The 144179-nt window shown below is 41.1% G+C and overlaps 2 protein-coding genes across 11 annotated transcripts in view; both read left to right on the forward strand.

Annotated features, from left to right (window-relative positions):
* Nucleotides 1-10396, forward strand: part of Serpinb6a (serpin family B member 6A) — a 118555-nt gene extending 108159 nt beyond the window's left edge. For all 6 annotated transcript variants that reach the window (XM_087590056.1, NM_001395026.1, NM_199085.3 and 3 more), the window contains 4 exon segments: nucleotides 1814-1931; nucleotides 5129-5271; nucleotides 9431-9586; nucleotides 9886-10396. In XM_087590056.1, the coding sequence (XP_087446182.1) occupies nucleotides 1814-1931; nucleotides 5129-5271; nucleotides 9431-9586; nucleotides 9886-10290 (822 nt within the window). In that variant the 3' untranslated portion in view covers nucleotides 10291-10396.
* Nucleotides 10397-28140: 17744 nt separating this feature from the next.
* On the forward strand, nucleotides 28141-98397 carry Serpinb6el1 (serine (or cysteine) peptidase inhibitor, clade B, member 6e like 1). Of its 5 annotated transcripts, XM_087591834.1 has the most exons (8): nucleotides 28141-30610; nucleotides 31013-31143; nucleotides 85307-85481; nucleotides 88029-88181; nucleotides 89210-89327; nucleotides 90522-90664; nucleotides 97429-97584; nucleotides 97872-98397. In XM_087591834.1, exons 2-8 carry the CDS (start codon nucleotides 31064-31066, stop codon nucleotides 98271-98273), a joined length of 1227 nt encoding a protein of 408 aa, XP_087447960.1. In that variant the 5' UTR covers nucleotides 28141-30610; nucleotides 31013-31063; the 3' UTR covers nucleotides 98274-98397. The 5 variants fall into 5 exon arrangements, with proteins under 5 accessions (XP_087447960.1, XP_087447963.1, XP_087447961.1 ...); XM_087591835.1 differs by lacking the exons at nucleotides 28141-30610; nucleotides 31013-31143 and adding an exon at nucleotides 80927-81328; XM_087591837.1 differs by lacking the exon at nucleotides 88029-88181 and having other exon boundaries at nucleotides 28141-31143.
* The last annotated feature ends 45782 nt before the right edge of the window (nucleotides 98398-144179 follow it).

Consider the following 144179-nt stretch of genomic DNA (forward strand, 5'->3'; position numbering starts at 1 on the left):
TTTTTACATGAAGAAAACAAAACTTTTGGCAAACAAATGATTAGCTTACTCATTTTCTTTCTTTTTCTTGGTGAATTTTTAAAGAAAAGTGTTGATAATTTAAATTGTTACTGTTTTGTACATATCAACTAGATTAGTACTATTTTGAGTTACTTCTTACTAATTTATCATGAAAGATCCCAACTTCTAAGCCTGTTGGGGTGGTGCAGGCCCTTGATTCCAGAGGCACACAGATTTCTGAGTTTGAGATTAGCTTGGTCTACCAAGTGAATGCAGGACAGCCAGGGCTACACAGAGAAACCCTGTCTTGAACATCCTCCCCCGCCAAAAAATTCAAATCCTAATTGCCATATGCAATTAGATTCCCCCTTAAGATTGATTAGTTGTTGCTTAAAAAATAGTAGCTTAATCTGACAGTGCACAGTGTATTTCAAAATTGCAAAATCATTCACTGGTATAACAAGGGTATGTTACTAGCCTGTTTTCTTTTCTTTCTTTCTTTTCTTTTTTCTTTTTCTTTTTCTTTTTCTTTTTTTTTGAGACATATTTCCTGTAGCCTAGAGTACCCTCAAATACAGCTGTGGGTTGCTCTAAACACCTAACCCTCTTGCCTCTGCCTCTGGTGCTGGGGTTACGGCTGCACCTTCTGCATCAGTATCCTCATAATGACTCCCCTGGCAACCTGCTCATGAAGAATGCTCCTAGTTATGTTTTCTCATGGTACATTCTCTTTCTCTACCAGAGCCTCTCTCACTGGGATTGCTAGTCCTGCCTTCTCTCTGGCTCAGCTTTTGGCTCACCAGCTTTTTATTAATGAATTAGAGGTGATGGAACACAGGTTTTACACATCACTGAGACAGGAGATGCTCCAATTATCATTGCAGTGCAGATGTCTTTACTAAAACCAGCTCTCTGGGCACAGAAATCAGTGTCTGAATACACAGTACACAAAATTATTCCCCAACACACACTGTTAACATAATGAGAATTTTAGCCCATTTGTGTTGTATTGAGTTTTCTGTTGTAACATGACAGAATGTGGGTGGTCCTCAATGTCATTGTCATTTCATAGACTATTTCAGCAAATGGCTTGACTGTTAGTGTCTTATAGGGTGCTGGTGATCAGTTCCCTGTAAGGGATCGGGCGTGACAGGCAGGTCTTCTTCTCTACTGCACTGCAGCTCTCAACCCCGGCATAGACTGTGGTTTTGTGAATTGCTCACCCTTGTAACAGAGCTGCCTGACATACTGGCCATGGATACATGACTATTCAAATTCCATACGATGAAGTAAAATAAATTAAAATGATACACTCATTTTCATAGCTTCCTTGGCCACTTCCCTGGTGTCTGACTGGATAGGAGACACTGTTTTGAATGATGCGAATTTGTATGTCTTTTGGCATAGAAAACCGTGGTAGAAGGTCCAGCCTATGCACAGTGCAGAGGTGCCATAGCTCTTGTGGGGTTAACCCTCACTCTGCCAGTGCGGTGGCCTCTTAGAGTGGCGGCAGTATGAACCTGCATCTGAGGCTGCTCCCAGTTACCTCCGTGCCCCTCAGCTACTGCCTCGGAGATCCAGCGTTCATTGTGCTTTTTAGTGGTTCTCGTCCCAACCAGAATCTTACCTCATTCATAAACTAAGGGTAAAGAAAGCCAGAAACGGGAAGGCTGGATTTTATATTTTTCCTGTATAGTTGTTTGCCAGTCACATCTGTACACCATTAAAGTTTGATTATCTGTTTTTGGGCATTGGGAAGGAGGCTGTTGGTGCTAATCACATTCATAGCTGTGTAATTATGTTGCTGTGTCAGTCTTTTAAAGATGCCTGCCGCAAGTTCTACGAAGCAGAAATGGAAGAGCTGGACTTCAAGGGTGACACAGAGCAGTCGCGACAGCGCATCAACACCTGGGTAGCCAAAAAGACAGAAGGTGAACACAGACTGACGCCATTTTGTTTGTGTTTAGTGCTGAGATTTGGCTGCAGGGCCCTGAGCATGCTGAGCAGGATCTCTGCCACTGAGCCACACCCCATCCCTCTTAAGCAGTTAAGCTACTTTTAAAAAAATGATACATTTGTTTGTTTGTTTGTTTGCTGTGAGTTTGTGTATGTCTGTGTACGCCTGCAGTCAGGACAACACACAAAAGAGTTGATTTTCTCTTTCCACCACTGGGTCTTAGGGATTCTCTTTAGTTCTTCAGCTTTGGTAGGAAGTGTCTTTACTTGCCAGACCATTCCTCCATCTCTAGTCTTTTTGTCTTTGTCTTTGTTTTTTGAGGCAGAGTCCACTGTGTAGCCTTTGCTGTCCTGGAACTCACTCTGTAGACCAGGCTGCCCTGGGACTCAGGGATCATTTGTCTCTGCCTCCTGTGTGCTGGCATTAAAGGTGTGTGCTACCATGCCCGGCCCATAGATCAGAACTCTTAAACTTTACCTGTCACAACTCCTTTTTGCCTGAGAAACTTTTGTCTGACCTTGTACAATATACAAGACAGGTGTACATTTAGATAGTCTAATAGAAATGTGTTTTAAAACAACTTGTTCGTATCCTGTATTTATTATGATTAAAGATGGAGCCAAACTTTCATACTAATGAGGGAGAAGGTTTATCTAAACACAAATCAGCCCAAAGAGATAATAAATTTAAAGCCTTTAAAAAATCTTCGTATGCGTTTATGCCGTTTATGCGCACCAGGTGCCTTCGGGTGCTTGAGAGGCCAGAGAGTGACAGATCCCTGGAACTGAATTTATAGGCAGTTGTGAGCCACCTAATGTGGGTGCTATATGAAATTTTAGGCATTAGTCATCTCTTCGTATTCCCAAAGATGTAATAACTTGATGCTTACTTGCGGAGAGTACGAGAATATTTTTCACAATGAAGCCATTCTGTCTATAAGATCAGAAAAATTTGTATGTAGTCACAAATGCTGCATTTCTAACATCACGGTTTCGAATTATGAGCTGATATGTTTAACTCAGTGTTTGTTGGCATTGTATTTCACAGCACACTACAATGACATGCACAGTACAAAATGTTCATGTATGTCAGCACCAAGGTCATGGTGAAGTGATGTGAAGCAAGATGGGGCCACCGCCATAAGCACCTCGGGTTCATGCATTGAATTTGAGTGAAGCTCTGGCTATTGCATGTACAGAATGCTTTTAACCGTTGGCAGTTTTTTTCAGTAACTACACAGGCAGTCAGATCAAAATCTGCAGTTTACAGGACTTTTTTCTAAACAGATATATAAACTTTGCAAAGCTGTCTCTAAAATACTGTCAGTGTCTGACACTTTGCTTAGCTTTTTCCTGTTCCTTTTTATTTCAACTTTTTAAAGACAGCAGCTCACTGTGTATCACTGGCTAACCTTGTTAAATAGACTGGATTGGCTTCAAACTCACAGAGATGACCCTGGCCCTGGCTCTGGCCCTGTCTCTGTCTCTGTCTCGGGCTCCGGCTCTGGGATTAAGTGGTGTGTCACTACACCTAGCTTTCCCAGATTTTAACAGTGTGTCTCTGATGTCTCCCAATTTGATACACCTATTCGAGAACCTGCTGTTTCTCCCATCCTTGATCCATTCCTCCTTCCCTTCTTCTCTCCTAATCTCTCTCCCTCCCTTTTTTATTTTTCTCTTTCTTTTTAAAGGTTGTTACATAGAGTGCAAAATGCTTTTTTCCTGCAGCTTTCCCCACTCTGGCTGATGTGCTCCCATTCTGTAGCTGTGTCGAATGGTTGAAGATGCTGGACTGAGCCCCCATTTACCTGTGCCTTTAGACTGCTTTATACTTGTAAGGTCCATTCTATAACTGCTGTTCTACTTCCAATTGATTTTTAAGTTGAAACGTAAATATGTTCTGTGTGATTTTCAATGTGTGTTCTCTAATGTTCAGATCAAGATAAATATATCTATTCAAATATTTTTAAGTGTAATTCATAACCAGTGTGTGTGTGTGTATGTGTGTGTGTGTATATATATATATATATACATATATATATATATATGTATTTTAATGTGTGTGAGTATACTGTCTCTGTCTTCAGACACACCAAAAGAGGGTATCAGATCCAATTATAGATGGTTGTGAGCCACCATGTAGTTGCTGGGAATTGAACTTAGGATCACTAGAGGAGCAGTCAGTGCTCTTAACTGCTGAGCCATCTCTCTAGCCTCCAGGATATTTTAAAACAGCCTAAAGATCCTTTCTTAAAGTTGTAGTTAACAATTGTCTCTTTCCAGCTCAAGCGTTCTATTTCAATCCCAACTGCACTTTTAGCATCAACTCATATATTTTCTTATCGCCTTCTTGGTAATTTTCTCTAGAGTTTTCAAAGAGAGTGTGGCTTTGGTGCTGGATACTTTTGCACTTAAGAACACAAAGTGCTCTTGTAGAGGTGCTGGGTTGGATCCCAACACCCAGTCCAAGTTCCTATATTACAGTTGTAGGGGATCTGTCTAACACCCGGGGCCTCTGTGGATGTCAACACACGTGTGGACATACTGTCTTACAAACACACATGCATAAACATAATTAAAAATAAATCTTAAAAAACAAAAAGGTGTCTTCTTCTTGTCAGGGTTGTTGCTTTAAGGCTAAATATCGATATATTGAGAGAAGTGAAGTCTTTTATGCAAGCTTCTGACCAGAGCAGCTTCTGACCAGAGCAGCAGGGAGCTCCATTTGCCTACCAGCCCTTGGCACATATCAGCCACCTCTGTTAGTTAATTGGCTCTTTGTTACCGTCCTGTGACTATGAAGAGACACCATGACTAAGGCACCTGTTATAAAAGAAAGCATCAACTTTGGAGCTGGCTTACAGTTTTAGAAGGATTATTTCATGGTCATCATGACAGGAAGCAGACAGGCATGGTCTTGGAGCAGGAGCTGAGAGCTTTACATCCTAATCCACAAGCAGCAGGAAGAGAGAAGGGGTGGGGCTGCCGTGGGTTTTTGAAATCTTAAAGACCACCTCCAACAGCACTTCTCCTTCAAGGCTATACCTACTAATCCTTTCCAAACAGTTCAACTGAGGTGGAGCATGTACATAGATGAGCCTATGGGGGCCCATTCTCATCCATACTACCACAAATCGTCAATTATCTTTCCTTTTTAAATTCCTTCTTTCAGATAAAATCAAAGAGCTGCTGGCTCCAGGTATAGTGGATCCCGACACAGTGCTAGTCCTTGTGAATGCCATCTACTTCAAAGGAAACTGGGACAAGCAGTTTAACAAAGAGCACACCAGGGAGAAGCCTTTCAAAGTCAGCAAGGTAAACATAGTGCGATAACAAAGGAGATTCCTGGACAAGGTCGTCTGTTCACATTGGCTTCTAAAACAGAAGGAGGTTCCTCTGGGCAGCTCAGCAGGACCCTCTCTCAGCCTTGGGGCCTTCTCTTTCCTTCTCCTTTCACATGTTGGCAATGATGGGCACAGGCTACGTGGTATGAGGTCTGGCCCTGCTTATGTCACGGGCTATGCTGTCACTGGCAGCAGCTGAGATCAGACCTCACAGCAGAGCTCTGCAGTGTACTTGAAATGGTCTTTCACAGAAGTTTGAAAATAACAAAATCTGAACTCCCGATGTGTGTGTGGCTCCTTGTGGTCCAGAATGTAGCCCATTCCTTGTGCACAGTCTGTTCTTTTTAGTGTGTCTTCCCAGAAGTGCTGTCTTGTGTCTTCCCCCTCCTTCGTGAGGACCACACTTTGTGCTGGTTACCACAAAACCATACAGAGGGAAAATAATCTTTTTAACCCTGTTGGGAAAACAGCCGAGGCCAGAGAGCTGTGTAATGAGTGCCTGGCTTATGGCTGGTGCTCACTGAACTGGTGAGTGAAGTTCGTTCTTGGTTTGAGGGATATGCACAGATTTTTGCTTACAGCAAACAAGGGGGTGCGTATTTGGATTAGATTCCATGTTCAAGCTCTTCCAGGTTAGAGCATTGTGCTTGAAGATGGCCCAGGGTTTTGTTTTATTTTGTTTTTAAATCATTATCTAGTTCATTCTCTTGTCTGTCTGTCTGCCTGCCTGTCTGTCTTGCTTGGTGCATATATCCCCAGACTGACAAAACAAATTAATTGCATCCCATTCTGGATCATTAACCAACACTTGGATTTTCTAGGCTAACTTTAACTGAATCTTCAGCTTCTTAGAAAACACATTTTATCTCAAGCTTTATTCTAAACACACTCTTCAGTTTTTCCACATTAGAGTATTTCTGTCTTTGAAGTGACTTGTTGTACCTTAGAGCTTCCTTCAATTGCAAGCAAAAGAAACCTTAGATGACTGTAGTTGAATTCATACAAGTTTACCACCCACCAGGAATATAGGTCAGCATTTCACCCTGCTGCTAATGTGTGGAAATGCCAGAGGGCAGACGAAACACAGGGAGCTAGACTGTATTTACCCTGCACCAAAATGCCAATACACTCCTCAGTGGGTGGGAAAATACAGCCTTAGATGTGGGAGTTTGAAGCTGGGATTCCCAAGCTCCCGGGTATTCAGTAGAATTCAGTGGAATTCAGTGGAAACTGCATGGAGTTCAGAATGAAGGGCTGCGGACCATGGGCCTATGAGGAGCCCAAGGCTGGGGGTTCCCATACTCCTGGGCATCCAGATACTGGGTGGAGGGGAGTTGGGACAGAGTGGGCCCAAAGGCTGAGGACAAGCCACAGGGGCAGGGGGTAGGGGTTAGAGGGTAGGGGTGGAGGGGTTTAGCTATTGTTCTTAGCTTACAGTGGTTTTCTGGGAACACAGAGGGGCCTTCTGCTGGAGACTTAGGCTGAAGCTCTGTAGATAAAGGGTTTCTCCATGTTTGCCACAGTGGTTCTTGATGAAAGAGACAGTCCATGTTTATCTATACCATTTGTTTATCATGGGAAATTGGTGCATACTACCTTCTCAGGGTGGATCAGAGATTAAATATGCTTTGTAGGAAGGAATGTCTGGGAAGGGAAGCTTATTGGCTAAACCCTCAGGGCTTCTAGATACTTCATTAGCATGGAGAACTCTGTTCTGATCTACGTGACCATAGGTCATGTTCCTATGTAGGGAGTGTGACACATGTTCCAGGCCAGGAATCTGGCAGGAAGTAGGAAGCTGCTTACCGCCTCAGGTGGGTGCCTGGGTCCTGGAGACTCTGAACCTGCTCAGCCTTACCAAGTTTCCTGGCAGGGTTCATTTTCCCACACAGGAAGGCAGGAAATGGATGAAGCCCGGGGCTGCCTGCTTGGGGTGATGCTCTTGGGAACCGGTTCTTGTTTCCTTCTCTGCTACTTTTAGCATGAGATCTTTTCCCTCATGCCTACATCCCTGCAAGGCTTTGATCCTGATGCAGTCAAGGGGAAGGACATGGGACTGAAAGCAAGAAGCCTTTTTTTTTTTTTTTTTTTTTTTTTTAGGTCTTTCTCATGTATTACATAAGTGGAACTACTTACTATAGCTCCTGTTAGGTGCAGAGGCAAGAGGCATTGTCTTTCTGCTTTGTCCCTACACCAGAGCACAGACTGCTCTGTGACGTGGCCATGGCTCCCAAGACGCAAAATTTTCTGTATTTAAATTATAAGCAGGATTCCTGCCCATTAGTTTGCCACTATAGTCTTTAGATGTCACTTGAGAGTCTACTGTGGGCACTAATTGGGTGAGTGTGCCAGCCCTCATGAAGCTCTGTTTTTCTAGAGGAAATTTGAGATAAGCCTAGGCATAAAAACAGTGGTTGCTGGGAGGGAGGCTCCAGGACACCCAGAGGCAGTGGCGGTATGCTGCACTTGAGTGGAGAGGCAGTGAGAGCTTCTGAGGAAACCTTCAGTGTAAGACTGCATGAGAGCAGACACCAGGACATAAGCAGATTCTGAGGACCAGTGTTTTGGGCAGAAAAGGACACAAATCTAGTTAACCACAACACTGCAAACAGCCCTATAACCAAAGAAGAGAGAGTGAACTAGAATAGGATGCAGGGTGGGTTCTTCTTTGTTATTCTAGGATGTTTTAAGGACTTTAATTAACTTTTGTAATAGAATGGTCCTACAAATGGTATCCAGTCACAGCAGGGTGGTCTGACTTGCCTTGTGCTATGACCTATGGCTGCTGTGCTGAGATGAGTGACAAGGAGGTTCTTACAGTATCCCAGGGCTGTTCTGATGGCAGTGGAGGTGAAAAAGCTCAGGTTTTTGGTACAGACAATACAGTTTTGTAATGAGTCAAGCAAGGGTATGAGAGAAAGACTGGAGTTGAGGATGTGAAATGGTTTTGGCTACTGGAAGGAGGACATCACTGTCAATCAGGATGAGTAAGACTTGTAGGTAGAGTAGTTATAGAAAAGAATATCAAAGTGCAGGGGTTAAATAGGCTATAAAATGATTATTCCATTGTTCAAGGAGAAGTTTAGGGTAGAAGAGTGAATTTGGGAATTATGTTCAAAGTCATGAGAATAAATGAGACCGCAATAGAACAGAATTATTGGCCCAGGGCATCACAATTGTTTAACAAATGGGTCAGTCAGCTTCATGTCATTAAAATGTGGAGATACCCAATTTAATAAGAGAAAGGGTTTATTTATTTGACTCAGGATTAGGGGTTTAAGTCTATGATGAGATGGGCCCATTGGTTTGGGCCCTGTTTTGAGGATACTTGAATGGAATGCTGAAAGCAGGCATTGGAGCAAAATGAGTCATTCCTAGACCAGGAATTTGAAAGACAGGAAAAAGCCCAGGATGCCTCAGTTCTGTTCAAGGGCATATCTCAATGATATAAATTCCTCCCTCTGAGGGGTACCTATTAGATTCCACCACTATGCCAGGCATGGTGGCAAACACCTTTAATTCCAACACTCAGGAGGTGGAGAAAGGTAGCTCTGGTTCAAGGCCAGCCTGGTCTCTGTAGCAAGTTCTAGATCAACTAGGGTTACATAGTGAGATTCTGTCTCAAACAAACAAGATTCTCTTCCCAGACTTGCACATTAAGACCAAGCCTTGAAAAATGGGCCTTAGGGGTCATGTAAGGTCTAAACATGTGTTTGAGAAGCTGAAGATGTATTCTAGAAGTCAATTCAAGAAAATTCTCTCAAGGCTGGAGAGATGGCTCAGCAGTTAAAAACGCATGTTGTTCTTGAAGAGGACTGGAGTCAAAATCTAGTACCCACTGGTGTGTCATAACCATCCATAGCTCCAGTTCCAGTTGATTTCATACTGTCTTCTGAAATCTGCAGGCACTCAATGCCCATAGTCATGTGGTACACACACACACACACACACACACACACACACACACACACACACACACACACACGACATGCAGGGCAAGCACTCATACATATCAAATACAGTTTAAAAAAGCAAGTGGTCCTAGTTTCAATGCCTTGCTCCTTTGGTTGAATTTGGCCAATGTGTCACTTGTGTCTCCTTTTAACTTAATATTTATCCTTCCTTTACAGACTGAGGAGAAACCTGTGCAAATGATGTTTATGAAGTCTACTTTTAAGATGACCTATATTGGAGAGATATTCACCAAGATTCTGTTGCTTCCCTATGCTGGCAATGAGCTGAACATGATCATCATGCTTCCAGATGAACACATTGAACTGAAAACGGTGAGGATCACGGGGCTTTGATGAAGCTGTGATGGAGAAACAGTGGTGTTTGGCTTTGTGCTGGGGCATTTCTCCTAGGCTCTCATGATCATGTTTTTAATCTTTCATTCTTGTGTGGCTGTGGTGGAACTCAGGACCTAGAGCATGCTTAGCAAGTACTCACCACTGAGCTGCTCCCTGTCCCCTCCCAGCTACCATAATAAGTTACAGCCACACTTCCCTGGGCAGTGTATAGCCTCCCCCTTGTTTCAATTACCTGCTGTGACAGCTCTGCCCTAATGTCTTCACCTCTCTTCTAGGTGGAAAAGGAATTAACTTATGAGAAATTTATAGAGTGGACGAGGCTGGACATGTTGGATGAAGAAGAGGTGGAAGTATTTCTCCCAAGGTTTAAACTGGAGGAGAATTATGACATGAAGGTTGTCCTCGGCAAATTGGGCATGACTGATGCCTTTATGGAGGGCAGGGCCGACTTTTCTGGAATAGCTTCCAAGCAAGGCTTGTTTCTGTCTAAGGTCATCCATAAGGCCTTTGTAGAGGTGAATGAGGAGGGTACAGAGGCTGTAGCTGCTACAGGTAGCACCATAACGATGAGGTGCTTGAGGTTCACTCCCCGCTTCTTAGCTGACCATCCCTTCCTTTTCTTCATTCAGCATGTTAAGACCAAGGGGATTCTGTTCTGTGGCCGCTTCTCCTCTCCCTGAGGAAAGTGTGTGTCTGTCAGTCTTTTACCCGCTTTGCCTATAACCCAAGTGACCTTATGTGTAAGTGCAATGACAGTTATGAAATAAAGGGCTTTATGGCACCCCACCTCCAGAACCGAGTATCTGTCTCTCTCACAGGAGGGCTTTTTCTAGGATCTGGATTTGCACTCCTGTGGGTTGGTGGTGTTTCTGGCTACAGAGCTCATCCCTGCTGTAGGACCCTGTGACTACCAATACAGGGATCCATGTGTGCTTCTGTCTTTTTCCTTGCTAGCATCAGGATCTCATCCCACTTTAAGTGAAGAAAAAGCCTTTGTGTTGAAGCTTCAAGGGGTGGTCAGTAGGGAAAGCTCTCTTTCCCTATATTTCTGTTTCCCCTGTCAGATGGTATGACACATAAGCCTCTTTAGATACTTAGTGACCGTTTTCTCTCAGGCGTTGGAAACATGAGGGCATTCACTGACCAAAGTCATCTAGTGAGGGCTGTGACAAGCAAGTGAGTTTGCTGGAGATGGCCTGCTTCAGTGGGTGTGCTCTGGAGAGACACAGTTCCAGAGACTTTGGTTCAGAATTGCTTCCCACTGCTCATATGCCTCTTCTGCCACTATTACATAGCCCAGTGAGTCCTGGGCATCAGCCCACTCTATTGCACAAATTTCCTGTGGATCAACATGAAGATGAACTTTCATGAATTAATGCTCTTTATATGAATTAATGACTATAGAATTCAAATAATTTTAGGAAGAAAGTTTAAGGAGATGGTTTTAGTTGTTTTTCCAGAAAGATGTAATAAAGTTAGACTCAAGAATAGAATGTGCACTCTCCTCATAGAACAGTAAGTAAAAGCTGCATTATAAAGAATACAATAAGCTTTCATACATTGCTAAGAAGAGAGATAGGCTTGGAACAAATTTGTGATCAAGGAAAAATATTCATTCTAGACAGGTCCAAGGATGAAAGCACAGATATGCACTATGATAAAGCAAGGCCATGTGAAACTGTTGCTATGAACTTATAATAAGCTTATGTTTTGAACTTACTCTCGACATCATCCTTCTCTTACTTCCCCTTTGTATAAAATTTTATCAATGAGATAGTTTTATAAAAAAACTTTTTTCTAAAGATACAAAAAGGCTGAGAAAAAAATAGTGTGGCTCTGATCCATCCACCAAATTTATATATGTATATATGTCTCCCTGTCTATATGTATGTACATACATACATTTGTAGGTATATGTGTATGTATACAAGTATGTATATATACTTATGAAGTTGATGAAACAGGTGGTCAGGCCTGGCCAGAGTATGACCCTCTCTATCCTTTTCTTTCTCACCAGCCACTTGTGAGTTAAAAGAGTTCAGTTTCTTGCTAGGCATTCTTGCCATCCCTAGATAATTAAGTTTTGTTCCATCAGTGGTGCTGATTCTGTAAATTGCCCACTGCTGTCAGCTGGGGGAGTGGGGTGTTGACTGCTATTAGCATTGACCTGGATTGCTGTTGCCACACCCCCTAACTGCCTGTGATCTCAAAGCTGGCCTTTGACAATTCACACAAACACCAGATGACTTTCTATTTAGGGACAAGTATTACAAATAAAAAGGTGACAAGTTTCTGTAGCCATGTTGGTCACTTGCTGGAAATACAATAGAAACATTTAGAAGGAAGGGAAGAAATTGAAGGGGTCAGGGTTTGTGTGAAAGAGAATGCAGGAAAAACATTCCATGACCTATGAGTAATTTTGGAGCAGCTAGGATCCTTTCTGACTTCACCGATGCTGCTGTCATGACAATATAGTTGGGTAACATTAAGACACATGGAATTTAGGAGTTGATGTGAAGAAAGGGTGAGGAAGGCTTTCAATGCTTACCATTTGCCAGTGTGTCCTGTTGCTGTAGCAAAAATGCCTGTGACAGGAAAAGTGGTGAGCATAGGGTGCAGATGAATGATTCCAGCACTTGGGAAGTAGAGGTGGGAGGATCAGGTATCAAAGCCATCTGGAGTTAACTGGAGTTTAATAAATCAAATGGACCTAGTACACATTGACAGAATATTTCATGCAAATGCTAAAGAATACACATTTCTATGCACATCCCATAGAAATGTCTTCATAATTATGACATTAGCAAGTTTCAACAAATTTAGGAAAACTGAAATAACATCTGCCCCTCTGTCTGACCACAACTGAATAAACCTGGCTACCAAGAGGAACTACAGAAAGCACACACCCCCATGGAGACTGAACAAGACACCTGAATGGCAGTTGGGTCAAGGAAGAAATGAATGAGGAAATCAATAATTCCTAGAATTGAATGAAAACGAAAACACAGTCTACCCAAATCATGAGACACACAACAGTCCTAAGTGGAACTAGTTCATGACAGCATTAAGCACCTACATCAAAATTTTGAGAGATGTCAAGTTAACAACAATGCATCTGATCCTTGGAAAAACAAGAACAAACAACAACTCAAACAGCATGGGAAGAGATCATCTAATTCATGGCTAAAAGTAATGACATAGAAGCAAACAAGACAAAGAATCAAGGAAACAATAGGTTCTTAGAAAGAATTAACAAGACTGATTCACTATTAGCTAATTAATAGAGGGAGAGAAAGATCTACATTTATACAATTAAAAATATAAGGGAGATATCACTGTGGATAGGAAACTCAAAATCATGAGGGCATACTTAAAAAATGTGTACCTACCAGTTTGAAAATCTAAGAGAAATAAATGGATTTCTAGATTTATATTACCTACCAGAGTTAACTCTAGATGAAATAATAATGTAAATATATATGCAAACAATGAGATGGTAACATTAACTAAAATCTCCAAGCTAAAAGCAAGCCCAGGTAGATTCTGTGAAGAAATCTGCCACCAATTCTCCTCAAACTATTTTCCAAAATAGAAAATGAAAGAACATTTTCAAATTCTCCTTATAAGACCAATGTTATCCTGAGATCAAAACCAGATCAAAAGAGGAAAGAAAATATAGAAAGACAGAAATTGATTATAGTCCAACTTCCCTGATGAATGCAGACATAATAAGTCACAATACAATCCTTGCTAAGCAAATTCAAGAGCACATCACAAAGATTATCCATCATGATCATTTGGCTTCATCCCAGAGATGCAGGGAGGTTCAAAATACCTAAAACAATAAGCATAATCTATCACGTAAATGCACTGCATGACAGAAACCACATAATCATCTCATTAGATGTAACAAAGGCCTTCAACAAGACTCAACATCTTCCCTTCATGATACAAGTTATGAAGAATCTAGGGATATGGGGGACATATCTCAACATAATAAAGGCAATCTACAACATGACCAAAGGCAACATTATCCTAAATGGGAAAAACCAAAGTATTCCTAGTAGCAAAAGGGATGAGACAAGGATAGCCACTCTGTCCATTCCTGCTCAATATTGTGCTTTAAGTCTTGTCTAGGACATAATACAAGTGGATGAGATAAAGGGGATACAAACAGGAAAGGAAGAAGCTTATGTCTCCTTATTTGAAGATCTGATTGTATGTATAAAAGATCTTGAAGACACCATAAGAAAACTACAGGTGAACACTTTCATCAAAGTAGCAGAATGCAAAATTAACACATGAAAGTTGCCTTTTATATACAAACATGCCAAGAAGAGAATTAAGGAAACAATAACTTTAAAGTTTCTTACCTTCCCCTCCCCCCTTCTCTCCCAAGACCAATGTTCAACGAAAGATTCCTTAATTTAAGTAAAGTGGCAACCTACAGAGTAGAAAAAAAATCTGGTTACCAGTTGCACATGTGACAGAGTGTTAGGGTCTAGAATATATGAAGAATGGAAAAAAATACACCTAAATATGAAGAAAACAAATAATTAAAAATTGGGAAATTGAGAGATGAAACTACACAACTCTCAAAGGAAAGAATGCAGAAGACTGATAAACTTTTTTTTTTTAAATTTTATATGCTTTGCTATCAGGAAAGTGCAAATTAAAGCTGCTTTGTGATTTCATCTTACAAGTCAGAGTGACTTAACAACAAAAACCAAAACTAAACCCTCAAACAAATGACTACAAGTGCCGATGAGATGTGGGAAAGGGGAACACATACTCATTGTTGGTGGGTGTGCAAAGTGGCACAAGAAGTATGAAAATCAGTGTGGAGGTTCCTCAGAAAGCCAGGAGTGGATCTACTATATGATCTGATCATCTAACTGTGACATTCTGGGCCATATTCAGCAATATTCTCTAAAAGTCAAAATGTTATAGGTTCAAAACCAAGTTATATTTGGCTGCTTGGTTCCTTCTAACATCCCATCTATTTATTACCTTTCTCTGTGTATAACTCTCTTGTGGTCTAAAATGAAACTATTTCATTAGATAATCTTCAATGAGACCTGTAGCAACCCTATTAAAACTAACCTTTCCTTTCCCTCTCCTACGACGTCCTCTAAAAGCAAATCATCAAATCGTATTGGTATTTCTTTATTGAAGCCTTTTCTGCCATCAACTCTTCTATTTACCCTTCATCTCCTTTGCATAATCACTTCCAACAAAAATGATTTTAAACTCTCATGGACATCATAACCTATGCTTATGGGTATTCCTTTAATGACTGCATTGATGCTGGCATCTAGCCTCGACACAGAACCGGAGTTCTCAACTGGAAGAAGGAATATCTGGAAGGCGCATAATAAATATACACAGACTACTCTTTGGGTACAAACTGATAGGCAATATCAAGACTTTCCTCTCTCTGTCTTTCTGTCTCTCTGTCTTTCTGTGTCTCTGTCTCTGTCTCTGTCTCTGTCTCTGTCTCTGTCTCTCTGTCTCTGTCTCTCTGTCTCTGTCTCGCTGTCTCACTGTCTCTCTGTCTCTCTGTCTCTGTCTCTGTCTGTCTCTGTCTCTGTCTGTCTCTGTCTCTCAGCTTGAGGCTGCACACCCTCTGCATTCTCTTGCGCACTCTGCTTTTCTCCATTGCACTTTTTCCCCTCAAACTCCCACCCTCACACACACCTCTGTATATTGCCCTTTCATTCTCACACACACTCTTCATACACACTTCACATTCTCTCTTCACTCACTCTTCACATGCTCTTCTTGTGCTCTCTCACCTTACTCTTGCCCCAATCTTTTATTGATACTCCAAAAGCAGGTAGAAAAAAAGACATTGTATAATCATTGCCAAATCAAATTCAAAAGAATAATCACATCCCACTAAGAATTAAGAATTACGATTGTTCCCCAAAGTTTCAAGCTTCCCTTCCCCTATTCCCAGACCTGTGGCCAAAACAATAATAATTACAAACTTATTATTTAAACTTCAACTTTTGACTTATTATACTTCAGAGCTCAGAGCTCGGAGGTCAGCTAACTTGCATTTTCCCTGCGAAGCTCTAATGATAAATGACATGGGTAAAGCTGCCAGGCAGTGGCCAGAAAGAATCAAGTTAACCCTTAACTCAGTAGTTCCGCTAGCTTTCTGTTCCTTTACATTGTATGCAATGACTCTTGTAAGAGTCCCAGTATTTTGACTTAGTTTTACTAGTATATAATTTTATATATTCTATACTTCCTTATCCAGGAACCACTCTCAAATGTTATGTAAAACTTACTTCCTAACTTCAATAACCTTTTCCTTTTTTGAGGTCCCAATGTTGGCTCTAATTCATTTTCTAATAAATTCTTCAAAGTTTCTTTGCAAGTCAAACGTTAATCTGGAACTACCATTTTGCAGTTATTACATTGTTTCCAAGATGAGAACACACAGCAAGCACCTGGGCCATCAGGGCTGTGCTGTGCTGTGCTGTGCTGTGCTGTGCTGTGCTGTGCTGTGCTGTGCTGTGCGGTGCCCCTACGCCTCAATTTCTAGTTGTTTAAAAATCATTATATCAAGGAACATCTAGTTTCACAGAATTCACCAGAGCAGAAGAAGAAAGAAGTAGGAAAGTCAGATATAGTAGAATAATTATGCACACCAAGGCCAACTGAAAGGCAGTCACACACAAATGAAATCTATACAGCCATTGTCCAGGCTAAAGTTAGGAGAAATGGGAACAACATTTTCTTTTTTTAAACGGGAGCTGCTGGGAGCTACTGAAATGTCTCCATCAAGACCTACTGCGGGCAGCCTCTTATTTCAGATGGTGGGTCCCCTGGAAGGATGTGTCTCTTGCTTCTCAGGGTTCCAGATGCCACCTTTTAAAAAAAGGAGCTGCTGCGGGCTTCTGAGATGTCTTTATCCCAGCCTACTGCTGGCAGTCCCTGTCATCATATGCTGTCCCCAGAACATTGACATATCTACAGGTAGGCACCTTTTTAGTCTGCATTCCAATCCAGTTCTCCAAGAATACTGACTACCACACTGCTTGGACTTGTATGGGCAACAGCCCCTTGATGCATTGTGTAAACACAAGCTTCTGCACCAGAGACCAGCAGATACTGGACATTACTCATTTTAGATCACAAGACCCAAACCTAATCTGTGACTGTCTAATTCTTGCTCAGAAGAAGCTAGGACTCAGCCCACACCCATTGTCCACTGAGACTCCTTTATCTTCTTTTCCTATGAAATCACTCCTCTATTTGTTTTCAACATAAGCAAAAAGTCTAGGAATGTACCATTAGATTCCAGACCAGACTGCTACTCAGATCACAAAACAATGCCTGTGAACTCTACCTATCAAAGTTCCATGTATATGGCATGCCACTAAAGAAATGAGTTTACAGTAGAGAGGTATATACATATTCTGCTCCCCACAACCTTGCTTTCTCTTTCTGGAGAATCAGAGGGCCTCCAGCAGGCTCTTGCTCTGAAAGCCCCTCCCTCAGAGAGCAAGAGAGCCTGTGTCTGCTGACAAGTTTGGTGTTAAGAGCAGCAAACCACTGAACGGAGAAAAGGATCCCTTTGGGCGGAATTAGAGGAAGTATTGAAAGAGGTGAAGGAACTTGTAACCGCATAAAAAAAACAATGCCAACCAACCAGAGCTTCCAGGGACTAAACCACTACCCAAAGACTATACATGGACTGACCCAAGGCTCCAACTGCACATGTAGCAGAGAATAGCCTTGTTTGGGCACCAGTGGAAGGGGAAGCCCTTGGTCCTGCCAAGGTTGGACCCCCAGTGCAGGGGAATATGGGAGGGCAGTAAGGGAGATGTATAGAGGGAATACCCATATGGGGGGGGGGAGGGAAGGGAACAGGGGCTTATGGACAGGAAACCAGGAAGGGGAATAACGTTTGAAATCTAAGTAAAGAAATATATCTAATAAAAACAATATCCAGTGAAAAAAGAAATGGAAAAAAAAAGAGCAGTGACAGCTCTTTGGGGGACTCAGGAAATCCAACGCCTCCTTTTACCTCTGCAGTACCAGGCAGCATGTGGGGCACAGGCATATTTATTTACATGTAGAACCCAGGCAAACATACATGTGGTGCATGGGAGTATATACACATAAAGTTAAATTTAAAAAAGACGAGACTGTGACTCTGGTATGTGATCCTAATTCCTATCTTCTGAGGCTCTTTCTTTCATAGACCACATCTCCATGCTTCTTGAGGTTTTTCAGGACCAAGTTGATTCTTTTGCCCCATAGAACTTAAAAACTATGATGCCCCTAACATACTAAAAGCAATGGCATCTGGGATAACATACTTTGCTCCTGTAAATCAATCAGTAACAATACAAACTGTTGTTTTGATATGCATTGTAATGATAAGTACTGGCCCCCAAGGCCAGGTTGCTCCCAAAACCAGGAGAATCCGAATACAATGTGACCTTGCTCCTTGGTTTATAACTATAGGTTAAATGAAGATGCTGACAGCCAATAGCTGGGCAGAGAGAAATAGGTGGGATTTGAGGTTCCTGAGCTTGGGGTCTGAGAGGAACATGAGGAGAGAGGGGAAGGTAAAGAGAGGAGAAGACACTATGTGATAAGAATCTTAAAAACATGGTCATGCTTCAGGATTCCATCTGCACCTGTAGCTCACCATGAATCAGTGCTCTCTGCACCTAAGTCTCTCTGGGAGAGAGCTGGTCTCCCAGGAGTGCTGACACACAGGCTTACAGGCAGGACAAGCCACAGTCAAGACACAGCAAGACCAGCTAACACCAGATGACTGGGCTAACTCAATGACTGGGCACTCATAAAGCTTCTTCTGCTACCCCAGGCCCAGTCAGGAAAGTGTCCAGTGGCCACTTACACCAAAAGTCACATTTCTGGTTGGCTTTATCTCTTGCTGCTACTTTTCTCCCAAGTCATCCCTATTCTCCTTAGATCCTCCCTGAGCAACTCTCAGTGTCCCACCCTGTGCTCAGTCATTGCCTACTGGCAACTTTATTGGTAGATCAAAACCAAATTAAGGGCACGGTCCTTCAGCATCAGTAAACACAGTTTCCCAGTTAAATAAATCCATCAGAACCACTCCTATACACGTTTATTCAGAGAGTGACTGTGCATAGACAGGGGCCCAAGTTTGAAATGTGTCTCTCCAAGGATTGCAGTTTGGGATAACTTGGGGATCAAGAGGTATGCTGGCCTTAGTCAAAGGAAAATTAACTGTAGAGGAAGTGACAGTGGTCTGCCTCTGTCACTCAGTCTTCTTGGCTCTTCATGGAATGATATTCAGGAAATAGTGAGGTTAGCAGGGTTTAGGGCAGAGTTTTCAGCCCAATACTCATCCATCCAACATGTAAGTTGTCTCAAACTTGGAGTCTATGTTTTCAACAGGTCATGAATCAGACCTGTACCAAAAATCAGACCAGTGACTCAAAAGAAAAGCATATCTAAAGTGAGGCCTGGCTGAGGTTTTAGGAATTTTGTCTGTTACCATCAGCGTCCGTGCCTGCCTCCCACCGCTGAAACTGTCTGTGATAACCATCCATTCCCTTCCCATGCTCCAAAATGCAATGCAAACCTTTCATGCCTTGAGGTCTTACACCCGTATGACAGACCAGCACTGGCAGTCTGGCCCCAGTATTCCTTCTCAGCTTTGATGTAGTCTCAGTAGAAAGACATTGATCTGTGTCAATGAGTTGTCCTTGCTGATCTGTCGAGACAAAGTGACTCAAGAATGGAAGTACTCTCCCGTCGCCACCCCTTCCCTGCTTCAACAGCAATATCCATTTACCTTAAGCCTGATCCTGTAAGTCACGTTACCTTGTGCATTATGAGATCCCCTAATGAATACTGTGAATGAATCACTTATAATAATGAGATGGACATTTCCTGTTTATCCAGATATGACATCACACAAACGGTTCATGACCTAATATCGAACAACTTTCCTTCTGATATAAATGGCACCCTTCCATCTCAAGAGGGAGAGTCTCTTTGAGAATTTTCTTTCTGTGTTTGTTTTGCCTATAATACACATTCTTTATTAAACCTCCTATTAGTTCTAATCTGGTAAATAAGTTTATACCTTTCCTGACATCTTACTTGTTCTCAGGCAATTTCTTTATTCCTACATAGTTCAAGAACTCTTGCCTAGAGAATAGTGCTGTCCTCAGTGAGCTGGGCCTGCCCACGTTAACTAGTTAAGACATCCCCCAACAGACATGCACACATGTCAACTTAATGTAGACAATTTCTCATCGAGAGTCTTTTCAGAAGTAAATGTTGATCGTATCAAGTTGGAAATTAAAGCTAACCATCCCATTAGGTTTTATGCATTGCTGGGGATCATATCTGGGGCCTACTTTGTGGAAACAAATCCAGACCAGTTTGTCTTATTTATAAATGTCTAGAAAAATGTCTTAAGGTCTAGTAAAGGGCTCAAGTACAATGAACTGACAGCAGAAAGCTAGCCTGTTTGTACAGACTAGTCAAAAGTCAGTTACTGTGGCTTGTGCCTGCTAGTGATACCTTGGCAGAACCCAGGGGCTCTTGGAAATGATCTGAGTGTCATCAGGAGCACCAGCAGATAAGGTTATGTCTCCCATTCGATGGGCCACAGAATCAGTGAATGTCAGCAACAAAGTAGCCTGACTTGGGGTTGGACAGCAAGAACCTCTCCCTAAGCACAAGCCATGGGGTTTTGTGTCCCTGCCAGCGGGGACCCAGTTATTCAGGGTCCCGAAGGGGCGCTACCCTTGGGCCTAAATGGGGGGCAAGAGAAGAAGGAGACCAAGCAAGATTCTGTTGTCAAGGTCTCGTTTATTGGAGTGAACGTTACAACTTTTAAGGCTTTCAGGTAGGGGGAGTGTCCTTTGTGAAACACAGAGGAGGGGGAGATGAAGATATAGACAGTGATAGCTGGAGGCAAAGAGGTTAGGCGGTAGACGAAGATGAGGTCAGACGATGAAGACACCAGGTGTTGACTCAGGAGATAACTGGTATCTGTTCGAGCTGAGGCATCCCTTGAATGTTATCTTCCTATACCGTAAATTCATGGGAGAGGGTTTGTCTAACAATCTTAAGACTTATGGCAGTCATCTTAGGGGTGAATATCTGTGGCCAAACAGCCCAGAGTCACCTAGTCACTTTGAGCCATGCAGTCAAAAAGCGGCTAGGCCCAAAATCCAATATGGCTCTGTACATCTCCCCCATTATTCTTTTTTTTTTTAAAAAAAAAGACCATTAGGTGGAAGTAGTGGTCTGAGATCAGACATGCCTCAGAGTGCCCAGCTCAGCCATGGCGAGCTACTCTTGCAGTTAGGACTGCACCCCAATGGCTAGGAATGAACTTATGCTGTAACACACCGTTCTGGGCTATACGTGTGTGTTTATTGGGGGAGAAACTGGGCAGAGGAACATTTGACCGGCCCGTACATTTAAACGGGGTGTAGCCACCTCTGTCTTAGGATCAACCTCTCGAACCCCAGCCTTATCGGTCATAGGATCACCTTGTCGCCCCCCAAGGTTCCTGTCTTAGATTGGTCAAGGGTCAGAAGAAGTTGCCCGTCCCTGAGGATAACTACATTAGATCATCTTCTCATTCCTCTTACTTGAGCCCAGGGGCGAAAGAGCAGGGGCCAGATGGCATTAATATAACAGATTGTGGAAATTGAGCCTCTCCCGATAAGTAGTGGGCACCTCATCTGGTACTCCTCAGCTGCTACGGCCATACCACCAAGGACCGTAGTCAAGCCGCTCCTGTAATAAAATTTAGAATTCCCGATTGTTAGCAACTACTCCAGAAAGTTCACCCACTGTGCTTGCCTAACAATAGATTGGGGGAGGGTAACTCCAGACACTGCAGACACAATGGCTGCAGCAGTAATGGCTGCTACAATAGCAGCAAAAATGCCAAGGTCTTTCCCAGGACAGTTCAGGATCAGTCATTCTTCTCTGGAACAACCAGCAGACAATGGAACCATTTCTGAGATCTGCACAACCAGGGCAGAGTTCCCCAGTCCACAACAGCTTCACGCAGATGGCCTTCCTGTGAAGCTACAGACTGCAAAATGACAACACCAGTTAAGGCAGCAAGAGTCACCAGGGGAATGAGGGGGGCAGGGGTAACAGCTGGAGTCCAGTCTTCTCCAGAAAGCAGCAGTGCATAGAGGGTTGGAGGGCAGGCCGCGGTGGGACGGGGCACAATGACTGCAGCAACACCAAAATCTCTGTGATGACAAAAGATGAGGGGGAGTCCTCCATCTTCCTCTAAGGGCACAGGAATGACTCCAGGGACCAGAACCACGAGAGCTGAATCTTCACGCTCCCAGGATCAGCATGTCTCACCAGCCACTCGGGCAGCTGGCACACTCCTGTAGCATCCTGTAGAAAAAACACAAAGATTCCCTTTTCCCCATAAAAATACCTGGACAGGATCATGTCAATATGTGGATCTTTCTATCATACTTCTAGGCAGAAGTATGCCTAGTTGTAGGGTCCCATAACCACTCAGAGTTCCTTGGCATCCAAATTTTAAAATTAAAATAAAAAGACTATTATTTAGCAAACAGGAATAACGCCCCCTTTTTATTTATTAAAACTGTTAAAATATTGTTTATTAAGATAAGTCCTCGAGGATTAAATTGAGGACACTGAGCACTTGTATTTTTAAATTGACTTGTATACCAAATTATTGTTTCCAGCATTATTGTTTTAGTGATATAAAGAATGAGATTTTTTGACTAATTGTTCCTATGTAAGGCCTATAATCTGCCTGGTATCATTGCCCTCTCTTGCTAAGGAGTCCAGGCAATCCAGTTTGAGTTCTTAAATGGCCTATAAAGGAACAGTACTTAGTGCTCTTAACCACTAAAGTCATCTCTCCAGAACCTCACAAGTTTTAAGCATTAATTAGAAATGCCAACTCCTGTAAACATTGTCCAGATTCAATCCTACTAGAAATCCCTGAGGTGGCAGGGCGAGGCTGGGAATTGAAAGTAAGCAAATGGAGTCTTCCTCTTTTCATAAGGGTGTGTATCAACTCCATTACCATTTTTAAAGAGATGGGTATGAGTCTATGGTTTAATTTAGTTGTCTGCGCCAGAGCTCTAAAAGGACAATGGGTTGTCAGACATTCACACTGAAATCATCACTCACTGATTTCAAGTAGAAAAACCTGCCTCTAATAAAGCATTAAGCAATTGTAAAATTTGAGGGCTAGTAGCATCTAAAAACAGAAAACTTTTTAATCAACTGTAAACCATAAGCCACACATTGGCTATCAGTATATGAATTGAAAGCTTGATTTTTTTTTTTAATTTTAAAAACAGTGGCTATAGCACGTAATTTAATAATCTGTGCTGAACAAGGGGAAACTCAAGAGAATAAACAAGTGATCCAATCATGCATGTAGCCTTTTTATTAGATGAACCACCTATAAATACAGTAAGCGCATTTTCTATGGGTTGCATGCATAAATTTACAGTAAATACAAAAGCATGCAAAGAGTAAAATTATCAACTTTGCCTGAAAAATTTGTATATGTGATAGGCCAAATATCAGTATTTTGTAATAACCAATTTAATTGCTGTTTGGAATAAGATATGTTTCACCAGGTTTCTTTTTAAAATACTTCCATGTCTCTAGCCTACAATTCTGTATTAACACAACTGAAGCTTTATCTTCAATGAGGATAACAAACAGGCTTAAGTCCTCTGGTAAGGTGAGGTACTTTGGCAATTAACATATCCTTAGAAGTTTAAAATTAGTTTCAAATATTCTTTTCTGGAGCAGTGTAACAGCTACTCCCCAAATATTAAAGCTCATTTTGAGAGCAAAGGTTTGTAGTAAAAATTTCCATATACACTGAAAGATTCAAAGTTCTAACTTCTTACATTGAAGAAGCAACAAAATTACACAATACAAGGCTGTTAGGCCTTCTTTTGTAAAATTTTTAATGATATCACTTCATGGGCTCTCTAAAATTATAAGCAAGCTCATGAAATGAAAACTCACAATCACCAGGATGTAAACAAACTGCATAAAAACAATCCTCTAAATCTATCTTGAAATGGCAGTTGGAGTAAGCAAACAAGCGGTAGTGCTCTCACAAGTTCCAAAACCTCATCAATCCTTCATAAATCCTGTAACAATCTCTACCTGTTTGATTTTTTTTCTTAATTACAAATAAGTTTGAGTTAGTCAATGTAACACTGGCAATCCTTAATCACAATCCTTAAATTCTCCTTGTAACACCAGAGCACAACCACAAGGTCACCTGAGTTCTGAGTACTCGACTAGGCAGTTGTCCTTGGGGCAGTGGAATTAGCATTAAAATATAGATAACTTCAGGGCAGACCACAACTTTGGAAAGCAAAACTCAACCTCCAACAAACTAGTCTCCAAAATCCAGTCTCCAAGACACTGAGTCTATCTACCCTTCATGCTACAAAGTTTGACTGCTAATTCCTACATATGAATGCATGATGGTGCAGTCTCCGATACCTCAACAAAGAGACATTGCCCTAAAATCTTTTAGAAGCTTGGTTTCTAGGATAAGAGGTCCATAAAAATATCTCAATTTAGACCTGTTTCCCTAGGTTGGCTCATGCCACATGTTGTCTAGAATGACTTTATCCAAATTACAGTTTTAGGCCAACTTTCTGTTACCAATGTTACACCTTTTTAACCATATCCAATAACTTAAAAGCCAATAATCCATGACCAAGGCAGGTAGAGCATATTTATACATTTAGAACCAGTCAGAAACAAAATTGAAGTGGCTACACATGTCTTTAATATTTAGACCAAGCACCATTTTTACTTTTCTAGCTGTGATTTTAAGAGAAGCACATTGTCACCTGCCAAGTCTAATAATAAGTCAGGAATTTTTCTAAGAGAAACAGCCATCAGCTCCCATACCATAGAAGCTGAGGGGCTGCTGGCGCCTTTAAGATCAGCTCCTGCAGACGCTCAGCCCCCGGGCAGCTTCTTCAGCTGACCTAGGTTCCTAGCTACAGGTACAGGGCTCCAAAGGCCAATTGAAACTGTTTTTTATTCATTTGTCCCCCCCCCCCTTTTTGAAACAAGTTAAAACCAAATCAAGGTGTGAACGACCGGCAGATAAAGTTTTTACCATTTTTTCCTTTGAACATGAAACATAAAACATTTCAACAACGAGAAACAAAAACAACAGACATAAACTGACAGACATGGACAGCTTGGTGCACCAAGGACAGACAATAGACATAGAGGGGAAAAACTAGATGGTGTCCCACAGAAGGGACCCAGATATCCTACCTATGGAACCCAGAACCAGAAATAAGCATTTCTCCAATAGGAGCCAGCAGAGAGGCAGGACGTCTCCTGCCTTTCTTTTGTTCCTAGGAGAGCTCTGAAAGTTTTTCTCTTTCTCCAAAGCATCCGTGGAGAGTCCGGGAGGACTGTTTTTCCCAAACCCATTCTCTCTCATGTCTAGGGTGTAAACTATCTCTAATCAGGGTCCAAGACTAAAACGTAACTCTAAAAGAACGCATACACAAAAACCATTACCTTGTCCCTTTTTTATTACAAATTTTATTTACGCTAGCCCAAATCATCAAGGCCTTTTCTAGCCCATCTTACCCCAATAACTGAAAAAATGCCGCAGACACTGGGTCACCAGCTTTCAAGAGTTTATTAATGTCTTGACCCACCTTATTCCAAGTAAGGGGGTGTATATCGGGGCTGCTTAAAACTAGCCAAGGACACTTTTCATCAACAAAACAAAAAAATTTGATTAAATCCCTTTTCTTAACTCTTTCCTCTCTCCCTGAATGAGCGCTTGATCTCTCCTATGAATCAAGCCTCCTTAGACAATACCTTCTCCATGGCGATGGGACAACACTTATTCAACCGGTCTTACCTCCCTCTCCAGCGATGCAGCCTGAAGAGTCCTCAATCTCTCTGAGGATCTCCTGTCTCCGTCGTCCGGTAGTTGGCTGTACTTCGGGGTCCCTGTTCAGGCGCCACTTGTCCCTGCCTGCGGGGACCCAGTTATTCAGGGTCCTGAAGGGGTGCTACCCTTGGACCTAAATGGGGGGCGAGAGAAGAAGGAGACCAAGCAAGATTCTGTTGTCAAGGTCTCGTTTATTGGAGTGAACGTTACAACTTTTAAGGCTTTCAGGTAGGGGGAGTGTCCTTTGTGAAACACAGAGGAGGGGGAGATGAAGATATAGACAGTGATAGCTGGAGGCAAAGAGGTTAGGCAGTAGACGAAGATGAGGTCAGACGATGAAGACACCGGGTGTTGACTCAGGAGATAACTGGTATCTGCTCGAGCTGAGGCATCCCTTGAATGTTATCTTCCTGTGCCGTAAATTCATGGGAGAGGGTTTGTCTAACAATCTTAAGACTTATGGCAGTCATCTTAGGGGTGAATATCTGTGGCCAAACAGCCCAGAGTCACCTAGTCACTTTGAGCCATGCAGTCAAAAAGCGGCTAGACCCAAATCCAATATGGCTCTGTACAGTTTTGAGCCTCTTGAGGCTGACCTTTGTACCACATGCCTAGCTAAGGTTCTGCTCTAGTGCTGAGGAAGTGATGTGGGTATGACAGATGTCAACTTTTTTTTTAAAGCCCAGCCTTCTCCTTAACCTTGTTACATTGCCTAAGGGCATGAGTAATTTTACTAATGACCATTTTCTCACAGTTTCAGCCCCTTAGCCTACATTCTAGTCCCTGCCCCTGTCCTTACAGCCCTGTACTGTTTGGTCTCACTTCTCTGAGCCTCTAACCTCCAACTTTACCTAGCCTTGTGGTGCCCTAGGCTCAAGCCCAGGCACATTGAGCCAAAGCTCCATTCCTTCCCACGGAAAGAGGCCAGTGACCCAGAAATCCTGTGTCCCAAGTTTTCTGGTTTTGGCCAACTGGTGTGCAAGAGGCCAAGGCTTAGCTATGAGGCCTGCTGATAAGGAGTCCTTGGGTGTGAATGAACTTTCAGCTGAGGCCCTCCCTGCCGTGCTGGATGCTGTGCCTGCTCCTTGGAAGGAATAGTCACTCTGGGAGTGGGAAGCAGCTGAGGGCCTGAACTGTTCCCAAAGTTCTGCACTTCTGGGCAGATGCCAACAAAACCCTAGAAGCCTAGGGTTCCCTAGTGGGGGGCCACTGTTGAGTACACTTTGCCTCCACTGGTTTGACCATGCTATCCTCCAACTGATTCAACCCTTCCCTGACTACTAGTGAAGTCATCTTGGTGACTCAACTCACTCTATCCTTACCAGTATCATTTTGTAGGTGTCTCAGGGAGATGCATTGTCTTTGCTGACCCCACTGAGGTTGAATATTCTCAAATGCACTGCCTATCCTCCCAGCACTGGCTACTGAGGATGCCTGAATTCATAAGCTCGTTGGTTTGTAGGCCCAGTCCTCATCAGCCTCACTCTGTTCCCAACCCTGGTGCTTCGGGTCTGTTCATAGAGCTTTTTAACATCGGACCCCCACTTCCCTGCCATTTATCCCTCCAGTAAAATCCAAATCACACCTCTGCCTCCTCACTCTTCTCCAAGAAGACCAAACTACCTTCCCCTAACCCCCTCTACTCCAAGGCTATTTCGTTCAACTCTAGTCACCCACTTCTCTTCAACAAGGAGTTTTCATGGTCCCAAGCCACTCAGATCCTTATTTGGAACTAGTCCCTTCTCTTTGTCCTTAATAACCTATCCCTCAGTCTCTTTCAGGCCCCTCTGGCCTCCTAGTCAGCTGCTGGCTCTCTCCTCTCTATTCATCTTTGTGTACTGGCATTCCTGGGAATCCTTCACCTCTCTGAGAAACCTCACCAAGGACCATGACTTCAAGCTGTATGTACTTGACATCACATTGGCACTTGGTTCCTAGACCTCTCTTCAACTTCCCATGGAACTTCTATCTTTCCATGTCAAAATTGAAATTGATGCTGGACTTGGTGTAACAGGCTTGTTAGTCCAGCTATGTGGGAGAATAAAGGAGTTTGAGTCTATCCTGGGCTACAGACAACATTTAAGGCCTGCCTGTATACTTACTGAGACACTGTCTCAAAATAAAAAGTAAAACCAGGACTAGGGATGTAGGTCAGTGGTAGAGTGCTTGCCTAACACTCAGGAGAGCTGGTTCAGTCCCCAGCATCACAGAGGGAAAAAAATAAATAGATTTTGCTTAGATATACTGTGATATGGCTAAGTGGGTAAATGTTTGTCAGTCAAGCCTACTGACCTGAGTTTGTTCCTTAAAACCCGTGTAAAGGTAGAACTAAATTAACTTACACAAAATTAGTTTCCAATCTCCACAGATAGGCTGTCATATGCCCTAACCGCCCCCATACCCCCACACCAATAAAGTAAATAAACAAGCCATGTTTCCTTAAATTCTTCTATCTTCTGTTTTCCCATCTTGCTTGTCGTCACAGCCACTAGACTACTGGGCCAAATCATCCATCTGGATTATGTCTGCTTCCTCCATTACTGCAAGGGTATCTCTTTAGTATTTTTATTAATTTTATTTATTTATGTAGATAGTGTGTCTCATTCTGTATCTTTGAGTGGCCTGGAACTCTATTTAGACCAGGTTGTCCTTGAACTTGCAGAGCTCTTCCTCTTCTTCCCTAGTGCTGGGACTAAGGGACTTCACCTAGTACTGCCTGTCCTCTTTCATAAGCACCTCTTTGGTTCCTGTTAGTGCTTTTTATCTGAAACCTTGGCAGCATTGGTTCCCCTGCCTGATTTCCAGTCCTGCCGTGCTTCCACATGCTTGTCATGCAAGCTTTCCTATTTAATTCTGTTATCGCTACATGCTCAAAAGTCTGTAAACCCATTGGCATGATGTCATGAATATAAAACAGATTGAAGCTATATCGCCTCCTATTTAATGATATATGTTATGGGCTATAGGTTTCCTGAGTGTGGTGTATGCACACTTCCGTGTTTCCCAGCCTGCATAGTTGGAATATTCCTTCCTGTGTGTCATTTCCTCAGCAATCCTTAGTCTCCAGTTCTCAGTTCTAGTGTTAAGGACTCTGACCCCCTTTTTGGTCCTTATTCCCAAAGGCAAACCTATTATTCCCACATATACTTGTTCTTTCCCCTGTATTCAGCATTCGTGTTGCAGAGGCCACAACATATTTCATCTTCTCGCCCATTTGTACTGAGGCCAGAAGCTGTATCTTCTCAATTTTTGTTTCCAAGAGGCTCTTGGATGGTTCCATAAGTAGATTAAATCTGTAGAACAAATGAAACAATTATACCATGTCTGGCGAGCCATTGACACCTTTTCCCCAGTACTAGTCAGCTATATAATAAAGTTCTTAAAGTGGATGCTCACACAGAAACCTTCTGAAGAACAAGATTGTAATTGTTCTAAAGGACTTTGCCTACCTACGAAGTTATATAGTTAGCTCACAGACTGAGAAGAACCTCTGTCCTCGTGAAGTTCTTAGTTGCTTTGAGATATGCCGATGGCTTTGGAAAGAGGAGGGAAAGCAGTGTGTGTCTGGAGGGGAAGTCTGAGGAATGCTGTAGTGATAACTAGACAATAGAGTCCTGTTGTACCCAATTGCTTTCTCCATGAGCTCAGCAAACAGATGTCTTGAGAGGGGGGGTCTTTGTGGGATGATTAGGCCATGAGAGCTTTGCTATAACTCAGTTAATGCATTTAAGGACTAAAAGATTGATTGACATAGGCTATCTTCAATGGGTCTATTATGGAGCCCAATTGCCCTTGTTACTTGTATGTATACCTCAACATGACTATACAGATGGTACAGAAATTTCTACCAGCAAAAAGATTCTCATAAAGATGCAGTACCTCAAACTTTGGCCTCCTAGTCTCTAAAATCACAACTTAAACAAGCCTCTACTCTTTATAAAATATGTGGTCTGAAGTATTCAGCGATAGCCAAAGAAAACGAACTAAGACAGACAGACCTTGAGAAAAGAGGTTTTGTACCTTCATTTAAATACTCAGACACTTTTATTAAGGATGAAGAGTGCCATATTCATCTCATATCACCCCCCCACTTTCCTTCTAGAATACCCAGGGTGACATTTTAGATTTAATCTTTTTTTGTGTGGAATCCAAATAGGTGTTTGAGGGAATTTTTCAAGATGGAATACATCAGAATAACACCAGTTATCTCAAGCAACCCTAATCGATTTCCATTTTTAAATCCTAGATGGTTTTGTCCATTTTGTTCACCTGCTTGGTTGTGTTTTCATGTAATTCTTTAAGAAACTTTTGTGTTTCCTCTTTAAGGGCCTATATTTGTTTATTTGTGTTGTCCTTATTTCTTTAAGGGAGTTATTTATGTCCTTCTTAAAGTCTCCCATCATCATAAAATGTGATTTTAAATTTCAGTCTTGCTTTTCTGGTGTGTTTGGTTATCCAGCATTTGTTTTGTTGGGAGAACTGGGCTCTGATGATGCCAAGTAGTCTTGGTTTCTGTTGCTTAGGTTTCTGTGCTTGCCTCTTGCCATCAGGTTGTCTCTGGTGTTGGCTTATCTTGCTGACTCTGAAAGTGGCTTGGCCCTCCTGTGGGCCTGTGTGACAGCACTCCTGTTTTCTTTCATCTGGATCTGGGAACAGAGAGCCTTGCTCTCAGCTGTGTAGGCAGTCCTGGTGACTGGCTTTCAGCTCTTGGCGCAGGAAGAAACCGAAAGGGTCTCGCCCCTGACTGCTCCTAGGTCCCTGTGTCCAGGGGGCACAGAGCACTAGACAATTTCCTCTTGTGCCAGGAATGTGGGCAGAATGCTTTGTCGACTCCCGGTTCTCATGAGTGTCTGCACTTCTGAGGGTCCAGCTCTCTCCCCCATGGGATTTGAGGCAGGGAGCTGTGACGGGTTCAGTTTAGTTCTTCCTGCAGCCAGAAACCAGCTGACATGTGTCCTTTTATATCAGGTGAAATCTCCTGTGCAAGCTTCTAACAGAGCAGCAGGTGGCGCCCTTTGCTTGTCAGCCACCTCTTAGCTAATTGGGTGAGTTTTTGTTAATGTTCTATTGCTGTGAAGAGACACAATGACCAAGGCAACTCTTGTATAAGAAAGTTTGCTTACAGTTTTAGGAGGGTTATTTCCTAATCATCATGTCAGGAAGCAGACAGACATGGTGCTGGGGCAGTAGCTGGGAGTTTTACATCCTGATCTACAGGCAGCAGGCAGTGAGAGAGACTGAGCCCTCCTCTATAGGTTTTTGAAATCTTAAAGACTACCCTGCCACAACAGACCCCCTTCAACAAGGCTCTACTTACTAATTCTTCCCAAACGGTTCAATTGAGGACTAAGCATGCAAATATATGATCCAATGGGGTTATTCTTATCCGAAGTACCACAAATCTTTAATTAAGTTTTAAAAATTCCTTCTTTTGGATAAAATCAAAGAGCTGCTGTCTCCAGGTACAATGAATTCAAACACTCTGCTGGTCCTTGTGAATGTCATCTACTTCAAAGGAAACTGGGAAAAATCATTTAACGAAGAGGATACCAGGGAGATGCCTTTCAAAGTCAGCAAGGTAAACATAGTGTAGTAACTAAGGAGAATCCTAACCCTAACCCTAACCCTAACCCTAACCCTAACCCTAACCCTAACCCTAACCCTAACCCTAACCTGGACAATGTCCTCTGTTCACATTGGCTTCTAAAGCAGAAGGAGGTTCCTCTGAGAGGTTCTACAGGACGCTCTCTTAACCTTGGGGCCTTCCCTTCCCTTCTCCTTTTACATGTTGGCAATGATGGGTATAGACTACATGGTATGAGGCCTGGCCCTGCTTCTGTCATGGGCTATGCTGTTACTGGCAGCAGCTGAATCCAGACCTCATGGCAGAGCTCTGCAGTGTACTTGAAATGGTCTTTCACAGAAGTCTGAAAATAACAAAATCTGAACTCCCGATGTGTGTGTGGCTCCTTGTGGTCCAGAATGCAGCCCATTCCTTGTGTGCAGTCTGTTCTTTTCATTGTGGCTTCCCAGGAGTCCTGTCTCATGTCTTCCCCCTTCTTCATGAGGACCACACCTCGTGCAGGTTACCACAAAAGAATACAGAGGGAAAATCACTTTTTTCACCCTGTTAGGAAAACAGCTGAGGCCAGAGAGCTGTGTAATGAGTGCCTGGCTTATGGTTGGTGCTCAGTAAACAGTGAACTAATGAGTGAAATTACTATTGAGTGAAATTCATTTCTTGTTTAATAGATACACACAGATTTTTGCTTACAGACAAGCCAACAAAGGGACAGGTATGTGGGATAGACTCCATGTTCAACCTCTTTTACGTTAGAGCATGTTACTTGCTGATGGCCCAGTGCTTTTTTAAGCATATTACTTCTCTCCCTTGTGTAATTCCCTGTTGCTTTCTTTCTCCTTCCTCACCTCCCTCTCACCTGATACATATACCCCTCGGCTAACAAAAGACATTAATTACATTACGTTCTGGATCATTAACCAGTTCTCAGATCTTCCCGGTTAACTTTAATTGAACCTCCAGTTTCTTAGGAGATGAATTTCATTTCAAGCTTTACTTTCTATAAACTCTTCAGTTTTTCCTGATTAAAGTATTTCTGCCATTTAAATCACTTGTTGACAAGATGTACCTTAGGGATTCATTCAACTGCAAGCATTGGAAACCCTAGATGATTATAATTGAATTCATATAAGTTTATCTACAACAAGGAGGGCAAAAATGGGAGTGGGCAGAGCCTGGGGCTGCTGACACAGGGTGATGCTTTTGTGCTTTTGGGAACTGGCTCTCCTTTCCTGGTCTGCTATGCTAGTTTGGCGTCTCTTTCCTCATGCTCACAGCAGCGCTTTGACCCTGACTCTGTAGTCCCTAGGAAAGGGCATAGGACTGAGAGCAAGAAGCCTTTTTTTTTGTTTGAGATCTTTCCCATATATTACACAAGTAGACCTACTTACTATAGCTCCTACTAAGTGCAGAGTGTAGAGGTATTGTCTTGCTTTCTTGTATCTACACTAGACACAGACTGATTTGTGGCTACAACAGCTGCTGACAGTAATCCATATATGTAGACATGTCTCCAAAAGCACAAGATTTTCTGCTCTATGGATTTGTATTTAAATTTTGAGCAGGATTCCTGCCCATTAATTTCCCACTATAGCCTGCAGTTCACTACTTCAGATCACTTGAGATCCTACTGTGACCACGCACTAACTGCTTGAGTGTGCCTACCCTCATGAAGATCTGCCTTTCTAGAGAAGAGAAGCATAGGTATGAAAACAGTGGTTGGTGAGAGGCTCCAGGACACTCAGAGGCAGTGGCAATATACTGTGCTTGAGTGGAGAAGCAGTGAGAGCTGCTGAGGAAACCTTCACTCTAAGACTGCATGAGAGCAGACACCAGGACACAAGTAGCAAGTTCCAGGTTCTGAGGACCAGTGTTTTGGGCAGAAAGGGACACAATCTAGTTAACCACAACACTGCAAACAGCCCTATAACCAAAGAAGAGAGAGTGAACTAGAATAGGAGGCAGGGCATGCTCTTTGTTATTCCTGGGTGTTTTAAGGCTTTTAAGTAACTTTTGTTTCTGCCAGGGTGATTCCACACAAAGGTGTTAAGCCACAGTAGGGTGGTCCGACTTGCCTTGTGCTTGGACCTATGGGTGCTGTGCTGTGTCAGTGATAAAGATGACATCACAGCATCTCAAGCTGTGCCGATGGCAGTGGAGGTTAAAGTGTAGAGTCAGGTTTTGGTTATAATTGAGAGGTTCAGGGGTTGGGGATTTAGCTCAGTGGTAGAGCGCTTGCCTAGCAAGCGCAAGGCCCTTGGTTCGGTCCCCAGCTCTGGAAAAAAAAAAGAGAGGTTCAGGCAATACCGTTTTGTAATGAGTCAAATCAGGCTACTGGAGAAAAGACAGGAATCAAGGACAGAAAATTGTTTTGGTAAGTGGAAGGAGGACATGGCTGTCAATTGGGACAAGTACGACTTGTAGGTAAAGCAGTTGTGCAAAGAAATATAAAAGCACAGCAGTCAAATAACTACAAAATACATTATTCTAAAGTTCAGAGAGAAGTCCAGGATAGAACAGTGAATTGGGAATTGATTCATAGTCATGAAAATAAATGAGTTCCCCCAGTAGTAAATAGTTGTTGGCTCATGGCATGACAGGTATTTAGAGTCTTCTCTCTATCATTAACACTAATAGAGATAACCAATTTTGCACAGTTGATTATCCCTTCCCAAGGTACCTCTCAATGACTAGAACATCTTTCTCTAGGCCCCACCTCTTAAACATCCCTTCCCTTCCTAAAGATCTATTCTGAGGACCAATTCTTGAAAACAATGGGCCTATAAGGACATAGAAAGTCTAAACTATTTCAGAAGTTTAGGAGCTGATAGAATATTCTAAGTCTCATCAAGAAAATTCTCCCAGTGACTGTGTTCCCCTGTGATATTGCACAGTGTGCCCTGTTTCAACTTAGTATTTATCCTCCATTCACAGAATGAGAAGAAACCTATACAGATGATGTTTAAGAAGTCTACCTTTAAGATGACCTATGTAGAAGAGATATCCACCAAGATTCTGTTGCTTCCCTGTGTTGACAATGAGTTAAACATGATCATCATGCTTCCAGATGGGAATGTTGAACTGAGAATGATAAGGAGAATAGGGCCTTGATGGAGCTGTAATGGAGAAAGAGTAGCATTTGGGTTTCTACTGGGGTAGCTCTCCTAGGCTCCCATGATCATGTTTTTTATCTTATATTATTTGTGGGACAGGAATGGAACTCAGGATCTGGAGCATGCTTTACAAGCTCTGCATCCTATCCTCTCCCTGTTACTATAATAAGTTACAGCCACACTTCCCTGGGCAGTGTAGAACCTCCTCATTGTTTCAAGAGACCTGTGTCACAGCACTGTCCTAATGTCTTCATTTCTCTTTGAGGTGGAAAAGGAAATAACTTATGAGAAATTCATAGATTGGATGAGGCTTGGCAGAATGAAGGGAGAAAAGGTGGAGGTTTTCTTCCCACGGTTTGAACTGGAGAACTATGAAATGAACAATGTTGTATGCAGGTTGGGCATGACTGATGCCTTTGAGGAGGGCAAAGCAGACTTTTCTGGAATATTTTCTAAGCAAGGGTTTTTTTCTGTCCAACGTCATACATAAGGCCTTTGTGGAGGTGAATGAGGAGGGCACAGAGGCTGAAGCTTCTACTGCAATTGTTATGAAGGTGTCATCGAGGTTTACCCCCTGCTTCTGTGCTGAGCACCCCTTCCTTTTCTTCATTCAGTATGTTAATACCAGTGGGATTCTGTTCTGTGGCAGGTTCTCCTCTCCCTGAGGAAAGGGTGTTCCGATCATTCTTTTACCCACTCTCCATGGTTTGCCTGTGACCCAAAGTGACCTTATGCATAAGTGCAATAACAGTTATGAAATAAAAGGCTTTATGGCACCCCACCTCCAGAACTATTTTCTAGGATCTGGACTTGCAGTTCTATAGGTTTGTTGTATTGCTGGCTATAGAGTTCTTCCCTGCTGGAGAGCCCTGTGGATGTCAACACAGGCAGCTATGTGTGCTTTTGTCTCTTTTTCTGTTAGCATCAGGATCTCATCCCACTTTAAGTGAAAAAGGCCAGCAAGTTGGAGTTCTGAGGAGTGGACAGTGGAGACATGTCTCAGATAGTCTCTGTGTAGAACTGAGGTTTGCAGAGACTCATGCTTATAGGAAAAGCTCCTTTCCCCCATATCTCTGTTTATCCTGTTGTATGGTATGACACATAAACCTCTTTACATACATATTGACCACTTTCTCTTGGGGTTGGAAACATGAGGTTACTCACAGGAATATAGTTGACCATGGATGCATAAATAAACACCAGGTGACTTTATTTAGTGACAAGTGTTACAAATAAAAAGGTGACAAGTTTCAGCAGCCATGTTGGTCACCTACTTGAAATACAATAAAAGCATTTAATAGGAAGGGAAGAAATTGAAGGATCAGAGTCTTTGTGATAGAGTCATGTGAGAATCCTAAGGGATAATAGGAAGGACTTTCCATGATCTATGTGCAGTGTTGCAGCTGCCACGATCCCTCCTGACTTCACTGATGCTTCTGTGGTGACCTTATAGTTGGGTTGTGGTAGTTTGTATATGCTTGGCTCAGGAGGGGCACTATTAGGAGGTGTGGCATTGTTGGAGTAAGTGTGACCTTTTTGGAAATGTGTCACTGTGTGGATGGTCTTTGAGACCATCCCCTTAGCTACCTGAGAGTCAGTCTTCTCTTGTTTGCCTTCACAACAAGATGAAGCACTCTCAGCTCCATCAAGGCTATGCCTACCTGGATGCTGTCATGCTTCCTACCATGAAAATAATAGACTGAACCTCTGAACCTGTAGGCCAGCCCCAATTAAATGTTGTCCTTGATAAGACTTGCGTTAGTAATAGTATTTCTTCATAGCAATGGAAATTCTAAGACAGAAGTCAGTACCCAGGACTGGGGTATTGCTTTGACAAGCCCAACCAGGCTAAAGAATGTGGATTTGGAGACTTTGTTTGGGAAACAGTGGAATGCTTCATTTGTAACTTAATAGGCCACTACTAATAGAAGCATGGTAGATGTTGTTTCTGAGAGTGTTTTGAACTGTAGCCAGCCTCTGCTACATATGCAGCTGGAGCCAAGGGTCTGTCCATGTGTAGTTTCAGGTAGCACTTTAGTTCCTGGGAGCTCTGGTTGGTTGGTATTGTTGTTCTTATGGGAATGCAAGACCCCTCAGCTCCTTCAATTCTGTCTCTAAGTCCTTCAATGGGGATCCCATTCTCATTTCAATGGTTTATTGCTACTATTTGCCTCTGTATTTGTCATGCTCTCTCTCTCTCTCTCTCTCTCTCTCTCTCTCTCTCTCTCTCTCTCTCTCTCTCTCTCTCATATATATATGGTATCCCCAGGCGGGGCAGGTTCTGATTGGCCATTCCTTCAGTCTCTGCTCCAAACTTTGTCTCCATATGCCCTCTTATGAATATTTTTGTTCTCCCTTTTAAGAAAGACTGAAGAATCCATAATTTTGTCATCCTTCTTGAGCTTCATGTGGTCTGTGGATTGTACCTTGGGTAATTTGAGCTTTTGGGCTAATAGCCATTTATCAGTGAATGCATACCATGTGTGTTTTTTTGTGACTAGGTTACCTCACTCAGGATGATATTTTCTAGTTCCATCCATTTGCCTATGAATTTCATGAAGTCATTGTTTTTGATAGCTGAGTAGTACTCCATTGTGTAGATGTACCACATTTTCTGTATCCATTCCTCTGTTGAAGGGCATCTGGGTTCTTTCCAGCTTCTGGCTGCTATAAACATAGTGAAGCATGTGTCCTTGTTGTATGTTAGAGCATCATTTAGGAATATGCCCAGGAAAGGTAGAGCTGGGTTCTCAGGTAGTGGAATGTCCAATTTTCTGAGGAACATCTAGACTGATTTCCAGAGTGGTTGTACCAGCTTGCAATCCCACCAACAATGGAGGAGTATTCCTCTTTCTCCACACCCTTGCCAGCATCTATTGTCACCTGGGTTTTTGATCTTAGCCATTCTTACTGGTGTGAGGTGGCATCTCAGGGTTGTTTAGATTTGCATTTCCCTGATGACTAAGGATGTTGAACATTTCTTTAGGTACTTCTCAGACATTCAATATTCCTCAGCTGAGAATTCTTTATTTAGCTCTGCACCCCATTTTAGTAGGGTTATTTGGATCTCTGGAGTCTAACTTTTTGAGTTCTTTGTATATATTGGATATTAGCTTTTTTTTTTCTTTTTTTCGGAGCTGGGGACCGAACCCAGGGCCTTGCGCTTGCTAGGCAAGCGCTCTACCACTGACCTAAATCCCCAACCCCTGGATATTAGCCTTGTACAGAGGTAGGATTGGTAAAAAAATTTTCCTAATCTGTTGTTTGCTGTTTTGTCCTAATTACAGTGTCCTTTGCCTTACATAAGCTTTGCAGTTTTATAAGGTCCAATTTGTTGATTCTTGATCTTAGAGACTAAACCACTGGTATTTTGTTCAGGAAATTTTCGACTCTTCCCCACTTTTTCTTCTGTTAGTTTGAGTGTATCTGGTTTTATGTGAAGATCCTTGATCCACTTGGACTTGAGCTTTGTACAGGGTGATAAGAATGGATTGATTTGCATTCTTCTACATGCTAATCTCCAGTTTAACCAGCACCATTTCTTGAAAAATGCTATCTCTTTTCTATTGAACAGTTTTAGCTCCTTTGTCAAAGATGAAGTAAACATAGGTGTGTGGGTTCATTTCTGGATTTTCAGTTCTATTCCATCATTATACCTGCCTGTCTCTGGTCCAACACCATACAGCTTTTATCACTATTGCTCTGTAATACTGCTTGAGGTCAGGGATGGTGATTGCCTCAGAAGTTCTTCTATGTTGAGGATAGTTTCCGCTATCCTGGGTTGTTGCTGTAAAACTATAAAAAATTAAAGGCTGCCTTTTCCCCCCACACTAGGTCTTGCATGCAGTGCCCCAAGATATCTGACAGATATCTTCATCTCAGTCAGCAAAGCCTCTCACCTGCTTTGTTTTACCCCATATCACACTGTTGATGGCTTCTCTTTGAGTCTGGCAACAACCTCTCTACCCATCTAGTTTCTAAGGCAGGTTGCCACCATGCCAGAAATATACATCACAATTCCTTGGCGGCCCCGTGTCTCCAGCCACCACATACTGTTTTGAACTTAAATTGCCACATGAAAGAACACACACCACAATAGCCTATGATCCAGTTAATAAGATATAATTGCCCACCTAGACATGCAAAACCCTGTACATATCCATCCCTTAAGAATAATCATAACAACTAACTGTAAATGTGCAGAGAGGAATCTTTACATTCACCTCCATGTTCTCCTGGTCACTTCTCTTCCTTTTCCCATTCCAGTCTCTTCCTCTTCCCTCAAACTTTTCTTCCACCCATCCTTCCTTCTCATCCAATATCAGACCTCATTCAATCTTGTATCTGCCTTCACCTGTATGACATCATCCTATACTGGGTTTTTTGTTATTCCAAATGAATTTGCAAATTGCTCTTTGTAACTTTATGAAGAATTGGGTTGGAATTTTCATCGGTTTTGCATTAAATCTGTGGATTCCTTTTGACAAAATGGCCATTTTTACTACATTAATCCTGCCAATCCCAGAGCATGGGGGATCTTTCCTTCTTCTGAGATCTTCAATTTCTTTTTTCAGAGACTTCAAGTATTTGTCATACAGATCTTTCACTTCCTTGGATAGAGTCCCACCAAGGTATTTTATGTTATTTGTGACTACTGTGGAGGGTTTCATTTTCCTAATTTCTTTCTCAGCTTGTTTATCCTTTGACTAGAGGAAGACTAGTGGTTTGTTTGAGTTGATTTTATATCCAGCCACTTAGCTGAAGTTGTTTGTCAGCTCTAGGAGTTCTCTGGTGGAATTTTTGAGGTCCCTTATGTATACTATCATATCATCTGCAAATAATGATATTTTGACTTCTTTCCAATTTGTATCCCTCTCACCTCCTTTTGTTGTCTGAATGCTCTCAGTAGGACTTCGAGTACTATATTGAATAAGTAGGAAGAGAGTGGGCAGCCTTGTCTAGTCCCTGACTTTAGTGGGATTGCTTCAAGTTTCTCTCCATTTAGTTTGATGTTGGCTACTAGTTTGCTGTATATTGCTTATACTGTTTAGGTATGGGCCTTGAATTCTTAATCTTTCCAGGACTTTTATCATGAAGGGCTGTTGACTTTTGTCAAATGCTTTCTCAGCATCTAATGTGATAATCATGTTGTTTTTTCTTTGTGTTTCTTTATATAGTGGATTTTGTTGATGGATTTCTCTATATGGAACAATCCCCGCATTGTAGGAATGAAGCCTACTTGATCATTATGGATGATCATTTTGATGTGTTCTTGTACTCTGTTTGGGAGAATTTTATTGAATATTTTTGTGTCGATATTCATACACAAGGGAAATTGGTCTGAAGTTCTCTTTCTCTGTTGGGTTTTTGTGTGGTTATGTATAAGCATAATTGTGGCTTCATAGAAGGAATTTGGTAGTATTCCTTCTGTTTCTATTTTATGGATCAGTTTCGATAGTATTGGTAAGAGGTTTTCTATGAAGTTCTGATAAAGTCTGCACTAAACCTAGCTGGTCCTGGGCTTTTGTTGGTTGGAAGACCTTTAATAACTGCTTTCATTTCTTTAAGAGTTATGGGACTGTTGAGATGGTTTATCTGATCCTGATTTAACTTTGGTACCTTGTATTTGTCTAGAAAATTGTCCATTTCATCCAGATGTTCCAGTTGTGTTGAATATAGGCATGTTTAGTAGGATCTGATAATTTTTAAAATTTTATCCAGTTCTGTTATATCTCACTTTTCATTTCTGATTTTATTAATTTGGATACATTCTCTGTGCCTTCTGGTTAGTCTGGCTAAGGGTTTATCTATCTTGTTGACTTTCTCACAGAACCAGCTCCTGGTTTTGTTGATCCTTTGTATAATTCTTTTTGTTTCTCCTTGGTTGTTTTCAGCTCTGAATATGATTATTTCCTGCTTTCTACTCCTCTTGGGTGTATTTGCTTCTTTTTGTTCTAGAGCTTTTAGGTGTATTGTCAAGCTTTCTCTAGTTTCTTTTGGAGGCACTCTGAAGCATTAGTTTTCCTCTCAGCACTGCTTTCATTGCATTCCATAAGTTTGGGTATATTGTGTCTTTATTTTCATTAAATTCTAAAAAGTCTTTAATTTCTTTCTTTATTTCTTCCTTGACCAAGTTATCATTGAGTAGAGTGTTGTTCAACTTCTATGTGTATATGGGCTCTCTGTCATTTTTGTTGTTATTGAAGACCAGCCTTAGTCCATGGTGATCTGATAGGATATATGGGATTATTTCAATCTCTTTGTATCTGTTGAGGCCTGCTTTGTGACTGATTATATGGTCAGTTTTGGAGAAGATATCATGAGACACTGAGACGAAGGTATATTCTTTTATTTTAGATGAAATGTTCTATAAATAACTGTTAAATCCATTTGTTTGATAACTTCTGTTAATTTCTCTATGTCTCTGTTTATTTTTTGTTTTCATGATCTGTCCATTGAGGAGAGTGGGGTGTTGAAATCTCCCACTATTATTGTGTGAGGTGTAATGTGCTTTGATCTTTAGTAATGTTTCTTTTATGAATGTAGGTACCCTTGCATTTGGAGAATGGTTATTCAGGATTGAGAGTTCATCTTGCTGGATTTTTGTCCTTGATGAATGTTAACTTTCTTTCTTTATCTTTTTTGATAACTTTTGGTTAAAAATGGATTTTATTTGATCTTAGAATGGATACTCCAGCTTGTCTCTTGCGATCATTTGCTTGGAAATTTGTTTTCCAGCCTTTTACTCTGAGATAGTACTTGTCTTTGTCACTGATGTGTGTTTCTTGCATGTTGCAAAATGCTAGATCCTCCTTAGTATCCAGTCTGTTAGTTTATGTCTTTTTACTGGAGAATTGAGTCCATTGATGTTAAGAGATATTAAGGAATAGTGATTGTTGTTTCCTGTTATTTTTGTTGTTAGAGGTGGAATTACATTTGTGTGACTCTCTTGGGTTTGTTGCAAGATTCTTTCTTTTTCTAGGATGTAGTTTCTCTCCCTCTGTTGGAGTTTTCCATCTATTATCCTTTGTAGTGCTGGATTTGTGGAAAGTTATTGTGTAAATTTTGATTTGTCATGGGATATCTTGAGTTCACCATCCATGTTAATTGTGACTTTTGCCAGATATAGTAGGCTGGGCTGGCATTTGTGTTCTCTTAGGGTCTGTATGACATCTGTCCAGAATCTTCTGTTTTTCCTAGTCTCTGTTGAGAAGTCTGGTGAAATTCTGTTAGGTATGCCTTTTTATCTTTCTTGACCTTTCCCCTTACTGCTTTTAATATTCTTTCTTTCTTTGTTTTGTGCATTTGGTATTTTGACTATTATGTAACAGGAAGTATTTGTTTTCTGGTACAATCTATTTGGTGTTTTAATTATTATATGAAGGGAGTTATTTCTTTTCTGGGCCCTTCTGTTTGGTGTTCTGTAGGCTTCTTTTACATTTATGGGCATCTCTTTCTTTAGGTTAGGAAAATTTAATCTATAAATTTTGAAAAGATGTTTACTAGTCCTTTAAGTTTTGAATCTTCATTCTTTTTTGTACCTATTATCCTCAGTTTTGTTATTCTCATTGTGTCCTGGATTTCCTGGATATTTTGGGTTAGGAGCATTTTACATTTTCTTTGACTATCATGCCAGAGTTTTCTATGGTATCTTCTATACCTGAGAATCTCTCTTCTGTTTCTTGTATTCTGTTGGTGATCCTTGCATCTATATCTCCTGATCTCTTTTCTGGGTTTTCTATCTCCATTGTTGTCTCCTTTTATGATTTATTTTTTTATTGTTTCTATTTCCATTTTTAGATCCTGGAGGTTTTGTTCAATTCCTTCACCTGTTTGGTTGTGTTTTCATGTATTTATTTAAGGTATTCATATGTTTCCTTTTTAAGTGCTTCTACCTCTTTACTCGTGTTCACTATCATTTCTTTTTTTTTTTTTTTTATTAACTTGAGTATTTCTTATATACATTTCAAGTGTTATTCCCTTTCCCGGTTTCTGGGCAAACATCCCCCTCCCCCCTCCCCTTCCTTATGGGTGTTCCCCTCCCAACCCTCCCCCCATTGCCGCCCTCCCCCCCAGTCTAGTTCACTGGGGGTTCAGTCTTAGCAGGACCCAGGGCTTCCCCTTCCACTGGTGCTCTTACTAGGATATTCATTGCTACCTATGAGGTCAGAGTCCAGGGTCAGTCCATGTATAGTCTTTAGGTAGTGGCTTAGTCCCTGGAAGCTCTGGTTGCTTGACGTTGTTGTACTTTTGGGGTCTCGAGCCCCTTCAAGTTCTTCCAGTTCTTTCTCTGATTCCTTCAACGGGGGACGTATTCTCAGTTCAGTGGTTTGCTGCTGGCATTCGCCTCTGTATTTGCTGTATTCTGGCTGTGTCTCTCAGGAGCGATCTACATCCGGCTCCTGTCGGTCTGCACTTCTTTGCTTCATCCATCTTGTCTAATTGGGTGGCTGTATATATATGGGCCACATGTGGGGCAGACTCTGAATGGGTGTTCCTTCAGTCTCTGTTTTAATCTTTGCCTCTCCCTTCCCTGCCAAGGGTATTCTTTTTCCTCATTTAAAGAAGGAGTGAAGCATTCACATTTTGATCATCCGTCTTGAGTTTCGTTTGTTCTAGGGATCTAGGGTAATTCAAGCATTTGGGCTAATAACCACTTATCAATGAGTGCATACCATGTATGTCTTTCTGTGAATGGGTTAGCTCACTCAGGATGATATTTTCCAGTTCCAACCATTTGCCCTCGAATTTCATAAAGTCGTTGTTTTTGATAGCTGAGTAATATTCCATTGTGTAGATGTACCACATTTTCTGTATCCATTCCTCTGTTGAAGGGCATCTGGGTTCTTTCCATTTTCTGGCTATTATAAATAAGGCTGCGATGAACATAGTGGAGCACGTGTCTCTTTTGTATGTTGAGGAATCTTTTGGGTATAGGCCCAAGAGAGGTATAGCTGGATCCTCAGGCAGTTCAATGTCCAATTTTCTGAGGAACCTCCAGACTGATTTCCAGAATGGTTTTACCAGTCTGCAATCCCACCAACAATGGAGGAGTGTTCCTCTTTCTCCACATCCTCGCCAGCATCTGCTGTCACCTGAGTTTTTGATCTTAGCCATTCTCACTGGTGTGAGGTGAAATCTCAGGGTTGTTTTGATTTGCATTTCCCTTATGACTAAAGATGTTGAACATTTCTTTAGGTGTTTCTCAGCCATTCGGCATTCCTCAGCTGTGAATTCTTTGTTTAGCTCTGAACCCCATTTTTTAATAGGGTTATTTGTTTCCCTGCGGTCTAACTTCTTGAGTTCTTTGTATATTTTGGATATAAGGCCTCTATCTGTTGTAGGATTGGTAAAGATCTTTTCCCAATCTGTTGGTTGCTGTTTTGTCCTAACCACAGTGTCCTTTGCCTTACAGAAGCTTTGCAGTTTTATGAGATCCCATTTGTCGATTCTTGATCTTAGAGCATAAGCCATTGGTGTTTTGTTCAGGAAATTTTTTCCAGTGCCCATGTGTTCCAGATGCTTCCCTAGTTTTTCTTCTATTAGTTTGAGTGTGTCTGGTTTGATGTGATGTGGAGGTCCTTGATCCATTTGGACTTAAGCTTTGTACAGGGTGATAAGCATGGATCGATCTGCATTCTTCTACATGTTGCCCTCCAGTTGAACCAGCACCATTTGCTGAAAATGCTATCTTTTTTCCATTGGATGGTTTTGGCTCCTTTGTCAAAAATCAAGTGACCATAGGTGTGTGGGTTCATTTCTGGGTCTTCAATTCTATTCCATTGGTCTATCTGTCTGTCTCTGTACTAATACCATGCAGTTTTTATCACTATTGCTCAGTAATACTGCTTGAGTTCAGGGATAGTGATTCCCCCTGAAGTCCTTTTATTGTTGAGGATAGCTTTAGCTATCCTGGGTTTTTTGTTATTCCAGATGAATTTGCAAATTGTTCTGTCTAACTCTTTGAAGAATTGGATTGGTATTTTGATGGGGATTGCATTGAATCTGTAGATTGCTTTTGGTAAAATGGCCATTTTTACTATATTAATCCTGCCAATCCATGAGCATGGGAGATCTTTCCATCTTCTGAGGTCTTCTTCAATTTCTTTCCTCAGTGTCTTGAAGTTCTTATTGTACAGATCTTTTACTTGCTTGGTTAAAGTCACACCGAGGTACTTTATATTATTTGGGTCTATTGTGAAGGGTGTCGTTTCCCTAATTTCTTTCTCGGCTTGTTTCTCTTTTGTATAGAGGAAGGCTACTGATTTATTTGAGTTAATTTTATACCCAGCCACTTTGCTGAAGTTGTTTATCAGCTTTAGTAGTTCTCTGTTGGAACTTTTGGGATCACTTAAATATACTATCATGTCATCTGCAAATAGTGATATTTTGACCTCTTCTTTTCCGATCTGTATCCCCTTGATCTCCTTTTGTTGTCTGATTGCTCTGGCTAGAACTTCAAGAACTATATTGAATAAGTAGGGAGAGAGTGGGCAGCCTTGTCTAGCCTGATTTTAGTGGGATTGCTTCAAGTTTCTCTCCATTTAGTTTAATGTTAGCAACTGGTTTGCTGTATATGGCTTTTACTATGTTTAGGTATGGGCCTTGAATTCCTATTCTTTCCAGGACTTTTATCATGAAGGGGTGTTGAATTTTGTCAAATGCTTTCTCAGCATCTAATGAAATGATCATGTGGTTCTGTTCTTTCAGTTTGTTTATATAATGGATCACGTTGATGGTTTTCCGTATATTAAACCATCCCTGCATGCCTGGGATGAAGCCTACTTGATCATGGTGGATGATTGTTTTGATGTGCTCTTGAATTCGGTTTGCCAGAATTTTATTGAGTATTTTTGCGTCAATATTCATAAGGGAAATTGGTCTGAAGTTCTCTTTCTTTGTTGTGTCTTTGTGTGGTTTAGGTATAAGAGTAATTGTGGCTTCGTAGAAGGAATTCGGTAGTGCTCCATCTGTTTCAATTTTGTGGAATAGTTTGGATAATCTTGGTATGAGGTCTTCTATGAAGGTCTCATAGAATTCTGCACTAAACCCGTCTGGACCTGGGCTCTTTTTGGTTGGGAGACCTTTAATGACTGTTTCTATTTCCTTAGGAGTTATGGGGTTGTTTAACTGGTTTATCTGTTCCTGATTTAACTTCGATACCTGGTATCTGTCTAGGAAATTGTCCATTTCCTGCAGATTTTCAAGTTTTGTTGAATATAGGTTTTTTATAGGAAGATCTGATGATTTTTTGAATTTCCTCTGAATCTGTAGCTATGTCTTCCTTTTCGTTTCTGATTTTGTTAATTTGGACGCACTCTCTGTGTCCTCTCGTTAGTCTGGCTAAGGGTTTATCTATCTTGTTGATTTTCTCAAAGAACCAACTTTTGGTTCTCTTGATGCTTTCTACGGTCCTTTTTGTTTCTACTTGGTTGATTTCAGCTCTGAGTTTGATTATTTCTTGCCTTCTACTCCTCCTGGGTGTATTTGCTTCTTTTTGTTCTAGAGCTTTTAGGTGTGCTGTCAAGCTGCTGACATATGCTCTTTCCTGTTTCTTTCTGCAGGCACTCAGCGCTATGAGTTTTCCTCTTAGCACAGCTTTCCTTGTGTCCCATAAGTTTGGGTATGTTGTACCTTCATTTTCATTAAATTCTAAAAAGTTTTTAATTTCTTTCTTTATTTCTTCCTTGACCAGGTTATCATTGAGTAGAGCATTGTTCAATTTCCACGTATGTGTGGGCATTCTTCCCTTATTGTTATTGAAGACCAGTTTTAGGCCGTGGTGGTCCGATAGCACGCATGGGATTATTTCTATCTTTCTGTACCTGTTGAGGCCCGTTTTTTGACCAATTATATGGTCAATTTTGGAGAAAGTACCATGAGGAGCTGAGAAAAAGGTATATCCTTTTGCTTTAGGATAGAATGTTCTATAAATATCCGTTAAGTCCATTTGGCTCATGACTTCTCTTAGTCTGTCGACATCACTGTTTAATTTCTGTTTCCATGATCTGTCCATTGATGAGAGTGGGGTGTTAAAATCTCCCACTATTATTGTGTGAGGTGCAATGTGTGTTTTGAGCTTTAGTAAGGTTTCTTTTACGTATGTAGGTGCCCTTGTATTTGGGGCATAGATATTTAGGATTGAGAGTTCATCTTGGTGGATTTTTCCTTTGATGAATATGAAGTGTCCTTCCTTATCTTTTTTGATGACTTTTAGTTGGAAATTGATTTTATTTGATATTAGAATGGCTACTCCAGCTTGCTTCTTCTGACCATTTGCTTGGAAAGTTGTTTTCCAGCCTTTCACTCTGAGGTAGTGTCTGTCTTTGTCTCTGAGGTGTGTTTCCTGTAGGCAGCAGAATGCAGGGTCCTCGTTGCGTATCCAGTTTGTTAATCTATGTCTTTTTATTGGGGAGTTGAGGCCATTGATATTGAGAGATATTAAGGAATAGTGATTATTGCTTCCCGTTATATTCATATTTGGATGTGAGGTTATGTTTGTGTGCTTTCACTCTCTTTGTTTTGTTGCTAAGACGATTAGTTTCTTGCTTCTTCTAGGGTATAGCTTGCCTCCTTATGTTGGGCTTTACCATTTATTATCCTTTGTAGTGCTGGATTTGTAGAAAGATATTGTGTAAATTTGGTTTTGTCATGGAATATCTTGGTTTCTCCATCAATGTTAATTGAGAGTTTTGCTGGATACAGTAACCTGGGCTGGCATTTGTGTTCTCTTAGGGTCTGTATGACATCAGTCCAGGATCTTCTGGCCTTCATAGTTTCTGGCGAGAAGTCTGGTGTGATTCTGATAGGTCTGCCTTTATATGTTACTTGACCTTTTTCCCTTACTGCTTTTAATATTCTTTCTTTATTTTGTGCGTTTGGTGTTTTGACAATTATGTGACGGGAGGTGTTTCTTTTCTGGTCCAATCTATTTGGAGTTCTGTAGGCTTCTTGTATGTCTATGGGTATCTCTTTTTTTAGGTTAGGGAAGTTTTCTTCTATGATTTTGTTGAAGATATTTAATGGTCCTTTGAGCTGGGAGTCTTCACTCTCTTCTATATCTATTATCCTTAGGTTTGATCTTCTCATTGAGTCCTGGATTTCCTGTATGTTTTGGACCAGTAGCTTTTTCTGCTTTACATTATCTTTGACAGTTGAGTCAATGATTTCTGTGGAATCTTCTGCTCCTGAGATTCTCTCTTCCATCTCTTGTATTCTGTTGGTGAAGCTTGTATCTACAGCTCCTTGTCTCTTCTTTTGGTTTTCTATATCCAAGGTTGTTTCCATGTGTTCTTTCTTGATTGCTTCTATTTCCATTTTTAATTCCTTCAACTGTTTGGTTGTGTTTTCCTGGAATTCTTTCAGGGATTTTTGTGTCTCCTCTCTATGGGCTTCTACTTGTTTATTTATGTTTTCCTGGAATTCTTTCAGGCATTTTTGCGATTCCTCTCTGTAGGCTTCTACTTGTTCTCTAAGGGAGTTCTTCACGTCTTTCTTGAAGTCCTCCAGCATCATGATCAAAAATGATTTTGAAACTAGATCTTGCTTTTCTGGTGTGTTTGGATACTCCATGTTTGTTTTGATGGGAGAATTGGGCTCCGATGGTGCCATGTAGTCTTGGTTTCTGTTGCTTGGGTTCCTGCGCTTGCCTCTCGCCATCAGATTATCTCTAGTGTTACTTTGTTCTGCTATTTCTGACAGTGGCTAGACTGTCCTATAAGCCTGTGTGTCAGGAGTGCTGTAGACCTGTTTTCCTCTCTTTCAGTCAGTTATGGGGACAGAGTGTTCTGCTTTCGGGCGTGTAGTTTTTCCTCTCTACAGGTCTTCCGCTGTTCCTGTGGGCCTGTGTCTTGAGTTCACCAGGCAGCTTTCTTGCAGCAGAAAATTTGGTCTTACCTGTGGTCCCGAGGCTCAAGTTCGCTCGTGGGGTGCTGCCCACGGGCTCTCTGCAGCGGCAGCAACCAGGAAGACCTGTGCCGCCCCTTCCAGGAGCTTCAGTGCACCAGAGTTCCAGATGGTCTTTGGCTTTTTCCTCTGGCGTCCGAGATGTGTGTGCAGGGAGCAGTCTCTTCTGGTTTCCCAGGCTTGTCTGCCTCTCTGAAGGTTTAGCTCTCCCTCCCACGGGATTTGGGTGCAGAGAACTGTTTATCCGGTCTGTTTCCTTCAGGTTCCGGTGGTGTCTCAGGCAGGGGTCCTGCTGCTCCTGGGCCCTCCCCCACGGGAGCCCAGAGGCCTTATACAGTTTCCTCTTGGGCCAGGGATGTGGGCAGGGTTGAGCAGTGTTGGTGGTCTCTTCCGCTCTTCACTATTATTTCTTTAAGGGAGCTATTTATGTCCTTCTTAAAATCCTTCATCATCATAAGGCATGGTGTTAATTCTGAGTCTTCCTTTTTTGGTATGTTGTTATATCCATGACTTTCTGTGGTAGGAGAACTGCGTTCTGATGATGACAAGTAGCCTTGGTTTTTGTTGCTTATGTTCTTGTGCTTGCTTCATTCCATCTGGTTATCTCTGGTATTGGCTGCTCTTGCTGTGCTCTGACTGTACCTTGTCTCTCCCTTGAGCTTGTGTGCCTGTGATCATAGGTCTGTCAGCATTCCTGGGAAACCTGTTTTTCCCAGGTAGGATTTGAGTATGGAGAGCTGTGGCTCAGGGTCAGTTCTGGGGCACAGATAGAAACTGGAAGGATCTTGTCCCAGGATGCTCCAAGGTTCCTGTGTCCTCTGTCCTGTGGGATCTATCTCTGTCACACTTGGCCCAGGTATTGGAATAGTAGATCTGTGCTCTTTGGTGTTTCAGCACTCCTGGGAGACCATCTCTTTCTGCACAGGATTTGGGTGTAGAGAGTTGTGGCACAGGGTTAGCTCTGGGGTGCAAATGGAAACCAGAAATTTCCTATCTCCATAAATAATTTTTAAATGTACAAATCTATGAGTTTGTCGACTAAAATCTTATAGTGTAGGAGCTTGTCAGGAGCATCTCCACATAGTCTTTCCCTCCATGTGGAAAGAAGTCTTTGATGTGTCTTCTGTATCCAGTTTGTGAGATCATCTAATTTTAAGTCTTTACTTCTTCAGTGTGTCCTTTCTCAAAAGTTCATCATGGGAAGAATCTATAACTACTTCTGAACTGTTACCGTGCTTACAGACTCCTCTCTTTCATAGACTTGGTGCATATAGGTTTTACTTGGTTTTATGGAGTATTCAGTACTTTTTAAGAAGACAATGTGGGTATTTGAGAAGTGATAGGTCTTAGATTTAGAACAACTATGCATGTGTCTTGGTCTAAACTTCTGAATACATTAGTCAGTTTTGAAAATTAATGTCATAGATCTTTTTGGTCAACAGTGTAGAGAACCAAAGATCACAGAAACAATGAAAATTTTGTGTAATAAGGCAAATACTGAAAATCATTTTAAATATTTGTAATTTAGTAGGAATGTCCTAAAATGACCAATTCTCTGTAATAGAATCTTTCCCCTTCCAATCTTTCCTGTTCTCTTAGCCTTCTGAGTCAAGCCAAGCTACTCTTAGCTGCCTGCAATCTCCTTCACACCTCTATTCTCCTGCCATGTCTTCTCCCACCTTCATCATACTTGTGACTCTTGAACCACACAGGTTAGCTTCCTTTCCCCCACTTGTCTGCCTGCTTACTGAGTACTGTGGCCAAAGCCAAGCAGCCCTGAGCAGCCTGCTATCCCAGGGAATCTCCATTCTCCCCCAACCTCTTCTCACACTGTTATGAGGCTTGCAGTTTCTGAACAGGCTACCTTCACTTCCATAACCCATCTTTCCTGCTGGCTGAGTGTTTTTGCCCAAGGTAAACTGTCCTGAGCAAGAAAATGACCATAGATCAGTCTTTTAAAGATGATTGAGACCTTTAAAGAGGAAATGAATAGATCCCTTAAAGAAATATAGGAAAATACAATCAAACAGATATAGGTCTTTAAAGAGGAAACAAATCCTTTAAAGACATACAGGAAAATATAATTAAACATAAAAAGAAATAAATAAAAGTGTTGAAGACCTGAAAATGGAAATAGAACCAATAAAGCATACACAAGCTGTTGGAATCTTGAAGATGCAAAACCTAGGGAAGTGAAATAAAACAAGAGATGGAAGCATTACCAACAGAATACAAGAGAATGTAAGAGATGGAAGACAGAATCTCAGATATAGAAGATACAATAGGAGAAATTAATACATCAGTCAAAGAAAATTTTAATTTTGTAAAATTCCCCACAAAAACATCCAGAAAATCTGGTGTACCATGAAGTGACCTAATCTAAGTATAATAGGATTATAAAAAGTTGAGTGTCCCAGTTCCAAGGCCCATAAAATATTCTCCATAAATTCATAACAGCAACTTTTCCAACCTAAAGATAGAGATGCCTATCAACATACAAGGGTCATATAGAATACCAATTAGACTGGATCAGAAAAGGAAATCACCCTGCCTTATAATAATCAAAACCCAAATCTAAAGAGCAAAGAAAGAATATTAAAAGTAGCAAGGGAAAAGGCAAGGTAACATTCAAGGGCAGATCTGTCTGATTTAAGCCTGACTTCTCAACAGGGAGTCTAAAAGATAGAAGACATGGACAAATACCTTGCAACTCCAAATAACTCACAGGTGCCAACCTAGACTACTACACTCAGCAAAATTCTCCATCACTGTAGATGGAGAAAACAAGATATTTCAAGACAAATCCAAATTTAAACAATATATATCCACAAACACAGCCCTACAGAAAATACTAGAAAATACTCCAACCCAAGGAGGATAAGGACATCCAAGAAAACACAGGAAATAAGTAATTGCATACCAGCCAAAACAAGGACAACACACACACACACACACACACACACACACACACACACACACACACACATACCACCAACACCACCACCACCACCAACAACAATAACAACAACAAAATAACAGTAACTAGTCATTAATAATTCTCAACATCGGTGGTCTCAGTTTCCCAATAGAAAGGCATAGGTTAACAGATGGATGGAAATCAGGATTCATTGTCCTGCTGTATACAAGAAACACATAAAAGATAGTCATTACCTCAGAATAAAGAGGTGGAAAAAGTTTTCCAAGCAAATGGACCTGAGAAGCAAGCAAACATTCTAGTGTCTAAAAAAATAGACATGCAACCAAAATTAATCAAGAGAGACAGGGCTCTCTTCACCCAAATCCCGTGAGAGGGAGAGCTAAACCTTCAGAGGGGTAGACATGCCTGGGAAGCCAGAAGAGACTACACTCTGCCCACATTTCTGACTCCAGAGGAAAACACCTAATGCCATCTGGGACCCTAGTAATGGGGGCTCCGGCAAAAGGCAGCGCAGACCCTCCTGGTTGCTGCCCTCACTGAGAGCTCAAAAGCAGCCCCCAACAAGCAACTTGAGCCGCGGGACCACAGGTAAGACCAACTTTTCTGCTCCAAGCGACCTGCCTGGTGGACTCAGGACACACAGGGGCAAAATTCCTCTGGGACCGGACACTTCCGGTTTTTAGCTGGAGCCCCAGGCTCGCTGATCCTGGCCCACAGCTCACTTCTCCCAAACCCCGTGGGAGAGAGAGCTCACCGCCTGGACAGGTGGGGACTCCTGAGTCTGCAGAATGGGAGAAACCACCAATACTGTCCACCCCTGCCCACATCCCTGGCCCAAGAGGAAACTGTATATGGCCTCTGGGAACCTGAAGATAGGGGCACTATTACAGCAGACCCCCTGCAGTCCAGACACTGCCTGGACCTGAAGGGAATCGGTCAACAGTTCTCTGCACCCAAATCCCGTGGGAGGGAGAGCTAAACCTTCAGAGGGGTAGACATGCCTGGGAAGCCAGAAGAGACTACACTCTGCCCACATTTCTGACTCCAGAGGAAAACACCTAATGCCATCTGGGACCCCGGTGCACAGGGGCTCCGGCAAAAGGCCGCACAGACCCTCCTGGTTGCTGCCCTCACAGAGAGCTCAAAAGCAGCCCCCCCCAACGAGCAACTTGAACTGTGGGACCACAGGTAATACCAATTTTTCTGCTCCAAGCCACCTGCCTGGTGGACCCAGGACACAGTCGCACAGAAACAGCTGAAGACCAGTAGACAGGAAAGACTACATGCCTGAAAGCAGAACACTTTGTTCCCATAACTGGCTGAAAGAAATCAGGAAAACAGGTCTACAGCACTCCTGACACACAGGCCTATAGGAAGGTCTAGTCAATGTCAGAAATAGCAGAACAAAGTAACACCAGAGACAACCTGATGGCGAGAGGCAAGCGCAGGAACCCAAGTAACAGAAACCAAGACTACATGGCATCATCGGAGCCCAATTCTCCCACCAAAGCAAACACGGCATATCCAAACATACCAGAAAAGCATGATCTAGATTTAAAATCACATTTGATCATGATGCTGAAGGACTTCAAGAAAGACATGAAGAACTCCCTTAGAGAAATGCAGGAAAACATAAATAAACAAGAAGAAAACTGTAGAGAGGAATCACAAAAATCCATGAAAGAATTCCAGGAAAACATGCTTAAACAGGTGAAGGAGTTAAAAATGGAAATAGAAGCAATAAAGAAAAGACACAGGAAAACAACCCTGGATATAGAAAACCAAAGAAAGAGACAAGGAGCCGTAGATACAAGCATCACAAACAGAATACAAGAGATAGAAGAGAGAATCTCAGGAGCAGAAGATTCCATAGAAATCATCAACACAACTGTCAAAGAAAATGTAAAATGGAAAAAGCTACTGGTCCAAAACATACAGGAAATCTAGGACTCAATGAGAAGATCAAACCTAAGGACAATAGGTATAGAGGAGAGTGAAGACACCCAGCTCAAAGGACAAGTAAATATCTTCAACAAAATCATGAAGAAAACTTCCCTAACCTAAAGAAAGAGATGCCCATAAACATACAAGAAGCTTACAGAACTCCAAATAGATTGGACCAGAAAAAAAACTCCTCCCATCACATAATAGTCAAAACACCAAATGCACAAAATAAAAAAGAATATTAAAAGCAGTAAGGGAAAAAGGTCAAGTAACGTATAAAGGCAGCCCTATCAGAATCACACCAGACTTCTTTTTTTTATTTTATTTTATTTTTTATTTTTATTATCTTGAGTATTTCTTATATACATTTCAAGTGTTATTCCCTTTCCCGGTTTCCGGACAGACATCACCCTCCCCCCTCCCCTTCCTTGTGGGTGTTCCCCTCCCAAACCTCCCCCCATTGCCACCCTCCCCGCATAGTCTAGTTCACTGGGGGTTCAGTCTTAGCAGGACCCAGGGCTTCCCCTTCCACTGGTGCTCTTACTAGGATATTCATTGCTACCTATGGGGACAGAGTCCAGGGTCAGTCCATGTATAGTCTTTAGGTAGTGGCTTAGTCCCTGGAAGCTCTGGTTGCTTGACATTGTTGTACTTTTGGGGTCTCGAGCACCTTCAAGCTCTTCCAGTTCTTTCTCTGATTCCTTCAACGGGGGACCTATTCTCAGTTCAGTGGTTTGCTGCTGGCATTCGCCTCTGTATTTGCTGTATTCTGGCTGTGTCTCTCAGGAGCGATCTACATCCGGCTCCTGTCGGTCTGCACTTCTTTGCTTCATCCATCTTGTCTAATTGGGTGGCTGTATATGTATGGGCCACCTGTGGGGCAGGCTCTGAATGGGTGTTCCTTCAGTCTCTGTTTTAATCTTTGCCTCTCCCTTCCCTGCCAAGGGTATTCTTTTTCCTCATTTAAAGAAGGAGTGAAGCATTCACATTTTGATCATCCGTCTTGAGTTTCCTTTGTTCTAGGGATCTAGGGTAATTCAAGCATTTGGGCTAATAGCCACTTATCAATGAGTGCATACCATGTATGTCTTTCTGTGAGTGGGTTAGCTCACTCAGGATGATATTTTCCAGTTCCAACCATTTGCCTACGAATTTCATAAACTCGTTGTTTTTGATAGCTGAGTAATATTCCATTGTGTAGATGTACCACATTTTCTGTATCCATTCCTCTGTTGAAGGGCATCTGGGTTCTTTCCAGTTTCTGGCTATTATAAATAAGGCTGCGATGAACATAGTGGAGCACGTGTCTCTTTTATATGTTGAGGCATCTTTTGGGTATATGCCCAAGAGAGGTATGGCTGGATCCTCAGGCAGTTCAATGTCCAATTTTCTGAGGAACCTCCAGACTGATTTCCAGAATGGTTTTACCAGTCTGCAATCCAACCAACAATGGAGGAGTGTTCCTCTTTCTCCACATCCTCGCCAGCATCTGCTGTCACCTGAGTTTTTGATCTTAGCCATTCTCACTGGTGTGAGGTGAAATCTCAGGGTTGTTTTGATTTGCATTTCCCTTATGACTAAAGATGTTGAACATTTCTTTAGGTGTTTCTCAGCCATTCGGCATTCCTCAGCTGTGAATTCTTTGTTCAGCTCTGAACCCCATTTTTTAATAGGGTTATTTGTTTCCCTGCGGTCTAACTTCTTGAGTTCTTTGTATATTTTGGATATAAGGCCTCTATCTGTTATAGGATTGGTAAAGATCTTTTCCCAATCTGTTGGTTGCCGTTTTGTCCTAACCACAGTGTCCTTTGCCTTACAGAAGCTTTGCAGTTTTATGAGATCCCATTTGTCGATTCTTGATCTTAGAGCATAAGCCATTGGTGTTTTGTTCAGGAAATTTTTTCCAGTGCCCATGTGTTCCAGATGCTTCCCTAGTTTTTCTTCTATTAGTTTGAGTGTGTCTGGTTTGATGTGGAGGTCCTTGATCCACTTGGACTTAAGCTTTGTACAGGGTGATAAGCATGGATCGATCTGCATTCTTCTACATGTTGCCCTCCAGTTGAACCAGCACCATTTGCTGAAAATGCTATCTTTTTTCCATTGGATGGTTTTGGCTCCTTTGTCAAAAATCAAGTGACCATAGGTGTCACACCAGACTTCTTACCAGAGACAATGAAAGCCAGGAGATCCTGGACAGATATCATACAGACCCTAAGAGAACACAAATGCCATCCCAGGTTACTGTATCCTGCAAAACTCTCAATTAACATAGATGGAGAAACCAAGATATTCCATGACAAAACCAAATATACACAATATCTTTCTACAAATCCAGCCCTACAAAGGATAACAAATGGTAAAGCCCAACATAAGGAGGCAAGCTATACCCTAGAGAAAGCACGAAACTAATCGTCTTGGCAACAAAACAAAGAGAAGAAAAGCACACAAACATAATCTCATTTCCAAAAACGAATATAACAGGAAGCAATAATCACTATTCCTTAATATCTCTCAACATCAATGGTCTCAACTCTCCAATAAAAAGACATAGATTAACAAACTGGATATGCAATGATAGCCCTGCATTCTGTTGCCTACAGGAAACAGACCTCAGAGACAAAGACATACATTACGTCAGAGTGAAAGGGTGGAAAACAACTTTCCAAGCAAGCGGTCTGAAGAAGCAATCTGGAGTAGCCATTCTAATATCGAATAAAATCAATTTTCAACTAAATGTCATCAAAAAAGATAAGGAAGGTCACTTCATATTCATCAAGGAAAAAAATTCACCAAGATGAACTCTCAACCCTAAATACCTATGCTTCAAATACAAGGGCACCTACATACATAAAAGAAACCTTACTAAAGCTCAAAGCACACATTGCAACTCACACAATAATAGTAGGAGATTTGAACACCCTACTCTCATCAATGGACAGATCATGGAAACAGAAATTAAACAGAGACATAGACAGACTAAGAGAAGTCATGAAACAAATGGACTTAACAGATATTTATAGAACATTCTATCCTAAAACAAAAGGATATACATTCTTCTTAGCACCTCATGGTACTTTCTCCAAAATTGACCATATAATAGGTCACAAAGCAGGCCTCAACAGATACAGAAAGATAGAAATAATCCCGGGTGTCCTATCAGACCACCACGGGCTAAAGCTGGTCTTCAATAACAAGAAGGGAAGAACACCCACATATACATGGAAGTTGAACAATGCTCTACTCAATGATAACCTGGTCAAGGAAGAAATAAAGAAAAAAATTAAAGACTTCTTAGAATGTAATAAAAATGAAGGTACAACATACCCAAACTTATGGGACACAATGAAAGCTGTGATAAGAGGAAAACTCCTAGTTCTGAGTGCTTGCAGAAAGAAACAGGAGAGAGCATATATCAGCAGCTTGACAGCACACCTAAAAGCTCTAGAAGAAAAAGAAGCTATTCCACAAAATTGAAACAGATGGAGCGGTACCAAATTCCTTCTATGAAGCCACAATTACTCTTATACCTAAACCACACAAAGACCCAACAAAGGAAGAGAACTTCTGACCAATTTCCCTGATGAATATTGACGCAAAACTACGCAAAAAATTCTTGCAAACCTAATCCAAGATCACATCAAAACAATCATCCATCATGATCAAGTAGGCTTCATCCCAGGCATGCAGGGATGGTTTAATATACGGAAAACCATCACTTCCTCTTCACGAAAGAGAAACAGGCCGAGAAAGAAATTAGGGAAATGACACCCTTCACAATAGTCCCAAATAATATAAAATACCTCGGTGTGACATTAACCAAGCAAGTAAAAGATCTGTATGATAAGAACTTCAAGCCCCTGAAGAAAGAAATTGAACGAGACCTAAGAAGATGGAAAGATCTCCCATGCTTATGGGTTGGCAGGATTAATATAGTAAAAAGGCCATTTTACCAAAAGCAATTGACAGATTAAATGCAATCCCCATCAAAATACCAATCCAATTCTTTAGAGAGTTAGACAGAACAATTTGCAAATTCATCTGGAATAACAAAAATCCCAGGATAGCTAACACTATCCTCAACAATAAAGGACTTCAGGGGGAATCACTATCCCTGAACTCAAGCAGTATTACAGAGCAATAGTGATAAAAAACTGCATGGTATTGGTACAGAGACAGACAGATAGGTCAGTGGATTAGAACTGAAGACCCAGAAATGAACTCACACACCTATGGTAACTTGATTTTTGACAAAGGAGCCAAAACCTTCCAATGGAAAAAAGATAGCATTTTCAGCAAATGGTGCTGGTTCAACTGGAGGTCAGCGTGTAGAAGAATGCAGATCGATCCATGCTTATCACCCTGTACAAAGCTTAAGTCCAAGTGGATCAAGGACCTCCACGTCAAACCTGATACACTCAAACTAATAGAAGAAAAAGTGGGGAAGCATCTCGAACACATGGGCACTGGAGAAAATTTCCTGAACAAAACACCAATGGCTTAGGCTCTAAGATCAAGAATCGACAAATGGAATCTCATAAAACTGCAAAGCTTCTGTAAGGCAAAGGACACTGTTGTTAGGACAAAATGGCAACCAGCACATTGGGAAAAGATTTTTACCAATCCTACAACAGATAGAGGGCTTATATCCAAAATATACAAAGAACTCAAGAAGTTACACCACAGGGAGACAAATAACCGTATTAAAAATGGGGTTCAGAGCTAAACAAAGAATTCACAGCTGAGGAATGCCGAATGGCTGAGAAACACCTAAAGAAATGTTCAACATCTTTAGTCATAAGGGAAATGCAAAACAAAACAACTCTGAGATTTAACCTCACACCAGTGAGTATGGCTAAGATCAAAATCTCAGGTGAGAGCAAATGCTGGCGAGGATGTGGAGTAAGAGGAATACTCCTCCATTGCTGGTGGGACTGCAAACTGGTACAACCATTCTGGAAATCAGTCTGGAGGTTCCTCAGAAAATTGGACATTGAACTAACTGAGGACCCAGCTATACCTCTCTTGGGCACATCTTGTGGGTATATGCCCAAGAGATATACCCAACAAAGACACATGCTCCACTATGTTCATAGCAGCCTTATTTATAATAGGCAGAAGCTGGAAAGAACCCAGATGCCCTTCAACAGAGGAATGGATACAGAAAATGTGGTACATCTACACAATGGTATATTACTCAGCTATCAAAAACAATGACTTTATGAATTTCATAGGCCGATGAATGGACCTGGAAAATATCATCCTGATTGAGGTAACCCAATCACAGAAAAACACACATGGTATGTACTTATTGATTAGTGGCTATTAGCCCAAATGCTCGAATTACCCTAGATGCACAGAACACATGAAACTCAAGGAGGATGACCAATATGCTCATGCTTCACTCCTTCTTTAAATGGGGAACAAGAAAACCCTTGGCAGGGAATAGTGAGGCAAAGTTTATAACAGAGGCAGAAAGAACATCCATTCAGATCCTGCCTCACATGTGGCCCATACATATACAGCCACCCAATTAGATAAGATGGATTAAGCAAAGAAGTGCAGGCTGACAGGGTCCGGATATAGATCTCTCCTGAGAGACACACCCAGAATACAGCAAATACATAGGCGAATGTCAGCAGCAAACCACTGAACTGAGATTGGGACCCCGTTGAAGGAATCAGAGAAAGGTCTGGAAGAGCTTGAAGGGGCTCGAGACCTCATGTGAACAACAATGCCAACCAACCAGGGCTTCCAGGGACTAAGCCACTAACTAAAGACTATACATGGACTGACCCTGGTCTCCAACCACATAGGTAGCAATGAATAGCCTAGTAAGAGCACCAGTGGAAGGGGAAGCCCTTGGTCCTGCTAAGACTGAACCCCCAGTGAACGTGATTGTTGGGGGGAGGGCGGTAATGGGGGGAGGATGGGTAGGGGAAGCCCATATAGAAGGGGAGGGGGAGGGTTAGGGGGATGTTGGCCCGGAAACAGGGAAGGGGAACAATAATCGAAATGTAAATAAGTTATACTCAAGTTAATAAAGATAAATAAAAAGAGAGACAGGGAAGGACACTTCATTCTCATCAAGGAAAAAAGTCTACCAAGATAATTTCTCAGTTCTGAACATTTTTGCCCCAAAGACAAGGGCTCCCACATTTGTAAAAGAAACATTGCTAAAGTTAAATTATACACTGAACCGCACAGCTTAATAGTGGGAGACTTCCTTCAACACCCACTGTCAGCAATTGACATGTCACCCAGAAAAATACTACATAGAGAAATATTAAAACTAACATGTTATGAACCAAATGGACCTAACAGAATTCATAGAATAATCCACCTAAACAAAAAGAACATATTCTTCTCAACATCTTATGTATTCTTCTCTAAAATTGACCATATAGTTGGTCACAAAGCAAGCCTCAACAGATACAAGAAAAATGAAATAATGCCTTGTAACTTATCAGACCACCATGGATTAAAAGCTAGACTCCATAAACCCTACCCACTCATGGAAATTAAATTGCTTTCTACTCAGTGATCTGTGGGTCAGGGGAGAAATAAAAAAAAAGAAATTAAAAACTTCAAGAATTCAATGACAATGAAGGCACAATATACTGAAATGTATGAAACATAATGAAACCAGTGCTAACAGGAAAGTTCATGGCACTAAGTGCCCCATAAAGTAATTACAAAGTACACCTGAACGCTCTAGAAATAAAGGCAGTATACAAAAGAGGAGAAGAAGGCTACAAATAATCAAATTCATGGCTGAAATCAATCAATTAGAAACAATGAAAATAATACAAAGAATCAATGAAACCAAGAACTGTTTTTTTGTGCGTGCAAATCAACAACATAAACAAATGTTTAGCCAGACTAACCAAAATACAAAGACAGTATCCAAATAAAGTCAGAAATGAAAGGGAGACATAAAAATAGATACTGAAGCAATTCAAAGAATTATTATGTCGTACTTCAAAATCTTGTACTCTATGATGTTGAAAAATCTTAATGAAATGGATGATGTTTTAGATAAATATCACTTACCAAAATTAAAACAGGATGAGGTAAACTATTTGAACTGCCCCATAGTCACTAAAGACATATAAGCAGTCTTTAAAATCTACCCCAAAACCCCCCAAAAGCCAGAAAGTTTGCAGAATTTTACCAGAACTAAAAAATAGCTAATAGCAATACCCCTCAAAGTATTTCACAAAGTAGAAACAGAAGGAACACTGCCAAGATCATTTTATGGGATCACAGCTCTACTGATCTTATGCAGCAACCTCACAAGGGGATTTGTTTTTGGCCCTGTGGCTCAGAACCACATAAAATTGCAATCAGATCTTATCAATTGACCTATACCTATGGATTGTTTTCAAAAGAAGATGTTGCTTTTATTACTTTGATGCTTCTAGCAATAAATGACTTAGATCTTGTCACAACCTCATACAATACATACATTGATCTGAGTTGGGAACAAATGGGTCACAAAGGAAAAACAGGGAACATGGTGCAATTGAGCCTGTGCCTTGATCAAGGATTGTAGGAGTTAATCCAAAGTATAGTAAGATTTATTACTGTTTATCTTAGAAGTAGGTTAATTTTGAACAGGTTAAATATACAGTGTGTACGCACAATGCCCAAGTAGTCATATATGATTGCAGAGTTCATTATTCACCTGGTTACAGATTGGGTCGAATTTTGATTTGTAAAGGGAAGCTTCAAACAGTATTTCTCAGAAAATCCATTTCTAGGAGATGACACAGGGTTGGCAGCTCTGGGAGGGCATAAGGAGACTGGCTCTCCTGGTCATTGTCCAACCTGGATCTACTCGATGGCATAAGTCTTCTTTGCTTTCTTTCCCCTCCCCTTAGCATTAAATGACATTTATTGTTCCATAAATAATGAGATCCAAAACCAAAAGTTAAATAGACAAGCAAAATTCTAAACCAATTAGGAGATAAATTTACTTCTTTCCCAAGCAAGTGAATGGTACAGAAGGCATGTGGTCACACATAAGCAAAGGGAAGGACGGATGGAAAGGCTCCCCCATAAATTACCTGCAGAGTTACAGCACTGCCAAAACAAAGAGGTAAATATTGTGACAGTTTGTTTGGTGGCAAATAATTAACCCCCAGTATGAACAAAACAAGTTGTTAAAGCCTTTCCACATTGCAGTAGTCTGTCTTCTAGAAGAGCTTTCACTTAAAATCTAATGATTCCTACCCACCGGAACAACAAGGGTCAAACAAGCACACTCACAGCCAGAAGCTGGTCAAATGGGCAGAAATGCTACATAATTAAAATGGAGACCTGTACCCTTGAGCTGGGGCTGTACTACAGCCCTTTGTACCCATGTCCTGCCCAGAGAGAGCTGGTGTGCTAGGTGCTCTTGCTCCTGGGCTCACAGGTGAGACCCTACTTTCACTTCAATTACTGACCAAAGGGGGACCAGACAGGAATGCACAGAGCACAGAAACTGCAGAGCAGCCTGGGACAGGATCTTTCCTATCTCCATCTGTGCCCTGGTGCTGGGGCTGTAATATAGCTCTCTGTCCCCAAGTCTTGTCCAGAGAGCTGGACACCCAGGAGTGCCCTCACTCCTAGGCCCATAGGTGGGACCCCACTTTCACTCCAGTGACTGTCTAAAGAGGGATCCACCCAGAGCATATAGGGTACAGGAACTGCAGAACAGTGTGAGACAGTATCCTTACTGTCTCAGTTTGTGTACTGGAGCTGGAGCTGTCCCAAAGCCCTCCATGCCTGGATCTTGCCTGGACACGGTGTGAACACTCCTAGGACCATAGGACCCCACTTTCATTCCAGTGAGTCCAAAAAGGGACCTGTACAGAGTCCCACAGTCTGTCTACTCAAGACACACCTTGAGAGAGCTGGTTTCCCAAGAGTGCTGACATATCTAAAATCACAGGCACACAGGCTCATGGGAGGGACAAGCTGTAGTCAGAGACAGAAGAATAGCTAACAACGGAGATAAACAGATGGAGTAAGGTAAACGCAAGAACATAAGCAACAGAACCCAAGGCTACTTGGCATCATCAGAACTCAGTTCTCCCAGCCAAGCAAGTCTTGGATACCCCAACACACCAAAAAACAAAACAAAAAAAAACAAAAAAACCCAAAAACAAACAAAAAAACCCCCCAAACCCAAAACAAAAACAAAACCAAACAAACAAAAAAAAAACGAAAGAAAAAAACCGCAAGAGATGGATTTAAAATCACAGCTTATGATGATGATAGAGAACTTTAAGAAGGACATAAATAACTCCCTTAAAGAAATAATGGTGAACACAGGCAAACAGACAGAAGTACTTAAAGAGGAAAGACATAAATCCCTTAAAGAAATACAAGAAAATACAGACAAACAGGTGACAGAATTGAACAAATCCATCCGGGATCTAAAAATGGAAATAGAAACAATAAAGAAATCATAAAAGCAGACACCTCTGGAGATAGAAAACAGAGAAAAGTTTGGATAGTATTGGTATGAGGTCTTCTATGAAGGTCTGATAGAATTCTGTACTAAACCCGTCTGGACCTGGGCTCTTTTTGGTTGGGAGATCATTAATGACTGCTTCTATTTTGTTAGGAGTTATGGGGTTGTTTAAATGGTTTATCTGTTCCTGATTTACTTTGGTACCTGGTATCTGTCTAGGAAATTGTCCATTTCCTGCAGATTTTCAAGGTTTGTTGAATATAGGCTTTTGCAGTAGGATCTGATGATTTTTTGAATTTCCTCTGAGTCTGTAGTTATGTCTCCCTTTTCATTTCTGATTTTGTTAATTTGGACACACTCTCTGTGTCCTCTCGTTAGTCTGGCTAATGGTTTATCTATCTTGTTGATTTTCTCAAAGAACCAACTTTTGGTTCTGTTGATTCTTTCTATGGTCCTTTTTGTTTCTACTTGGTTGATTTCAGCTGTGAGTTTGATTATTTCCTGCCTTCTACTCCTTCTGGGTGTATTTGCTTCTTTTTGTTCTAGAGCTTTTAGGTGTGCTGTCAAGCTGGTGACATATGCTCTTTCCTGTTTCTTTCTGCAGGCACTCAGTGCTATGAGTTTTCCTCTTAGCACAGCTTTCATTGTGTCCCATAAGTTTGGGTATGTTGTACCTTCATTTTCATTAAATTCTAAGAAGTCTTTAATTTCTTTCTTTATTTCTTCCTTGACCAGGTTATCATTGAGTAGAGCATTGTTCAACTTCCATGTATATGTGGGCGTTCTTCCCTTCTTGTTATTGAAGACCAGCTTTAGCCCGTGGTGGTCTGATAGGATGCATGGGATTATTTCTATCTTTCTGTATCTGTTGAGGCCTGTTTTATGACCAATTATATGGTCAATTTTGGAGAAAGTACCATGAGGTGCTGAGAAGAATGTATTTCCTTTTGCTTTATGATAGAATGTTCTATAAATATCTGTTAAGTCCATTTGGTTCATGACTTCTCTTAGTCTGTCTATGTCTCTGTTTAATTTCTGTTTCCATGACCTGTCCATTGATGAGAGTGGGGTGTTGAAATCTCCCACTATTATTGTGTGAGTCACAATGTGTGTTTTGAGCTTTAGTAAGGCTTCTGTTTTGAATGTGGTGCCCTTGTATTTGGAGTAGATTTATTCAGGATTGAGAGTTCATCTTGGTGGATTTTTCTTTTGATGAATACGAAGTGTCCTTCCTTATTTCTTTTGATAACTTTTCGTTGAAAGTCAATTTTATTTGATATTTGGATGGCTATTCCAGCTTATTTATTTGGATCATTTGCTTGGAAAATTGTTTTCCAGTCTTTTACCCTGAGGTAATATCTGTTTTGTCACTGAAGTGTGTTTTCTGCTTGCAGCAAAATCCTGGTCCTGTTTACATATCCAGTCTGTTAGTGTATGCCTTGTTACTGAGGAATAGATTCCACTGATTTTAAGATATATTGAAAATAGTGATTGTTGTTTCTGTTATTTTTGTTGTTAGAGGTGGAATTATGTTTGTGTGGCTCTCTTCTGCGTTTGTTGCAAGATGATTACTTTCTTGCTTTTTCTAGGGTGTAGTTTCTCTCCTTGTGTTGGAATTTTCCTTCTATTATCTTTTTAGGGCTGAATTTGTGGAAAGATATTTGTAAACTTGGTTTTGTCATGGAATATCTTTGTTTCTCCGTTTATGCTAATTGGGAATTTTTCTGGTTATAGTAACCTGGACTGGTATTTGTGTTCTTTTAGGGTCTGTATGACATTTGCCCAGGATCTTCTGTTTTTCCTAGTCTTTCTTGAGATGTCTGGTGTAATTCTGATCTGTCTACTTTTATATGTTACTTGACCTTTTCCCCTTACTCCGTTTAATATTCTTTCCTTGTTTTGTGCATTTGGTGTTTTGACTATTATGTGATGCGAGGAATTTCTTTTCTGGTCCAATCTACTTGGAATTCTGTAGACTTCTTTTATGTTAATGGGCATGTGTTTCTTTAGGTTAGGGAAGTTTAAGTTGGGAATCTTTTCTCTTTTCTATATGTATTATCCTTAGGTTTGATCTTCTCGTTGTGTCCTGGATTTACTGGATGTTTTGTGTTAGGAGCTTTTTGTGTTTTATATTTTCTTTGATGGTTGTATTAATGTTTTCTATCATATCTTCTGCCCGTGAGATTTCTCTTCTATCTCCTTTATTCTCTGGTGATGCTTGCGTTTGTGAGTCCTGATCTCTCTCCTTACTATCTCCAGGATTGTCTCCCTTTGTGATTTCTTTATTGTTTCTATTTCTATTTGTAGATCCTGGATGATTTTGTTCAATTATTTCATCTGTGTGTTTGTGTTTTCCTGGAATTCTTTAAGGGATTTTTATGTTTCCTCTTTAAGGGCTTCTACTTGTTTACCTGTGTAGTCCTGCATTTCTTTTTCTTTCTTTTACTTTTTTAAAAAAACAAGAAATTTTTAAAATTTTATTTTGAGATCACTATATAATCAGAATGTTTCCCTCTTTCCTTTCATTCTTCCAAACCTTCCCATATATCCATTCCCACTCTCCTTCAAGTTCATGGCCTTGTTTTTAGCTAAATGTTATTGCATGCATGTATGTATTTATATAGGTAGTATTTTTCCTTTTATTCAAAATTGATTTTTCTCACATAACATATACCAATTATGCTTTTTCCTTCCTCTACTCCTCCTAATTCCTCTCCACTTCCTTTCCCATTCAGAACCACTCCCTTTCTGTCTCTCATTAAAAAAACAAAAAGGCTTCTATGAGACAATAATAAATAATAAAATAGGATGAAACAAGACTAACACATCAGAATTGGAGAAGACAAACAGAAGGAAGAGAGTCCAAAAGCAAACAAGATACAGAGACTCACTCATTTGCACACGCAGGAATCTCATAAAATCACTAAACTAGAAGCCATAGTATATATTCAGAGGACCTGGTACAGACCTGTGTAAGCCCTGTACATGCTGCCTCAGTCTCCATGAGTTCATATGGTTATTGATCTTGTTTTCTTGGTGTTCTCCATACCTTCTTGCTACTACATTCTTTCAGCCTTCTCTTCCACTGGGTTACCTTAGCCTAAAGGAGAGGGATTTAATAGAGAAAACCTGTTTTGGGTAGAGTTTTCCAAAGTCTTTCACTCTCTGAATAATATCTGGGTGTGGGTATCTGTATTTGTTCTAATTTACTGCAGGATGAATATTCTCTGATGATAGCTGAGCGAGGAATTGATCAATGAGTATAAAGAATGGCATCAGGAGTAATTTTGTTACTATGTGTTTTATTGTAGTTGTTGTCATCTTCGTTATCACCACCATCATCGTTGTTTTAAGAACAGTAGTGATTGGTTTGGTCATATGTCCATAGGGTATCTAAAACTAGGTTCTTGGTTACTCATACAGTGTCAGGTATGGATTCCGTCTCATGGAGTGGACCTTAAGTGAAACCAGATGTTGGTTGATTACTCCCACTAGCTATATGCCACCATTTCCCTAACATACATTGAAGGCACGGCATCATTGTAGATCAGGCAGTTGTAGCTGGCTTGGTATTTCTGTTTCTGTTTTGGAAGCACGCAGAGTACCTTCCTCTACCAAGGATGCTAGTATATAGGAGTAAAGGCTCTATATAGGCACCAGCTTGACATCCCCATGTTTAGTTAGCTGTGTTGATGCTATCATCAGCAATGGGGCCTTGTAATCAGTTTGGAGAGAGTCTTGGCAACAGCCTCCTCCCATGATCTTCATGCCATTATTGTACCAGTGGTCATATCCTACCAGGCCAGTTGTTAATGAGCTTTAAATCATTCACAGCTGGGTAAGATGGATGGTTGTTTTTCTCTGGCAGCATGCACAGCATCTTCTAGCACTATGAAGCCTAGCCAGAGTTATGAAGCTTCCATGTCAGTGCCAGCAAGCTCTGTCTTCTGTCCCAGAAATAGGTGTCCTCAGAAGCAAGGTCTGAGTGAGGTAACTTAGACCCTTGACAGATGACAGCATGTTATCCAAAATGTGCACAAGCATGTCCTGCATTTCTTTAAGGGATTTATTTATGTCCTACCTCAAGTCCTCTATCCTCATCATGAGATATGATATTAAATGCAAATCTTGCTTTTCCAGTGTTTTGGAATATCCAGTATTTGATTTGGTGGTAGAACTGGGCTCTGATGAAGCCAAGTAGCCTTCATTTTTGTTGGTTAGGTTTCTGTACTTGCCTGTAGTCATCTGGTTGTCTCTGGTGTTAGTTGTTCTTACTTCCTCTGATAGTGGCATAGCCCTCCTGTGAGCCTATGTCTCAGCACTCCTCGAGACTGGTTTTCTTCCAGTGGGATATGGGTACAGATAGCTGTGGGATTGGTCAACTCCAGGCACAGGCAGAAATTGGAAGGGTCCTGTCCCAGACTGACCTTGGGTTTGTGTGTCCTGAGGGTTCCATGCAGGTCCCTTGGCATAGAAGTTGTGGTTTAACCTCTGCTCTCACATGTTTCTACACTCCTAGTGACTGGCTTTCAGCTTTGGGCACAAGCAGAGACCAGAAGGGTCCTATCCCAGACTACTCCTAGGTTACTGTGTCCAGAGGGTTCTAGGCGGGTTCCTCTTGGGCCAGGAATGTGAGCAGAAGTGGTGTTCTCCCTTGAGCTCTCAGGATTGTCTGAACTTCTGAGATTCCATCTCTCTCCCCCATGGGGTTTGAGTACAGAGCATTTTCTCATATTCTTTTTTTTTTTTTTTTGGTTCTTTTTTTTTTCGGAGCTGGGGACCGAACACAGGGCCCTGCGCTTCCTAGGTAAGCGCTCTACCACTGAGCTAAATCCCCAGCCCCATTTTCTCATATTCTTAATAGACATCTGTGAAATGGTTATTTGAACCCCAAATTAATCAAAATCCTCAGGTTGAGAAATGCTAGCCTAGATGTACTAGGACACGAATTTGATAATAAGCTGAGGCTTTAACACTATACGTGTTAAAACTATATGTGTTGAGACTCATCAAAATACATTAGTGTGGTAAGAATTGATATTCTCTAAGTGTGGAGAGTCAAAATATTATGGTTTCAAAGCCAATTTACATTTGGCTGCTTGATTTATTTTTATTTTTATCTTTATTAACTTGAGTATTGCTTATTTACATTTCGATTGTTATTCCCTTTCCCGGTTTCCGGGCCAACATCCCCCTCCCCTTCTATATTGGTGTTCCCCTCCCCATCCTCCCCCCATTACCGCCCTCCCCCCAACAATCACGCTCATTGTTGATTGTTTTTTATAGTCCATCTATTTATTACATTCCTCTGAATATAGCTTTCGTGTGTTTTAAAATGATGCTATTCAATTGGATAATTCTCAATGAGATCTATAGCAATCCTACTAAAACCTTATCTTACTGTGCCTCCACCACAATGTCCTCTAAAACCTCAAATATTATTGGCATTTCTTTTATTGATGCCTCTTTTATCATCAACTTCTCTATTTACCCACAATCTCCCTTGCTTTTAATCCCTCCAACTAAAATGATTTTAAAACTCTTCATGGATGATATAACCTATTATTATAAGTATTCCTTTAATAACTACATTGACTAATATCTATAAGGCAGGCTCCATTTTAGTCTGTGTGCCAATCAAGTTCTCCAAGAATATATCCCACAACACTGCTTGAACTTTATGGCCACAGACTTTCGATGCACTAGTGTAAACACAAGCTTCTGCGCCTGATATCAGCAGGTACACAACTTATTCTACATCATGAAGCTCAACAGTAATCTGCAACTGTCCAATTCTACCTCAGAAGAAGCTAGACTCTCCCCACACTCATTGTCCCTTCCATCTCCTCTATATTTTTTCATGTGAAATCATTCCTTTACATACAGAAGCAAAGTCTATTACTGTAACATTAGACTGCAGACCAGACTACTTTTCAGACCACAAAACAATGCCTGTGAATCTCGAGCTATCAAAGTTCTAAGGATATAGTATCTCCCTTAAGAAGTGAGTTTAAATCAGAAGAGGCAGTGGTCGATGCATATTCTGCAACTTTTCACTGTCTCCTATCAGTGACTAATATTTCTGTTTTGAAAGCCCCTCCCTCAGAGAGCAGTAAGAGAGCCTGGATCTGCTGACAGGTTTAATAGTTAAGAGTACTGACAGGCCTTTTGGGAGACTCAGGGAGTCCAATGTCTCCTTTGACCTCTGTAGTTACCAGGCATCATGTGGGGCACAGAGATATGCACAGATGGAGCTGAGCTGTTCTCTATTTATTGAACAACACAGAAAATATGGTAATAAAAAGCATTAAGAAAATTTTTTCTTAATTAGTTTTTGATAGGAGCCTTACAAATAGATAAGATTTTGGCCCCGTGACTCTGAACATACAAAGCTGCAATCCTATCTTAACAATAGATCTCTACCTATGGCTTGTTCTCATTTTTTAAATTTTTTGGACAGGGTGTTGTTTTCAATACTTAGATGCTTCCAGTAGTAGATGTTATCACCACATGATACAACACTTATATTGTTCTGAGCTGGGAACAAATGGGTCACAAAGGAAAAGCAGGGAACATGGTGCAATTGAGGCTTTGCATTCATCTGAGATTGGAGAAGTTAATTACTTTGGAAATCCAAAGTAGAGTAAGATTTATTACTCTGTCTTAGAGGTTGGTTAATTCAGAGCAGGTTGAATATAGGTTGTGTACATAGTTATTAATGATTGCAGAGCTCATTGTTCACCTGCTTACAGGGTTGGTTAAGGTTTGATTTGTAAAGGCAGGCTTCAAATAGTATTTCACTGAAAATGCATTTCTATGACCTGATACAATCCTGGTAGCTCCGGTAGGGTACAAGTGCTGGTTCTCCTGGTCACTATCCAGCCTCTATGCTGGCATAAATCTCCTTTCCTTCCTTAATCTTTTACTTTGATTGCTATGCTCCAGATTACAGGTCATTAAGCTCCAGACGGCATGACTTTAGGAATATCATCTGTTAGCATCAGCTTCAGTTCTGCCTAACACCCCAGGAACCGTGCCACAGTGCTGTCTGTGACAACCATCCCTCCATGCTTTAAAATGCAACAAAAACATGTCATTATTGAGGGTCCTACACTAATATTACAGACATGCATTGCCAGTTAGGCCCCCAGTATCCCTTGTTAGCTCTGAAGAAATCTCAGTAGTAAGAAGACCTTGATCTTGTGTAAGTGACTTGACCTGGCTGATCTGTGATGGCAAATTATAGAAAGAAAACCATCTAATGAAAGAACCATGCCCCCTCTCCTTTAACTTGAGAACCTCACTTGTCGTAATTTTGATCCCATAACTCATGATGCAACATGGGGTCCTCTAATGACTCCTATATACTTCTTACTAGTAGGGATAATGAGATGGGCATTCCCTCTGTCCATATATGATATCACAGAAATAGACCATAGATTAAGATTGAGAAACTTCCCCTCTGATATAAAAGGGCTTCTCTTCCATCTCAATACGGGTATTTTTTGAGACTTGCCTATTTCTCTTTCTCTTACCAGTTCTAATCTGGTAAATATTTTTATACATGTGCTATCATATGTCTTGGTCTCAAGAAGGCAACTTCTTTTACTCCCATTAATTAATTGAGGCATCCCCCAAAAGACATATCCACAGGCCAACCTAATGTAGTCAATATCTCATTGAGAGATCCTGCAGCTAATTCTAGATTGAATAAACGTAGAAAGTAAAGCTAAGCATCCCATCCAGATTTATGCTTTGCTGGAGATGAAACGCAGAATCTGTGGTATGTAAACAAACACTCTACCCACTGGGATTCATTCCCTGAGCAGTCATTTTTATAAATGTATATAAAAATATCCTAAGGTTAAGTGAAGGACTCAAGTCCAATGAAGAGACAACAGAAAGCAAGCTAACAGATCTCTGCCAGTATAGAGTAGACAAAAGCCAGTTATTATGTCTGTGCCTGCAAGTGATACCTTGGCAGAACCCAGAGGATTTTGGAAACGATCTGATTATTATCAAGATCATCAGCAGGTGAGATGTGATGGGGTTAGAGCCCTCAATTTCTGGGCTACAGACTCTGTCAATAACAGCATCCAAGTTGCCTGATATGGGGTGCTTGGACAATAACCTCCCTTTCCCTGAGCACAGGCCATGGCTCCTCCTGGGTTTTGAGCCTTTTGGGCCTGATTGTCCTCCTACCTGCCTCAGTGAGATTTTGTTCCACTGACAGGGTCTGATGTGAGGAGCCCTGGCTTTGTGTGCTGTTAGGTACTTCTCATGGAAACAGAATGATTGGGTAATGTTTCATTATGCAAGGGTTAGATAAGAAATAAGTTGTTGGGTTAAAAGTAGCACATTGTTTTCCTCTGGGTATGATAGTTGTCTCTTGATTTTTTCTAAAATCATAGTCCTTTTCGTCTCTCTCACACTGCACCAGGGCTTGATTAATTTAACCAAGGATATTATACTTGCACAGATGCAGACTCAGTCCCTTATCCTGATTCCTAGTCACTGTCCTTGTATTACAGACTTCTCCCATTTGGAGAATAGCTGTCCTGAGCCTCTGATGTCCAACCTTGTCACCTGGCCCCAGTCCTGAGGTGCCCCAGGCTCTGGCCCAGGTTTGTGTGAACACAGCCTCATTGCTTCAAACTGAGGGAGAGTAGTATCCAGGGAATTCTGTGGCCCAGGCTTCTTGGTCTTCTTGGCCAATTGGTGTGTAAGTGCTTCTGCCCAAGGCTCAGCTATGAGGCCTGGTGGTTATGACTCCTGGGTGTGGAATGCCTTTCTAGCTGAGGCACTCCCTGCCATGCTGAATGCTGTGCCTGTTCCCTGACAAAATAAACTCTGTAGGAGTGGGCCTCTGATGAGGGCCTGAAGTATTCCCAAAATGAGGCACATCTCTGTTAATGCCAATGAGGCTCATGAAGCATAGGGCATAACAAAGGCAGCATGTCATTTTCATATGCACTTTGCCTTCACTGTTTTGACCTTGCTATCTCTCCACTTGTCTCAGCCATTCCTTGTTTTTTCTTGAGGTCATCTTGGTGACTCAACTCACTCTGTCCTCACCAATATCATCCTCTAGTTGTCTCAGGGAGAAGACCTGATTTTCTAACTTCACTTCTGTTGAATGTACTTGAATGCCCTGCCTATGCCTCCAGCAACTGCCCAGGCTGCCCAGCTTGAATTCTTGAGTTCATGGGCCCGGACACACCAGCCTTTCTTTGTTCTTTACCCTGGTACTTCTATCTTAGTCATAGGGTCTTATTATGTGTCCCCATTTCCCCGATATTCATCACTCCCAGTAAAATTGACTCACTCTTGTGACTCCTTACTCTCCTGGCAAACCAAATTACTGTCTGGCTCTAGTTGAAATCCACTGTATCAACTCTTGTAACTCAATTCTGTTCTACAGGGATTCTTCATGGCCCCAAAACACTCAGGTCCGTTTTTAGCATTAGCTGATATTTTTGGTTCTTAATAAAACCTTTTCTCAACCTTTCAGGGCCTTTTGGCCTCTCCAACTGGCTGCTAACTCTTTTCTCTCTATTCATTTTTGTATACTGGGTTTCCTGGGAATTCTTCTCCTTAGGTAAACCTTTGTCAGACCTATGATTTAAGCTGTGTCTATTTGACAGTCATGTTGATTTTACATATCAAAGTTGCAATTCACACTGGAACCAGTGACATAGACTTGTTATGAGAGCTATGTGGGAATTTGAAGGAGTTTGATTTTATCCTAGGCTACACACAAAATTTAGGGGCAGCCTGGGATGCTTACTGAGATACTGCTTCAGAATAAAAAGCAAAGGAATGTCCATGGATGTCGCTCAGTGATAGCCTCATTGTCTAGCATAGGGGAGACCCTAGCACCACAGTGGGCAAAAAATTTAATAGGACCTGGTGTTGTGGTTTCGTGGCTAAATGCTTGCCAGTCAAGCTACTGACTTGAGGTTGTTTCTTATAAGCCACATAAAGGTGGAACTAACATAACTTTCACAAATTTAACTTCCAATTTCTCTTTGTAGACTGACATATACCTTCATATATTTCTCCCCCCTTTCTGCCTCTGTCTCTGTCCCTGTCTACCTGTGTCTCTGTCTCTGTGTCTCTGTCTCTTCCTCTGTCTGTCTGTCTGTCTGTCTGTCTGTCTGTCTGTCTCTCTCTCTCTCTCTCTCTCTCTCTCTCTCTCTCTCACACACACACACACACGAATAAAGTAAATGAAGAAATCATGCTAATCTTGTTTCCTTAAATCCCTCTAACTCCTGTTTTCCCATCTTGTTTGTTGTCGCAGTTCTGTTGGGTCATGCATCTCTGACATGGCTGCTTCCTCCTTCTGTGTCCTACTATTCCACACACCCCATTGCTCTCTATCTTCCTTTGTATTTTTATGAATTTTGTTTATTTATTTAGATAGGATCTCCCTATATACCTACGATTGGCTTGGAACTCTCTATTTAGATCAGACTGTCCTTGAATTTCAGAAATGTTTCTGTCTGTTCTTTCATAATGTCGGGATTAAGGGCACTGCCTGTCCTCTCCTGTAATCACCTCTCTGCTTACTGTTAGTGCTTTTTATCTGAAGAACTAGCAATATTGGTTCCTACTCCTGCTGTGGTCCCACCCTGCTGTGAAGCAAGCTTTTCAATCTTAAATCTGAGGATATCCTACATGCTCAGAAGTCTGTAAACCCACAGGTATGATATTATTGATATAACGGAGTTCAGTAGCTAAGGTATTTTGATTCCCATTTAATGATACATTAGGAGCTATAGGTTTTCAGAGGTATAAACACCCTTCCTTGTTTCCCAGTCTGCACAAAGAGATTTTCCCTCTTCTGTCCTATTTACTCATTTCCTCCTTACTCTTCAGTTTTCAGTCCTAGTTCTACAGACTCTCACAGTCTTTTTGTTCCTTACTCCCAAAGGCAGGCTTGCAGGGGGTTGGTTTGTTACTGCAATGTATTCTGATGGTAAATAATGTCCACCTAATTGGGTTCCCCCCATGAGGAGATTGTCATGCAATAAATTATGCTCTGCAAACCTTGACCCCCAACACCCTCAATAATTGGTTAATAAAGATGCCTACCAATTGGGCTGGGTAGAATAGAGTGTGGCAGAATGAAGGTTCTGGGGTTCATGGTCCTAGGTAGCAACCAGAGGGAGAGGCAGAGAGGAAGAGGAATTAAATTTTCATTTGATGATGTGGAATGTGAATGCAGGGTCATGAGAGATGGCCTGATGGAGTAGAAGTGGCCCAGGCAGAACATGAAAGTGAGTTCTCCAAGATCACCACAGGAAAGTCGACATAATAGCACAGAGGGTTGATCTCTGCCCTGTTCCATTGCTTATAAGCTAATTATAAATCTGAAAGGTTTTGGGCCTTTTATGTGGTGACTATATCACCTAAATGGGGTATAACCTCCTAATAGATATTTAAAGGGAACACGTGTGTAGGAAACCTCCAAAATATTTAAGGCTGCTCAAACCTTTATGTTTGTGCTTCTACTTGTTCTTGCCCTGTATTCATCATTGGTCTAGTACATACCATATCCTATTTTATCTGCTAGCATATCTATACTAAGGCCAGAGACTCTATGTTTCCCCTTCTGTCTCCAAGGTGCTGATGGCTCTTTCAGTAAGTAGAATAAGTCTGTGCAACAAGTGGAACTTTTATAGCATATCTGGCAAGCAATTGGCACCATTTTCTAAATTCTAGCTAATTCATATAAAAATATTTAAACCTGCTGATTTTGCATTGTACTATCCTAAGAAGAAAATTGTAATTATCTTAAAGGTCTTTGTCTATGAAGCTGTGTATTTAGGTTGCGGGCTGGGAATAATGTCTGTCCTTTTGAAGGTCGTAGTTGTTAGGAGGCCACCTCATGGCTCTGGAAAATAGGAGGGGCGGTGTGCTTGAAAGGAAGGTTTGAGGAATGCAGCAGTGAAAACTAGACAATAGAGTCTGCCTCTATCACTCAATCATCCTGGCTGCTCATACAATGATGTTCAGAAAATAGTGATGCTAGCAATGTTTAGGGCAGAGTTATTAGTCCCCCAAAGACAACTCACCCATCCAATACCGGAAGTGTCTCAAGCTTGTAGTCTGTATTTTCATCAATAGTAGGTTGAAGAATCAGGCCTGTCATCCCAATGATTCAGGAGACTAGATTCTCCACACCTGAGGCTTGCCTGACACAGATGGAGCCATTGGGCAGCCTGGGCCTAGTACTGAGACCCAATCTCAGACTAAAAGGAGAAAGAAAGAAGTAGTGTAGGTGCTGCTCATTACAGAAGGCATATGTAAGCCTTCAGGTGCTGCCCCAGTCTTTCTTCTATTAGTTTGAGTGTATCTGGTTTGATGTGGAGGTCCTTGATCCACTTGGACTTAAGCTTTGTACAGGGTGATAAGCATGGATCGATCTGCATTCTTCTACATGTTGACCTCCAGTTGAACCAGCACCATTTGCTGAAAATGCTATCTTTTTTTCCATTGGATGGTTTTGGCTCCTTTGTCAAAAATCAAGTGACCATAGGTGTGTGGGTTCATTTCTGGGTCTTCAATTCTATTCCATTGGTCTATCTGTCTGTCTCTGTACCAATACCATGCAGTTTTTTATCACTATTGCTCTGTAATACTGCTTGAGTTCAGGGATAGTGATTCCCCCTGAAGTCCTTTTATTGTGGAGGATAGTTTTAGCTATCCTGGGTTTTTTGTAATTCCAGATGAATTTGCAAATTGTTCTGTCTAACTCTTTGAAGAACTGGATTGGTATTTTGATGGGGATTGCATTGAATCTGTAGATCGCTTTTGGTAAAATGGCCATTTTTACTATATTAATCCTGCCAATCCATGAGCATGGGAGATCTTTCCATCTTCTGAGGTCTTCTTCAATTTCTTTCTTCAGAGTCTTGAAGTTCTTATTGTACAAATCTTTTACTTGCTTGGTTGAAGTCACACCAAGGTACTTTATATTATTTGGGTCTATTATGAAGGGTGTCGTTTCCCTAATTTCTTTCTTGGCTTGTTTCTCTTTTGTGTAGAAGAAAGCTACTGATTTATTTGAGTTAATTTTATACCCAGCCACTTTGCTGAAGTTGTTTATCAGCTTTAGTAATTCTCTGGTGGAACTTTTGGGATCACTTAAATATACTATTATATCATCTGCAAATAGTGATATTTTGACGTCTTCTTTTCCAATCTGTATCTCCTTGATCTCCTTTTGTTGTCTGATTGCTCTGGCTAGAACTTCAAGAACTATATTGAATAAGTAGGGAGAGAGTGGGCAGCCTTGTCTAGTCCCTGATTTTAGTGGGATTGCTTCAAGTTTCTCTCCATTTAGTTTAATGTTAGCGACTGGTTTGCTGTATATGGCTTTTGCTATGTTTAGGTATGGGCCTTGAATTCCTATTCTTTCCAGGACTTTTATCATGAAGGGGTGTAGAATTTTGTCAAATGCTTTCTCAGCATCTAATGAAATGATCATGTGGTTTTGTTATTTTAGCATCATGTGGTTTATATAATGGATTATGTTGATGGTTTTCCGCATATTAAACCATTCCTGCATGCCTGGGATGAAGCCTACTTGATCATGGTGGATGATTGTTTTGATGTGCTCTTGGATTCTGTTTACCAGAATTTTATTGAGTATTTTTGCGTCGATATTCATAAGGGAAATTGGTCTGAAGTTCTCTTTCTTTGTTGGGTCTTTGTGTGGTTTAGGTATAAGAGTAATTGTGGCTTCATAGAAGGTATTTGGTAGTGCTCCATCTGTTTCAATTTTGTGGAATAGTTTGGATAGTATTGTTATGAGGTCTTCTATGATGGTCTGATAGAATTCTGCACTAAACCCGTCTGGACCTGGTCTCTTTTTGGTTGGGAGATCTTTAATGACTGCTTCTATTTCGTTGGGAGTTATGGGGTTGTTTAAATGGTTTATCTCTTCCTGATTTACTTCGGTACCTGGTATCTGTCTAGGAAATTGTCCATTTTGTGAAGATTTTCAAGTTTTGTTGAATATAGGCTTTTGCAGTAGGATCTGATGATTTTTTGAATTTCCTCTGAATCTGTAGTTATGTCTCCCTTTTCATTTCTGATTTTCTTAATTTGGACTCCTCTTCGTAGTCTGGCTAAGGGTTTATCTATCTTGTTGATTTCCTCAAAGAACCAACTTTTGGTTCTGTTGATTCTATGGTCCTTTTTGTTTCTACTTGGTTGATTTCAGCTCTGAGTTTGATTATTTCCTGCCTTCTACTCCTCCTGGGTGTATTTGCTTCTTTTTGTTCTAGAGCTTTTAGGTGTGCTGTCAAGCTGCTGATATATGCTCTCTCCTGTTTCTTTCTGCAGGCACTCAGAGCTATGAGTTTTCCTCTTAGCACAGCTTTCATTGTGTCTCGTAAGTTTGGGTATGTTGTACCTTCATTTTCATTACATTCTAAGAAGTCTTTCATTTCTTTCTTTATTTCTTCCTTGACCAGGTTATCATTGAGTAGAGCATTGTTCAACTTCCATGTATATGTGGGTGTTCTTCCCTTATTGTTATTGAAGACCAGCTTTAGCCCGTGGTGGTCTTATAGGATGCATGGGATCATTTCTATCTCTCTGTATCTGTTGAGGCCTGCTTTATGACCAATTGTGTGGTCAATTTTGGAGAAAGTACCATGAGGTGGTGAGAAGAATGTATATTCTTTTGCTTTATGATAGAATGTTCTATAAATATCTGTTAAGTCCATTTGGTTCATGACTTCTCTTAGTCTGTCTATGTCTCTGTTTAATTTCTGTTTCCATGACCTGTCCATAGATGAGATTGGGGTGTTGAAATCTCCTACTATTATTGTGTGAGGTGCAATGTGTGTTTTGAGCTTTAGTAAGGTTTCTTTTACGTATGTAGGTGCCCTTGTATTTGGGGCATAGATATTTAGGATTGGTGGATTTTTCCTTTGATGAATATGAAGTGTTCTTCCTTATCTTTTTTGATGAATTTTAGTTGAAAATTGATTTTATTCGATATTAGAATGGCTACTCCAGATTGCTTCTTCAGACCATTTGCTTGGAAAGTTGATTTCCAGCCTTTCACTCTGATGTAGTGTCTGTCTTTGTCTCTGAGGTGTGTTTCCTGTAGGCAGCAGAATGCAGGGTCCTCATTGTTTATCCAGTTTTTTAAACTATGTCTTTTTATTGGGGAGTTGAGAGCATTGATGTTGAGAGATATTAAGGAATAGTGATTATTGCTTCCTGTTATATTCATATTTGGATGTGAGGTTATGTTTGTGTGCTTTTCTTCTCTTTGTTTTGTTGCCAAGACGATTAGTTTCTTGCTTTTTCTAGGGTGTAGCTTGCCTCCTTATTTTGGGCATTACCATTTATTATCCTTTGTAGTGCTGGATTTGTAGAAAGATATTGTGTAAATTTGGTTTTTTCATGGAATATCTTGGTTTCTCCTTCTATGTTAATTGAGAGATTTTCAGGATACAGTAACCTGGGCTGGCATTTGTGTTCTCTTAGGGTCTGTATGACATCTGTCTAGGATCTTCTTGCTTTTATAGTTTCTGGCGAAAAGTGTGATGTTGTTCTGATAGGTCTGCCTTTATATGTTACTTGACCTTTTTCCCTTACTGCTTTTAATATTCTTTCTTTATCTTGTGCATTTTGTGTTTTCACTATTATGTGACAGGAGGAGTTTCTTTTCTGGTCCAATCTATTTGGAGTTCTGTAGGCTTCTTGTATGCTTATGGGCATCTCTTTCTTTACGTTAGGGAAGTTTTCTTCTATGATTTTGTTGAAGATATTTACTGGTCCTTTAAGCTGGGAGTCTTCACTCTCTTCTATACATATTATCCTTAGGTTTGATCTTCTCATTGAGTCCTGGATTTCCTGTATGTTTTGGACCAGTAGCTTTTTTCGTTTTACCTTATCTTTTAGAGTTGTGTCGATGATTTCTATGGAATAGTCTGCTCCTGAGATTCTCTTTTCTATCTCTTGTATTCTGTTGGTGATGCTTGTTCTATGGCTCCTTGTCTCTTCCTTTGGTTTTCTATATCCAGGGTTGTTTCCCTGTGTTTTTCCTTGAATGCTTCTATTTCCATTTTTAATTCCTTCAACTGTTTGATTGTATTTTCCTGGAATTCTTTCAGGGATTTTTGTGATTCCTGTCTATAGGCTTCTACTTGTTTATTTATGTTTTCTTGCATTTCTCTAAGGGAGTTCTTTATGTCTTTTTTGATGTCCTCCAGCATCATGATCAAATATGATTTTAAATCTAGATCTTATTGTACAGATCTTTTACTTCCTTGGTTAAAGTCACACCGAGGTACTTTATATTATTTGGGTCTATTATGAAGTTGTCGTTTCCCTAATTTCTTTCTCGGCTTGTTTCTCTTTTGTGTAGAGGAAGGCTACTGATTTATTTGAGTTAATTTTATACCCAGCCACTTTGCTGAAGTTGTTTATCAGCTTTAGTAGTTCTCTGGTGGAACTTTTGGGATCACTTAAATAAACTATCATATCGTCTGCAAATAGTGATATTTTGACTTCTTCTTTTCTGATCTGTATCCCCTTGACCTCCTTTTGTTGTCTGATTGCTCTGGCTAGAACTTCAAGAACTATATTGAATAAGTAGGGAGAGAGTGGGCACCCTTGTCTAGTCCCTGATTTTAGTGGGATTGCTTCAAGTTTCTCTCCATTTAGTTTAATGTTAGCAACTGGTTTGCTGTATATGGCTTTTACTATGTTTAGGTATGGGCCTTGAATTCCTATTCTTTCCAGGACTTTTATCATGAAGGGGTGTAGAATTTTGTCAAATGCTTTCTCAGCATCTAATGAAATGATCATGTGGTTTTGTTCTTTCAGTTTGTTTATATAATGGATCACGTTGATGGTTTTCCGTATATTAAACCATCCCTGCATGCCTGGGATGAAGCCTAGATCTTGCTTTTCTGGTGTGTTTGGATATTCCGTGTTTGCTTTGGTGGGAGAATTGGGCTCTGATGATGCCATGTAGTCTTGGTTTCTGTTGCTTGGATTCCTGTGCTTGCCTCTCGCCATCAGATTATCTCTAGTGTTAGTTTGTTCTGCTATTTCTGACAGTGGCTAAACTGTCCTATAGGCCTGTGTGTCAGGAGTGCTGTAGACCTGTTTTCCTGTTTTCTTTCAGCCAGTTATGGGAACAGAGTGTTCTGCTCTTAGGTGTGTAGTTTTTCCTGTCTACAGGTCTTCACCTGTTTCTTTGGGCCTGTGTCCTGAGTTTACCAGGCAGGTCACTTGGAGCAGAAAAGTTGGTCTTACCTGTGGTCCCGAGGCTCATGTTTGCTCATGGGGTGTTGCTTATGAGCACTCTGTGAGGGCAGCAACCAGGAGGACCTGTGCCGCCTTTTCTGGGAACCCCCATGCACCAGTGTCCCAGATGGCATTTGGTGTTTTCCTCTGGAGTCAGAAATGTGGGCAGAGTGTAGTCCCTTCTGGCTTCCCAGGCGTGTCTGCCTTTCTGAAGGTTTAGCTCTCCCTCCCATGGGATTTGGTTGCAGAGAACTGTTTATCTGGTCGGTCACTTCAGGTTCCAGAGGTGTCTGGGGCACAGGGGACCTGTAGCTCTAGTGCCCCTATCTTCCGGTTCCCAGAGGCCATATACAGTTTCCTCTTGGGCCAGAGATGTGGGCAGGCGTTGGCAGTATTGGTGGTCTCTTCTGCTCTGCAGTCTCAGGAGTCCCCACCTGTCGGGGTGGTGAGTTCTCTCCCCCAAGGTGTTTGGGAGCAGTGAGGTGTGGGCGGCAATCAGTGAGGTTGGGAATCCAGCTAAAAACCGGAAGTGTCCAGTCCCAGGGGAATTTTGCTTCTGTGTGTCCTGAGGCCACCAGTCAGGTTGCTTGGAGCAGAAAAGTTGGTCTTACCTGTGGTCCCGAGGCTCAAGTTTGCTTGTGGGTGTTGCTTTTTAGCTCTCTGTGAGGGCGGCAACCAGGAGGACCTGCGCTGCCTTTTCCAGGAGCCTCCATGCAGCAGTGTCCCAGATGGCATTAGGTGTTTCCCTCTGGAGTCAGAAATGTCTCTCTTTTTTTCTTTTTTTCTTTAGACTGTGTTTTTTTTTTTTTTCTTTTTAAACTAAGCGCATTTTTCTGTGGCTAATTATATTGGCCCAGAAAAAGTGAAGACATGGAACACATACATTTCTTCCTCCCTCCCTCCCTTCCTTCCTCCCACCCTCCCTCCCTTTCTCTCTCCCTCCCTCCTTTCCTCTCTTCCTCCCTCCCTTCTTTCCTTCTTTTCATTCTTTCTTTTCTTTCTTCTTTCCTTCCTTTTTTCTTCTTTTTTCATTTTTCCTCCCTTCCTTTCTTATTTTTCTTTCTTTCTTCCTTTCTTGCTTCCTTTATTCCTTTCCTTTTATTTACTCAACTGTACTTACTAGACAAACAATCAAATTTCCATTGTTCTTTGTCCGATTATGCCCAGTAAGTGCTGGCACACTTCTGATGTTGCTTAGGCTGTCTGTTATTCAGGCTTGACAAAAGCAGAGTAAACAGGCTGCTGAGACCACATCCTAGGTATCTGTAGGGAACAAACCATAGACTTCAGCCTGGGTTTGATCCTCTCCCTGTTGTGGTTAGAGAAGGTGTCTTGGACCAGAAAAATCAGTTGCCTAATTGCCAGGAGGCAAAAGATGTATTACTGGGTACATCTCAACAGGTCCTGACCTCTGTCTTTCCTAACCTAATAGGCTAGAGCCCAGGGCTCCAGATTCCTCCTACCTCTCTGTCCTACCAGTATTTAAGGCCCTGGGTGCAGTTAGTGCCTTCACACATCTGCACTTCTCACCATCTTCAGGTGAACCTATGGTCCTGGGTATGCTTTTCTGTGGGTTGGCTTTGACACTGGTTTCTGTGCAGGGGGTGGCTCCTGTGTTGCAGGACAAGAGCTGAGCTGTCTTACCTGAGCTATCAGAGTGTCCCAGTGTCACTCGACTCCTCTAGGGAGTTAGTTCCCTTTTGGTTCAGGCCAGTTGTTGGTGCTGTTATGTGTTTGGATCCTAGGGGTGAAGCCTGTTTGTTCCCAGCCAGGTGGTGGTTCTGCTGCCTGCTTGGATGCCAGGGACATGAACAAAGCACAAATTGAGGCAGTGGCTTTTGCACTAAGGAGTCTGCCAGTGGCTCTTGGACACACATGGGACTCTGCTTGCCCAGAATTGAGATCCTGGACTCTTGTCAAATGAGGCAGACTTTGGGATCTCAAAGGGCTGGAGCCAGAGTGGCCTGGAAGTCAGTGCCAATGGTGTTGGACCTACTTTTCTGGAGACTCTCTAGAATGTGTTGTGGTGTTTGTGACTTTCAAAACTGGAAAGTTAGGTTCAAACCAGAACTACATGGAGACCCTCAATGTGAGAAGACAGATACTCACAAGGAGCTCTCCTGATGATTTTGGCATGCTTTCTATTAAAATAACATCAGGTGAAATGTTAAAGGATCTAGAGTCTCTCAGGCTAGCCTTCTGGGATTCGAAGAAAGTTTCTATCCTCCTTTCTGTTTCAGATGAAATTGTCCAGTGAGTTACATTTTTTCCTTGCTTTCTCCTTATTATGTTGAGGGACCTAGAGCTTTGTTGTGCTGAGCACGTGATATGCCCCTAAATAAAAGTCTTCAACTTCCTTTTTTGTTAAATATGTTTTGAGAGTTAAAAGTATGTAAAGTTATCATTCCCATGGTGTCAGGGTTACTGGAAATTTTAGGGAGCCCTACATGGAGAACCATCTGATTCTAGGAAAATTTGGGTTCTTTTTTATGTGTTCCTAGATTCCTTAAACTCCTTTTGTTTCACCAAAAATAGACACAGTAAAAATTTGAACAAAGTTTTATTAGAGTTTGAAAGAAAAGCCACAGAACAGCTTTTGGGAGCTTTGAGGTAGAATAGAGGAAGAGAAATTCCTGTGGGTTGAGTTAGTGATGGAGGTTTAGCAAGCTGCCACATGGCAAAAAGGAAAGCAGTATAGAAGCATGGTAGGCTTACCCAGGCCTTGGAGAGAAACTGAAAGAAAGCGACAAAAGGAAGAAGACTGCACAGTTATGCTTTTCTGTGTCTTGACTCAGAAAGATGGGGAGAGCAACCAGTTCCTCACAGCAGCTTTTTGGAAAGTAAAAGTGCATCATCTTCTTAAGTGGATAATTATCCCCCCATGCACTTATCTGGACATTTCCTGTATCCACCTCCCCCACGTGGATAGTCTCTTATCCAGGTGATCAACTCTATTGAGTATCTTGGAATGTTAGCTGCCCCCAGTCTAGAGCTAGAGTTATTTCTCTTGAACAGAAGGAAATGGCATTTTTGATTTGGCCTCAACAAAGAACTTTGTTCAAGTCTACTGTAACATTCTTCCCTTTAAAGAGGCAACACCCAATCACTTAGGAGATGGGATAAAGTTGGAAATAGTTCTTTCTCCTTTCCCCTCCTCCCCCTCCCCCCCTCCTCCTCCGCTTCCCCCCCTTCTCCTTCTCTCTGTCTCTGTCTCTTTCTCTTAACAGGGTTTCCAGGCTGTCCTGCAACTCATTTTGTTGACCAGGTTGGCCTTGAACTCTGCATGCCTCAGCCTTCCAGGTGCTGGAATTACAGGTGTATAACCCCAAATCTGGCTTTTCTCCCATTATTATCTATATGGTATTGATTTCTTTCTTCTGATTTTAGATATGCAATTCACAGAAACACTCATGCAGATATTAGAAGGGATGCTAATTCGACACTAGCTTGTTTGGTATAATGAGTCTCTAACTCAAATGTACATATTTTTTCCTTTTTTCCTGTCCAAGCAGTGTTGTGTACATGCTCATGTATCTGGCAATTATATTCTATTAAGAATAGTAGGTCATCTAGAGATGATTTAAAATCATGAAACTGAATTGAGCACTTGAACATTGCTGCATTTCATAGACCGACTGGTGTGATTTAGGTATCCAGGAATGACCACATTTAATATTGTGTCATACCAATTCCAAATCAAAGCACATTTTGTATGTTTGTTTTGTTTTTCAAGACAGGGTTTTTCTGTGTAGTCTTTGCTGTTCTGTAGATGAAGCTGGCCTTCAACTCTGAGGTCTGCCTGCCTGTGCCTCTTGCTTCCTAAGACTGAAGGCATGGTCCACAATCCCTGTTATAGAGCATCCCTTAAAGTTAATTACAACTAACTCAGATTTGTAAAAGTACAAAGAAGTAGAACAGAGCTAAGTGATACACTTCCACTCCACCTGTCCCTGTCAACAATGGCAGACAGAGGTAGAAGGGTTACATGTAAGACCCACACCTTTATTTCAAAGCTTGCTGATTCTGGTTTGGAACATGTAGTCTCTGTAAACCTGAAGGCTGTGTGCTGAGAAATGTTCTGACAAAAGGAGACCAGATGGGACAAAAGACCTATTCCCTACAGCTTAGCTAATGCTCTCAGTCAGCCCCTTACAACCAGTAGGCTTTCTACTAATTCCAACCCAAATATTATTCTTTGTTTGTGATTGGGCACAGAAGTTTGGAGTGGTAGAGTTATCTATAGATTGACAGAATTTAGAATCACCTAGGAAATTTTGATCTAGGTGCACTATGAGTCATATTTTATAATTCCTCATGGATGGATTATTATTTTAATCAGGTTAGTTGATTTGGGAATATCCACCCAAATGGACAGCACCATTTCCTGATCTTATTTCTCACTGTGGATGCCGATTGAGATGCTGCCTCCAGGTGCTACCTCCCTGACATCTTTGCCATAGGGAGCCACAAGCCAAATTATACTAGTTTTCAGTGGAGTTACTTTTTTCATGCATTTTTCATAGCAACGTTGAAAGGAGCTAAGACAGAAAGCAAGTCCTGGAAGACCTTGGTCCAAGAGTTTTACCAATGATAAATGAGAAATGCAGAATGAGAGGGGGTAGGGGGAATGAAGAAGGAGGGAGGGAGGGAGGGAGGGAGGGAGGGAGAGAGAGAGAGAGAGAGAGAGAGAGAGAGAGAGAGAGAGAGAGAGAGAGAGAGAGAGAGAGAGAAGGCAGCTGTTTTCTTCCAGGCAACATCAGGTGTTGGTCCCTGTCAGTTTCTTTGAGGTAAGTTCTCCTTGTTGCCGCTACCTTTTCCAGGGTATGGGCTCATCCATGAGCCTCCAGAGACTCTCCTGCCTCCACCTCCAGGACCTCCCTTGGTATATCAACAATGTGCCACTTTGTCAATTCTTATATGCCTTATATGTACATGGCTGTTACTCTATCCTTTGAGGTATTTATGAAGGCCAGCAGCTGTCTTTTTGTTCATTGGTTTTTTATTCCACCTCCTTTGTCCATGACTGGGATCACTACTATGTACCTCTTTCTTGAGCTTTACTGTTTCTGAGGGTCAAAGCCAAGATATTCACACTTGAGTGACATACACATTACCCACTGAGCCATTCCTCAACCAAACACTTGTATTTTTAACCAGCAGCAATACGTAATCTCTTCTGCAAGTAGTCAAATTTTGTACTTCCTTAATGCCATCCTGACAGAAACCAGGAGATCTTAGACAATATGCTATTGGAGTAAAAAATTGACCATGCATATAAGGTCCTTATTTTCATTGGCTTATTTTCTTTAAGACAGCATCTTACTATGTAGCTTATGTGAGGCCGGATTTGCTATATATATATATAAGGATATACACTTTGTGCATGTGATCTTTACTTTCCATGCCATATCTACCCTTCTTCACCAAGTCAGAGCATGACAATGTTGGTGAGATTGAAGATTCGGCCTATACATTTGACTGTGTTTTTATGATGTATATTGTAATCCTTCATTCTAGACTCACCATTATGGATCCTCTCCTGAAAGCAAATGGTAACTTTGCCATAAAGCTTTTTAAAGTATTGGGTGAAGACATCTCAAAAAATGTATTTTTCTCACCCCCGAGCATATCTTCAGCTCTGTCTATGATCTTAATGGGAGCAAGTGGAACCACTGCAAGCCAGATATGTCAGGTAACCAACACTATTGTAAAGCAGATAAATACAGGGGACTGTCAGTTGAGCTGGTCCTCCATATTCTAAAATGCTCTTGCAGATGAAAAAGGGGTGTAACCATAGAGGTATAGGCAAGATGTATTATCCCTTTTGAAACCCTAGCTAAAATATCCAGATACACTGGTGTTGACTGTATATATGAGGATTAATTTGGTGCAAAAATACCAAAGGAATGGCCCCAAGACCCTATGAACTTCATTTTCTGTGGTCTGGCCCTAGCTGTTCGCCCTCCAACAGGTAAGTTGTGTTTCTAGGATCTTGAAGGTCATTCCCAAATGGATTCAGTTTACTCTGGAAGAACAGGGATAGAACCTTTGGTATTTTTGGTTGAGTTTTCTGCTATATCTTCAGAGCAATGTGAACCTAAGAGACCATCTTCCTCAGAATAATGTGGATATAAGTACAGTGCATACTTCCTGAAGTGCTAGCTATGGCTGTGTAACAGACACTATGGTTTAGCTGGGTTAATTAACACGTAGTGTATTCTTATAGTTCTATTGACTGAATATTAAAATTCCAGCAGTTGGAAAGCTGATTTTCATATGAATAGTAAATAGCATTTTTGTCTCTCCTCAAAGTAGGTGTTTTTGGTTTGTCCTGCATTTCAAACTCAAGTGCTATCTTGTTGAAGTAGGCTCATGTGGTGTATTTTTTGAGGCAAGACCCTTGGGAGGACAAGATATATTTGGAGAGAGTCTTTGTTGAGCTTCACTCTTTTGAGAGATGGATTACAGAGAACTTCTCCCAGGACCGTGTCTGGTTCTGCTCACTCCTGCTGACTCATGCAGGTTCTATGGTAGCATAGCTATTTCTGCTGTATCATGCCTCTGAGTCTGCTTTAGTATCTAGAGACTAATAAACTATACTGCTGGTATCCTGACAAACAGATTGAAATTGCCCTGGTCCACATTCCTTTGTCCGATTTACCATCCTTTCCCCCTTTGGACAGTGAACTAGAAATCGTGTTGAAATATTTGAGAACCCTTATTAAAAGTAGGTTTTAAAATCCTAATTCTCCATCTCCTGGATATCTATGATATGATCAGTTTTTCTTATAGGGATGGCTCACTTTATGACTTTTTACATTTTCACTGTCCCTCTAAAATCTTAACTTACTCCAGATACAGTCATAATCTGAGGAAGTAGTGTCAGATGACAATGTACCAAATTGGGGGAATGCATTTAGTACATCAGGGAAAGGAAACATTGTATTCTTTGAACTGTAGCAATTCAGATTTACAGCCAAGCATATTGTCCATTCTCTTTTACCCAAGGTTATGGATCTTTAATTCATTCCTACTTCTGTTTGAAGCCATTTTTTCCTAATCCATGACAATCTCAGGCAGGCTTGGGTAGCTCATAGTAGCATCCTTTTTTAAACCAGAAAATGTGTTTGTTTCTTCATTAACCTGCATTGTTACTGGAGAGAGTTGGGGCCTAGATGTTTGCATTCAATTTAAACTATCTATCTATGTATCTATGTATCTATGTATCTATGTGTCTATGTATCTGTCTGTCTGTCTGTCTATCTATCTATCTATCTATCTATCTATCTATCTATCTATCTATCTATCTATCTATCTATCTACCCAACTCTCTCTCTCTCTCTCTCTCTCTCTCTCTCTCTCTCTCTCTCTCTCTCTCTCTCTCTCTCTGTGTGTGTGTGTGTGCTTACAGTGATACAGTTTGGGTTTAACTCACTTAATGGCTTCCTGTAAACTTCATTGTCAATACAATATTTTAGCTCTAGATACAGTTATATTCTGAGGAATTGGGTATTAGGTGAACATTTACCATTTTGGCCCATTTTTCCCTCTGTTTTGTAGTTACCAAATATCAAATGTTCTGATAGGCAGTTTATCTGTTTCCTAGAGGCATGTCTGAAATAAATTCTGTACTCTTTTTAGGATTAGGATGTCTAAGGAGGTGAATCTAAGGTCTGTCTTAGGTGTACTTAGCATGTTCAAGGTTGGCTGTGTTCATGCTGCTCTTTCAAGTAGGTTTGTATGACAGCTTATATATTCCAGTATTTTCCATGTGGCTTTTATTTCCTTTCTCCAGTATAGTTGAAAGCAAGAGTACATAGTGGAAGCTTCCAGGCCTTTTAAAGTCTAGGCCTGGTACTGAGTCACTCTTCTAAATTCTGGTGGTCACAACATGCTGGAGCCAGCCCAGATCCAAGAGCAGGGAACAGACAGCATGGCTTAAGGTCAGAAGCCAGCTACACTTGAGTGCCAGAAGGTCTGTTTGGTAGCCATGCTTGAAGCCAGGGAATCATTTGTAAATTTGAAGAAGTGTGTTTGTTAAAGGCCATTTCTTCTCAGAACATGGCAGACAGGGCACATGGAGGATCCTAGACAGGGAACCTACAAGGCACTTTCATCACTAACTAAGAGGGTGTTTAAGTGGTATTAGACATCTGTAAAATTTTGAGGATTAGTTTAGTTTTGAATTTTTCCTACAGCTTGGCCTGATGAAGTAATGTTTTTAGTGTGTTGATTTCAGGCAATGTCTTTGGATAAATGTAACAGCACTGGTGGAGGAGATGTCCATCAGCACTTCCTGTCACTTCTCACCAAAGTGAACAAGACTGACACAAGGTGCATGCTCAGAAAAGCCAACAGTGTCTTTATAGAAGACAGTTTTGAAATCCTAGCAGTAAGTGTCATGTACTAAGTACTCAGAGATGTTAAGCTGAATTTACCTTCTAGCCATCATATATGCTTATCCACACATACATGTACACCTTCAACACAGGCACACACTCACATTAATTGTACATCTGCCTCACACATATAAAGACACAAATGAAAAATAAAAACAGTTCTCTCAAAGAGGAATTTAGCAAGTCATCATGAGATAAGCTATTTCATAGAAATGTTGAGAACTTCTTCCACATATACCACTGACATAAGTGGATTTTCATCGCTTTAATACTGTGTTTGGTTTTCTCTTGCAACATAGCAGAATGCGATAGTCATGAATGTCATTGCCATTTCATAGAGTGTATGAGCATTGGATTTTTTTTTGGTCTTGTACTGGATACCATGTTGGTGTAAAGTGCTGTTCAGGCCAGTCGGATCCTTCACTACTGCAATGAGTCACTGCCTAGCACCATAACATGAGCTGTGTGTTTGTGAATTGCTTACCTGTATGCCACTGAGCTGCCAGATGTGGTGACCATGGTCCAATTATATATCATGAATTAAAATGAATTAAAAGTATATACACAGTTTTATAACTTCCATATCTACTTCCCTAGTGTTCTTTAACTATAGGTAACATTATTTTGATTGGTGAAATTTGTAGTATTTTGAACATCGTAAACTATGAGAGAAGATTCAGTCTGTGCATAGCACACAGATGTCATAGCTGTTGCAGAGTTAACACTTAGGCTACTGTTGTGCTGGCTCTTAGTTTATCAGCAGTATGAGCTTCAGCTACTACCTCAGAGATCCAGCTGTTCATCTTGTCTTTTAGTGATTCTCATACCAACCAACATTTTACCTCTTTCATAAACTAAGGTTAAAGAAAGTATGAAACAGGAATGCTGGATTTTATACTTTTTTCCTACATTTGTTTGCAAATAACATCTGTATGTCTGATTTTCTGTTTTTGTGCATTGGGAACAAGGCTGTTGGTGCTAATCCCTTTCATGGCTCTATAGTTATGTTGCTGTGTCTCAGTCTTTTAAAGATGCCTGCCATAAGTTGTACGTGGCAGAGATAGAAGAGCTGGACTTCAAGGGTGCTCCAGAGCAGTCCCGACAGCACATCAACACCTGGGTAGCCAAAAAGACAGAAGGTGAGCATAGACTTACTCTATTTTGTTTGTTTTTAATGCTGAGATTTAACTACAGAGCCCTGAGCATGCTCATCAGGATCTCCTCTGACACTGAGCCAACCCCTATCCCTGCTAAACAGTTATTCTAGTATGTAAAAAAAAATGCTACGTATACGTGTTTTTTTTTTTTATTGTCACTTGTTTGTGTACATCAGTATACACATCATGTCAGGCCCACTCACAGATTTTGTTTTCTCTTTCTACCAGTGTGTCCTGGGATTCTTCTCAGTTCTTTAGGTTTAGTAGCAATGTTTTCCCCTGTCAGAACATTCTTCTGTGTCTAGTCACTATTTTTATTTTTGTCTTTGTTCTTTGAGATACAGTCTTATTGACTAGCCTTGATGTCTATAAGCTCACTATTTCGATGAAGCTGGACATGAACTCAGAGATCAGCCTGCCTCTCAAGACCAATATTAAAGGCATGTGCTATGATGCCAGGGTTTGCAGTCTGTTTTTGCTAATACTGTTAATGCTGTCATAAAAATTTTCAAATGTAAAAAAAATTACCATTTGTTCTTTAAATAAGGAGTTCTTTTGATTTCCCTGAGGATTGAACTCAAGAACTTGAATATGCTAGGCAAAGTAAGGTATTTTAATTTTGATTTTCATCTTTAGCCCTAATTCAGGAATCGCCACTCCAGAGCAGTAGGTGGAACAACTTCCCTATGGTCCCTTTGCATGTATAAGTAAACTTTGCTAGCTAGTTGGGTCATTTCATTTTTCTTTTGTTGCTTTGAAGAGACACCATGTTCAAGAAATCTATTATAAAAGAAATCATCATATAGGATGATTGCTTACAGGTTTTGAAGGTTTATTTCATGGCAGAAGTCTAACAAGCATGCTGCCAGGGCAGTAGCTTAAAAGTTTTCGTGCTGATGTAGAGGCAGGGGAGGGGAGAACACTGAAGGAGAGGGGGCAGGGAGAGACGGAGGGAGAGGGGGGGAAGAGGGTCTGTTATGGGTTTCAAAAAAAATCAAAGACCAGTTCCCACAATATACCTCATCTAACCATGACATACTTATTAATCCTTCCTAAACAGTTCAACTGAGAACTAAGCATGCAAATAAATGATACATGCAGGCCACTCTTACGCATATGACCATGTTTTAAAATACTTTTTTTGCTGTTGTTTTGCGTATTAATTCTGTCTTTCAGATATAATCAGAGAGTTACTGCCTCTGTGTACAGTAAATTCAAACACTTGCCTCTTCCTTGTGAATGTCATCTACTTCAAAGGAAGCTTGGAGAAGCCATTTAACAAAGCTGACACAAGGGAGATGCCTTTCAAAGTCAGCACGGTAACTACAGTGCAGTAAGGAGGGCTACTCCTGGGAAAGGTCCTCTGTTCACAATGGCTTCTAAACCATAGAGAGTGTCCTCATAAATCCTGATCCTGTCATGTCTCTGGGCAGCTATCCAGCCAGAATTCGGTTTCTCAGCCTTGGAGCTGTTCTCTTCCCTTCTCCTTTCACATGTTGCCCATGATGGCTCCAGGTACTTGGTTTCATACCAGGCCCTACTTTTGTCACAGGCAAAAGTAAAGATTTTTCACTAGGCAGAAAGGGACACTAAAGATTTTGAGGCTAAACCTGATGGTAGAGTTCTGCAGTATATTTGAAATGGTCTTTCTTAGAAATCTGAAAATAAGAAACTGTGTACACCAGATGTGGTATTTGAGTCTCCTGTTGGCCCAGAGTGCAGCCCATTCTATGTGCACCATTAGTTCTTTTCAGTGTTTCTTCACAGAAATGTTGTCTTGTGTATTCCCTCTCCACGAAGAGGATTATAGGTCCTGTTTATTGTCACAAAACCATATAGAGGGAAAATAACCTTTCACATTGAAAATAACAGCTGAGTGCAGACAGCTGCGTAATGATTTCCTTGCCCTATAAACACTGAATCAGTGAGTGAAATTCAGTGTTGATTTGATGAGATAAGCACAGACTTTTGCTTACAGACAAAGAGCACTAAGGGATGTGTACATGGGATAGAATCCATGTTCAGCCTCTTCTACATTGGAGCACTTTACTGGCTGATGTCCCAGTATTTTGTTACTTTATTCTCCCTGTCCCTATCCCTGTCCTTGTCCCTCTCTCTCTCCTTGTCCCTCTCCATGTCCCTCTTCTTATCCCTCTCCTCCTTCCCCAGCCCTTCCTCCTCTACCTCCCTTTCTCTGTCAGTACTTATACTCTAATACTGACAAAACAAATTAATCACATCACATTCTGGATCATTATCTAGGCCTTACATCTTCCAGGTAAAGTTGAATTTGAACTTTTAGTTTCTTAGTGTTGATATTCAGGATTAGACCTACAAATCATACCAATCTCAACCAGGTACTGGTGGTTTAATGAACACTCATTCCAAGACAGAATTAACCAGCGCTTCAGACAGAAGGAGTTGGTAGCCAAGCTGTAACCTAGGTCAGTTCCCAGGGCCATTATTTATATTCTTTATAACATTTGTAAAGACAGGGACACTCACAGGCAGGTTGGTTGCAACATTTCAGCTTTCTAGACAAAGCAGCTCTGTCACACATTGATGCTGATTAGCTGGGTTTAGAGGCTGGGAGGATAAAAAATTTCCTGTGTCCAGGAGGCTCAGTGACACCTTACACAAACGTGAAGTTATGGTTAGGGCAAGCAAAATTAGTCCAGGTTCAAGTCACGAGCTCAAAATGAAGGTTGAGGCAATATGGCAGAACTATTGTCAGGTTTGAACATTTAATATTTAATGTGTGAAAACGCATTTTCAAGGTTTATTCATATTAAAATGTCTTCCTGTTTTTTATGTTTGAAGCACTTCTGTCTTTGCAGTCACTTGTTCACAATATCATAACTTAGGACTTCCTTGCATTGCAAGCAACAGAAATCCTAGATGATACAGTAGAACTCATGCAAGTTTATCCCTGACCAGGAGTGGATTTAGATGGAGACTGGGTCTGTGAGCATGGGGTAAAGTTCCTGGGAACTGGTTTCCCTTTATTGCTCAGCTAAATTTACCATGCAGTCTTTTTCTTCATGCTTAGACCTGGCCTTTGGCTGTGACTCTGCAATCCATGGGGAAGGAAATAGGACTGAAAGCAAGAAGCCTCTTTCTCAGCTCTTTCTCCTAATTCCACATATGCAAGTACTTACTGAGACTCCTGCTATGTGACAAGCCATTAGACACTGTCTTTCTTCTTGTCTCTGCACTAGACAATGACTGCTCTATGACTACAGCTAATGCAGACTGTGATCCACATATGATGCCATGCCTCCAAATGTATAAGATTTTGTGTCGTATAAGTTTATGTTTATATTATGAGCAGCCTTCCATCTCATGAATTTGCTACTAATATAACCTGTAGACATCACTTGAGAGCTTATTGTGTACCGGGCACTAACTGGCTGAGTGTGCCTGCCATCATGAAGCTTTTTTTATTAAAGGAAAGAAATTACAGATAAAGATAGGTAAGAACACAGAGGTTGTTGGGGGGGGTTCCAGAGACATATAAAGGGGGTGTCAGGATGACATACAGTAAGATCTGCTGAGGAAACTCTCACTAAGAAGATGGCATAAGAGCAGACACCAGGACATAAGAAGCATATTCCAGGTTCTGACAACCAGTTCACTAGGCAGAAAGGGACAATCTTGTTAACCACAATAACACAAACAGCCCTACGAGTATAGTGGATCAAAAAAGAGAGCCTGTAATAGAATAGGAAGCAGGGAGGACTCTTTTCTATTCCAGGGTGTTTCAAAGACTTTAACTTTGTTCCTTCTAAAGTAGTTTAACTTTTTTTTGTACTTGTGACCTCAGGGTGCTGTGCTGAGATCAATGACAAGGAGCTAATCACAGTATTCCAGGGCTATGAGGATGATGGTGTAGGTTAAAAGTTAAAGTAACATTTTGGGTATAATTAAAGGTATAGATAGTACAATTTGGGACTGGATAAACAGTTCTCTGCACCCAAATCCCGTGGGAGGGAGAGCTAAACCTTCAGAGAGGCAGAACACCTGGGAAACCAGAAGAGTCTACACTCAGCCCACATCTCTGACTCCAGAGGAAAACACCAAACGCCATCTGGAACCCTGGTGCACGGAAGCTCCCGGAAAGGGTGGCGCAGATATTCCTGGTTGCTGCTGCCGTGGAGAGCTCATAAGCAACACCCCATGAGCAAACGTGAGCCTCGGGACCACAGGTAAGACCAACTTTTCTGCTGCAAGCAACCTGCCTGGTGAACTCAAGACACAGGCCCACAGGAACAGCTGAAGACCTGTAGATAAGAAAAACTACACGCCCGAATGCAGAACACTCTGTCCCCATAACTGGCTGAAAGAAAACAGGAAAAAAGGTCTACAGCACTCCTGACACACAGGCCTATAGGACAGTCTAGCCACTGTCAGAAATAGCAGAACAAAGTAACACTAGAGATAATCTGATGGCGAGAGGCAAGCGCAGGAACCCAAGCAATAGAAACCAAGACTACATGGCATCATAGGAGCACAATTCTCCCACCAAAGCAAACACGGAATATCCAAACACACCAGAAAAGCAAGATCTAGTTTCAAAATCATATTTGATCATGATGCTGGAGGACTTCAAGAAAGACATGAAGAACTCCCATAGAGAAACACAGGAAAACATAAATAAACAAGTAGAAGCCTACAGAGAGGAATCACAAAAATCCCTGAAAGAATTCCAGGAAAACATAAATAAACAAGTAGAAGCCTATAGAGAGGAATCACAAAAATCCCTGAAAGAATTCCAGGAAAACACAATCAAACAATTGAAGGAATTAAAAATGGAAATAGAAGCAATCAAGAAAGAACACATGGAAACAACCCTGGATATAGAAAACCAAAGGAAGAGACAAGGAGCCGTAGATACAAGCATCACCAACAGAATACAAGAGATAGAAGAGAGAATCTCAGGAGCAGAAGATTCCATAGAAATCATCGACTCAACAGTCAAAGATAATGTAAAGCGGAAAAAGCTACTGGTCCAAAACATACAGGAAATCCAGGACTCAATGAGAAGATCAAACGTAAGGATAATAGGTATAGAAGAGAGTGAAGACTCCCAGCTCAAAGGACCAGTAAATATCTTCAACAAAATCATAGAAGAAAACTTCCCTAACCTAAAAAAAGAGATATCCATAGGCATACAAGAAGCCTACAGAACTCCAAATAGATTGGACCAGAAAAGAAACTCCTCCTGTCACATAATAGTCAAAACACCAAATGCACAAAATAAAGAAAGAATGTTAAAAGCAGTAAGGGAAAAAGGTCAAGTAACATATAAAGGCAGACCTATCAGAATCACACCAGACTTTTCGCCAAAAACTATAAAAGCCAGAAGATCCTGGACAGATGTCATACAGACCTTAAGAGAACACAAATGCCAGCCCAGGTTACTGTATCCTGCAAAACTCTCAATTAACATAGATGGAGAAACCAAGATATTCCATGACAAAACCAAATTTACGCAATATCTTTCTACAAATCCAGCACTACAAAGGATAATAAATGGTAAAGCCCAACATAAGGAGGCAAGCTAAACCCTAGAAAAAGCAAGAAACAGATAGACCAATGGAACAGAATTGAAGACCGAGAAATGAACCCACCCATGTATGGGCACTTCATTTTTGACAAAGGAGCCAAAACCATTCAATGGAAAAAAGATAGTATTTTCAGCAAATGGTGCTGGTTCAACTGGAGGTCAACATGTAGAAGAATGCAAATCTATCCATGCTTATCACCCTGTACAAAGCTTAAGTTCAAGTGGTTCAAGGACCTCCACATCAAACCAGATACACTCAAACTAATAGAAGAAAAACTAGGGCAGCATCTCGAACACCTGGGCACTGGAAAAAATTTCCTGAACAAAACACCAATGGCTTATGCTCTAAGATCAAGAATTGACAAATGGGATCTCATAAAACTGCAAAGCTTCTGTAAGGCAAAGGACACTGTGGTTAGGACAAAATGGCAACCAACAGATTGGGAAAAGATCTTTACCAATTCTACAACAGATAGAGGCCTTATATCCAAAATATACAAAGAACTCATGAAGTTAGACCGCAGGGAGACAAATAACCCTATTAAAAAATGGGTTTCAGAGCTAAACAAAGAATTCACAGCTGAGGAATGCCGAATGGCTGAGAAACACCTAAAGAAATGTTCAACATCTTTAGTCATAAGGGAAATGCAAATCAAAACAACCCTGAGATTTCACCTCACACCAGTGAGAATGGCTAAGATCAAAAACTCAGGTGACAGCAAATGCTGGCGAGGATGTGGAGAAAGAGGAAAACTCCTCCATTGTTGGTGGGATTGCAGACTGGTACAACCATTCTGGAAATCATTCTGGAGGTTCCTCAGAAAATTGGACATTGAACTGCCTGAGGATCCAGCTATACCTCTCTTGGGCATATACCCACAAGATGCCCCAACATATAAAAAAGACACATGCTCCACTATGTTCATATCAGCCTTATTTATAATAGGCAGAAGCTGGAAAGAACCCAGATGCCCTTCAACAGCGGAATGGATACAGAAAATGTGGTACATCTACACAATGGAATATTACTCAGCTATCAAAAACAATGACTTTATGAAATTCGTAGGCAAATGGTTGGAACTGAAAATATCATCCTGAGTGAGGTAACCCAATCACAGAAAAACACACATGGTATGCACTCATTGATAAGTGACTATTAGCCCAAATGCTTGAATTACCCTAGATGCATAGAACACATGAAACTCAAGACGGATGTTCAAAATGTGAATGCTTCACTCCTTTAAAAGGGGGAACAAGAATACCCTTGGCAGGGAATAGAGAGGCAAAGATTAAAACAGAGACAGAAGGAACACCCATTCAGAGCCTGCCCCACATGTGGCCCATACATATACAGCCATCCAATTAGACAAGATGGATGAAGCAAAGAAGTGCAGGCCGACAGGAGCCGGATGTACATCTCTCCTGAGAGACACAGCCAGAATACAGCAAATACAGAGGCGAATGCCAGCAGCAAACCACTGAACTGAGAATAGGACCCCCGTTGAAGGAATCAGAGAAAGAACTGGAAGAGCTTGAAGGGGCTCGAGACCCCATATGTACAACAATGCCAAGCAACCAGAGCTTCCAGGGACTAAGCCACTACCTAAAGACTATACATGGACTGACCCTGGACTCTGACCTCATAGGTAGCAATGAATATCCTAGTAAGATCACCAGTGTAAGGGGAAGCCCTTGGTCCTGCTAAGACTGAACCCCCAATCACCATGATTGTTGGGGGGAGGGCGGCAATGGGGGGAGGGTGGGGAGGGGAACACCCATAAGGAAGGGGAGGGGGAGGGATTAGGGGGATGTTTACCTGGAAACCGGGAAAGGGAATAACAATCGAAATGTAAATAAGAAATACTCAAGTTAATAAAAAAAAGATAGTACAATAATTTAATAATTCAAAACAAAGGCACAAAATGGTTTTAGGAACTGAAAGGAGTATCTCACTATTAACAAGGATAAATAAGTCTTGTAGGTAGAGCAGCTATATATAGTAATACCAACATGCATGTTCAAATAGCTATAAAACACATTATTGCAGAGTTCAGGCAGAAGTCCAACCTACAAAAGTGGATTTGGGAATTATGTTCTTAGTCCTGAGAATAAATGAATTTGCCAAAAAGAAAAGATTGTTGACCCATGGCATCAGAGGTGTTTGGAGAATGGGCCAGTCAGTTTTCTGTCACTACAACTAACATGGACATAAACTAGTTTGCCCAGTTGATTATCCCTTTCAAGGGTACTTTTCAACGTGTATCTTTAGACTCTACCTTTTTAAGATTCTTTCCCTTTCAATGGTCCCCCATAAAGACAAAATCTTGAAAAATGGGCGTTTAGGGACATGAAAGTCTAAACTATGTTAGAAGTCTTGGACTGATAGGATGTTCTAGAAGTCCAATCAAGAAACTTCTTTAAAAGACAGTGATCTTCACCTGTTGAATTTTCCTAGTGTATGTTATTTCAACTTAATATATGTATATATGTATATATGTATATGTATATCCTTTACAGAATGAGAAGAAAACTGTGCAAATGATGTCTCAGAAATCTACATTTAAGATGACTTATGTGAAGGATATATCAACACAGGTTCTGACTCTTCCCTTTGAAAACAGTATCCTCTCCATGTACTTCTTTGTTCCAGACATCCATGTTGCTCAGAGAAAGGTAAGGAACATGGAAAATTGAGGAGTTGTAAGGAAGATAGAGTGACATTTGGGTTTCTCTTAAGGTAGCTCTAATAGGCTCCCATGATTATATTTCTCTCTATTTGTGGAGCTGTGGTGGAGCCAGGGACTGTAGCAAGCATGACACACTCTGTACCCTAGCTGCTCCTAGCTACCATAATAACCTACAGCCATACTTTTCTGAGCAGTATAGAGCCCTTACTCTAAATTGTCTCAAGAGCCCTGTGTGACAGCACTGTTTCTAAAATCTTTAACTTTTTTCTCTAGTTGGAAAATGAACTGACTTATGATAAATTCTTGGAGTGGACAGACGAGGACACGATGGAAGAAAAAGAGATGGAGGTTTTCCTCCCACGGATCAAACTGGAGGAGAGCTATGACATGAATGGTGTCCTTCGCAAGCTGGGCATGACTGATGCCTTTGAGGAGGATAAAGCAGATTTTTCTGGAATTTCTTCTAAGCATGGCTTGTTTCTGTCCAAGGTTGTGCATAAATCCTTTGTGGAGATGAGTGAGGAGGGCACAGAGGCTGCAGCTCCCACTGATGTGGTAACAATGAAATCACCACTGACTCCTAGATGCTTGATTGCAGACCATCCCTTCCTTTTCTCCATTCAAGATACTAGAAGCAAAGAGATTCTGTTCCTTGGCCGGTTCTCCTCTCCCTGAAGAATGGGTGTTCCTGTCAGTCTTTTAACGACTCTCCGTGTTTTACCTGTGAATCAAGTGACCTTATTCATAAGTACAATGACAATTATGAAATAAATGCCTTTATGGCACCTCACTTTCTGAACATTGTGTCTGTTACATGGGAGGGGGTTTACGTAGGCTCTGGATTTTCATTTCTGTGGGTGTGTGTTACTGGTAGATATGTAGCTCATTCCTGCTTCAGGACCTTGTCTGGAGCCATCTAGAAGGAAAAGGCTAGTAGGTGATCATCCTGAGAAGGTTTCACTATGGTCTGTGAAACACAATGACTGGGCCTTTGTAGGCAAAGCAGAAGGCATGTGTTGCAGTAAATATTAAATAAAAAAGCACTAACCCATGCTATTGCAGGCACAAGTGGGCCACTGGGCATCTCTGGGTTACTTTCATTTCAGTCAGTCAGATGCTGCAGATTCTCTGTGACAGAGCTCTCAAATTGTCTCAACCTGACTCGCTAAATTCCCAATTGCCATCTCACACTGCTACCAGCTACTCTCTGGGCCCTGCAGCAACCTCTTCTCCTCCATGACTAGCCCCATCCTTGGCCATTTGTCTAATTTCCAAGGCTTGTTCCCCAGGCCAGTCCCGTACAGAGACTGCCTATCTCGTGGCTCTTTTGCTGTGTGTGCTGCTCACACTCTCGGCATCAGCCCTGTTATTATAGTCACAACTTCCAGGACCCCGCTAAAATCCAAACTCAATAAGATTATAAGTTAACAATCAAATTTTCATCACTATATTCTCACTCCACAAAATATCCACACAATAAACTGAGAGCCAATTGATATTGATATAAACTGCCCACCTAGGTCAGACAAATTATCTTGTAATAATCCATCCCTTTTACGATATTCACAGGTACTTGTGGCTAATTAAAGGCACATGGGGGTGGGTCATCCTTCTTCTCTTCCATTTTCTCTTCCTCTACCTCTTTCTTTTTCTCCTGCCTTACATAAACACTTCCCCTTTATTTTTGACTTCTCAATCATAATTCTTAGCTTACCTTTTGCATGTCTTCACCTGCAATCCACAAGCATGACATTTTATGAGAGATTCCTGCTATCAATATGTCTTTCATCTCTCTCTCTCTCTCTCTCTCTCTCTCTCTCTCTCTCTCTCATATATAAACAGCACTTGGTATTAGTCCACTCTTTTTGGCATATTTTTGCACATCTATAGAAATATAAAGTCTTGTAGGTATGCTATTTAGGAAAGTAGATGACTTTTAAAAATTCCTTTTGATGATCCTATAAGAATTCATAAAATTCTACTAGTAATTATTAAGCACTTTATAATAGGACTGCAATTAAGGCCCTTTCTGATATGAAAACTGCAATTAGAAATCTGCCAGTCTTGCCTCCATGATAGAAAGTAGACATTTCCAATTCAGAATATATACCTTAGAGCTGTAAAACAACTTACCAAAGGTCAGAAGCTGAGAACAAAACATTTATTATAGGTACAAGGATAGAAGATAAAATATTTACTGGGTTTCTCTATCCCAAACTTCATTGTTAACTTAGACACAAGGTTTATGGCTTTAACTTTCATTGAACCTGTGGAACTAATGATAGATAATGAATATTTAGCTAGATTACCAGCGTCAATGGATTCACATGCAAACATTTCTGTTGTAAACCTCTAATTCAGTTTGTGATTTGAGTTTATCTTTGAACATTTTAAGCTTTTGTAAACATACACACACACAGACACACAGGCATACACACACACAGACACACAGGCACGCACACACACACACACACACACACACACACACACACACACACACACTCAGACAAACCAAAAAGCATGCCTGGACAAACCATGTGATATATTCTCCTAAGAAAAAGTACAGCAACTTAGGATCAATGACCTTAAGCAGGAGAAGGAAAGAGCAAAACTAGGAAATTTTTTGGGGGATATTCAATTTTCTTTTTTTCCATTTTTATTAAATTGAATATTTCTTATTTACATTTCGAATGTTATTCCCTTTCCCCGCCTCCATGCCAACATCCCCCTCCCCCTCCCCCTCCCATTATATATGGGTGTTCCCCTCCCAATCCTCCAACCATTACCACCCTCCCCCAAGAATCATGTTAACTAGGGGTCTAGCCTTGGTAGTACCAAGGGCTTCCCCTTCCACTGGTACCCTTACTAGGTTATTCATTGCTAACTATGCAGTTGGAGCACAGGGTCAGTCCATGTATAGTCTCTGGGTAGTGGCTTATTTCCTGGAAGCTCTGGTTGGTTAGCATTGTTGTTCATATGGGGTCTCAAGCCCCTTCAGCTCTTTCAGTCCTTTCTTTGATTCCTTCAACGGGGGTCACATTCTCAGTTCAGTGGATTGCTGTCAGCATTTGCCTATGTATTTGCCATATTCTGGCTGTGTCTCTCAGTAGAGATCTACATCCGGTTCCTGTCAGCCTGCACTTTTTTGCTTCATTCATCTTATCTAGTTTGGTGGCTGTATATGTATGGGCCACATGTGGGGCAGGCTCTGAAAGGGCATTCCTTCAGCCTCTGTTCTAAACTTTGCCTCCCCCTTCCCTCCCAAGGGTATTCTTGTTCCTCTTTTAAAGAAGGAGTGAAGCATCTGCATTTTGGTCATCCTTCTTGAGTTTCATGTGTTTTGTGCATCTAGGGTAATTCAAGCATTTGGGCTAATATCCACTTATCAATGAGTGCACACAATGTGTGTTTTTCTGTGATTGGGTTACCTCACTCAGGATGATATTTTCAAGTTCCATTCATTTTCCGATGAATTTCATAAAGTCATTGTTTTTGATAGCTGAGTAATATTCCATTGTGTAGATGTACCACATTTTCTGTATCCATTCCTCTGTTGAAGGACATCTCGGTTCTTTCCAGCTTCTGGCTATTACAAATAAGGCTGCTATGAATGTAGTGGAACATGTGTCTTTGTAATATGTTGGAAAATCCTTTGGGTATATGCCCTGGAGAGGTATAGCTGGGTCCTCAGGTAGTTCAATGTCCAATTTTCTGAGGAACCTCCAGACTGATTTCCAGAATGGCTGTACCAGTCTGCAATCCCAACAAAAATGGAGGAGTGCTCTTTTTCCTCCACATCCTCACCAGCATCTGCTGTCACCGGAGTTTTTGATCTTAGCCATTTTGACTGGTGTGAGGTGAAATCTCAGGGTTGTTTTGATTTGCATTTCCCTTATGACTAAAGATGTTGAACATTTCTTTAGGTGCTTCTCTGCCATTCAGCATTCCACAGCTGTGAATTCTTTGTTTAGCTCTGAAACCCATTTTTTAACAGGGTTGTTTGTCTCCCTGCAGTCTAACTTCGTGAGTTCTTTTTACATTTTGGATATAAGGCCTCTATCTGTTGTAGGATTGGTAAAGATCTTTTCCCAATCTTTTGTTTGCTGTTTTGTCCTAACAGCAGTGTCTTTTGACTTACAGTAGCTTTGTAGTTTTATGAGATCCCATTTGTAGATTCTTGATCTTAGAGCAAAAGCCATTGGTGTTTTGTTCAGGAAATTTTTTCCAGTGCCCATGTGTTCAAGATTCTTCTCCATTTTTTCTTCTATTAGTTTAAGTATCTGGTTTGATGTGGAGGTCCTTAATCAACTTGGACTTAAACTTTGTACAGGGTGATAAGAATGGATCGATCTGCATTCTTCTACATGCTCACCTCCAGTTGAACCAGCACCATTTGCTGAAAATGCTATCTTTTTTCCATTGGATGGTTTTGTCTCCTTTGTAAAACATCAAATGACCTTAGGTCTGTGGGTTCAATTCTGCGTCTTCATTTCTATTCCACTGGTCTATCTGGCCTGTCACTGTACAAATACCGTACACTTTTAATCACTATTGCTCTGTAATACTGCTTGAGTTCAGGGATAGTGATTTCTCCGGAAGTTTTTTTATTATTGAGGATAGTTTTAGCTATCCTCGGTTTTTGGTTATTCTGGATGAATTCGCAAATTGTTCTGTCTAACTCTATGAAGAATTGGATTGGAATTTTGATGGGGATTGCATTGAATCGCTAGATTGCTTTTGGTAAAATGGCTGTTTTTACTATATTAATCCTGCCAATCCATGAGCCTGGGAGATCTTTCCATCTTATGAGATCTTCAATTTCTTTCTTCAGAGGCAGGCTTGAAGTTATTATCATACAGATCTTTCACTTGCTTGGTTAAAGTCACACCGAGGTATGACTTTATATTATTTGGGAATATTATGAAGGGTGTCGTTTCCCTAATTTCTTTCTCAGCTTGTTTCTCTTTTGTGTAGAGGAAGGCTACTGATTTATTTGAGTTAATATTATACCCAGTCGCATTGCTGAAAATGTATATCAGGTTTAGTAGTTCTCTGGTGGACCTTTTGGGATCACTTAAATATACTATCATATCATCTGCAAAGAGTGATATTTTGACTTCTTCCTTTCCAATCCGTATCCCCTTGATCTCCTTTTGTTGTCTGATTGCTCTGGCTAGGATTCGAGAACTATATTGAATAAGTAGGGAGAGAGTGGGCAATTTTGTCTAGTTTTGATTTTAGTGGGATTGCTTCAAGTTTCTCTCCATTTAGTTTAATATTAGCTATTGCTTTGCTGTATATGACTTTTACTATGTTTATTTATGGGCCTTGAATTCCTGTTCTTTTCAGGACGTTTATCATAAAGGGGTGTTGAATTTTGTCAAATGCTTTCTCAGTACCTAATGAATTGGTCATGTGGTTTTTGATCTTTCAGTTTCTTTATATAATGGATTACGTCGATCATTTTCTGTATATTAAACCATCCCTGCATGCCTGGGATGAAGCTTACTTGATCATGATGTATGAATGTTTTGATGTGCTCTTGGATTCAGTTTGCAAGAATTTTATTGAGTATTTTCGCATCAGTATTCATAAGGGAAATTGGTCTGAAGTTCTCTTTCTTTGTTGGGTCTTTGTGTGGTTTAGGTATAAGAGTAATTGTGGCTTCGCAGAAGGAATTCGGTAGTGCTCTGTCTGTTTCAATTTTGTGGAATAGTTTGGGTAGTATTGGTATGAGGTCTTCTATGAAAGTCTGATAGAATTCTGCACTGAACCCGTCTGGACCTGGGCTATTTTTTGGTTGGGAGACTTTTAATGACTGCTTATATTTCTTTAGGAGTTATGGGTTTTTTAAAAAAATGGTTTATCTGTTCCTGATTTAACTTCGGTACCCAGTATCTGTCTAGGAAATTGTCCCTTTCCTGCAGATTTTCAAGTTTTGTTGAATATAGTCTTTTGTAGTAGGATCTGATGATTTTTTGTATTTCCTCTGATTCTGTTGTTATATCTTCTTTTTCATTTCTGATTTTGTTAATTTGAATACACTCTCTGCGTCCATTGGTTAGTCTTGCTAAGGGTTTATCTATCTTGTTTATTTTTTCAAAGAACCAGCTTTTCGTTCTTTGGTTCTTTGTATAGTCCTTTTTGTTTACATTTGGTTGATTTAAGCTCTAAGTTTGATTATTTCCTGCCTTTTACTTCTCCTGCGTGTATTTACTTCTATTTGTTCTAGAGCTTTTAGGTGTGCTGTCAAGCTGCTGATATATACTCTTTCCTATTTCTTTCTGCAGGCACTCATAGCTATGAGTTTTCCTCTTAGCACAGCTTTCATTGTGTCCGATGAGTTTGGGTATGTTGTACTTTCATTTAAATTAAATTCTAAGAAGTCTCTAATTTCTTTCTTTATTTCTTCCTTGATGAGGTTATGATTGAGTAGGACATTGTTCAACTTCCACGTGTATGTGGGTGTTCTTTCCTACTGTTATTGAAGACCAGCTTTAGCCTGTTGTTATCTGATAGGATGCATGGGATTATTTCTATCTTTCTGTATCTGCAGAGGCCTATTTTGTGACTAATTATAGTGTCAAATTTCGAGAAGGTACCATGAGGTGTTGAGAAGAATGTATATCCTTTTGTTTTAGGATAGAATGTTCTATAAATATCTGTTAAGTCCATTTGTTTCATAACTTCTGTTAGTCTGTCTATATCTCTTTTGAATTTCTGTTTCCATGATCTATCCATTGATGAGAGTGGGGGTGTTTAAATCTCCTACTATTATTGTGTGAGGTGCAATGTGTGATTTGAGCTTTAGTAAGGTTTCTTTTATGTATGCCCTTGTATTTGGAGCATAGGTATTTCGGATTGAGAGTTCATCTTGGTGGATTTTTCCTTTGATGAATATGAAGTGTCTTTCCTTATCTTTTTTGATGACTTTTGGTTGATAATCAATTTTATTTGATATTAGAATGTCTACTCCAGCTTTCTTCTTCAGACCATTTGCTTCTAAAGTTGTTTTCCAGTCTTTAATTCTGAGGTAGTGTCTGTCTTTTTCTCTGAGGTGTGCTTCTTGTAGGCAGCAAAATGCTTGGTTCTCATTCCTTATCCAGTTTGTTAATCTGTTTGTTTTTATTGGGGAATTGAGTCCATTGATGTTGAGAGATGTTAATGAATAGTGATTGTTGGCTCCTGTTTTATTCGTATTTGGATGTGAGATTTTATTTGTCGGCTTGTCTTCTCTTTGTTTTGTTGCAAAGTGATTAGTTTTATTGCTTTTTCTAGGGTGTAGCTTGCCTCCTTTTTTGGGGCTTTACCATTTATTATCCTTTGTAGGGCTGGGTTTGTAGAAAGATATTGTGCAAATTTGGTTTTGTCATGGAATATCTTGGTTTCTCCATCTATGTTACTTGAGAATTTTGTTGGGTACAGTAACCTGGGCTGGCATTTGTGTTCTCTTAGGGTCTTTGACATCTGTCCAGGATCTTCTGGTTTTCATAGTCTCTGGTGAGAAGTCTGGTGTAATTCTGATAGATCTGAATGTTACTTGACCTTTTTCCTTTACTGATTTCAGTATTTTTACTTTGTTTTGTGCATTTGGTGTTTTGACTATTATATGACAGGAGGATTTTCTTTTCTGGTTCAATCTATTTGGAATTCTGTAGGCTTCTTGTATGTTTACGGGCATCTCTTTCTTTAGTTTAGGGAAGTTTTCTTCTATGATTTTGTTGAAGATATTTACTGGTCCTTTGAGTTGGGAGTCTTCCTTCTTTTCTATACCTATTATCCTTAGGTTTGATCTTCTCATTGTGGCCTGGATTTCCTGTATGTTTTGGACCAGTAGCTTTTTCCGTTTTACATTGTCTTTGACAGTTTTGTCAATGATTTCTATGGAATCTTCTGCTCCTGAGATTCTCTCTTCTATCTCTTGCATTCTGTTGGTGATCCTTGTATGTACCGCTCCTTGTCTCTTTCTCTGGTTTTCTATATTCAGGGTTCTTTCCCTTTGTGCTTTATTTATTGCTTCTATTTCCATTATTAATTTCTTCACCTGTTTGATTGTGTTTTCCTGGAATTGTTTCAGGGATTTTTCATTTGCTCTCTATAGGCTTCTTGTTTATTTGTGTTTTCCTGCATTTCTCTAACTGAGTTCTTTATGTCTTTCTTGAAGTCCTCCATCATCATGATCATATGTGATTTTAAATCTAGATCTTTCTTTTCTGGTGTGTTTGGATATTCAGTGTTTGCTTTGGTGTGAGAATTGGGCTCCAATGATACCATCTTGTCTTGGTTTCTGTTGTTTGGGTTCCTGTGCTTGCCTCTTGCCATCACATTGTGTCTGGTGTTACCTTGTTTTGCTATTTCTGACAGTGGTTAGACTGTCCTTAGACCTGTGTGTCAGGAGTGCTGTAGACCTATTTTCCTGTTCTCTTTCAGCCAGTTATGGGAACAGAGTGTTCTGCTTTCAGGCGTGTAGACCTCTCTACTGATCTTCAGGTGTTTGTGTGTGCATGTGTCCTGAGTCCACCAGGCAGGTCACTTGGAGTAGAAAAGTTGGTCTTACCTCTGGTCTCGGACCTGAAGTTGCTACTCAGGGCAGGGTTTTAGCTCTCCATGAGGGCACCAACCAGAAGACCCTGCCCTGCCTTCACTCGCAACCCTGTGCACAAGGGGCCCAGATGGCGCTAGGCATTTTCCTCTAGAGTCAGAAATGTGGGCAGAGAGTAGAATCCTCTGGCTTCTCCAGCCTGTTTTCCCCTCTGAAGTTCTAGCTCTCCCTTCCACGGGATTTGGGTTCAGGGATCTATTTGACTCGGTCCCTTCAGATTCAGGCAGTGTCTGGACCACAGCATTGAGTGCCCCTATCTTCCTGTTCCCAGAGGCCCTATACAGTTTCCTCTTGGGTCAGGGTTGCGGGCAAAGGTAGACAGTACTGGCAGGCTCTCCTGCCCTTCAGTCTCAGGAGTGCCCTCCTGTCTGGGCAATGAGCTCTCTCTCCCACAGGGATTGGGAACAGTGAGCTGTGGTCCAAGATCAGAGAGGTTGAGGCCCCAGCTAGAAACGGGAAGTGTCCGGTCACACAGGAATTTTGCCTCTGGGTGTCCTGAGTCCACCAGGTAGGTCACTTGGAGCAGAAAGTTGGTCTTACCTCTGGTGTTGGGCCTGGAGTCACTCCTCAGAGCCAGGTGTCAGCTCTCTGTGAGGACAGCAACCAGAAGGGCAATAACACACTTTTATTTTCGAGAAAGCCCATACTTGGTATTGTCCCTCCCAAGCTGCTGTGAGGTTCTGGTTACTATTCCCATCTTTCTCAGTCAAGACAGGATAAGATATTCTTATCCTGGCCACAGCATAAGTATATCTTCCCAGTTCTAAACAATCTTTCCCATTTTACTATGTGGCTGGTTGCTAATCCTCCATTCCTAACCCAATCAGTAGATACTTTCTTTTCCTCTACTCCACCTCAAAAATACCAGAAGCTGTTTTGTGTCCATGTGTACTCTTTGGATGGTGGTTTAGTCCCTGGGAACTCTGGTGCGGTCTGGTTGGTTGATATTTTTGTTCTTCCAATGGGGTTATAAACCCCTTCAGCTCCTTCAGTCCTTTTTCTATGTCCACTATTGAGGACCATGTTCTCAGTCCAACAGTTCACGGCAAGCATTGGCCACTTTTTTTTGTCAAGCTCTGGCAAAGCTTCTCAGGGAACAGCTATAACAGTCTCCTGTCAGCATGCACTTCTTGGCATCTGCAACAGTGTCTAAGTTTGGTGCCTGTATATGGGATGGATCCCCAGGTTGGACAGTCTTTGGATAGTGTTACCTTCAGTCTCTGCTCTACAATTTGTCTCCAGATTTCCTCATGTATTTTTGTTCTCTCTTTTAAGGACTGAAGCAGCCACACTTTAGTCTTCCTTCTTCTTGAGCTTCATGTGATCTGTGAATTGTATCTTGGGTGTCCAAGCTTTTGGGCAAATATTCACTTATCAGTGAGCGTATATCATATGTGTTCTTTTGTGATTGGGTTACCTCACTCAGGATGGTATTATCTAGTTCATCCATTTGCCTAAATGTCATGAAGTCATTTTTTTTGTTTTTTTTCTTTTTTCTTTTTTTTTCGGAGCTGGGGATCAAACCCAGGGCCTTGCGCTTGCTAGGCAAGTGCTCTACCACTGAGCTAAATCCCCAACCGAAGTCATTGTTTTTAATAGCTGAATAGTACAACATTGTGTAAATGTAACATATTTTCTGTATCCATTCCTCTGTTGAACATCTGGGCTGTTTCCAGCTTCTGGATATTATAAATAAGGCTGCTATGAACATAGTAAAGCATGTGTCCTTGTTTTATGTTGGAATATCTTTTGGGTATATGCCAACGAGTGGTAAAGCTGAGTCTTCAAGTAGTACTATATCCAATTTGCTGAGGAACTGCTAGACTGACTTCCAGAGTGGCTGTAACAACTTGCAATCCCACCAAAAATGCAGAAGTGTTCCTCTTTTTTTTTTAATCTTTATTAACTTGAGTATTTCTTATTTACATTTCGATTGCTATTCCCTTTCCCGGTTTCCAGGCCAACATCCCCCTAGCCTCTCCCCCTCCCCTTCTATATTGGCGTTCCCCTTCCCATCCTCCCCCCATTATCGCCCTCCCCCCAACAATCACGTTCACTGGGGATTCAGTCTTGGCAGGACCAAGGGCTTCCCCTTCCACTGGTGCTCTTACTAGGCTATTCATTGCTACCTATGAGGTTGGAGCCCAGGGTCAGTCCATGTATAATCTTTGGGTAGTGGCTTAGTCCCTAGAAGCTCTGGTTGGTTGGCATTGCTGTTCATATGGGGTCTCAAGCCCCTTCAAGCTCTTTCAGTCCTTCCTCTGATTCCTTCAATGGGGATCCCGTTCTCAGTTCAGTGGTTTGCTGCTGGAATTTGCCTATGTATTTGCAGTATTCTGGCTGTGTCTCAGGAGAGATCTACATCCGTTTCCTGTCAGCCTGCACTTCTTTGCTTCATCCATCTTATCTAGTTTAGTGGCTGTATATGTATGGGCCACATGTGGGGCAGGCTCTGAATGGGTGTTCCTTCTGCCTCTGTTTTAAACTTTGCCTCCCTATTCCCTGCCAAGGGTATTCTTGTTCCTCTTTTAAAGAAGGAGTGAAACATTCACATTTTGGTCATCCCTCTTGAGTTTCATGTGTTCTGTGGATCTAGGGCAATTCAAGCATTTGGGCTAATAGCCAGAAGTGTTCCTCTTTATCCACATCCTTGCTAGCATCTGTTGTCACCTGAGTTTTTGAACTTAGCCAGTCTGACTGCGTGAGGTGGAAACTCAGACTTGTTTTGACTTGAATTTCCCTGAGGACTGAAGTTATTGAACACTTCTTTAGGTTCTTCTCAGACATTCGACATTCCTCAGTTGAGAATTTTTTGTTTTGGACTGTACCCTATTTTAATAGGGTTATTTGATTCTCTGGAGTCTACCTTCTTGAGTTCTTTGTATATATTGGATATTAGCCCTCTATCAGATGAAAGATTGGTAAAGGTCCCTTCCCAATCTCTTGGTTGCTCTTTTGTCCTATTGACAGTGCCCTTTGCCTTGCAGAAATTTTGAAATTTTAGGAGGTCCTATTTGTTGATTCTTGATCTTAGAGCATAAGCCATAGGTTTTCTGTTCAGTAAATTTTTCCTTGTGCCAATGTGTTCAAGTCTCCTACCCACTTGCTCTTCTATTAACTTCATTGTATCCAGAATTATGTGGAGGTCCATGGTCTATTTGGACTTGAGTTTTGTACAGGGCGATAAGAATGGATTGATTTGATGACTGCCAGGGGGACCAACACCATGTGTTAAAATGATGCCCTTTTTTCACTGGATGGTTTTAGCTCATTAGTCAAAGATAAAGTGAACATAGATGTATGGGTTCATTTCTGGGTTTTCAATTCTATTCCCCTGATCTACCTTCCTGTTTCTGTACCAATAGCATATGGTTTATATCGAGATTTCTATGTCAAACAGCTGGAGGTTAGGGATGGTAATTCCCCCAGAAGTTCTTTTACTGTTGAGAATAATATCCTGATTTTTTTTAGTTTAAATGAATTTGCAAATTGTTCTTTCTAACTCTATGAAGATTTCAGTTGGAATTTTGATGGAGATTGCACTGAATTTGTAGGTTGCTTTATTCAAGATGGCCATTTTTACTATATTAATTCTACAAATCCGTGAGCATGGGAGATTTTTCTATCATCTGAGATATTTTTTGATTTCTTTCTTCAGACTCTTGAAGTTCTTGACATACAGATCTTTCACTTGCTTGGTTAGAGTCACACCAAGGTATGTTGTATTGTTTGTGACAATTGTGAAGGATGTAATTTCTCTAATTCCTTTATCAACCTGTTATACTTTGAGTGGAGAATGGCTACTAATGATTTTGAGTTAATTTTATATCCAGCCATTTGGCTTAAGTTGTTTATCAGGTGTAGAAGTTCTCTGGTGGAATTTTTGGGGTCACTTAAATATACTATCATGCACCTGCAAATAGTGATATTTTGGACTTTTTCTTTCCAATTTCTATTCCTTTGACCTCCTTTTGTTGTCTGATTGCTCTGGATAGGACTTCAACTACTATATTGAATAGGTAGGGAGAGTGTGGGCAGCTTTGTCAAGTCCCTGATTTTAGTTGGATTTCTTCAAATTTCTCTCCATTTAGTTTGATGTTGACTACTGGTTTTCTGTATATTGCTTTTACTATGTTTAGGTATGGGCCTTGAATTCCTGATATTTCCAAGACTTTTTCCATAAAGGAGTGTTGAATTTTATCAAATGCTTTCTCTGCATTTTATGAGATATCAATTTGTTTTTTTTCTTTGAGATAGTTTATATAGTAGATTACATTGTTGGATTTCCATAAATTGAACAATCCCTGCAACCCTGTGATGAGGCCTACTTGATTTTGAAGGATGATCATTTTGATATGTTCTTGTATTTGGTTTTAAAGTTTATTGAGTATTTTTGTTTCGATGTTCATAAGGGAAATTGGAGTGAATATCTGCTTCTTCTTTAGGTCTATGTGTGGTTTATGTATAAGCTTAATTGTGCCTTCATAGAACAAATTGAGGAGTACTCCTTTTTATGTTTCGTAAAATAGTTCGAAGAGTATCGGTATTAGGTCTTCTTTGAATGACTGATAGAATTCTGAACTAAACCCATCTGGTTCTGGGCCATTTTTGGTCGGGCTTTTAATGACTGCTTCCATGTCTTTTTGGGATATGGGACTGTTTAAATAGTTTATCTGATTCTTATTTAACTTTGATACCTGATATCTTTCTAAAAGGCTGTCTAATCCTTCAGATTTTTCAGTTTTGTTGAGTATAGGCTTTTGTAGTAGGATGTGATAATTTTTTGAATTTCCTCAATTTCAGTTGTTATAGATTTCTTTTCCTTTCTGATTTTGGTACTTTGGATACTGTCTATGTGCCTTTTGATTATTCTGGCTAAGGGTTTAATCTATCTTGTTGATTTTCACACAGAACCAGCTCCTAGTTTTCTGGATTCGTTGTATAGACCTTTTTATTTCTCCTTTGTTGATTTCAACACTGAATTTGATTGTATCATGCCATGTAGTCTTCTTGTGTGTATTTGCTTCTTTTTTTCTAGAGTTTTCCAGTGTTCTGTCAATCTGCTAGTGTATGCTCTCTCCAATTTCTTGATAGCACTCAGAGCTATGAGTTTTTCTCTTAGCACAGCTTTCATTTTCTCCCATAACTTTTGGGATGCTGTGCCTTAATTTTCATTAAATTCTAAAAAGTCTTTCATTTCTTTCCCTATTTCTTCCTTGCCCAAGTTATCGAGTAGAATGATGTTCAGCTCCATGGATATGTAGGCTTTCTGTTGGTCTTGTCTTTATTGAAGACCATCCTAATGTCATGGTGATCAAATAGGATGCATGGGATAATATCCATCTTCTTGTATCTGTTGAGGCCTGTTTTGTGGCCGATTATATCGTCAATATTGGATAAGGTACTGTGAGATAATGAGAAGAAGGTATTCTTTTATTTTAGTATGAAATGTTCAATAGATATCTGTCAAACCCCTTTGCTTCATAACTTCTGTTATTTTCACTGTGTGTCTCTTTAGTTTCTATTTCTCTATTCTGTCCATTGATGAGAGTGGATGAAGTCTCACATTATTATTGTGTAAGGTGTAATGTGTGATATGAGCTTTAGTAAAATTTTGTTATGAATGTGGGTGCCCTTGCATTTAGAGCATAGATGTTCAGAATTGAGAGTTCATTTTGGTAGACTTTTCCTTTGATATATATGAAGTGTCCTTCCTTATCTTTTTTGATAACTTTTAGTTGAAAGGTAATTTTACTCTATATTAAAATGGTTACTCCAGCGTGTTTCTTGGTACCGTCTGCTTGGGAAAAATTTTCCAGCCTTTTACTCTGTCTGTTTTTGTCACTGAGGTGCATTTCCCGAATGCAGCAAAATGCTGGGTCCTGGTTAAGTATCCAGAGAGTCAATCTATGTCTTTTTATTGGGGAACTTAGTCAACTGATGTCATGAGATATTAAGGAAAAGTGATAATTGCTTCCTGTTATTTTTGTTGTTAGTAGTTTGTGTGGCTATCTTCTTTTGAATTTGTTGCAAGAAGCTTACTTTCTTGATTTTGCTGGGGAGTAGTTTTCCTTCCTGTGTTGGAATTTTCCATCTATTATCCTTTGTAGAACAGGATTTGTGTAAAGATATTGTATAAATTTGGTTTTGTCATGGGATATCTTGTTATCTACAGCTATGTTAGGTGAGAGTTTTGCTTATTATAGTAGGGTCAGAAGGCAAATGTGTTCTCTTAGGGTCTGTATGACATTTGCCCAGGATCTTCTGACTTTCATGGTCTGTGGTGAGAAGTATGGTATAATTTTGATAGATCTGACTTTGTATGTTACTTGAAATTTTTCCTTTGCAGCCTTTAATATTCTTTCTTGATTTTGTGCATTTGGTGTTTTGATTATTCTGTGACAGAAGGAGTTTCTTTTCTAGTCCAGTCTATTTGGAGTTCTGTAGGACTCTTGTATGTTCGTGGACATTTCTTTCTTTAGGTTATGGAAGTTTTCTTTTATAATTTTGTTGTCAATATTTATTGGCCCTTTAAGTTGGCAATCTTTGCCCTTTTCTATACCTATTATCCTAAGGTTTGATCTTATTTTTTTCCTGGATTTACTGGATGTTTTGGGTTAGGAGTTTTTGCATTTTGCATTTTCTTTGAGTGTTGTGTCAATGTCTTGTATAGTATCTTATGCACCTGAGAGTTTCTCTTCTATCTCTTGCATTCTGTTGTTGATGCTTGCATCTATGAGTCCTGATCTCTTTCCTAGCTTTACTATCTTCAGGGTTGTCTCCCTTTGTGATTTCTTTATTGTTTCTATTTCCATTTTTAGACCATGGATGGTTTTGTTCAATTCCTTCACTTGTTTTTTTTTGTGTGTTTTTGTATAATTCTTTAAAGGATTTTTTTTGTTTTCTTGTCATGGCTTCTACCTGTGTACCTGTGCTCTCCTGTATTTTTCTAAGGGTGCTATTTATGTCTTTTCTCAAGTCCTCCACATCATCATCATCATCATCATCATCATCATCATCATCATCATCATCATGAGATATGATTTTAAATCTGAATCTAGCTTTTCTAGTATTGTGGGCTATTCAGGACTTGATGTAATGAAAGAACTGGGTTGTGATGATTCCAAGTAGCCTTGGTATCTGTGGCTTATGTTCTTGTGCTTGCCTCTCACCATTATTTCTATTTCTAGCTACCCTTATTGTCTCTGACTGGACCCTGTCCCTCCTGTGATCTTGGTTATGACAGAACTCCTCAGAGTCCAGCTCTCTCTGTGGTCCTGGGATTCTGGGATTTTGGAATTCTGACATCTTGAATGTGTCAGAACTCCAGGCGTTGTAGCTGCCTCTGGGATCATGAAATTTTGGTATAAGCAAACTCTTGAGATCCTGTTATTTCAGAGCTCCTAGGAGTCAAGCTTTCTCACAGTGTTTCAAGAATAGCTTGGTAGCTAGATCCCTGGGTTTTCTCTAGGCACAGATGAAGCTGGAAGGGATCTGTGCCTTTGGCTGGGTGGTGTTCGTGTTTCCCTGGTTCATATGGTGGTTCCATTTATGCTGGAAGTTGGGAAAGATATTGTGGCCTCAAATGTGATCTTGAATGTGTCATGGCTCCAGTACTCCTGGTTCTGTCCGAAATTGTGCCAGTCAAGCTTCCTCTGTGATCCTGTGATCCGGACCATTTCAGAGCACCTGAGAGTTGGATTCCCTCTGGGTGTTGTAAGAGTGAATGCAGAGCCAGCACCTCAGGTCTGCTCCGAGTTTAGGTCCAAAGAGGAAAAGTATCCATGCCACTGGCTGTGTGAAGGTTTTCCTGGATCCCGGGGTATCCAGTTACTCAGGGTGTTGGGACAAACGTTGTAGCCTCTTCTTTGATTCTGGTTGTTTCAAAGCACCTGAGAATTGGGCTCCCTTTGGATGTTGTAGGCTTGAGCACACAGCCAGCATCCCAGGTCTCCTCCATGTGTGGGTTCAAACAGGAAGAAACCCGCATCACTGTGATCCTGGGCATGTTAGAGTACCTAGGAGTCAGACTTACTCTGGGTGTTGTGGGGCTGCATGTGGATCCAGCACCCAAGGTTTGTTTAGGGCACAAGTTCAGACCAGAGTAAATCTGTGCCCCTGGCTGGGCAGATCTTCTTGATCCCTGGATCCTAGAGGGCATGTATACTCCATGTATTGGGGTAGTTGCTGAGACCAACTATCCTGTAATCCTAGGCATTTCTGAACACCTGTGAGTCCAGCTTCCTCTGCGTGTTGTAGGCATGGGTTCAGAGCCAGCATCCAAAGTCTGATCCAGGTGCAGGTTTAAACTGGAAGGAAGCCATGACACTGGCCAGGTGGGGTTCCCACATCCCTGGAACCCGGGTGTCCCAATTACTCCGGGTGTTGGGGTAGTTGTTGTGGTCTTCTCATCTGTGATCCTGAGCATGTTAAAGCACCTGGGAGTTCATATTCCTCTGAGTCATGTGAGAAAGTGTGAAGCCAGTGTCCAAGGTCTGTTCAGGGCACAGGTTAAGACAGAAAGGACCAAGGAGGTTTTTCCATTCCTTGCAATTCTTCACTGGTCATAGCTCTCTCTGCATGGCTTCTTCACGGGGATTCCATGGGCTTCGCTGAGTTTCACTGGGCTCCACTGGACTCCACTGGGCTTTACTTCATAGACAGAATGTCACCAAAGAATTTCTCAACGTATTCAGGCTGATTCATGCTACACCACTCACTTCTGAAGATTTGGCAGAGCCTTGAGATTTCTACTTGATCATGCGGCTGCTACTGATTTCAGTTTGGTGTTTACTATTGGAATGGACTGCTAATATCCTGAAAACAGACTGAGATCAGCTCCGGTAAAAATCTACTTGGAAACAGGTCCATTACTATCTTGTCCATTAACTGGGTGGGCCAGAAGGGAGGTTGAAACATTTAAGAACCCTAAATAAAATAGGTTTGAAAAATCTTATCCAACAAAGTCATAACCAAGGTAGGGCCCCCCCCCCTAAATTTTCCAGTAACATTGACACCATAGAAATGTTAATTTTTTGTAATTTTCATTCTCAAAGCAATTTTAAGAGGAAAAAGTAGTTCCAGAATTTTTATTCAATGGTATAGCAGATGCTCGGCAGAACAAGGCTCTGGGTCCATCTGCAAAACAAAAAGAAAGGGAGAAAAATAAGTAACTCACAGGACAATTTCATCTCGAACACCAACAGAATCAAAACTTTCTTCATGTCTAGACAAACTGAATCCTTTAACTTTCAAGGCAGAGTCACTGGATGCCCAGACACCTTAGCAGTTAGGAAAGAAACCCTAGGTCTGGTCACATGATACTAGTTGAGCACCACATCTTCCCCTTTCCTATCATGCCCTTACCACCCAGTGCCAAAGCCAGCAGTCATCAGAGTATACCTTTAATCCCCTGGATTATATGAGCAGATAGCAAGGCTTCAAATACTGGCTGATCAGATAGGCTGACAGAAGCTGGAGCACAGGGACCTGCCCTTCCTGTGTTAGGAAAGGCAAAGGGCAGGACTAGGTAACCAGAGTCCAACAATACAGCTCATGTTTGGCTCCTGGCCTATGTACGAAGTACACAGCTGATCATTCTGGTCTTGATGCCTTTACAAATTGCCAACTCTAGGAAAACAGGAGCTGGAATCTCTGGGTGGTTTCTCACAGGGGACTAGAGTATGATCTCACCAGCCTTCTCACTGTGCCTTTGTCAAGACTGAATGACAGACAGCCTTAATAACATCAGAGGTGGGCCAAGACGTAGTGGGTGCAAATGAGACAAAGCAGAACAAAAGTTTGAAGTGAGAGGAAGGAAAAAGACTTTTACTCCAGGGGCCAGGTAGAATGCTTGTCTAACACAGATAAACAAATACATGACATAAATTAAAAATGAAACTGAAAGAAAGAAAGTCATAGAGAGAGATTGAGATAGACAGAGAGATACATAGAAAGACAAAGATAGCCAAGGATACTGCCCATGACTCCATTATTCTTCTGTCCAAAATACTCAGACATATAAGAGCTGGTGTTTTATTAAAATGAGCATGAATCCTTTGTTTGGTATCTCACAGTAGTCCTGGTGGAAAGATGACCAGGTGGGTAGAATAAATAAACTTAAGGGTCACTCTAACTCCTTTGCCTCACCCTAAACCAAGAATTCCCAGCGAAGACCCTAGGGGCATTTGAATTGGACATCTCTTGGTTTTACAGGCTGCCCTAGCCTTATAGAATGCAAGAATCCTCCTTTTAGAAATCAGCATGTGACCCTAACCTTCCCAGACAGTGAGATCCTGGGTTCCTGACCCATAAAACAGGCTTGGGGATCTCAGAGAGCTGGTGCCAAAAAGAAGCCTGGAAGTCAGTGCCAAGAGTCTTGGACCTGCCTTTCTAGAGTCTCTTAAGGAATGTGTCTTGGTCTGTGTGATTTGTGTGTAGGTGCTGAAAATTTAGGCTCAAATCACTAATCTATAAAGATTTTTCAATTATCAAAGTCTGCTAACTAGACACTTTGTGAGGAAATGTCTAGATATCTTACCAGTACCCCCACCCCACTACCTAGGAGATATCAGTAGCAAACCTGGCTTCCATCCCAGTTGTGAGTTTTTACATTTAAGGACTGAAACCTAAGGGAATATTCAAGGTGTCTCACTCCCATTAGCTTCTTGGATCCCTGACTCTTTAACTTAATGTATCTGGCTTATCCTTCTAGCCTATCCGGGAAAACATGCTGAGGTTTTCGCTTTTACTATCTGTTATAATACTAAGCTTAGGACATCAAAAACATGGTTTCATTGTAAATTACTTCTGAAAGACATAGATCAGATATGAAGTAGAAAATATAACAAGACCAGGAACATAGACAAAATGTTTTACCTTATTTTAGGGAAAGAAGGACAATAGGCAAGTTTTTAAAAAAGATCTTGATTACAGCAGACATGGAGTATAATCACACATGTTTAGATTCTACTATAGGTCATTGAGCCAAAAGAGCCAGAGAATAAAAAGTTTTATCTAACTCCAAAGAATTTTTGGGTGGTAAATGGTTATAAAAAACTGTTCATATAACAACTATTGTAGGAACATTGCCTCAGGCTCAAGCAGGCAGTCCAGAGGAATTGAGTGCTAAGATATAACCAGATCCTCATTATGTTTCCAAGTATCTAATCTCTATTCTTATGGCACTGGACTGTGATAGAACTGTGATTTTAGGGCATGATTGCTCATAGTTTTGTTTGAAGATTTGTATATCTAGTTGCTGTCAAAGTTGATGTCTCTCTATTCTATACAACTACCTTTAAAACTTAGACTTTTCCCTAATTTTATAGAGTGTATGTACAGAAAGGTTCTATCATAAATACATAGAGAATACAGACAGAAAACAAAGGGAAGCTCCTAAATTTACAAAAGGAAGAAAATCTAAAGTGTCGACCCATGCAATAATCCCAGCAATGCATGAGCATGAAGCAGAATTCCCATGAGCTTGCACTCAGACTTGTCTATATAATAAGTTCTAGACAACTTCAGGTCAATATGAGCTGAAATGTAAGACCTTCAATCACACACACACACACACAGACACACACACACACAGACACACACACAGACACACACAGACACACACACAGACACACACACACACAGACACACACACACACACACATACACACACCCCTTTTGAATTCAGCATTTACTTTCAAGACAAATGTGAGAGGGAATAAATGGTTACATGAGTCATCAGGAGTCACCTTCTGAGGCTCTTCTCTGTGTTACTGGAACAGTTAAAAGAGATTTCAGTCAGAATTTGATAAAGGATGTTGGTTTTGGTTGTTGTTGTTGTTGTTGTTTTTAATTTCTTTATTTTATTTATGTGAGTACACTGCTGCTGTCTTAAGATAGACCAGAAGAGGGCATCAGATCCTATTATAGATGGTTGTGTGTGACCATGTGGTTGTTAGGATTGAACTCAGAACCACTGAAAGAGAAGTCAGTGTTCTTAACAACTGAGCCATCTTCCCAGTCCCAAGGTTGTTGTTTTAAAAATAAAAAATTACCAGCCATTCAATATTAAAAAGAAGGCTCCTGAACCAAATAATGGGGTAAAAGCCTGATAGCTGAGAGAGGCAGAGAAAGCACCTAGCCAACCTTCCTATTTCACAGACATCTCAGAAGGAACAAAGCCCTTTCTCCTTCTCCACACTGTCTTACGTAGCTTCCATCTCAATGTTCTTATGTTCTCCCTACTTATGTTCAATCCCTGTCAGATGTTTGCTTTTCTGCCTCTTAGACTAAGGTTTATGCTAAATAGATGTGGAACTAAAGTGTGTGCTAGGGCTGGCCCACACTACAAGATGCTGCTTACAATAAACAGAAACTCATAGATTAAAGATTCAAGTTATGGGTAAGCCACACAACAAAAAGGTTTTCTCGACTCACATTCTTGAAGTACACATGTTCAAGTATCATGAAATATAATGTTAGCTCTTTTTCACCCTTCCCAGAAGCACCGGTGCTCTTGCTCTGAGACAGACCTATCATGAGGCAAAAGTAGCCTTGCACTGAAGCTCAAACAGCTCAGTGCACACATGAATAAGAACAGCATAGGCAATGTGATGTGCAAGACATTTTTTTGTGGGAGGAGAACAGTTGTCTATGTTACTTTCAGGGAACTGAAAGCCACATTTGATTCCTTCCTTTTCTTTTTCTTTTTTTTTCTTTTCTTTTTCTTTTCATTTTTTCAGAGCTGGGGACTGAACCCAGGGCCTTGCGCTTGCTAGGCAAGTGCTCTACCACTGAGCTAAATCCCAACCCCTTGATTCCTGCCTTTTCTTTTTGTCAATGCTCTTACTCTGTACTTGCATTGTATCTGAAACCTTATGCATATCAAGCAATAGTGCGGAATCACTGAGCTTACACACAGTACTTTTTACTTTCTACTTTTGTTTATTTGTAGAATGTAAAAATATTTTTAAATTTTATTTTTCTTGGATATTTTATGTATTAACATTTCAAATTTTAATCCCTTTCCTTCTCTCCCATACCCTCTCACTCTGCTTCTCTGAGGATGCTCCCACTCCTACCCACACACACCCAACTCAATGCCCTGGCATTCTCCTATAATGGAGAAAGGAGCCTTCTAAGGGACAAGGGCTTTAGGTGTTTCTCAGCCATTTGGTATTCCTCAGGTGGGGATTCTTTGTTTAGCTCTGTACCCCATTTTTAATAAGATTATTTATCTGGAGAATAACTTCTTGACTTCTTTGTATATATTAGATATTAACCCTCCATTGAATGTAGGATTGGTTAAGACCTTTTCGCAATCTGTTGGTTGACATTTTATCTTATTGAGAGAGTCATTTCACTAACAGAAGCTTTACAATTTTATGAGGTCACATTTATCAATTTTTCATTTTAGAGCGTAAGCTATTGGTGTTCAGGAAATTTCTCCTGTGCCTATGTGTTCAAGGCTCTTAACCACTTTCTCTTCTGTTACTTTCAGTGTATCTGGTTTTATGTGGAGGTATTTGATAAACTGGATGTGAGCTTTGTACAAGAAGATAATGGGTCAATTTCCATTCTTCTACATCCAGACCTTCAACTGAACAAGCACCATTTGTTGAAAATGCTGGGTTTTTCCATTGGATAATTTTAGCTCCTTTGTCAAATATCAAGTAACTTGGTATGTGGGCTTATTTCTGGGTCTTCAATTCTATTTCATTGATATACCTGCCTGTTTCTGTACAAATATCATGCAGTTTTTATCATGATGGCTCTGAAATACAGCTTAAGGTCAGGGGTGATGATTCTCCTATCAGTTCTTTTATTGTTGAGAATAGTTTTCTTTATCCTGGGTTTTGTGCTTTTCCAAAGGAATTTGCAAATTGCTCTTTCTAATGCTAGGAAGAATTGAGTTGGAAAGGATTGCATACAATCTGTAGATTGCTTTCCACAAAATGGCTATTTTCACTATATTAATCATGCCAATCCATGAGCATGGGAGAGCGTTCCATCTTCTGAGATCTTCTTTGATTTCATTCTTCAAAGACTTGAAGTTCTTGTCATACTGATCTTTTACTTGCTTGGTTAGAGTCACACCAAGGTATTTTCTATTATTTGTGAATATTATGAAGGGTGTCATTGCGATGATTTCTTTCTCAGTCTATTCATCCTCTGAGTAGAGGAAGGCTTCTGATTTGTTGGAGTTAAATTTATATCCAGTCACTTTGCTGAAGTTGTTTATCAGGTGTTGGCATTCTCTGGTGGAACATTTGAAGTCATTTAATTATAGTATCACATCATTTGCAAATAGTAAGGTTTCGACTTCTTCCTTTCCAATATGTATCCCTTTGACCTCCAATTGTTGTTTGATTGCTCTGGCTAAGACTTTGAGTACTATATTGAGTACGTCGAGAGAGAGTGGGCACCCCTTTTAAGCCCCTTATTTTAGTGGGATTTCTTTTAGTTTCTCTCTATTAGTTTGGCATTGGCTACTGGTTTGCTGTATATTGCTTTTATTATGGTTAGGTATTTGTCTTGAATTCTTGATTATTCCAAGACTTTTATATTGAAGAGGTGTTGAATTTTGTCAAATATTTCATTTCATCTAATGAAATGATCATGTGTTTTTTTCCTTGCAACAATTTTATTGAGGAGTTCTTTCTTTGATGAATCTTGGTGTTGTTTAGGTATACGTGTAATTCTGAGTTCATATAATGAATTTGGTTGTATTCCTTATGTTTTATTTTGTGGAATAGTTTCAAGACTATTGGCATTAGTTCGTCTTTGAAGGTCTGATAGAATTCTGTACTAAAACCATCTAGTGCTGGGCTTTGGTTGGGAGACCTTTAATGACTGCCTCTCTTTCTTTAGTGGTTATGAGACTGTTTAGATGGCTTATCTGATCCTGATTTAACTTTGGGAACTGGTATCTGTCTGAAAAACTGTTTAAATCCTCCAGATTTTCCAGTTTTATTGAGTATAGGCTTTTGTAGTAGGATCTGATAAATTTTTGAATTTCCTCAATTTCCGTTGTTATTTCCTTAATGATTTTGTTAATTTGGATAATGTCTCTGTGCCATCTTGTTAGTCTGTCTAAGGGTTTATCTATATTTTTGGTTTTCTCAAAGTATCAGCTCCGGGTTCTGTTTATTCTCTGCATGATTTCTTTTGTTTCTATTTGGTTGATTTCAGTTCTGAGTTGGATTATTTCCTGCTGTCTCCTCTGCTATGGTGAATTTGATTCTTTTGTTCAAGAACTTTCTGGTGTGCTGTCAAGCTGTTCCTATATGTTCTCTCCAGTCTCTTTTTGGAGGCACTAAGAGCTATGAGTTTTTCTCTTAGCCCTGCTTTCATTATATCCCATAAGTTTGAGGATGTTGTGCCTTCATTTTCGTCAAATTCTAAAAAGTCTTATTTTCTTTCTTTATTTCTTCCTTGACCAAGTTGTCACTGAGTAGAGCTTTGTTCAGCTTCCATATGTGTGTGGGCTTCCTGTAGTTTTCGTTGTTATTGAAGACCAGCCTTAGTCCACTCTGATGTGAGAGGGCGCATGGGATTATTTCAATCTCCTTGTACATCTTAATGCCTGTTGTATGACCAATTTTATTTTGCAGAAGGTACCATGAGGTGCTAAGAAGAAGGTATATTATTTTTGTTATTTTAGGATGATACGTTCTATAGATTTGTGTTAGATCCATTTGGTTCATATCATCTGTTAGTTTTACTGTTTCTCTGTTTAGGTTCTGTTTTCATGATCTGTCCATTGATGAGAATAGTGTGTTGAAGTCCCTTGTAATTATTGTGTGTGGTGCAATGTATATTTTATGGTTTACCAATGTTTCTTTTTCTGTATTGATTTATTTTTCATTTTTTCCCATCTTTATTAACTTGAGTATATCTTATTTACATTTCAATTGTTATTCCCCTTCCTGGTTTCCAGGCCAACATCTCCCTAACCCTTCCCCTCCCCTTCTATATGGGTGTTCCCCTCTTCATCCTCCCCACCAATGTTTCTTTTATGAATGTGGTGCATGTGCATTTGGAGCATAGTTGTTCAGAATTGAGAGTTCATCTTGGTAGGTTTTTCCTTTAATAAGAATGATGCGTGCTTCATTATATTTTTTGAAATGTTTTGGTTGAAAGTCAATTTTATCTGATATTAGAATGGCTACTCCAGCTTGTTTCTTGGGACGCTTTGCTTGGAAAAGATTTTCCTAGCTTTTTACTCTTAGGTGGTCACCTGTCTTTGTCACTGAGGTGTCTTTCCTGTAAGATATATAAAGGAATACTGATTGTTGTTTCCTCTTATTTTGTTGTTAGAGGTGGCATTATGTTTGTGTGGCTATTTTCTTTTAGGTTTGTTGCAAAAAACATTACTTTCATGCTTTTACTAATGTGTAGTTTTCCTCCTTGTTTGGAAGTTATCCATCTATTATCCTTTGTAGGATCATATTTGTGGAAAGATGTTGTATAAGTTTGGTTTTGTCTTGGTTTCTCCATCTATGGTAATTGAGAGTTTTGATGGATATAGTAGCCTGGGCTGGCATTTATGTTCACTTAGGGTCCACATGACATCTGTCTAGGATCTTCTAGCTTTCATATTCTCTGTTGAAAAGTTTGGTATAATTCTGATAGGTCTATCTTTATATGTTTCTTGACCTATTTTCCCTTATTGCTTTTAAATATTCTTTCTTTGTTTTGTGTATTTTGGTGTTTTGACTATTATGTGACAGGAGGAAATTCTTTTCTGACCCAATCTGTTGGAGTTCTGTAGAGTTCCTCTATGTTCATGGGGATCTCTTTCTTAAGGTTAGGGAAGTTTTCATCTGTAAATTTGCTAAAGGTATTTGCTGGCTCTTTAAGTTGGGAATCTTTATTTTGTTCTATAACTATACAATTAGGTTTGATCTTCTCCTTGTGTCCTGGATTTCCTGGGTGTTTTCTGTTAGGGGTTTTTTGCTTTTTGCATTTTCTTTTACTATTGTATCAATGCTTTCTACAGTAACTTGTGCCTCTGAGATTCTCTCGTCAATCTCTTGTATTCTGTAGGTAATGCTTGAGTCTAGGGCTCCTGATCTCTTTCCTAGGTTTTGTATCTTAAGGGTTTTCTACCTTTGTGATTTCTTTGTTTCTAATTCCATTTTTAGATCCTGGTTGGTTTTGTTCAATTCCTTCACCTGTTTTGTTGTGTTTTCCTGTAATTCTTTAAGGGATTTTTGTGTTTCCTCTTTGAGGGCTTCTACCTGTTTATTTGTGTTCTTTTGTATTTTTTCTTTTTTTTTTTCGGAGCTGGAAACCGAACCCAGGGCCTTGTGCTCGCTAGGCAAGTGCTCTACCACTGAACTAAATCCCCAACCCCATTCTTTTGTATTTTTAAGGGAGTTTTTTATGTCCTTCCAAAGTCCTTTATCATCACCATGAGATGTGATTTTAAATCCAAATCTTGCTTTTTTGATGTGTTGGAGTATCCAGTATTTGCTATGGTGGGAGAACTGGGTTCTGATGATGCCAAGTAGTTTTGGTTTCTCTTGCTTATGTTCTTGTGCTTGCCTCTTGCCATTTGCGTATCTCTCATGTTTGCTAGTCTTGCTGTCTCTAAGAGGGAATTTTTCCCTCTTGTGGGCCTGTGAGCCCATGTCTTAGGAGTGAGAGTGCTCCTAGGACACAAGCTCTTCTAGGACAGGTTTTGGGTCTCAAGGACTGTGATAGGTGACAGCCTTAACTCTGGTCTCAGATGGAGACTGGAAGGGTCCTGATTATGGTCGCACTTATTGCTCCTGCATCATGTGTGCTCCCAATGAGTCTCTCCTTGGTTACTCAATGGAGTGAAAGTGGTATCCCACCTGTGTGCTGTGGGCTTAGGAGGGAGAGCACCCCTGCAAGACAAAATGCACACTTACTCATTAATATTTTTAAATTGTATCAGGAAGCTGAGGGGAAAGATAAGTAAAAGAAATTAATCATCACCTTGTTCACCAGCCCAGGGCAACTTTTGAGTTCAAGAACTGTGGGAGGACCCCAGCTCTGGGTGCAGATGGAGGCCTGAACTATCCTGTTCTAGTGAGGCTCCCATGACCCATGTGCTCCCAGAGAGTCTCTCTTTGGACAGTTGGTGGAAAGAAAGTGGGTTCCCACCTGTAGGCTTAGGAGGGAGAGCTCTCCTGGCATACCATCTCTCTGCAGGCAGGGTTTGTGTCCAAGGGCTGTGGGACAGCCCCAACTTTGCAGATGGAGACCAGAAGCAATGCAATAAATTTTATTGATTATAAAATCCATGAGGTATTTTATTCTCTCCTTCATATGGCATGAATGAAGATTTATTAAATTTGCTTATTGATAAAATTAACTCAAAAACTAAGACAGTTGTCTCTCAACTGCTCAAACGGGAACAAAATTTCATCCTTAACTGATCTATGCATCCTGCACAATCCTTATGAAAATCTTAATGGTGCTACAATTTTTTTTGTGAGATTCATATACTATAGAATGTACAGCTTTAGCAAGATTCAATCACAGAGATGCTGAACTGACCTTCTTAGCCCCCTGCTACCTGATGGTGCCCAAAACGGTTTCAGGGATCACTGCTGACTAAAGAAGATCATTTATCCTCATCCAACTTTGAGATGGATTCAGTCAGAACTTCAGTCAAGTTCTGAGCCTTCTAAGCATACAGAGAATGTATAACAGATGCTAAAGTTACCCTTCTTAAGTCTATCCAGATTCTAATTTTCTTATCCCTCCCCATGCCTTTACAGAGGTTTTCATTGCCCCTAATCAGCAGGTAGATGCCATGGACAGTAATCATCCCAATTACTTGGGTTTGGGTGTGTGGAAATTTTTTACTTTACTATTATTATTATTATTATTATTTTACAAATATGATATTTAGTACTTTTCAGGGATAATTTTATTTCTTCGCCGACCACAATATATCCCATCAAATTTTTTTCAAGCAAGATAAAAATTAAAATGTGATTACATCCCTTTTTTGCATTAAGTGATTGATTACAATGAGTTTCCCAATAGTCATACATGAATGAATGTTTCCCATAGTACATGTGAAAAAAACCATAATATTTCCAAGAACCCACATACATTCATAATCTAAGAGATTAAAACAGTATAATGAAGCAAATAATGTATTTTATAGCATATTTGACCATGTATGTTGATAATAGTACGTATAGGAACAAAAATGTTACTTTAATTTTTTTCCTTTTTTTTTTATTAACTTGAGTATTTCTTATATACATTTCGAGTGTTATTCCATTTCCCGGTATCCGGACAAACATCCCCCTCCCCCTCCCCTTCCTTATGGGTGTTCCCCTCCCAACCCTCCCCCCATTGCCGCCCTTCCCCCACCAGTCTAGTTCACTGGGGGTTCAGTCTTAGCAGGACCCAGGGCTTCCCCTTCCACTGGTGCTCTTACTAGGATATTCATTGCTACCTATGAGGTCAGAGTCCAGGGTCAGTCCATGTATAGCCTTTAGGTAGTGGCTAAGTCCCTGGAAGCTCTGGTTGCTTGGCATTGTTGTACATATGGGGTCTCGAGCCCCTTCAAGCTCTTCCAGTTCTTTCTCTGATTCCTTCAACGGGGGTCCTATTCTCAGTTCAGTGGTTTGCTGCTGGCATTCGCCTCTGTATTTGCTGTATTCTGGCTGTGTCTCTCAGGAGCGATCTACATCTGGCTCCTATCGGTCTGCACTTCTTTGCTTCATCCATCTTGTCTAATTGGGTGGCTGTATATGTATGGGCCACATGTGGGGCAGGCTCTGAATGGGTGTTCCTTCAGTCTCTGTTTTAATCTTTGCCTCTCTCTTCCCTGCCAAGGGTATTCTTGTTCGCCTTTTAAAGAAGGAGTGAAGCATTCACATTTTGATCATCCGTCTTGAGATTCATTTGTTCTAGGCATCTAGGGTAATTCAAGCATTTGGGCTAATAGCCACTTATCAATGAGTGCATACCAAGTATGTCTTTTTGTGATTGGGTTAGCTCACTCAGGATGATGTTTTCCAGTTCCAAATATTTGCCTACGAATTGCATAAAGTCGTTGTTTTTGATAGCTGAGTAATATTCCATTGTGTAGATGTACCACATTTTCTGTATCCATTCCTCTGTTGAAGGGCATCTGGGTTCTTTCTAGCTTCTGGCTATTATAAATAAGGCTGCAATGAAAATAGTGGAGCACGTGACTTTTTTATATGTTGGGGCATCTTTTGGGTATATGCCCAAGAGAGGTATAGCTGGATCCTCAGGCAGTTCAATGTCCAATTTTCTGAGGGTCCTCCAGACTGATTTCCAGAATGGTTGTACCAGTTTGCAATCCCACCAACAATGGAGGAGTGTTCCTCTTTCTCCTCATCCTCGCCAGCATCTGTTGTCCCCTGAGTTTTTGATCTTAGCCATTCTCACTGGTGTGAGGTGAAATCTCAGGGTTGTTTTGATTTGCATTTCCCTTATGACTAAAGATATTGAACATTTCTTTAGGTGTTTCTCAGCCATTCAGCATTCCTCAGCTGTGAATTCTTTGTTTAGCTCTGAACCCCATTTTTTAATAGGGTTATTTGTTTCCCTGCGGTCTAACTTCTTGAGTTCTTTGTATATTTTGGATATAAGGCCTCTATCTGTTGTAGGATTGGTAAAGATCTTTTCCCAATCTGTTGGTTGCCGTTTTGTCCTAACCACAGTGTCCTTTGCCTTACAGAAGCTTTGCAGTTTTATGAGATCCCATTTGTCGATTCTTGATCTTAGAGTGTAAGCCATTGGTGTTTTGTTTAGGAAATTTTTTCCAGTGCCCATGTGTTCCAGATGCTTCCCTAGTTTTTCTTCTATTAGTTTGAGTGTGTCTGGTTTGATGTGGAGGTCCTTGATCCATTTGGACTTAAGCTTTGTACAGGGTGATAAGCATGGATCGATCTGCATTCTTCTACATGTTGACGTCCAGTTGAACCAGCACCATTTGCTGAAAATGCTATCTTTTTTCCATTTGATGGTTTTGGCTCCTTTGTCAAAAATCAAGTGACCATAGGTGTGTGGGTTCATTTCTGGGTCTTCAATTGTATTCCATTGGTCTATCTGTCTGTCTCTGTACCAATACCATGCAGTTTTTATCACTATTGCTCTGTAATACTGCTTGAGTTCAGGGATAGTGATTCCCCCTGAAGTCCTTTTATTGTTGAGGATAGCTTTAGTTATCCTGGGTTATTTGTTATTCCAGATGAATTTGCAAATTGTTCTGCCTAACTCTTTGAAGAATTGGATTGGTATTTTGATGGGGATTGCATTGAATCTGTAGATTGCTTTTGGTAAAATGGCCATTTTTACTATATTAATCCTGCCAATCCATGAGCATGGGAGATCTTTCCATCTTCTGAGGTCTTCTTCAATTTCCTTCTTCAGTGTCTTGAAGTTCTTCTTGTACAGATCTTTTACTTGCTTGGTTAAAGTCACACCGAGGTACTTTATATTATTTGGGTCTATTATGAAGGGTGTCGTTTCCCTAATTTCTTTCTCGGCTTGTTTCTCTTTTGTATAGAGGAAGGCAACTGATTTATTTGAGTTAATTTTATATCCAGCCACTTTGCTGAAGTTGTTTATCAGCTTTAGTAGTTCTCTGGTGGAACTTTTGGGATCACTTAAATATACTATCATATCATCTGCAAATTTGATATTTTGACCTCTTCTTTTCCAATCTGTATCCCCTTGACCTCCTTTTGTTGTCTGATTGCTCTGGCTAGAACTTCAAGAACTATATTGAATAAGTAGGGAGAGAGTGGGCAGCCTTGTCTAGTCCCTGATTTTAGTGGGATTGCTTCAAGTTTCTCTCCATTTAGTTTAATGTTAGCAACTAGTTTGCTGTATATGGCTTTTACTATGTTCAGGTATGGGCCTTGAGTTCCTATTCTTTCCAGGACTTTTATCATGAAGGGCTGTTGAATTTTGTCAAATGCTTTCTCAGCGTCTAATGACATGATCATGTGGTTTTGTTCTTTCAGATTGTTTATATAATGGATCACGTTGATGGTTTTCCGTATATTAAACCATCCCTGCATGCCTGGGATGAAGCCTACTTGGTCATGGTGGATGATTGTTTTGATGTGCTCTTGGATTCGGTTTGCCAGAATTTTGTTGAGTATTTTTGCGTCGATATTCATAAGGGAAATTGGTCTGAAGTTCTCTTTCTTTGTTGTGTCTTTGTGTGGTTTAGGTATAAGAGTAATTGTGGCTTCGTAGAAGGTATTCGGTAGTGATCCATCTGTTTCAATTTTGTGGAATAGTTTGGATAATATTGGTATGAGGTCTTCTATGAAGGTTTGATAGAATTCTGCACTAAATCCGTCTGGACCTGGTCTCTTTTTGGTTGGGAGACCTTTAATGACTGCTTCTATTTCCTTAGGAGTTATGGGGTTGTTTATCTGGTTTATCTGTTCCTGATTTAACTTCGGTACCTGGTATCTGTCTACGAAATTGTCCATTTCCTGAAGATTTTCAAGTTTTGTTGAATATAGGTTTTTATAGTAAGATCTGATGATTTTTTGAATTTCCTCTGAATCTGTTGTTATGTCTCCCTTTTCATTTCTGATTTTGTTAATTTGGACGCACTCTCTGTGTCCTCTCGTTAGTCTGGCTAAGGGTTTATCTATCTTGTTGATTTTCTCCAAGAACCAACTTTTGGTTCTGTTGATTCTTTCTATGGTCCTTTTTGTTTCTACTTGGTTGATTTCAGCTCTGAGTTTGATTATTTCCTGCCTTCTCCTCCTCCTGGGTGTATTTGCTTCTTTTTGTTCTAGAGCTTTTAGGTGTGCTGTCAAGCTGTTGACATATGCTCTCTCCTGTTTCTTTCTGCAGGCACTCAGCACTATGAGTTTTCCTCTTAGCACAGCTTTCATTGTGTCCCATAAGTTTGGGTATGTTGTACCTTCATTTTCATTAAATTCTAAAAAGTTTTTAATTTCTTTCTTTATTTCTTCCTTGACCAGGTTATCATTGAGTAGAGCATTGTTCAATTTCCACGTATATGTGGGCATTCTTCCCTTATTGTTATTGAAGACCAGTTTTAGGCCATGGTGGTCTGATAGCACGCATGGGATCATTTCTATCTTTCTGTATCTGTTGAGGCCCGTTTTTTTTTTTTTTTGACCAATTATATGGTCAGTTTTGGAGAAAGTACCATAAGGAGCTGAGAAGAAGGTATATCCTTTTGCTTTAGGATAGAATGTGCTATAAATATCTGTTAAGTCCATTTGGTTCATGACTTCTCTTAGTCTGTCTACGTCTCTGTTTAATTTCTGTTTCCATGATCTGTCCATTGACGAGAGTGGGGTGTTGAAAACTCCTACTATTATTGTGTGAGGTGCAATGTGTGTTTTGAGCTTTAGTAAGGTTTCTTTTACGTATGTAGGTGCCCTTGTATTTGGGGCATAGATAATTAGGATTGAGAGTTCATCTTGGTGGATTTTTCCTTTGATGAATATGAAGTGTCCTTCCTTATCTTTTTTGATGACTTTTAGTTGAAAATTGATTTTATTTGATATTAGAATCTACTCCAGCTTGCTTCTTCTGACCATTTGCTTGGAAAGTTGTTTTCCAGCCTTTCACTCTGAGGTAGTGTCTGTCTTTGTCTCTGAGGTGTGTTTCCTGTAGGCAGCAGAATGCAGGGTCCTCATTGTGTATCCAGTTTGTTAATCTATGTCTTTTTATTGGGGAGTTGAGGCCATTGATGTTGAGAGATATTAAGGAATAGTGATTATTGCTTCCCGTTATATTCATATTTGGATGTGAGGTTATGTTTGTGTGCTTTCATTCTCTTTGTTTTGTTGCCAAGACGATTAGTTTCTTGCTTCTTCTAGGGTATAGCTTGCCTCCTTATGTTGGGCTTTATCATTTATTATCCTTTGTAGTGTTGGATTTGTAGAAAGATATTGTGTAAATTTGGTTTTGTCATGGAATATCTTGGTTTCTCCATCTATGTTAATTGAGAGTTTTGCAGGATACAGTAACCTGGGCTGGCATTTGTGTTCTCTTAGGGTCTGTATGACATCAGTCCAGGATCTTCTGGCCTTCATAGTTTCTGGCAAGAAGTCTGGTGTGATTCTGATAGGTCTGCCTTTATATGTTACTTGACCTTTTTCCCTTACTGCTTTTAATATTCTTTCTTTATTTTGTGCGTTTGGTGTTTTGACAATTATGTGACGGGAGGTGTTTCTTTTCTGGTCCAATCTATTTGGAGTTCTGTAGGCTTCTTGTATGTCTATGGGTATCTCTTTTTTTACGTTAGGGAAGTTTTCTTCTTTGATTTTGTTGAAGATAATTACTGGTCCTTTGAGCTGGGAGTCTTCACTCTCTTTTATACCTATTATCCTTAGGTTTGATCTTCTCATTGAGTCCTGGATTTCCTGTATGTTTTGGACCAGTAGCTTTTTCTGCTTTACATTATCTTTTACAGTTGAGTCAATGATTTCTATGGAATCTTCTGCTCCTGAGATTCTCTCTTCCATCTCTTGTATTCTGTTGGTGAAGCTTGTATCTACAGCTCCTTGTCTCTTCTTTTGGTTTTCTATATCCAGGGTTGTTTCCATGTGTTCTTTCTTGATTGCTTCTATTTCCATTTTTAATTCCTTCAACTGTTTGATTGTGTTTTCCTGGAATTCTTTCAGGGATTTTTGTGTCTCCTCTCTATGGGCTTCTACTTGTTTATTTATGTTTTCCTGGAATTCTTTCAGGGATTTTTGTGATTCCTTTCTGTAGGCTTCTACTTGTTTATTAATGTTTTCCTGTGTTTCTCTAAGGGAGTTCTTCACATCTTTCTTGAAGTCCTCCAGCATCATGATCAAATATGATTTTGAAACTAGATCTTGCTTTTCTGGTGTGTTTGGATATTCCATGTTTGTTTTGGTGGGAGAATTGGGCTCTGATGATGCCATGTAGTCTTGGTTTCTGTTGCTTGGGTTCCTGCGCTTGCCTCTCGCCATCAGATTATCTCTAGTGTTACTTTGTTCTGCTATTTCTCACAGTGGCTAGACTGTCCTGTAAGCCTGTGTGTCAGGAGTGCTGTAGACCTGTTTTCCTCTCTTTCAGTCAGTTATGGGGACAGAGTGTTCTGCTTTCGGGCGTGTAGTTTTTCCTCTCTACAGGTCTTCAGCTGTTCCTGTGGGCCTGTGTCTTGAGTTCACCAGGCAGGTCACTTGCAGCAGAAAAGTTGGTCTTACCTGTGGTCCTGAGGCTCAAGTTCGCTCTCGGGGTGCTGCCCTCGAGATCTCTGTGGCGGCAGCCACCGGGAAGATCTGTGCCGCCCTTTCCGGGAGCTTCAGTGCATCAGGGTTCCAGATGGCCTTTGGTGTTTTCCTCTGGCATCCGAGATGTATGTACAGAGAGCAGTCTCTTCTGGTTTCCCAGGCTTGTCTTCCTCTCTGAAGGTTTAGCTCTCCCTCCCACGGGATTTGGGTGCAGAGAACTGTTTATCCGGTCTGTTTCCTTCAGGTTCCGGCGGTGTCTCAGGCAGGGGTCCTGCCACTCCTGGGCCCTCCCCCACGGGAGCCCAGAGGCCTTATACAGTTTCCTCTTGGGCCAGGCATGTGGGCAGGGGTGGGCAGTGTTGGTGGTCTCTTCCGCTTTGCAGCCTCCGGAGTGCCCACCTGACCAGGCAGTTGGGTCTCTCTCTCACGGGGTCTGGGAGCAGAGAGCTGCTGCATGCCGGGATCCTTGGGTGTGGGACTTCCGGTAAACACAGGATGTGCCCGGTCCTAGAGGAATTCTGCCTCTGTGTGTCCTGAGCTCACCAGGCAGCTTTCTTGCAGCAGAAAAGTTGGTCTTGCCTATGGTCCCGAGGCTCAAGTTCGCTCGTGGGGTGCTGCCCTCGGGATCTCTGTGGCGGCAGCCACCGGGAAGATCTGTGCCGCCCTTTCCGGGAGCTTCAGTGCATCAGGGTTCCAGATGGCCTTTGGTGTTTTCCTCTGGCATCCGAGATGTATGTACAGAGAGCAGTCTCTTCTGGTTTCCCAGGCTTGTCTTCCTCTCTGAAGGTTTAGCTCTCCCTCCCACGGGATTTGGGTCAGAGAACTGTTTATCCGGTCTGTTTCCTTCAGGTTCCGGCGGTGTCTCAGGCAGGGGTCCTGCCACTCCTGGGCCCTCCCCCACGGGAGCCCAGAGGCCTTATACAGTTTCCTCTTGGGCCAGGGATGTGGGCAGGGGTGGGCAGTGCTGGTGGTCTCTTCCGCTCTGCAGCCTCAGGAGTGCCCACCTGACCAGGCGGTTGGGTCTCTCTCTCACCCTGGCTTATCTTTTTTTGATGACTTTCGGTTCAAAATCGATTTTATTTGATATTAGAATGTCTACTCCAGCTTGCTTCTTCAGACCATTTGATTGGAAAGTGGTTTTCCAGCCTTTTTCTCTGAAGTAGTGTCTGTATTTGTCTCTGAGATGTGTTTCCTGTAGGCAGTAAAATGCTGGGTCCTCTTTATATATTCGGTCTGGTAATCTGTTTCTTTTTATTGAGGAATTGATACCATTGATGGTGAGAGATATTAAGGAATATTGATTGTTGGTTCCTGTTATGTTCATATTTGGAGGTGGAATCATATTTGTGTGCTTTTCTTCTTCTGGTTTTGTTGCAAAAACATTACTTTCTTGCTTTTTCTATGATGTAGCTTGACTCCTTGTGTTCGGCTTTGCCATTTATTATCCTTTGTAGGGCTGGATTTATAGAAAGATATTTTGTAAATTTGGTTTTGTCATGGAATATTTTGGCTTCTTCCTCAATGTTAATGGATAGTTTAGCTGGATACAGTAACTTTGGCTGGCATTTGTATTCTCTTAGGGTCTGTTATGACATCAGTCCAGGGTCTTCTGGCTTTCATAGTCTCTGGTGAGAGGTCACGTGTAATTCTGATAGGTCTGCATTTATAAATTCTTGACCTTTTTCCTTTACTGCTTTTAATATTCTTTCTTTGTTTTCTGCATTTGGTGTTTTGACTATTATGTGACAGGAGGAGTTTCTTTTCTGATCCAACCTATTTGGAGTTCTGTAGGCTTCTTGTATGTTTATGGGCATCTCTTTCTTTAGGTTAGGGAAGTTTTCTTCTATGATTTTGTTGAAGATATTTACTGGCCCTTTAAGTTGGGAGCTTTCACTTACTTCTATATGTATTATCCTTAGGTTTGAGCTTCTTATTGTGTCCTAGATTTCCTGTATGTTTTGGGCTAGAAGCTTTTTCTGTTTTCTGTTATCTTTGACAGTTGTGTTGATGTTTTCTGTGATATCTTATGCTTCTGAGATTCTCTCTTCTATCTCTTGTATTCTGTTGGTGATGCTTGCATCTATGACTCCTGATCTCTTCCCCAGGTTTTCTATCTACAAGGTTGTCTCTCTTTGTACTTTCTTTATTGTTTCTATTTCCACTTTTAACTCCTGGATAGTTTAGTTCATTTCTGTCTCCTGTTTGGTTGCTTTTCCAGTAGTTCTTTAATGGAGATTTTGTGTTTTCTCTTAAAGTGCTGCTAGTTGTTTACTTGTGTTATCCTATATTTCCTTAAGGGAATTATTTATGATCTTCTTAAAGTCCTGCATCTTTGTGATAAAATGTGATTTTAAATATAGATCTTGCTTTTCTGGTGTGTTTGGATATCCAGTGTTTGTTTTGGTAGGAGAATTGAGCTCTGATGATGCCAAGTAGTCTTGGTTTCTGTTGCTTGGGTTCCCGCACTTGCCTCTTGCCATCAAGTTGTCTCTGGTGTTAGCTTGTCTTGCTGTTTCTGATGGTGGCTTGACCCTCCTGTGGGCCTGTGTGTCAGCACTGCTGTAGAGATGTTTTCCTGTTTTCTTTCAGCCAGTAATGGGAACAGAGTGTTCTGTTCTCAGTTGTGTAGTTGTTCCTTTGGCTGGCTTTCAGCTCTCCATATGGGCAGGGACCAGAAGGTTCTTGCTCCTAGGTCCCTGTGTGCAGGGGGCACAGATGGCACAAGGTGTTTTCCTCTTGTGTTGGGAATGTGGGCAGAGAGTATTCTCCTCTGATTTCACAGTACTATCTGCCCCTCTGACAGTTATCTCTCTCCACAATGGAATTTGGATGCAGGGCGCTCTTGCACCAGTTTAGTTCAGATCCTAGCACAGATCTGGACCAAGGGGCTCATGAAGGTTGACTGCTCCTATATTCCTGTGTCCAGAGGCAATATGCAGTTTCCTCTTTGGTCAGGGATGTGGGCAAAGTTCCCAGAAGTGGCAATCTGTCCTGACCTGTAGTCTCAGGATTACTCGCAATTCTCAGTGTTCAGCTCTCTCTCCCACAGGATTTGGGAGCATGGTGCTGTGGGACAGGATCAGAGAGCCCCAATTCTTCTAAAAAGGTACAGAATTTATTTCAGCTCTGCCCACAGGAAAGAGATAAACTGCCTGTCTGTAAATATGATATTTGGGAACTAAGAAATAGAGGGACAATGGGCTAAATTGGTAAATTATCATCTGATACCCATTTCCTCAGATTATAACTACATACATCTATAGCTAAAATATTATGGGGAAAATGAGCTAAACTCAGTCTGTGTCCCTATACACTCTCTCTCTCTCTCTCTCTCTCTCTCTCACACACACACACACACACACACACATACACACACAACACACACAACACACACATAACACACATCACATCATAAAGAGACAGAGTTGGTTAGTTAGTTAGATAGTTAGGTAGTTAGTTAGTTAGTTAGTTTAAATTGAAGGCAAGTCTTTAGGCCCTAACTCTCTCCAGTAAGGAGGTAGTCTAAGGAAGAAACAAACACATTTATCTGGTAAAAAGAGGATGCTGCCAAGAGCTACCCAAGAATGAAAAGTCCTGGCCTGGCCTAATGTGGTCATGGATTAGGAAAGACTGGCTTCAAACCCTAGTAGGAATGAATCAAATGTCCCTAATCCTGGGAAAAAGGGACTGCATATGTTTGGCTGTGAATCAGAAATGTTACAATTCAGAGAATACCATGTGTCCTTTCTCTAATGTACTAAATGCATTCCCCCAAATTGGTACATTTCATGGGGCACCTAATTGCTCAGAATATGACTGCATCTGGAACTAAGATTTTATAGGGACAATGGTAATTAAAGAAAGTCATCAATGAAGCCAAACCCAATCCACATCCCTATAAGAAAAACTGATCATGAGGTATCCAGTCTTAGGGTTTTAAAACCTACTTTTAATAAAGGTTGTCAAATGTTTCAACATGATTTCTAGCCCACAGTCCAAAGGTACATAAGATGGTAAATAGGACAAAGGGATGTGGACCTGGGCAATTTCAGTCTGTTTGGCAGGATACCACCAGTCCAGTTAAGTAGTGACAGGGTGCTAAACCTGAATCAGAGGAATGATCCAGCAGAAACATCTATGCTTCCACAGAATATGCATGAGTCAGAAGTGAGAACCAGCCATGACCCCAGGAGAAGTTCTCTGTCATACATCTTTCAACAAAGTGAAACAAAGTGAAAATTAACAAAGTCACAAGACTGACATTCTTTTTTTTCTCAATCTTTATTAACTTGTGTATTTTCTTATTTACATTTCAATTGTTATTCCCTTTCCCGGTTTCTGGACCAACATCCCCCTAACCTCTCCCCCTCCCCTTCCTTATGGGTGTTCCCCTCCCCATCCTCCCCCCATTAGCACCCTACCCCCAACAATCACATTCACTGAGGGTTCAATCTTGGCAGGACCAAGGGCTTCCCATTCCATTGATCTCTTACTAGGCTATACATTGCTATGTATGAGGTTGGAGCCCAGGGTCAGTCCATGTATAGTCTTTGGGTATTGGCTTAGTCCCTGGAAGCTCTGGTTGGTTGGCATTGTTGTTTACCTGTGGTCTCAAGCCCCTCTGAGCTCTTTCAGTCCTTTTTATGATTCCTTCAATGGGGGTCCCATTCTCAGTTCAGTGGTTTAATGATGGCATTTGCCTATGTATTTCTGTCTGTGTCTCTCAGGAGATATCTACATCCGGTTCCTGTTGGCCTGCACTTCTTTGCTTCTAAAGCCAGCTTTGCAAGCACTCCGTCACTGTCAACAGAGTCTTATTTATACTTTCTCCAAATATAACTTGTCCTCCCAGGGGTCTTGCCTCTACAAAACACCACATAAGTCTACCTCAACAAAATAGCATGTGAGTCTGAATTGCATGACAAACCAAAAACCTCTACTTGCAAAACTCTCAATTAACATAGATGGAGAAACCAAGATATTCCATGACAAAACCAAATTTATACAATATCTTTCTACAAATCCAGTGCTACAAAGGATAATAAATGGTAAAGCCCAAGATAAGGAGGCAAGCTACACCCTAGAAAAAGCAAGAAACTAATCGTCTTGGCAACAAAACAAAGAGAAGGAAAGCACACAAACATAATCTCACCTCCAAATACGAAGATAACAGGAAGCAACAATCACTATTCCTTAATATCTCTCAATTCACCAATAAAAAGACACAGATTAACAAACTGGATAGGCAATAAGGACCAAGCATTTTGCTACCTGCAGGAAACACACCTCAGAGACAAAGACAGACACTACCTCAGAGTAAAAGGCTGGAAAACAACTTTCCAAGCAAATGGTCTGAAGAACTAAGCTGGAGTAGCCATTCTATTATTGAATAAAATCAACTTTCAACTAAAAGTCATCAAAAAGAAATGGAAGGACACTTTATATTCATCAAAGGAAAAATCCACCAAGATGAACTCTCAATCCTAAGTATCTATGCTCCAAATACAAGGGCACCTACATACATAAAAGAAAACCTTACTGAAGCTCAAAACACACATTGCACCTCACACAATAATAGTGGGAGATTTCAACACCCCACTCTCATCAATGGACAGGTCATAGAAACAGAAATTAAACAGAGACATGGAGATACTAAGAGAGGTCATGAACCAAATGGACTTAACAGATATTTATAGAACATTCTATCCTAAAGCAAAAGGATATACATTCTTCTCAGCACCTCATGGTACTTTCTCCAAAATTGGCCATATAATTGGTCATACAACAGGCCTCAACAGATACAGAAAGATAGAAATAATCCCAGGTGTCTTATCAGACCACCACAGGCTAAAGCTGGTCTTCAACAACAATAAGGGAAGAACACCCACATATGCATGGAAATTGAACAATGCTCTACTCAATGATAACCTGGTCAAGGAAGAAATAAAGAAAGAAATTAAAGACTTCTTAGAATTTAATGAAAATGAAGGTACAACATACCCAAACATATGGGATACAATGAAAGCTGTGTTAAGAGGAAATTTCATAGCTCTGAGTGCCTGTAGAAAGAAACAGGGGAGAACATATATCAGCAGCTTCGCAGCACACCTAAAAGCTCTAGAACAAAAGGAAGCAAATACACCCAGGAGGAGTAGAAGGTAGGAAATAGTCAAACTCAGAGCTGAAATCAAACAAGTAGAAACAAAAAGGACTATACAAGGAATCAACAGAACCAAAAGCTGGTTCTTTGAGAAAATCAACAAAATAGATAAAACCTTAGGCAGACTGACCAGAGGACACAGAGTGTGTGTCCAAATTAACAAAATCAGAAATGAAAAGGGAGACATAACTACAGAATCAGAGGAAATTCAAAATATTGTCAGATCCTACTACAAAAGCCTGTATTCAAGAAAACTTGAAAATCTGGGGAAATGGATAATTTCCTAGACAGATACCAGGTACTGAAGTGAAATCAGGAATAAATAAACCATTTAAATAAACTCATATCCCCTAAAGAAATAGAAGCAGTCATTCAAAGTCTCCCAACCAAACAGAGCACATGTCCAGATGTGTTCAGTGCAGAATTCTTTCAGACCTTCACAGAAGACCTCACACCAATACTATCCAAACTGTTTCACAAAATTGAAAGAGCTGGAGTGCTACCAAATATCGGCGCCAGCACCGACATGGTACCGAGAATTGGGCGAAAGCCTACAGGATGAAAGAAACACACATACACACACACACAGGTTATCGTGTCAAGCCAGGAGAGGAAGAGAGAGAGAGAGAGAGAGAGAGAGAGAGAGAGAGAGAGAGAGAGAGAGAGAAAGAGCGGAAGGAAGAGTGAGAGTGAGGAAAAAGAGTGAGAGACTCCTGTAGCTTTATTCACCACTTATATACCCAAGTTCTCCAGGTAGAAAATATCTGGGAAGCACAGTGGGAAACCCTGGCTCATGACTACCTGGCTTCGGTAACAAAAGACCGACTTCAAGATCTGAATTAATTAGGGAGAAATCCGAGAAGACCAGCTTAAATCTCCAGGATAAAGGCTGAGGAAGTAAAAGGCAGAAGTAAATTGACCACCACCCAGGTGTGGCCCAGGTGTGTCAGTTCCACATGCATCAGCTGGGCTCAGCAGAGGTCATGCAGTGGAGAAACCGGGTGTTTACTACTTGGTCTTTTCTTCCTGTGCCGTAAATACATGGGAGAGGCCTCTGTCCAACAATCCCATGACTTCTTAACTGTGGCCATGCAGTTACAAAGCGGCCAGGCCCAAATCCAATATGGCACTACATCTCCCCCGTTATTCTTTTATAAAAGACCATTAGGTGGAAGTAGTGGTCTGAGAGAGATCAGACATGCCTCACAGAGTGCCCAGCTCGGCCATGGCGAGCCACTCTTGCAGTTAGGACTGCACCCCAATGGCTAGGAATGGATTTATGCTGTAAAACACCGTTCTGGGCTATATGTGTGTGTTTATTGGGGGAGAAACTGGGTAGAGGAGCATTTGACCGGCCCGTACGTTTAAACGGGGTGTACTACCTCTGTCTTAGGATCGACCTCTCAGACCCCAGCCTCTCTGTCATAGGACCACCTTGTCGCCCTCAAGGCTCCATGTCTAGATTGGTCAAGGGTCAGAGGAAGTTGCCTGTCGCTGAGAATAGCTACATCAGGTCATCTTCTTATTCCTCTTACTTGAACCCAGAGGCGAAGGAGCAGGGGCCAGAAGGCATTAATTTAAGAGATTGTGGAAGTTGAGCCTCTTCCGATAAGTAGTGGGCACCTCATCTGGTTCTCCTCAGCTGCTACCACCAAGGGCGCTCCTATAATAAAATTTAGAATTCCCAATTGTTAGCAACTACTCCAGAAAGTTCACCCACTGTGCTTGCCTAACAATAGATTGGGGGAGGGTAACTCCAGACACTGCAGACACAATGGCTGCAGCAGTAATGGCTGCTACAATAGCAGCAAAAATGCCAAGGTCTTTCCTAGGACAGTTCAGGATCGGTCATTCTTCTCTGGAGCAACCAGCAGGCAATGGAACCATGTCTGAGATCTGCAAAACCAGGGCAGAGTTGCCCAGTCCACAGCAGCTTCCAGCAAGCAGCAGTGCACAGAGGGTCGGAGCGCAGGCCGCGATGGGACAGGACACAATGACTGCAGCAATGCCAGAATTTCTGTGATGACAAAAGATGAGGGGGAATCCTCCATCTTCCTCTCAGGGCAGAGGAATGACTCCAGGGACCCGAACCACAAGAGCTGAATCTTCATGCTCCCAGGATCAGCATGTCTCACCAGACACTCAGGCAGCTGGCACACTCCTGCAGCATCCTGTAGAAAAAACACAAAGATTCCCTCTTCCCCATATAAAATACCTGGACAGGATCATGCCAATATGTGGGTCTTTCTATTTCACCTAGGCAGAAGTTGCCTAGTTGTAGGGTGCCATAAACCTTGGCATCCAAATTTTAAAATTGAAATAAAAAGTGTATTATTAAATAATTGTATAGCATACATAGCATACAGGGATATAACTCCCCCTTTTTATTTATTAAGATTTTGTTAAAATATTATTTATTAAGATAATTCCTCGAGGATTAAATTGAGGACACTGAGCACTTGTATTTATAAATTGACTTGTATACCAAATTATTGTCTCCAGCATTATTGTTTTGGATATATAAAGAATGAGATTTTTTGACTAATTGTTCTTTTGTAAGGCCTATAATCTGCCTGGTATTATTGTCCTCCCTTGCTAAGGGGTCCAGGCAATCCAGTTTGAGTTCTTAAATGGCCTATAAAGGAACAGTATTTAGTGCTCTTAACCACTAAGCCATCTCTCCAGCCCCTCACCAGCTTTATTTACATAAGCATTAATTAGAAATGTCAAATCCTGTAAACAAGGTCCAGATTTAGCCTTATTTAGAAATCCCTGAGTTGGCAGGGTGAGGCTGGGCGTTGAAAGTAAGCAAATGAAATCTTCCTCTTTTCATGAGGGTGTGTTATCAACCCCATTACCATTTTCAAGGAGCTGGGTCTATGGTTTTGTTTAGTTCTCTGAGCCAGAGCACTAAAACGACAGTGAGTTGTCAGACAATTCACACTGAAATCATCACTCACTGATTTTATGTAGAAAACCTGCCTCTAATAAAGCATTAAGTAATTGTAAAATTTGAGGGCCAGTAGTATCCAAAAAAAAAAAAAAAAAAAACCGAAAACTTTTAATCAATTGCAATGAAAGACCCCAGCTTAGCAGCAGTAACGCCATTTTGCAAGGCTGTACTTAAGATGACTGGTTCAGGGAAAGGTTAGAACACTGAGTACACAGCGGCTGCCAAACAAGATGTGTTTGGTTGAAGGCCTGGCAACAGGAGGACTGCCGTTGAGCACCTGACAATGAGAAAAAGCCCCGGGAGAGGTCCCACACCCTGGTGGGGGGCCGAGTCAGTCGTTATGTTCCAAGAAGGTAGCTAAGAAACTTGCCCCCCGGCTGAACCCTTGGGGGGCCGAGTCAGCCATTATGTTTCAGGAAGGTAGCTAGGAAACTTGCCCCCGGGCTAAACCCTTGCCATATTAGAATCCACCAATTATATCCCTGTAACCATGCATCTGCTTCTGTATGCTTGCTTCTGCTCCCCAAAATCCTATAAAAGCCCATCCTTGGTTCCGTGGGGCACGCCAGTCCCCCGAGTGACTGAAGCGCCCGCAGGTGCCTGTGCCTGTGTATCCCGACAATAAACCAAATCCTCTTGCTGATTGCATCCTGTGGTGTCTCGGTCTGGTCTTTGGAGTTGGAGGGTCTCCATCCCAAGGGAAAGTTCTCCCTGAGAGCTTTTCATTTGGTGCGTTGGCCGGGAAAGGAGATCCTCCACCCAGGGACCACCGACCACCCACTGGGAGGTAAGCCGGCCGGCGTCTGTCTGTCTGTCTGATTTTGTCTCGTTCTGCCTTATTCTGTCTGTTCTGTGAGCGCTCAGCCAGGTCTGTTCTGTGAGCGCTCAGCCAGGTCTGTTCTGTGAGCGCTCAGCCAGGTTCTGTGAGCGCTCAGCCAGGTCTGTTCTGTGAGCGCTCAGCCAGGTTGTTTGGAATTTGGGCGGGACGAAGAAGGAGCTGACGAGCTCGGACTTCTCGCCCCGCAGCCCTGGAAGACGTTCCAAGGGTGTTGGGGCCCGACTTTTCGGGGCCCAATCTGGGAGAGGAGAAAGATCCGGACTAACGGCACTCTGTCTGTATTTTTGGCTTTCAGAGGGCCCCGGACCTTTGCCACCTCCATCTGACTTTTTGCTTTCAGTTTGGTACCAAAGCCGTGCAGCACGCCTGTCTGTTGTTTGTTTGACTGTTGGTGTTGTTTGTTTTCTCTGTGTTCTAATCTTCCTTAGAACTAACATGGGACAGTCCCTAACAACGCCCCTAAGTCTCACTCTTGATCATTAGAAAGACGTCCACGACCGGGCACACAACCAGTCCGTCGAGGTAAAAAAAAAAAGGAAAATGACAGACTCTCTACACATCCGAGTGGCCCACTTTCGGAGCGGGATATTATCACTTGAGAGAGTCTCGCCTTAAACCCCCCTCCTAGGCGGAACCCTTCGTGGACCCGAATTGGCCTCCCCTCAACCCCCAGCCTGTCCCCTCGGCCCCGCCCGGTCTGCCGGCCACGTCTTCCTCTCTCTACCTTTGTGAAATCAGAGCCTTCTAAGAAACCTGTCCTCCCGGCAGACCCAAACTCCCCTCTCATAGATCTTCTCTCTGACAGGCCCGGCTAAAACGGAGGAGGCAAAGCCGCCGGCCAGATCAGTTGCCGGGCCACAGTCTGATAAGGGTTTCTCCCCTGTCGCAGGGAGATTACACAATAAGCGCGAGGTGATGCCAGATTCAACCTCCCAGGCTTTCCCACTTAGACAGGGAACCGGTGGCCAGACCCAATACTGGCCGTTTTCAGCAGCTGACATTTACAATTGGAAACAACACAACCCTTCTTTCTCCAAAGATCCGGTGGCACTCACCGACCTAATAGAATCTGTTTTACTTACCCACCAGCCTACTTGGGATGACTGCCAACAGCTCTTACAGGCCCTCTTAACCTCAGAAAAAAAAAAACAAAGAGTGTTCCTAGAGGCCAGAAAGCATGTTCTGGGAGATGATGGGCATCCCACCCAGCTGCCTGAGGACCAAACTGAGATTTTAATACAGCTGAAGGTAAGGGACACCTACGCCTTTATCGCCAGTTGCTTCTAGCGGGTCTCCGAGGGGCTATATGACGCCCTACTAATTTGGCTCAGGTAAAACAGGTATTACAGGAAGCAGGGGAAACTCCCTCCGCCTTTCTAGAGAGACTTAAGGAGGCCTACCGTATGTACACTCCCTATGACACAGATGACCCAGGACAAATGACGAGTGTCTCTATGTCCTTCATCTGGCAGGCTGCTCCAGATATCAGGACTAAGTTACAGAGGTTAGAAAATTTGCAGGGCTATACATTACAGGATTTACTTAAAGAAGCTGAAAAGATTTTTAATAAGAGAGAGAATTGAGTCGAATCTTGGCCGCCGTAGTTCAGGGCCAAGAAAGGAAGGGAGATAGGGGGGAGCTCGAAAGGGGCTGAAGCTGGATAAAGATCAATGTGCCTATTACAAAGAGAAAGGGCACCGGGCCAGAGAGTGCCCCAAGAAGCCTGGCGGACCCCGAAAGCCTCGACCACGAACCTCCCTCTTGGCTCTAGATAAAGATTAGGGAATTCAGGGCCAGGAGCCCCCCCCCCCTGAGCCCAGGGTAACGCTTAAAGTTGGGGGGCAGCCGGTTACTTTCCTGATAGACACAGGAGCCCAGCATTCAGTCCTCACTCAAGCTTCAGGACAACTCAGCGACCGGACGGCCTGGGTACAAGGAGCTACTGGTGAGAAACAATACCGATGGACTACGGACCGCCGGATTCAGCTGGCTACCGGTAAGGTGACCCATTCCTTCTTACATGTTCCAGACTGCCCGTACCCTCTGCTGGGCCGTGACCTGCTCACCAAACTAAAAACACAAATTCATTTTGAGGAAGGAGGGGCCCAAATAACTGGCCCCCACGGAACTCCCCTTCAAGTTCTAACTGGGACAGGACAAGCCACAATCCCTAGAAATAGACACTTGGGTCACGAATTTTCCACTGGCTTGGGCAGAGACTGGTGGGATGGGGTTGGCACTCCAACAGCCCCCCTTAATTACACAGTTAAAGGCCACTACAACTCCAGTCTCCATAAAACAATACCCCCTGTCACATGAAGCTTATCAAGGTATAAGGCCTCACATTAGGAGGCTTCTAGATCAAGGCATCCTAATCCCTGCCGGTCGCCTTGGAATACGCCTCTTCTGCCTGTTAAGAAACCCGGCACTGGAGATTATAGGCCAGTACAAGACTTGAGAAAGGTCAACAAGAGGATAGAAGATATTCATCTGACTGTTCCAAACCCTTACAATTTGCTCCTGACTTTAGGGTTCAACATCCCACCCTCATACTCCTGCAAACCTTTTGAACTGTTCATCGATGAGAAACAGGGGTATGCTAAAGGGGTCCTAACACAAAGGTTGGGACTCTGAAAACGCCCTGTGGCCTACCTGTCTAAGAAATTGGACCCTGTGGCCTCCGGCTGGCCACCGTGCCTAAAGATGGTGGCTGCTATTGCTGTCCTGATCAAGGACGCTGGAAAATTGACTTTGGGACAGCCACTCACCATCCTAGCACCCCACACAGTGGAG

Source organism: Rattus norvegicus, chromosome 17, assembly GCF_021556685.1.
Source record: "Rattus norvegicus strain SHRSP/BbbUtx chromosome 17, alternate assembly SHRSP_T2T, whole genome shotgun sequence".
In the NCBI taxonomy this organism is placed as follows: domain Eukaryota; kingdom Metazoa; phylum Chordata; class Mammalia; order Rodentia; family Muridae; genus Rattus; species Rattus norvegicus.

What these genes read in the sequence shown, in the direction of transcription:
- Serpinb6el1 (XM_087591833.1), top strand. Translation starts at nt 85,191, where the DNA reads ATGCCATATCTACCCTTCTTCACCAAGTCAGAGCATGACAATGTTGGT. An exon ending in CTGCAAGCCAGATATGTCAG is followed by an intron (nt 85,482 to 88,028) that starts GTAACCAACACT and finishes TGTTGATTTCAG; the next exon opens with GCAATGTCTTTGGATAAATG. An exon ending in TGCCTTTCAAAGTCAGCACG is followed by an intron (nt 90,665 to 97,428) that starts GTAACTACAGTG and finishes TATCCTTTACAG; the next exon opens with AATGAGAAGAAAACTGTGCA.